Below are 144179 nucleotides of genomic sequence, written 5' to 3'. Positions count from 1 at the left end.
AATATATTTTAATTTAAGATAAGAAAGTAATCGAATATTAATAGGTTAATAACTCTTATCTTAAATATATATAGAGAGATAATAAAGCGGAATATAAGATAAGTTTTAAAGAGATCTTTCTAATAGAACTCGCTATATATATATATAAATAGAGACTCTAAAGCTAATAGATTATAATATTATATAATATTATTTATTCTTCGCGTAAGGCTCGAGTAATCTAGAATTTATAAGTCTCGCTAATTTAAATTTATCGATATACTTATTAGATATATTAAGTTCTAGAAACGAAGAAAGAGAGTTTTAAAAAAGTTTAATAAAAGTAATTATAATGCTTTAAGAGCCGATATAATCTAGAACTTATAATCTTTAAGATTTCGATAGTTTCTCGACTTCTTATCTATAAAGAGTAAAGAGAATTAATAATTTATTTATCGAGAATTAAGCTAATATGAAAATAATATATAGCTCTTCGATTGAGAGTAGCTATAAGATATCTAAGCTAGTTATATATACGCTTTAGAATATTAATCTTAAGTTATTAATTTTATAGTTAATACTCTCTTAGTAGTCTAATTATAGATTATTTATACTTAAAGAAAATACTAGTATTACTTTAAAGCTAGATATTAAAAAGAAAGTTCTTTTAAGAATAACATCTACTCTCGAAATAGCGTTTTATTTAAATTTAGAAGATATAGCTTTTATAAACCTTACGCGTCTAAAGACTTTAACTATTATTAATAAATTATTTAAAGCTTTAGCTATATTTAAGCGAGATTCTATAAATTTAGAATATCTAACTTTATCTTCTAATTTTATAAATTTCTTTAGACTTAAGTAAGAAATAATAAGTAAGAGAAAAAGAAAATTTCTAAATCTCGATATCGCGATAGTAAGTTTAGTTAAATTATCTAGACTTACTAATAAATTTAATTCTAAAGCGTTAAAGAAGTAGTTTAATTAGTTTAAAATAATTATAGATTCTATTATAAAAGTATTTATAAAATATATTCGTGAGATAATCGTAGAAAGTCGACTATATATTTATAATTCTATAATTTATTCTTCGACTCTAATTATACGTAAGACTTCTAAAAGAGATTTTAGAGAAATTAGTATAGATCTAAAGTAGATTAATTATTAGAGATTTCAGATTAATTTAAATAAGAATAAAAACTATATTGCTAAAAGGTATAGGCTCTTAATAATATAAATTAGAAAGTTAAAAGTCGATTTATAGTTATATTATAATATATATATTCTATTTATCTATATACTAAGAGACTTCTATTACTTAGTATTAAACTTCGAATTCTATATATTACTCTTTAGTCTTAACTTCTTAATTATCTAATTTATATCTCTTACTCTATATTAATTCTAATTATTAATAAAATTAGATAATTATCTTATTAATAGAATATCGAAATAGATAAAGATAACGCTATTGAAATAATTCTACTATTAAGAAAATATTATATAATTTAGATAATATTAGAGAGTAGACTTTTAGATATTTTTAAAAGTTTCTTATATTTTAGATACTTAATTAATATTAGAATCTAGTATTCTAATAAATACTTACTTTTATTATATTACTTATAAAACGATTAAGCTAATCTAACTTACTTATAATTATAAATATATATTATCGCGAGTATAGTATATCTAATATAAACTCTCTATTATAATCTTAAGCTATATTATCGAATAGCTTAATTAAGCTTATAGATCGTATTTTATAATTAAAGATCTCTATATAATATAAGCGCCTTATAATATAGACTCGAGTTTAAAGATCTTATATTATATCGAAAGCTAGTTATAAAAATCGTATTTTTATATAATTACTTTATAATATAAAACCTATATATACACTATACATCTTTTAAATATATATTATTACTAGATTTTATAAAGTAATTAAAATGCTAAAATTTATCTTTATTTATAGAATATTATTCTCGCTCTATCTATTAAGCTCGGATTTCTTCGCTCTCTTTAAGCTCTTCTCGATATTCTTATTCTTATTTAATATTCGCTTAATCGTTTAAGATTTAATTCTTATTAACTTAATTCTACGTAGTCTTATTATCTTCTATTCGATATTTATTATATATACTTAAAGGTATATAGCTTTCCTCTAAAAATTTTATATAATCGATTTAGAGTTTATCTATTAAGTTTATAGAGCTATCTTCTATCTAAGTCTTATTTATTATAATATTAGCGAACTCTTCTTAATAGATACTATCTAAAGAAGTTAATACTTCGAGATTTAATAGTTCTTCTTAACTTTATTTTCGCTTCTCTTACTCTTTATTCATTTATAGCTCTTACTTTCTTTATTATATACTTTTTCTTATAAACTTTTTCTTTTATTTAAGCTTCTCTCTCTTTAATCTTCTTTACTATTTTTTTTCTTATTAATCTAGATTCTATAACTCGCTAACGTCTTTTATAAGCTATCTTTATCTTCTCTAATATTCTTCTTCTTATTATTCTTTTTTATACCTTTATTCTAAGCTCGTTAACTCGCTTTTCTTATATATAAGATACTCTTAAATTTACGCTTAATCTCGTCTTTATAAACTTAGCGCGTTATTATATAAGATAAATTATTATTTATATTTTAATTTTTATTCTAGTATACTAAATATATCTTTAGTCTACGCGGGCTTCTATCGAATTTATTTCTATTAATATACTTACTCTTATATCGCGTTTACGTTTAAGAAAAGCTTATTTTATAATTACTATTATTTTTATATTCGTAAAATTAATTCTCGACGAGGGTATAAAATAAGTCGTTCTATTTTATACTCTTATTTCTTTAAGTTATTCTCCTCTAATATAGACTTTAATTATTATTAAACTAATATCATCTCTTTAACTTCTTTAATATCTTTTATATCTTCGTTTATAATTATAGCTCTAGATTTATATATTTAATCGTAATCTAGTAAATTAGTAAATTAAATAATATTAGAAGCTAGAAAATATAGAGTTTCTTCTACTATAATATTAAGCTACTCGAGATTAATATTAATAATATCTTTATTATCTCTTAATATCGAGTATAACTTATTAAAGAACTTTAAATATATTAATCTAAATCGAAAGAAGTATATAATATTCTCGCTTTATTCGTATCTATTATTATATAAGTAATATATAAATATATATTATCGATTTTCTTCGTAATTCTTAATACGTGATATATCGCATTTATATCTTTTTACTTCTCTCGAATTATCTATAATAAGAAAGAGTCTATAGCTCTTAGTTATTATCGTCGAGTCTATAGAATTTAAATACTCTTTTAAAGTATTAATCTTAAAGAACTTAAAGTCTAATTGATTAGCGAGATCTACTATTTCTTATAATCTTAGTATATTTACTACGGATATTAATCTAGTTAATAAGTCTTTTTTAGTAAACTTCTTTAAAATCTCGCGATAATAGCGTATAGCGAAGGAGTATAATTATTAATATTCTAGATCTAGTTAAAATTGCGAGCTCGCTAGTATAATTTAAAAAATAGTTTTACTTTCCTATACTAGAGCTAAATTAAAAATTTAATTTATATTACTATAGATATTTTTTATAATTATAAATACTATTTCTTATAGATCTAATCTTAATAGCTACTTTAAATAATTAACTTAAGCTTCGAGATATTTAAGATTTTCGAAGAGCTCGAAAAGAGATAGAATTATTTCTTTAAAGTTTTATAATCTTATCTATATCTACTTACGCTCTTACTAATTAAATAAGTTAAAGACTTTATTCTCTAATACTTTATCGCGTAGCACTCTAATATTAATAATTAATATCTACGATACTTTAAGCTATAGTTATTCTACAATAACTCAATCTACTTTAATTATAATCGTTTTATCTTATTAAAATAATTTAGACTAGAAGTCTTTAATATAATAAAAATAATAAAAGATCTTCTATAATATATAAGTAATTATCAATTTCGAAAAAGGGGTAGTTACTTTATTATATCTTATCGCGAATATCTTATATAGCGTACTAATTCGCAATTCTATTAAGAGAGTAGATATCTCTAAAAAAGTATTAAAGATAGTGGTAAAATTATTATATTAATAGAGTTATCTTAAATTTAACGCCTTATATAAAGATAATCGAGTTTACTATCGTACTTCTAAGCCCGTCTACTTTTTATATTAATACTTATATATCTTTTAATAGATCTTACTATTTAAAGGCTTTTCTTTATTCGTATATTCTTTAGTTAAGACTATTTTTAAAGCGCTATTTAATTCTTAAAGAGTTAGAAAGTAATAGCTAGAGATAAAGTAACTATATCTATAAGATAGAGATTTATTATCTATTATTTATTTAATAATACTAAAGTTAATTTTACTATTTAAACTCTATAGCGTTTATATAAATACTTAAGTTAATAGCCTACTTAGAAGCTTAGCTTCGAAAATTAATATTACGAATTTTAAATTAATTAATTTTATAAGATATCGAAGAGTTATAGCGTAGAGTTAAGGTTCTATTAATCGATAATAATAGAAATATAATTATATATATCGAGTTATTAATAATTTCTTTCGAAACTTAACTTTAATATCTAAATATATTTCGCGTTTATCTTATTATTTTTAAAGAATAATTATTAAAGCTAGATTCGCGCTATCTCTAAGTATCTAGTAGATTTTTTACTTTTAAGCTATAAATCTTTTTTTATACTCGATATTATATATTTAAGCGAGAGGATATTTACGATCTAATTATCGTTTTATTAAAATTATTATATAATAATTATTTATTATTCTTAGAAGCTACTTTAAAGCTTTCTTAATTTAAATATACGAAAAGTATTATTATTTTCGGCTTATAAATCCAAAATGGATATAAAAAGAAATATCTTCGAAGTCCAAAAACGAGCACGTTTCATTTCTGGATTTCTAAGATCTTAAAAATTGAAGTTTAGAAAGGTCTTCTTTAATAAGAATAGATAAAAAGAAACTCGAGATATAAATCTCTTCTATCGCGTATAGAATCTTCTTTATTAATGCTATTAGACCATTCGAATAATATTATAAAAATATATATTATCTTTATTCGTATTCGATATCGAAGATCTATTAAGAAGAGTTATTTATATAAAATACGCTCTTAGCTATAATAGCGTTTTATTAATAATAAAAATAATTACGGCTATAGTTAAAATAAAACTCTTTTATATAAGTAAGAAGCTATAGATTTAAAGATAGAGGTTATAAAGTTACGAGATTAGTAATTAAGCGGAAAAAAGCGATCTAAATAAAGAAGAGCTTAAGTTCTATTATTATATTCTAAAGATTATAAGATACTCGAATTAGAAAGAGTTATATCTAAAGTAATATATTTAGTATATATCCTTAAGACTTAGATATTATATTTAAAATCTAAATCTATTATTAATAGCTCTATTAAACCTTAATTCTCTAGAAGACGCCTCTTGAGAGTATTCTTCTAGGAGAAATATTTCTTAGCATATTCTAAATTCACTAATCCGCATTATTTCTAGAAAAGATCTTTTAAGAATCCTCCTCTGGAATAGCTGTTAATATCTTAGGCATTTAGTATTATAAAGTGGAAATCTGAATTCACTTAGAAGTACTCTTTTAAAAGGACTTTAGAAAGAAGCTAGTATAAGACTTTTTATAATCTTATAGACTATAATATAAAAGAATAATAATTTATTATTAAAGATCTTTATATATAAAAGCTTTATTATAATACTTTAGTATTATTACTTTAATTCTAATATTTAATAAAAACTAATTAAAGTTATTTATTTAATATCTCTTTTAACTATATTAGAGCTCGAACTTAATTAAATATTCTTAAGGCGTTCGAGATGCGTAAGCCTTCGACTTTGTATTACGCTTTAAGCTCGCTTTCGAAGAAACTATACTTCTAATATCCTCCTTATTATTCTTATTCTTATCCTTATCTTTCTTTTTATTAATTATTATATTTGACGATAATTATAATATTTCTTAAATATTATTACTTATTAGCTACTCTCTTATATTAGAATACTTATTTTTCTTATAATACTAATTAAGTTTCGCGAGTAAGTATTTATTCTAGCAATCTAATTATATATTAATATATTTAAGTTTAATAGAACTAAGTCTTTTTATTCTAGAGAGTATCGATTTAATATTTAGATAATTTATTTACTCGACTTTAATTAAATAGTACTAAACGCTATTTCGAGTGCGTGAGGTTTTATACTCTTATTTAGAACTTATCTTCTTAACTTTAACTTATCTATAGATAATTATATACTTAGCTTCTATGCCTTTTAATAAATTCTTATATTTATATATTTCGTTTTAAAGCTACTTCTTAATAACCTCTTTTTTAAAGATTATTTTAGAATATATATCGTAATATAAATTATCTTCTATACCGCGGTTTACGAAAATCTACGTATTTTACTTAGCTTTTCTAACGTATATAACTTATTTAAGAGATATCTAATTATCTAACTTATCGAGAATAGAGATATTAACTTTAATTCTAATATTATCTTTATCGAAAGCTTATTTAAACTTATTAGAGTTTTTAGATACTATAATTTTAAACGATTTTATTTTATTAAAGTCTAATTAGACTAGAATATAAATAAGCTAAATATTAGAGTAATTATATCGCTTATTTAACTAATCTAATATATTATTAATATTTATTAGCTTTTCTCTTATAATATCGTTATTTAGATTTAGTAATAAAGCTTTAATATAAACTTATAATATTTTGAAATTAACGATAAAGATAGAAATCTAAATAATAAAGCTCTCGAGATCTTCTTTTAAAAGTCTATTCTTAAGATTCTACTCTTTTATTTACTTATTTAGCTTTTATAAATAAAACTTCGCTCTAATATCTAGCGAATTTTATATAAGCTATTTTAAATAGTATATCGCTTCTACGTAGATCTTCTAGCGAAGCTTATTAGACTTTAAAGCTTCGCTTAATATAATATTTATTATATTAATATCGTTATTTATATTATCTTTATTCGTATAAGCGTTCTCGATAAAGTTTTTAAATTTAATATTAAGGGCTTTAGTTATAATATAAATAACTTTATTATAAAGTCAGATATAGATCTAGATAATTTTAAATAAAAATAATATTATCGAGTTTTACTTACGATTAAAAGCTCGAAGAATATTTTTATACTAATTTCTATTAGGGTATAAGAGTAATATAAGCTTCTTATATACTTTATTAATAATCTCTTTTAAGCTTAGATTCTTTATATCGAGCAATTAATAGTACTTATTCGATTTATACTTTAGCATCTATTCTATTATATTTCTTTACTTATCTATATATCTTTTTCGACCTTAATCTAACTTATTATTCGAGGTTATATATGTGAAAATTATAATTTTAAATAGTATTCGATCTTTTTCTTTATTTATTCTAGCGGTTTTTATATTAGATAGACTACTTAAGATTATAATATCGAGTATATCTATTATCTCTATTAGTCGATATATCTTATTAAATTTAAAGCGAATAGTATCTAGACTTAATATACTTTCTAGTATTAAGAGACTATATAATATCGTTTCTTATTCTACTAGCTAATATACTTCGCTTATTAAAATCTACTTAAGATTTAATATCTTTTCTTCTACTTCTTCGAAACTAGCTATACTTTAAAATTCTTTAATATAAAGAAATAGTAATTCTTAGCTTTTAAGGTGGTATATTTAATACTTAAAGAAAGTTAAGAGTCGAATTAATCGACTTTAATTTAATTTTTAATATTAATTTATTCTTTAGATAGCTCTTTTTATAATTTATTAATACGTTAATTTTAGCTCTTATAGCGGTTAATTTATATAGTCTAATTATATTTTCTAACTATAAATAAGACTATTTAAAATAATTTATCTAGCGTCTAGAAATAATATAAAAAGCCGATTTTTAATACTTTAAATTATTTTCTTTTTAATAATCTTTAATTTCTTCTTAATTCTAATATCTTAACTTATAAAAGAAGATATAAATAAGCTTAAATTTCTAATATTATTAATAACGTTAATAGTTAAGAAGTAAATAAACTCGTTAAGTTAGCTAATAATACTCTTAGTAGCTATATTAATAATACGCTATTAACTTTAAATAAGAATATTTAATAATAATAGATTTATTAAGATTAATTCTAGCTTAATAATTAAATTCGTAATAATTTAATTAGATAAGAAAGAAGTAAAAGTATTATAATCGTTTAAAAATATTAAATTAAAAGCAATATTAAGACTAGACGACGATACCTCCTTATTAATCTAGATAGTTATTTCTCTATAAGCTTTCGCGATATAATAGAGCTCTCTTACTAGTCTTTTCGCCTCGATAACCTTTAAATATATTTCTATTACTAAGATAAGATCTAAATCTTTTTATAGATCTAATTTCATAATTCGTTTAATCGATTTATTATTAAGATTTTCTTCTCTATAAAGAACTATATTTAGACGAAGCTTACTAATATTAAATAATCGTTTATTCTATATTTCTCTCTATATAGTAATATTATAATATCGAGAATAATTAGATATATTAAAGCTATAAAATATTTTCGCTATAAATAATATAATCTAATTATATAATTAGTATCTTACTTAATCAACTTAACTATAGAGTTATATAATCGTTTTTTAAAGATTATAGAGTTAAAGCTTAATATAATTAATATTCTATATATAATATTAAAGGAGACGACCTTTATAAGTAAGTTAATTTAAAAATTCGTAGAATAGAGTAGGTCTAGCTTATATAGAGAGTATTAATAGATTATAAATTAAGGTATATAGATACTTCGTCTCGCGAGTATTATTATACACTAAGATATCGAATAGATTACGATGCGATTTCTATAATATCTAAAAATTAGAAACTATAAGATCGTAAGTATTAATAGCGTAAATTATTAAGGGAGAGGGCTTATTATCTATATTTACTAATATTCTAATATTATTAATAATTATTACTCTCTTAATTTATAGATGTAATTTTAGAGTAGTAAGCTTCGTTATTATATTATTAAGTAAGATGTTAAAGCTCTAAATAGATCTAGAAGCTTTAGATTTAAAGTATCTTTTCTCTATTTTTATAACTTAGATATAGCTTTTAATAGCGATTCGATTATATAAAAACTCTTCTCTAATAAATTTAATAGATTTGCTTAAAGATATACTACTATTATATATTTAATTTAGAAGTCTTTATATTATATAAGATCTTTCTAATCTAGAAAAGATATTATCTTTTTATATCTAAGCTATTAAACTAGTATTAATTAATAATATAAATTAAAATAATATTAGATACTTAAGTAATTCTTATATCTAATATATAATTAAAGAAGCTATTCTCTTTATAACTAGACTATTCTAGAAGTCGAAAATTATTATAATTATATTATAAGATCTAGATATTTAAACTCGCGCTTTAAGAAGATAATCTAGAGAGCGATAATATAGTAGTTATAAGGTCGATAGTATCGATAGTATTAACTATAATAATAAGTAGTTTCTATATATAGAGTAAGAAGTATTAATAATATCTTCGACCTCGATATAGTAATTCTCGTTAGCAATTTTTAATATAAGGCTTAACGATATTTAGAAAAGTCGAATTAGCTATATTCGATATATTAACTAAGATATTATAATTAATATAAATCTCTTATATAAGATAAATTATAAGAGTTTAATAAAGAATAAAAATTCTCTAAATAGATAAGATCTAATATAATATTTAATAAGATTATAATATAATATTCTATTAATACTTCGTTATATACTATTATAAGTAAATTAAAATAATAATATAATATTCTAATACTATTCGAAAGACTACTTCTAGTACTTATATTTACTTAAACCTCGATTTAAGCTTATTCGTTAATATCTATAATAAGATTTATATAACTTTAATCTTATTTTAACTTATAGTCTCTCTCTTTTCTAAATATCTATCTTACGAAGTCTTAAAGATCTTTTAAGCTTTTCGACTATAACGAAGTTTCTTAGTAGATAATTAACTCTTCATTTATTATACTAAATATTACTTTATATATTTAATATATAATTCTCGATCTCGAGCTATATCCCTTTATAGTATTTTCTCTACTTTCTATAATCTATTTAAAGATTCTATTTTAGATATCTCTAAGGTAAATATATACTTAGAAATAAATCGTATAAATAGCGCTATATAACTTCTATTAATAAGCTAAGTAACGTGTTCTTCTACTCGCAAGACGAAAAGAATTAATAAACTTCTTAGACTAATAGAGATAGAGTAATTACTATTAGAAAATATTATAGAGTTATAAGATAGTAAATAAGATTCTTTAAGTATACGAGTTAGTAATCTAATAGAGAGAAAATATAAAGTAGCTTATTATATTAATCTAACTCTTTAAATAAATAAATTATATCCTTACTCGCATTAAAAACTACTTCTTCTTTTATAAACTTAGATTATTATTTTAGTATTTTAAAGGCGAGGGCTTATAATAAGCTAAGAATAATATCGAAGAGCGAAGACTCTTTTCTAAGTTCTTATTAATAAATATACTATATAAATTATTCTTAAACTTACTTTTCGACTATCTTTAACTCGGCTTTCTAATATATAATTAAATAATACTTATTAAAATACGCTATAGTAGAGTTTACTAGAAATAAAGAACTAATATAATAGAAGATAATATCTAATACGATAGAAGGTAGGAAATTAGAACGTAAATAGATATTTTATAAGATCTTTAATTTTAATAGACGATATACTTCGTCGATTAATCTATCCTCGATTAAGTTATTAGCTAAGAAAAAATTTAGTTATTAGCTCGATACTCGAAACTTATATAAGATATAAAGTTATCGTCTCTATAGACTAAGACTACTGGTCGGAAAGGTATAGTATGATATAGGATATTGATCTGTTATACCATACTCTAATATAATATAGGTTATTGAGATTTACAGAATCCTATATCTAGTATAGTATAGGATCTTAGCGGTATATATTACGATATGATATATCTATAGGATTATATTATAATATAATATATATATAGAATATTCTAATTGAAATTTCTATATTTAGAAGTAGTTATTCTAATTATTATTCTAATTAACGACTACGCTAAATTAATAAGATATATAATTAAATATAATTATATTTTATTACTCTATATATATAAAAGAAAGCGAGCTATATTTGCTAATAATAAGAAAAGCTTATCTTCTCCTAGTGCTAGCCGTATAAAATCCGTCAGCACTTCGTAATTAAAGCCGTCGATGATAATTTTATACGTCTATTATGTATTTTCGATATCGCTATTTAATATAAAATTATGTGTATTATAATTATAGCCTTCTTACTAAACTATTAACTTAGAAAAGTTAATATATTTCTTAATATTCTCTTGAAAGTATCGCAGCTTAATATGATAAGCTATATTTCTTTAAGCTATCTTCTCGCGATATATAAAAAAAAGGTTAGATATAGAAAGTATATAAAAGTATATTTAATAATTCTAGAATGAATTAACGATATCTATAATAATAATTAGAATTAAGAATTAGATATACTTAAATAAGAGATGATTTTATATTATTCATATAATAGCGATAATAATAATTAAGATTAAAATATTGACTTAGATAGCGCAGCTTTCGTAGTAAACTTTTTATTATTATATACTAGATTAATTATATATAAATAAAGATTTATAATTCTATCTTCTAGGTATAATTATATTTAATATTTTAAAATTTTTATAGTAACTCGATACTTATTAGCTAGCGCGTTAATATTATTATATCTAAACTATAATAGCGCTTATTATTAAATTCTATATCACACTCTTAAGTAGCTTAAAAGATAAGATCTACTTAATTATTAGCGCGTATAATAAAATTATTCTTAATACTTATATCTTATTTAGCTTCGATATTATTTATTTCCTTCTAATTCGAGCTTTCGTCTTTATCTATATATATAATTATTTACGCGATAAATGAAACTTTAGACTTCTTCGCAATTACGCTTATATGCTTTTTTTATATAATATTATTAAAATATAAGTCTACTAAAATAATAATTAGAACTAAAAGCTATTTATCGCTTATCTATTATATTTTATCTAATCTACTTAAGAGCTTATTTCTATTATAATAACGATATATTAATATATTTAACTTTACGCTTTTTAATAATCATAGCGTAATTAATAGCTAAGATATCGACTTTCTTTACTTTCTTAATTAGCTTCTCTTTAAATATAAATATATTTATTCGCTATCGCGATTTCTTAATATTTTTATTTTAACTAAACTCGTTCTTCGCTTTTCGTTTTAATTAAGAGCTTAATTACCGCTTAATTAATCTATATTAAGACTCTTTAATATCGCTATCGTTATTAGTATTTAATACTTATTATAATAAATTATTAGACTTAATCTCTTTTATTTTAATTATTATAAAAAGATAAATTAGTAGATATATATAAAAGAATTAAAGGGCTTATACGAATATCTATAAATACTAAGCTATTCTTAATTTTAATTAAAGCTTATTTTATTAAAAAGTGCGTTAATTCTAATAAGTATCGATATTAGAAATAAAGAGAATATATATCGCGCGCTATTATAAGTGTGTTATTATAGAGTTTAACTTAAAGAATAATTATTTCTATAAAGATAGTAAGACTTAAAGATAAGAAAGTAAGAATAAAATATATGAAAATTTTAATAAGTTATAATAATTTAATATTAGCTAAATTAGATAAAGATAGCTACTTACTAGCTCGCTCTTTTAGATCTTTTATCTTTTAATCTATATAGACTATAATAATAATTATAATTATTATAAAAGTAGCTAAGATTATATTAAATAATAACGCTTAATAAGCGTAATTCGCTTAAGCTTAAATCTTTAAAATTAAAGAGAAAGCGCTTTATTAATATTTAATTTAAGCTAGACGATATAAAGTAATTTAAAAATTTAATACGCGCGATAGATATCTAAGCTTTCCTTCCCTTCTTCTTCCCTTCTAAGACTTTCTTTTTTATATTAACTCTTTTTATTATTAGATTATCTTCTTTATATATTAAACTTCTATTTAAATAATCTAATATTATTATAATTATATTAAAAATATAACGTAATTATTAAGTTATATATTTATTTTTTATCTTTTAATAACTTTAAGCTAATATGTAGATAGATCGCGCGAAGAGCTTAATTTATATACGCTTAATCTATTATTAATAGCTCTTCGAAAAAGTTAATATTATTTTAAAGTGCTAGACATAGCGTTAAAATAAAGTTTTTACTAAATACCGCTATCGCTTTAATTACTACCGCCGTCACTTTAATAGATACCGCCTTTATTTTAATAGATACTACCTTTATTTTAATAATATTAAAATGTCGATAAAAACTAAATAATATATTCTTCTAATTATTATTATACTTATTATATATAACTAACGCGAGCTATAGCTCGAGCTTTACGCGAGATCTATTATTATTAAAAATCGACTAATTTTATAATCTTAAAGCTCTCCTTTTAGCGCCTAATTCGTTAAATTATACTTACTTAAAATTTATTAAAGCGCTATCGTATTTAAAGATTCGCTTTTAAAATATTATATAAGATAATAGAAGTCTTTCTAGTTTATTAATTTAAGAGTAAATCTCTTATTACTACGCTTTATAATTAGCTCTAATAATCTCTATTTAAATAGATATCTATCTTTATATAATATATAGAAAATAAGTTATATTATAAAAAAAGAATCTAAATCTCGCGATTATCTTAGCTGAGCCGTTTAAATTAAAAATAAAAATAAATTAATCTTTATATAATTTAGCTAATTTATTAATCGATTATTATATATATAACTATAAAATATAGTTATATATTATTAATTATCTAAATAATTATAAAAAGCGTAAAAGAAATAAAATTATATAATTAAGTACTTATAAACTTTTCTCTTTTAAGTATTTATTTTAATTTAGAGTTTAATTGCTATCTAATTAAAAAAAGATAAGATATAGAAAGTATATAAAAGTATATTTAATGATTTTAGAATAAATTAACGATATCTATAATGATAATTAGAATTAAGAATTAGATATACTCGAATAAGAGATAACTTTGTATTATTTATATAATAATAAGAGTAATAATTAAGATTAAAGTTTAACTTAAATAGTATAGCTTTTATAGTAAATTTTTTATTACTATATATTAGATTAATTATATATTAATAAAGATTTATAATTTTATCTTTTAAGCGTAATTATATTTAATATTTTAAGATTTTTATAATAATTTGATACTTATTAGCTAACGCGTTAATATTATTATATTTAAGCTATAATAGAGTTTATTATTAAATTCTATATCGCGCTTTCGAGTAGCTTAAAAAATAAAGTTTACTTAATTATTAGCGTGTATAATAAAATTATTCTTAATACTTATATTTTATTTAGCTTCGATATTATTTATTTCCTTCTAATCTAAATTTTTATCTTTATTTATATATATAATAATTCGCGCGATAAGCGAAACTCTAGACTTTCTCTAAATTACGCTCGCGTATTTTTTTTATATAATACTATTAAAATATAAGTTTACTAGAATAATAACTAGAATTAGAAGTTACTTATCGCTTATCTATTATATTTTATCTAATTTTCTTAAAAGCTTACTTCTATTTTAATTGCGATATATTAATATATCTAGTTTTACGCTTATTATAAACTATAGCGTAGTTAATAACTAATATATTAACTTTCTTTATTTTCTTAATTAATTTCTTCTTAAATATAAATATATTTATTCGCTATCGCGATCTCTTAATATTTTTATTTTTACTAAGCTTATTCTTCGCTTTTTATTTTAGCTAAAAATCTAATCGCTATCTAATTAATCTACGTTAAAACTTTTTAATATTATTATCGTTATTAATATTTAATATTTATTATAGTAAATTATTAGACTTAATATTTTCTACTTTAATTACTATAAAAAAATAAGTTAATAGATATATATAAAAAAATTAAAAGGCTTATATAAATATCTATAAATACTAAGCTATACTTAATTTTAATTAATACTTATTTTATTAAAAAGTGTATTAATTCTAATAAATACCGAAGTTAGAAATATAGAGAATATATATTATATACTATTTTAATTATAGTTTTTAAATTAAAAAAATAATTATTTATATAAAGAAAAGAAAATAAAAACGAAATACGCGAAAATTTTAATAAGTTATAATAGTTTTATTTTAATTAAATTAGATAAAGATAATTATTTATTAATTCGCTCTTTTAGATATCTTATCTTTTAATCTATACGAGTTATAATAATAATTATAAATATTATAAAAGTAGATAAGATTATACTAGATAATAATACTTAATAAATATAATTCGCTTAAATTTAAATCTTCAAAATTAAAGAGAAAGTGTATTATTTATTAATATTTAAAATAAGCTAGATAATTTAAAGTAATCTAAATATTTAGTATACGCGATAGATATCTAAGCTTTTTCTTCTCTCTAAGACTTTCTTTTTTATATTAATTCTTCTTTTTATAAGACTATCTTTTTTATATCTTAGATTTCTATTTAAGTAATCTAATATTATTATAGCGATATCTAAAATATAATGTAAACGTTAAGTTATATATTTATTCTTTATCTATTAATAACTTTAAGCTAATATATAGATAGACCGCGTAAAGAGCTTAATTTATATATATTTAATTTATTATTAATAGCTTCTTAAAAAAGCTAATATTATTTTAGACTATATAAGATAATAATCTATTTAAAAGCGTTATAATAAAGTATTTATTAGATATCGCCGCTATTTTAATAGATACCGCCGTCGCTTTAATAGATACCGCCGCCGCTTTAATAGATATTATCTCTATTTTAATAATATTAAAATATTAATAGAAACTAGATAGTATATTTTTCTAGCTATTATTATTTTTATTATATATTACTAACGCGAGCTATAGTTTAAATTTTATATAAGATTTATCGCTATTAAATTTTAATTAATTTTATAATTTTAAAACTTTCCTTTTAGCGCGTAGTTCGTAAGATTTTATATTATATATATATTATATTATTCGATTATCATCTTTAAAGTTTCGCTTTTAAAAGATAACTCTATATTCTTATAATAAATAAGATATTAAATAGAATAATTAGTAGAATCTAATCTTTTATTTACTAGCTAATAATAAATCTTATAACTTATATATCTAATTACGTTTAAGATTATAATTATAATTATCTTTATAATTAAAATTAATATAAGCTAAAACTTTCTATTAATATATAGCTTTTTTCGAAAAATTTATATAAGCGTAATTAAAGGTTAATATTCTTCTTTTAAGCGTTAAACACTTAGCGAGAAATACTAGAAGATTTATATTTAGATATTTATTAACTATATATTAGAATTTACTTACTTTAAATTCTAGATATAAATATCTTTACTTCTAGATAAGATAAAGAAGCTATAGATTTAGAATCGAATATTATTAAAAATCGCCTACTATTTTCTATTATATTTTAGCTATTTATAATTATTAATATACTCGCTAATAAGAAAGATATACTATTACTATACGAATTTAATCGCGATATTAATAATAACTATCGAAATTAAAGTTATTAAATATAAGGATACCCGCTAATAAGAAAGGTATATTATTATTATATAAATTTAATCGCGATACTAATAATAACTATAGAAATTAAAATTATCGAATATAGAGATACTCGCTAATAAGAAAGATATACTATTACTATACGAATTTAGTCGCGATATTAATAATAATTATAGAAACTAAAACTATCGAATATAGAGATATTCGCTAATAAGAAAGATATATTATTATTATACGAATTTAGTCGCGATATCAATAATAATTATAAGAATTAAAGTTATCGAATATAGAGATACTCGCTAATAAAAAAGGCGTGCTATTACTATATAAATTTAATTACGATACTAATAATAACTATAAAAACTAAAGTTATCGAATATAAAGATATTTATTAATAAGAAAGATATACTATTATTATACGAATTTAGTCGCGATATTAATAATAACTATAAGAATTAAAGCTATCGAATATAGAAATATAACCTTTAATTTAGTATAGATTTTAGGATAAAAAGTCTCTTTTACTAGAGTAGTGATATTTTTATAAATATATATCTATATTTAAATTGATTTAAGAAGTTTTATTTTATAAATATAAAATATATAAAGTTATTAGATTAAGTATAATAGTTAAATATTATTAATTAAGCGTGATAAGTAGAATAATAATTAGAATATCTTATCCTTAACTTAGAATAGTTTTTCTTTTATTTATTATATATTTTCTTTTTATAAAAACTATATCTAGACTTTAATAATACTATATTATTACTTATAAGCTTATATCTTATTATAATTATCTAAGAAACTATATATCTTTCGATTATAAAGTAATTCTTTTTATATAAAATATATATAATTAAGTCGCTAGATATTAGTTAGTAATTTTCTTTATTTATAATTATTAAAGAGTAAATTATATTATTAAAATTACTCGCTAATTTTATCTTTATAGCTTCTTAAAGTGCGTATAATATAGAGAATTAAATTCGAAGCGAACTAATCGATTTTAAAGTCATATAAATTAAGATCTTCTTTATTATTTAAGTAAATATAATTTAAAAAATAATTAAAGCCGTTAATCTCTACTATTCGCGAATTTTCTTTAATGTATAAGCTTTAAAGTCTAATTAGTAATAATATAATTAATATATATAATTAACTTATTATCTAATTTAAATATATATAATTAATATAACTATATACTTTTCTTATTTATAACTATACTTTTTAAACTTCGCGTATAATCTTCTAATCTTTATCTTCGCGAAGTCTTATCTTTACTTTACTTCGATAATTTAGATAAACCTAGATTAGTAGTTAATAAATTATTAAGAATTTTCTAAGCTTCCGCGACTATCGAGTTAATAGCTTTAATAAATAATAATATTATATATTAACGAATTATAATTAATATTATAATTAGTTATCGCATTAAGAGATATAGCGTTATTAAATATATACTTACTTTATAAAAATAATATTATTAATTTAATTTAACTATAGAATATAGGGAAAATAATTTCATTTTCTTTAGATATAGATAATATTATAATAAATAAGTATACTATAATATAAATACTATAATAATAAAAAAAATTTTAAAAAAGAAGAGGGTGAATTAGAAAAGAATAATATTAAGTATTTATTATCGAGTTAACTAATATTATATAACTAAAATCTTATTAAAATAAAATACTATTTAAAGATAGATTAAGTCTAAATATTAATTAGAAAATTAATTAAAAAAAAAAGTTAACTTCTTTTTATTAATACGTATTGTAGAGCTATATATAAGCGCTTCTTCCTATATTTCAAATATACTTTAGATATTTACAGCTATATATATACGCCCCCTCTTATATTTTATATATATTTCATATATTTCGATATTCTTTATATACGCGGTATATCTACTAAAGATAATCTCATTAATCTAATTAATTTCTATTTAATCTCACATTTATTAATTATAAGAAGAGCTCTTTATTTTAATATTATAATTTTACTAATTCGCTATTCTTAGATATTAGGCCGCGTATAGCTTATAATTAATCTACTTACTTTCTTCTCTCCTTCTATTATAAAGATAAGAGAAGATATTATTTCTTTTTCACCTTCGTCTATAATAAATTAATTATTATTTTTATAAGACTAAAGATATCGATTTAAAGATGATATTATTTAATTAAAAGTGAAGAATGTAATATTTTAATATTTTAACGCTTGAGTAAAAGATATTATAATATTACTTAAATAGAAGAGAATCGTATTAATAAAAAAGATATTAATATTTAAGAATAATCTTAACGCGATGAAAGATTTAATTTTTATATATAGAAGATTTAGATAATAACTAGTTTAATTAATTAAATTATTAAAGTATCTAAATTAGATTTTAATTCTATATTAATACCTAATAAAATAGATTTAGTAATTTTAAAATATTAATATACGCTCTTATTAATATAATTAGTGATTAGAATATTAATTAAATAGATATAATCTCTAATTCTAATAATTAAAATAATATAGTGGTGAATAAGTACTAGTATTAAAGCGAATAAAATATATATTATATTAAGTAGAAAAGCGTTAATAGCTAGGCTAATTAGAGTTTTAAATTAATAAAATTAAATATTAATTCTATATTAATATTATTATATACTCTTAAATATATAATTACTAATTATAATACTAATTAGAAAGAGTTAATCTTTAATTTAAAATATCGAAAATAATATAGCGATATATTATTAAAGCGGTATAAGTTATTAAAGCGATATAAGTTTCTATTATAGCGAGAAGATAGAATTTATATATTAAATATTAATCCCATTTTATTTCTAATATTTTATTTATTTACGTATCTCTTTTAATTTCTCTTTAAATATCTTAATTTTAAGATATTAACTAGACCTTTATTTAGCGTAAGCTCGATTTCCTTAATCGACGATACTTAGTATAAGATATTAATAAGTATATTTCGATGTAAAAATAGTAATAAACCTTACTTTCTTTTTGATATTAATAATAAAAAATGATAAATATAGTAATAAATGAAGATAGCATAGATTATATAGAATTAATTTAAATCTAGTAGTAATTATTAGCCTATTTATTAAGGCTTAGAAATTAAGAAATCCTAGAAGTAAATATAATTCAACGAATATACGCTCGTCGGTTCTAGGGAGCTATATATTATTTATTATTACTACGATAAGATTTTAATTTACTTATTTATAAATTATGAAATAAGCGATATAATAGTATATATTAAGTTTAAGGGATATATTAAGAAATCTAATTTAAGTAATTTATAATAAATGAACTTAATCGATAGTTATAAAAATTAAATATATTTCTAAGTTAGACGATATAAACTATTAATAAATAGAACGATAAATAAAATACCTAGCTTACTATTTATTCTAGAAAAAATAATATTAAAATTTTCTTATAACACTAAAAGGTCGAAAGCTTATATGCGAAGACTTCTCGAAATAATTTTATCGCTAGATTATAAATACTAATATTCTATTTACGATTGCTAACAATCTTAAGATATTATAACTTTTACGCTATCTTAATTCTAATATATAATTAAAGTTAATATCTACTATAAAGAATTAATTAATAAGAAAAGCTATAGAGCTAGAGATGAGATTATTAAAAAATTTATTAATCGATAATATTAAAATCTCTTTAATTTTAAATTATTAATTATCTTATAACTACTAATTATTTATAATAATTTTAGTCTTTTTTATTAATATTAATTAGTAATAGTATGAGATTCTTATAGGCTTTAAGTATATCGAAGATAAATATACTAGCTAGAAACTTATAAGTATTATTAATTTAATTCTTATAAAATATAAGATTTAATTTTATATATTTAAATTTATAACTAATAACGCTAATAATAATAATACACTCTTCGATAATTTAATTACTTATCTTTTTATTTCTATAATAGATAATCTACTTAATATTAAAGAATTTAAGTCTTTAAATTATTTATAATATATTCCCTATATAGCGTATATTATTTAATTAATTTTAAAAGAACTCTTAAATAATATTAAAGTTATTTTAATAAATAAGAAATTTTAGAGAAGCTAAGATAATAAAGAAGATGAGAATTAAGTTTGAGTAAATATAATTAATCTATTAATAACCCTAGTAAAAATACGATATTTCTTATTATTATTCTAATTATTATATTATTAATTATATTAAGATTTAAAAAACTGTTATATATATTAATACTAGCGGCTAGTGTAAAGAGATCTTTTTTATATTATAAGCTAAATGGCTTTAAAATAAAGACGTTTTAATATTAGATAAATATTAACTTTCTAAAGAGAAGTAATATTATTAGAGACGCCCTTTTAAGCTCTTTTAGAATATTAAGACTCGCTAAAATTTAACTTATTAGATATTAATCCGCGCTCTACTTCTTTATATTAATATTATATACTTTTTAAAGAATAGATTAACTATCTACTTAAGATTAAATAATAAAAAATAATTATAAATAGAAATTATAGTCTAGACGTCTAAATAATTTTCGATTAATTTCTAATAAATTTAATATTTAATTTAGCTTATTAAGCCTTTTTATAAATTTATAAAGTTAATAAATAAAGAAAAGAAGATTATAATTTATTACGTTTTTAACGTTTATAATTACCTATTTAACTATATAGATAAAAAGCTTAGAAAATTAAGAAGAAAAAGAGTTTTTTAAAAAAAAGAACTTCTTAAAGCTTTTAAGGCGGTTTATAAGAAATTAACTATTTATTATAGTTAAATTTAATTAGATTTAAACTATCTATATAAATAAGCTACGCTTTTATATTTAAATTATAATAATATAAAGTTAAAGAAATCGAATTAGAAGATTAATATTAAGGAGAAGCTATAGATAAAGATCTACTAGAAAGCGCTTAAAAGAATATTTTAAAATTATTAAAATATTAATATAAGTAGTTAATTATAAAGAGCTAAATAAATAAATTAATTAAATAAAAATACGCTTAATTAAGTGATAGAATTTGAGATTAAGAATTTAAATAATAAGAATAAGTATAATTAGCTTTAGTAATATAGAAGAAATAATAAGTCTTCTAATTATTATTCTAGTTATAATTTTACTTCTAACCTTTATAAAGCTTCTTTTAATAATTTAGCGAATCTTTCAATTTTAGAGTAATAAAAGAAATTAAAATCTAAATACGCTATAGTTACTCGAATAGCTTATAATATTCTTTATTCTCTCGCGGAGGCTATTATATATAAACGATGCTTCTTAATAACTAAAAGATATTATAATACTTAAAAGTATTATTTATTAGCGATATTTTGTGCTTTAATAATAATTCTTTATATAAAATATTAAGAAAACGAGCTTAAATAGATTAAACTTAATCTTAAAGAAGATCTTAGTATATTAAATTAAATTAAAAGAGCTAATAGTACTTTATATAAAAACTTAATTAATATTTATAATAATTATATTAATAAAGATAATAAACTTATAAAAAGTACTTCGATAAATCTAATATTTATAAGTTTATTAAGATATATTACTAATACTCTATAATATATAAAAAAATAATCGATAAACTTATAATTAGAGAGAGTTAGTAATAATAGATTTAGTCTTAAAAAAGAGATCTAAGATAACTTAGAAAGCGAATTTATTTATAAATAATTAATAAGTTTAATTAGATAAAGATAGATTTAAGAAATTTAAAAAAATTATGATAAAGTAGAATAGAAGAGTAGCGGAGAGTTTAAGAGAAGAATAAATATAAAGTTTATTAAGCTTATTTAACGCGTTAAGATAAATATATAAATAGAGATAATTATAGAATTTTATTCTTATAATATTTAAAGATTTAAAATTTAGAATATTCTTTTATATTATAATTTTAAGAAGAAGAATAGAGACGCTTATAGTTCTAATTATTATTCTAATTATCACTATTAATAAGAAGATAAATAATTATATTAAATTACTCTTTATATTCCCTCTCTCTTAATAAAGAAGAATAAATATATTCTATATATCTTAGTCGAATTATTCTATAAATATAGAAATCCCAATCGATATATCTTATATATATATTATTCCATGGTATAATATTATAAATATACTATATCGTAGAATATCCCGCTAAGATCCCGAACCCATACTAGAAAAATGAAATGATATCCGACCTTACCCATACTATACCCGGGTACGATATGGTATTACTTGATATGAAATATCCCATAGAATATATTATACCTTTCCGGCTAGTAACTAAGACTTCGCAATTATAGACTCGCTTTTAGATTTCTTACTTTTAAAGTAAATAAGTTTATCGATAGCGATATAGTATAATAATATTAACTTTATTCTTTTAATTAATAGAAGATAACGCTTATAATAATCTCGCTCTTCTATTCGATATAGAGCTAAGAATACCCTTACCCTCTTTAGAATATAGCTATTATATTAGATTTTCTTAAAAAGTACTTTAAGCTTAATATAGTCGTTATTAAATTACTTCTATTTCTAAATCTTTCTTAATTAGTCTAGCGAGTAAGTCTCTTTAGTCTAAAGATTTAAAGATATTATCTTTTAAAATAAATCGAATAGAGAAGCTTAGTCTTAGATTTCTTATTTTAAATCGAAAGTATATAGATATAATTATATCGCTAAGCTATTACTTAGTAAATAAAATAGATAACTCGCTTTAAAAAGGATAAAAGTAACTACTTCCTTATTATTCGAAGAAATAATTATTATTTCTAGAATATTAATAATTAATATATATTAGCTTATAATAATAACGTGTAAAGTAGAAAGACTTAAACTAAGCTAATAAGATAGCTAAAGACGAAGAATAAGAATCTTACTTATTATAAGTATAATTATTCTAAGATAGTAGCTTTAAACGTATTATAAGATATATTAATTAATGAAAGCGTAGTATAGTAGATTAACGTCGTTATCTATCTAGGCTATATTTTTAAATAGCTAATACTTAGTCTTAAGTAAGAATAGAGTCTTAATTACGACGAACGAAGCTATTCTTAAATAATATTCTCGAGTCGTATATTAGCTAATAGATTGAGGAGGGGAGATATATTCTTTAGCGACGTCGTCGCTTTAGATTAATCTTCTAGTAAAGGCGTAGTATAGTAGATCGACGTCGTCGCTTATCTAGGCTATATCTTTAGATAACTAACGCTTAATCTTAAGCAAGAATAGAGTCTTAATTACGGCGAATAAAGCTATTCTTAAATAATATTCTTAAGTCGTATATTAGCTAATAGATTAAGAAGGGGAATATATTCTTCGATAACGCTATCGCTTTAGATTAGTCTTCTAATAGAGGCGTAGTATAGTAACTTAATAATGCCGCTAATCGTAGGGGTCGTAGATACTAAAAACCTCGATCTTAGGTCTAAGTCTCGATCGAGAAGAGAGATATATAGAAGATGAGATACTCGTAGTGTAAGGTCGAAGAAGAAGAGTCTAAGCGGGGTCTTACTTTAGAATAAATATAAAGAATAAAATAGCGAGGGATATCGAGGGGTTTAAATAATCTTCTTAATATTCTATCGAATAACGTCTTATCTAATAGAGAACTAGTCTAACTATCTTATCGTATTCGATAATTCATATAGATCGCACGAAGCTAAGCTTGAAAATCTTAAATTTATATATATAGTTAATTATAAATTTAGATTCTATACGCTTTTTAATTAAATCAGCTAAGTTAACTCGATAGTCCTCTCGTATTTCCCTTATCAAAAATTTATATATAGAAGTTTTACACTCTGAAATAACTAGCTTTCTACGAATATTATTTCTTTATAATTTCGTAAATTATAGAGCTTAGTTTACGCTTTCTAACGCTGTAAAAATTATGAAGTTTAGCCTACTATTAATGAATTAAATAAATATTTAAATATGATAGTTATGGTAGTCATACCAGACGCGTCCAAAATCGGATAATAATTCTTTCATCTGTTTGTTATTCTTTCATTATTCTACTAATTCTATCAATTCTATTAATTCTACTAATTTCATCAATATGAATATAATCGTCTTCGGTACCCCTCGCCCAATTAGAGCCTCTTATTGACGCCCCTAGACCACCCCTTGACGAATCTGCTACTGCTAGCAATTGAGGCCGTAAGTAAGCTTAATAGCTATCTATTACTGCTTATAAACGCGTTGGAAGGCCCTTAAAAAGAGCCCGAACGGATACGTTCTCCCCTATATACTTCTCTTAAGCCAGCGATAGATGGGTTAAACTAACATTCAAATATTGTAGTCACACCAAACGCGTCCGGACGTCATATGCTCTCCACGATTCCACATCAAATCATCACTCAGCAAGCGGAGAACACCACTGCAACTTGGCCGTTCCACATCAAATCATCACTCAGCAAGCGGAGAACACCACTGCAACTTGGCCTGTCATCCCCACTACATTGAGGAGCAAGAGGAGGAACTACAACAGGCAAATGCGGAGAACACTGCGGAGAAACCAAGCGGCAACAAGGCCACCATCGTCAAGAACACGGCTCAGCTCTCCAAGATCCCACGTCATATGCTCTCCACGGTTCCACATCAAATCATCACTCAGCAAGCGGAGAACACCACTACAACTTGGCCTGTCATCCCCACTGCATTAATATGATACATCACTGCAATAACGTTATAAGAGGAGGATCTACTATCATAGTCAATTGGGCCTCTACAGGAGGAACATCGGACGATACATATTTGGATCAATTGAAACCGTCCGATGTCTATAGCTATTTCATTATTCGAAAGATTTCACTGCGGTAGGAGATATTGTGGGATTCACACCACTAATTAGCACGTTGTCTCCATTTCTTTTCGGTATTTCGATACTTCTTGCCATAAGGACGTAGCCTTTCTCTGTTTTTTATAGGCAATTATTACGAATCAATTCTTTATACTTAATACACCTTTCTAATTAGACCTTAGCGCGTCTCTCTTCGTATATATTTATTTATATATAGGTTAAAAACGTATAGTAAGCGATTAGAGTTCGATTTAACTTAGAACTAGAGTTAAAATTCGATTTAACTTAGAAAAATTCAACTTTATAAATTTAATTCATAGGTTTTTACTTATCTCTATTATATTAATATAATATATTACTATAATAACGTTATAAGAGAAGAATTTACTACGACGATTATAGCTAATTAAGTCTTTATAAAAGAAATATTAAATAATATATATTTAAACGAATTAAAATTATTCGATCTCTATAGCTATTTTATTATTCGAAAAATTTTACTACGATAGAAGATATTATAAGATTTATATTACTAATTAATATATTATCTTTATTTCTTTTTAATATTTTAATACTTCTTATTATAAGAATATTATCTTTCTCTATTTTTTATAAATAATTATTACGAATTAATTCTTTATACTCGATATATCTTTCTAATTAAATCTTAGCGCGTCTCTCTTTATATATATATATTTATATATTATATAGATTAAATTAATTTTATAATAGTAAAAGTAGATTAAAAACGTATAGTAAGCGATTAGAGTTCGATTTAACTTAGAGCTAGAATTAAAATTTAATTTAACTAATTTAACTTTATAAATTTAATTTATAGATCTTTACTTATATATTAATAAAAGAATAAGATAGAATTAAGCTTAAAAATCTTAAATTTATATATATAATTAATTATTAATTTAAATTCTCTACGCTTTTTAATTAGATCGACTAATTTATTATAAATAAATAAATTAGCGTTCGTAATTATTAAAATCTCGCTCTTCTATATCTCTCTTATTAAAAAAATAGATATATATTATTAACACATAGAATTACTTTTTTATTTTCTATTAAAATTTTAAGATTTCTTTTTTAAATTTTAAAGCGCTATTTATGCTTTTCGAATTTTTAAGAATTTTAAAATTTAGTCTTATAATTATTAAAGCGTAAGGAATTTAAATATCGCTTATTAAAGTTCGCTCGATAGTCGAATAGCTCGCTTATTAAAGATCGCTTATTAAAGATCGCTTATTAAAGATTACTTATCTATTTACTCGATAGCTCTAATTAAAAAAAAATTATAAATTTAATTTATAGATCTTTACTCGTATAATAGAATAAGATAGAGCTAAGCTTAAAAATCTTAAATTTATATATATAGTTAATTATTAATTTAATAGATCTACGCTTTTTAATTAGATACTATAGATAAATAAATTAACGTTTATAACTATTAAAATCTCGCTCTTCTTATTAAAAATTAGATATACGTTATTAATATATAAAATATCTTTTTTATTTTTTATTAAAATTTTAAGATTTTTTTTTAAATTATAGAATAAAATATAAGCTTTTAGATAAAAAAGAATTTCTAACTTTAGTCTTATAATTATCAAAGCGTAAGGAATTTAAATATCGCTTATTAAAGTTCGCTCGATAGTCGAATAGCTCTAATTAGATATATATTATTTAATTTTAAAATAACTTTTTTATTTTCTATTAAAAACTTGAGATTTTTTTTTAAATTATAGAATAAAATGTGAGCTTTCAAATAAAAAAAAAGAATTATTAAATTTAGTCTTATAGATATTTAAAAGTAAGAAATTCAGATATTACTTACTAAAGATTGCTTATTAAAATTTACTCGATAGCTCTAATTAAAAAAAAATGATTATGAATTTAATTTATAAACCTTTACTCGTATTATATAATATATTAATAATTATAATTATAAATAAGAGAAAAAGATTTTTTATTTTTAGAAAACTTAGAAAGTTAATAATAACTCGAGTATAGAAGTAAAAATCTAAATAAAAAATACGTTTTAAAGCTAAATTTTATAAAATAAATCGAAATATTTAGAGTTCTATTTTTAGTAATATATGATATTAATATCGACTGCGAAGCCTATATAAGAGCTCTAGTTCTTCTATTTTTTCTCTCTTTCTACACATTTTTAACTAATTTTCGAAGTCATTATTTTTACCTTAGATTTTAGCTATATATATAGCTAAAATTTAAGATTAATATTTATATCATTTTCGTTAATATAATAATCTTCTCGAAGTATAGAATCGATTTTTAGTTATCTTCTATTAAAAAGTAAGAATATCTCTTTTAATATAACTTTTTCATATAAGAACTTCTTTTATATTAAGAAGAAAATCCTCGTTAAATATTTATATACTATTATATATATTTTATCTATTATTAACTTTTTTTAAAAACGAATTAAATATACTCGTTATCGCTATTCGAAAATCGAAAAGATCGATTAAAAACGCTATAGTAATTACTTTATATACTATTATAACAATTATTCTATAATTTTAATCAAGAAAGAATTTAAAAAAGGAGCTCTATTAGAAGGTATTTATTTATCTTTACTTTATCTTTTATATTTTTCTCTATATTTTTATTAACTTTTATTTCTAAAAATAGTTCTCGAAGTAAGTTAATTATAAATCTCGCTCGATTAATTTACTTAATATAATCGATTAACTAAATAATTATCTAAAAATACTTTAAATAAGTAATTTATAAGTTTAGATTCTAAAGAGAAAGTACTTTATTTTTTTCTCGAAAATAATATAATCTTTAACGCTCTACGTTCGAAATCCTCTAAAGAAATAATTTTTTATTACTAAAAGTAAGTTTTTATATTTTTTATATATTATTATACTTAAAATACTTATCTTTTATATAGTAATACTTCTAAGATTTACTATTAAACTCTTTAAAACGAGTTATCGATTCTCTTTACTTAAAATTTTTAAATCGTTAAATTCGAATTCTTCGATATACACTCTAAATTCAAATCGAAATTCTCACTTATATTTAATTATTAAATAGTTAATAATTAAAAGAAGTTTATAGAAATTATAATTTACTATATTAATAAGGACTAGAAATTAAGTTCTAGACTTATTAATATAAAATTACTCGAAAAACCTTATAGTACTAAGTATCTCGAGAGGGTTTTAAATTATATTCTAAAATCTTTCGATATCGAAGATAAGATATAATTATACGTATTTATTTTTTTGAAATTTTTTTAAATTATTATATATTTTTCGATTTTTCGATTTTTCGATTTTTTAATTAATTTCTTATTAGATTTATAACGAATAAAGTTGCTATAAATCTATCTCTCGCTTAAATCTTTTAAATTAATTATAAATATTAATATAACGAAGATATTTATAATATTAAATATATAATCTATATATTTAATAACGTAGTTAACGATATATTAAATTAACTACTTTTAAAAATTAAAGATAATTAAATAATTTATAATCTTATAAATTAATAAAATCTCGAGATAGATAGTAAGAAGCCTTAGCTATCTTTAGATAAGTTTTTTTTTATCTTTTTTTATCTAAATTTCTATTAATTAAATTTTTAGATCTACACTTATTTCGAAAAATTTAACTTCTTATTATAATATTTAAATATTAATTAGAAAATCGATATATACTCGAATAACAAATTGAGTCTTATAATATTAAAGATTTACACCCTCTAAAAATTAATAGATTTCTCTCTTTATTAAAAATCTTTTATTAATAATTATAATAGATAAAGATATTCGTTAAAATTCAATATACGATTTATTTAGAGAATTTCTTAATAATTAATTAACTATTAAGACGTTAATTAAAGTATTATAAAAGATTTCGAATAAAGAATAATTTATTTTTAGAGATAACGAACTCGAATATATATAATAAATATTCGAAATCTTTTAAATTTTTATTAAATTTTTCGTTATTCTTTAGAGCTCTAGTTATTCGATAATCGAATACGTATATTCATATATATATTCTATTTAAAAGAAGTTAGATAAAAGATATCGAGATATAAATCTAATAAGTTTTTTTATATTTTCGTTTTTTTAATTTAGAAATATATTACTAACTAATATTATAGAATTTAATTCTTTAAAATATCTATCTATAAGATATTTAAAAACTTAATAAATAATTTTTAAAGTTTAATATTAATAAGTGGAAATCTATTTATTAAAATATCTTTTTTAGAATTATTCTTAATTCTTATTTTAAAGATAAATATTTTTTAAGCTAAGGCCTTTCAAATTAAGAGAGTTAAAACGTTATTAACGAGTTTAAAGAATTATTCGAAAGATAAGTAAATTTCTTTATAGAATTTTTATAAGGCTTTTTATTAACAATTTTTTTAATAGAATTAAAATTAAAATAAATAACGAGAATTTCATATTATAATTAGACGATTCTTAATATTTATATACGAATTCGAGTTTAGAAAATTCGAATAATAAGATATTCGATAATCTTAATATATCTTAATATATCGAAGTTAAAAAGTTTAAAATTAAAATTTATTTCGAAAAAAATCTTAAGTCTAAAAAGATAAGTTATTTATAAATTTATTTATAATTTTAATATATATTAATTTATATATTATAGATTAAGCTACTCGATTATTAAAGAAATTAAATTAAATATTCTTCGATTCTAACTTAATTAGCTCGAATTTATCTCGCTATTTCTATTACTTTTAAATCTTTTAAGTTAAATTTTTTAATAGAAAATAATATTATTATAGATAGATATAATAGACTAGCTTCGAATATATTTAAATAAATTATATTATTAAAGAGTTAAAACGTTATTAAAGATATCGATAATTTATTTAAAAATAAAAATTCGTCTATCGAGTAAATTACTCGAAAACTTAATATATATCTCTATATATAGTACTATATAATATAAATTACACTTTTTAAAAATATAGCTTTTTTAATTTTTTTAACTTTTTTCTAAATTAAATTCTTAAGTAGTATTTTTAGAGAGAGAAATATATAGTTAACTTTAATTATAACTTATTATTATCTTTAAATAAATATAATATAATATAATATATCTATATAATTTAGAATAGAATTATAAATCTATAAAAATAATATTTTTCTAAGAATTTTCTCTAATTTTTTTAAAATCTCTATAAAAATTAAAGTTTTTTAATATTCTATCTAAATAATTAAATTAAATCTAATTTTTTAAATTAAAAAATTATAATTATAATTTTTTAATTTTTTAAATTAAAAATTATAATTAGATTTAAATTAGATTATATAGTCTAATTTAAATCTAATTATAATTTTTTAAACTACTAAAACTTAAGATTTAAAAATAAGAATAGATATTACGTTAAGAGGCTAGTAACTAATTAGATTATCGAATTTCATTATTTCTAATTTAAAATATATCTTATTTCTTTATTTTCGATCTAAATATAGATATACGCGAGTATATTTAAAAGAGAAAGTTAAGAAAGAACTTTAAATTTCTTAAATCTATCTTTTTTAATTTTTTTTTAATTAAAAATATAATAATAAAGTAAGTTTATTTATAATATTAGAATTAATATAGATATAATACTAGTATAAATAAGATAGAATTAGAATAATAAGACTATCGAATTATATAGATAAGAAGAAGATATAATATAATAAAAGATATCTTCGTTAAGACTCGCTAGTTATAGAGCTAAGTAATATATTAAGAATACGCTCGTAATATTAAGTATATTAAATAAAATATAATATCTCTCTTAATTTCTAGAGTTAGATCTTCTAAAATTCCTTAAATCCTTCGAAGCTCTTTAAGATTCGAGAGCTTCTATCGAGAAACTATCAAAGCAAGCTTAAAATCAATTAAATATTACTAAAATAATTAAATTTTAAGCTTACTTTAATAGCCCCTCGATAGAAACTCTCAAAGAGTCTTTAAAGAGCCTTCGAAGGGTTTAAGAAATTTTAGAGAATCTCTTTAAGAATTAAAAATAGTTAAAAACTAGTGCTAGAACCGATTAAAATAAATAACGAATTTCGCGTTTCGTATCTAAATCGAGATATTTTATATAGTAGTTTCAACTATAATTAAGAATTTCACGTATATAAGATTTCTTATATAAGTTATTTTAAATTTAAAGATTAATTCTATCTATTTATAATATTATTAAAAACTTATTTAATTATATAATAGATTAAGTAAGAGAGCGTATTAAGTTAAAATAATTTTTACGCGCTAAATTTAACGATTTTTTTTTTTTTTTTTTTTTTTTTTTTTTTTTTTTTTTTTTTTTAAATATTAATAAAAAAAAAAAAAAAAAAAATATATTTTTAAAAAAAAAAAAAAAAAAAAAAAAAAAAAATAGTTTTTTTTTTTTTTAAATATAATAATATAAAAAAAAAAAATTTTAGTTTTGGTGGAAACCCCGAAATCCGTCACTTGTTTTGACCACTTCGAGTACTTGGTAATCCTGGGAAGGACACGCCCCAGCACATATTTTAACCCACCAGTCAGCGCCTTCCTTCACTCATACTTTGTTTATATGCCCCATTCCCAGTCACTCAAGTAGGCTAGGTATCATGATGTCCCACATGTATAACTTTCAATCCCATCAATTGTTCGCTATACTGTCGTACCCAGTACGAAGTGATTCCAGCAGATGATCATTGTCACTGGAGCCAATAAACGCTTCGCCAAAACAGTGAAGGCGGAGGCTTGTGCAATGACAGAGCAGATGAGGAGGTCTAGGCTCTGAAGCAGCCAGTCTTTCCGCACGGCTCGACGCAACTAAGGTCATACTAGCAGTGAAAGATTTGGTTAGGGCGAAGCTGCCATGGAGTCCATCAAAGACACGAAGGATCGAAAACGCGTGGCGGGGACGTGGCAGCTTGACCTTGCTAGTCACGAGTTCATCAGGACTTTGGCATATTGAAACCAGGCCTGAAGCGACTCGACGCTGTGTTGAGGGATGCTAGCCTGTTGACCATGGACTATGCCGGAATGGAGGGCAACGAAATCACTATAGCGGTCAACGTTGTGCCGTTAGCACTGATTACGAACTCAACGAAACTACATGATGTCGCCAAGTATTCTAACGGTGCGCCTCGTTTGTCCATTGTGAGCTCGGAAGAATTTGCCTGGACAAATTTCCCAGGAAGAAACAGCCCCAGTACCTACAAGGCGTTGAACGGCAAGCGCACTGCGAAGATGCCAGACAGGTAGGCAGATCAAGTCCGCGGAAAAGGTACGTGGTGTCCATGCTTCTCGACATATACTACGTTCGCGAATTCGCGAAGCTTACCAAAAAAAGCTGCCAATCAGCTGTCACATTATCAAAATCCTGAGGTCTGATTTTTGTCACTCCATGTTGACACGCGAGGTAAAGACTGTGGCAGCGGTGATGGAACTTGTTTTCCCCAGAAAAACAGAGCACGGTAGCCGGGCTCTGGTTCATGCATCACAAGCTGGAGTGGAACAGCACGGGCAGTGTCTCAGCAATTGTCAGGTCGTAGAATTCGTGTCGCCATGCCCCAACATTGCCGAATAAATCAATACGAGGTTTACGGACCTGCTCAACTAGTCACGGGAGTAAAACGTGAAAAAACCCAAACAAGAGTGTGGAACGAGCTTTCACATAAACTGGAGACTATTCAGCTCAACATCATGTCAAATGTGTCGCTGATGAAAGCCAGTTCACTTTCTACTCCGGTCTCCCAGAGAATCTGGGTTGGTAAAGACCAGCACAAATCTGTAGTGCAATAAGGCTAAGATTGTACATGATTCTCATGCCTAGAACCAAGTCAACGTGACATGGAAACCGGTTCTGCTGCACAAGAGCCAAGGAGTCCAAACTCAGCAGACGAGGAAGTTCGAACCCAAGCCTCAAGAGACGAACTTCCTGGACGACAACAAGCTTTGGAAGTGCTGTTCTTGAAGTTGTTTGATTTTCAGAACCACGATCAATGCGGGTGCATTCCCCCGGATTGTACAGCAATGGAGGATGGGAGCTGGCCCCCAGATAGCGCCTCGCTCATCATTCGTCGTAGCTCCAGCAAAAACTCGAAGATCGCAACTCTCAAAGCCAAGCGATATAACAAGCATACCAACCCACCAGTAAGCCTGTGGGATCGGACATGGGTCTGGAGGCTTGGACCGGCCAGGATCACCATGTACCAAAGCGGCTCAAGAAGCCGTCTGTGCCAGAACACCCCAATCTGCGCTTGGATCGCCGGACTGGAGCCTTCTGACAGGCTTGCTCACGGATCTAACGCCGAGGTCATGGTACAGAGAGGTTCTTCGATTGCCAAGACTCCTCTGGCAGGGATGATTACCCCAGAGTTCTCGATTCTTGCGCACCAAATACAGTTGGCTAGTGTCCGTCTGTCATTCGTTCAAGCAACTTACAGGACCACGGCAACACGGTAACGCTTTCGTCAACTACGTAATCCGTCCTTTCGCACTTCCGGAAGGACGAGTAGTTGAGTACCTCATCCATCGGCGCGCTTTTTCGCGGGTTCTGAACCCAGGATACCCGATCCACATTCACTGGCAGTGGACGCAACGCTTGGCCGGAATCGACCACAGAAGCCAATCATGGCCGGTACCTGATGTGGGGATGACTCCAGATCTGACAACACCCACGGGGACGCTGACATGTGCGCATACTGCTCCTAACTCACTCGGTTGAACATGATTTACGATGGCCAGGCCTGACAATCTCCGAGATTATCGCATTGATTGCGGTTTTATCAATGAGATTATTCAAACTTTTGATACCGGAATAGCTTCCATTATGTACCTTTCCACCAAATGCAGATCTAGTGTCGTTACCCAAATCTGTCTCTCTTGGAACACATACACCGATACGCCAGCCTTTGAAACCAAGCGTTCTATCGGGTATCTCCAAATTCACAAATGGCGTATGTACATCGTTGACGGCCACGTCCTGTTCTTCGCAGAGAAATGTACTCCGCAGCAATGCTAGTCCCCCGTGTTCCAAACTATTCTGTCCTCCACTAACTATCTGCTCTGCCATGATGAGAGTTTTGTGCGTGCAAGAGATCCTTCGGGTTTGGGAACCGGTACTTCAACATTGCAACCCATTGTGACGAGATGTATCAGCCTCCAAGGATATTGTCGTACTGATCAATGCTCGTCCCGATCGTTTCACTAGAAGCGATACCGATCGTCTGTGAACCCACAATCTCGGTTGCTGCTGGTTGTTGAGGGATCGCCGCTGTCGTAGCAGTCAGAGTCGCGCCACTCCCAGGTACCGCGGTGACGTTGAGATGCAGTATATTCGAGGCGATGTACAAGTCTACGAGTCGACTCGCACCCGGGGTGAGGAATTCCGTGGCCAAATTTTCTCCTGATGGCATGCCAGTTGTGTCGATGGCCCAAAAGCCGTCGGGGAATGTCACGTAATAACATGATGCGGTAGGCTTGGTAATGGTCATGTCCGCAGGCATGTACGCCGTAATGTTGAGCTCTCGTTGCCATATTGCTCCGGCTGGCAATTGGACGAAGGATGCATCGGTCAATAGCCCGTACGGATACTCGGCACCGACGAGCTGGACTTGTGTACCTGCAAGACTCGACACGTTCATCGGCTCATAAGGAGAATTCGTGTCGAAAAGGTTGTTCCTTGCCTCGACTGAGTAATTGCTCGTGCCGTTGTTCTCCACGGTCACCAAAACCATCCCATCACCCTCAACTCCAGAGTGCAAGATGCTGCCGATAAGCTGTTGTCCATTGACAAAGCATTGGAAGAGGGTAGCAGTAAAGACTGTTCTGAGGATGGAAGCGGTTGAGCGATGCATATTCGAGACAGAGATTTTAGGTATGTATAAATGGTTTGACTTTTCAAAAATGCATTGCACAGCATATATACTGATCGTAAAAGGCTGAGGTCAGTCGTGTCAATCGCCAAGCAGGCAAAGAGATCGCGAGTACGGCCTTTGCGATGACTTTTTGCGCTCCAGTCCCATTTTGCAGAGACATGTTTCAAAGTATCTAGTACCCGAACGAACTCGAATTTTGGTTCAACGGCAAGACACCGACGCGCGCTTTTCACCGTTCGATTGAAGCGCCGTGCGCGTAAAGCCTTACCCCAACGCTCAAGCACTTGGCACGCAAGCGCTCAAATCTGACCCCGGAGATTTGTCCGATGAGGCTTACGCCACCGCCTAAGCTTTTCCCCCTCAGAAGGGTTTCTTTGTCGACTAGGCGTTCTTACTCTGAACAGAGAAGCATAACCTATGGAATTTTGAAACACTAAAGCTGAATTCCTACGCGAGAGTGGATTTTCGGGCATCAGAGCCGTAATTGACAGGCTCAGCTTGTCATCGTAGCAAGCAAAGGCGTTCTCTCTCCATACCTGGGTCCACCAAGGCAACCAACCAGCCATGGGCAAGTGGGAACGTGCATGCGTCGACCGTCTGACATGTGGCGAATGAATATTTCCGGTAATTGCCAATATTGCAATATCTGGGGTTGCATCCATGCGAGCTTTGGAAATGTTTCACAAATCCTCAGACAGACTCTCACATGCGAGAAATACTGAAAGTCATCTTGGGAATGTACGCAGTACCCTAACGACCAATCTGAAGCCTCTCTTCGGACTTTGTTCCGACGAAGCCTTAGCGCATCGCAGCAGGAACAAGCGAGCCCACAGGAGCAATAATCAAAAGCCTCGACCCCCAGATCTGTTAAGATCCGTTCACCAAGAGCGCTAGCTGTGGCCATCGAGAATCAGAAGCACAAAGATGCGAAAAGTAACCAGCATGGCTTGACCTGTCATTTGAGCACGGGATCTGAGCGTTATCTGCACGCACAATTTCCTCAAATCGAGCCCCATCCGCAGTGCGAAAGTTCAAGACATCTCAGGACCTGGTCCTTGTGCCGGCACCGGCCGCTAGTTGGAGGCTCTTCCACAGGGACGCCATCGGATGTCAGCAGCTAAATATTGGCTACCCATGGTGCTCATAATGGCAAACGTGCATTTGGAAGGATTCCGAAGGATTCTGCCATCTGACTTGGGCCGCACAAGCCGAGTCGCACCCGTTATCTGAGCTATGGTGTTATGTTGGTCCAGTTGCTCATAATCTTAGAAGATCATCGGCGATCAGAAGGCTTTCACGCTTCTTCGAAGATACTGACCTGTAGCTCTTGATCCGCTGGCTAACCTAGCTGCCAGGATATCCTTGCATTCATGGCATTACTTTTAATGACGGATGAATCTAGGTGGCTCCTCCCGGCAGGGTTTCTAGCAATCTTTTTAGGACGTGTTATGATAAACTGAATATACGTCACGCCAGTGTCAAACCGTCCAAGCCGCACCCTACGATGTCGGACATCATACTAAGTCTGTAGAAATGTCTAGGATGACGAGCAACGGAATAAAAAAGACTCCGAGACTGCCGGATCGGTCCGACTCCAGAAAAATGCGCAGATATCCGATTTCTAAGATCAATACCCGAAGTGCGCTGAAACAAATGCATTCTGGTACTCGCTTTCCCATGTGCCCAGGTTGCCATATCATCGAATTGTTCTCTTGTGATAGTCTAGTCTCCTACTAGCCTCTTCCGCTGTTTTCCTCGCGAATCAGAACGAGGCTGCGAGTCCTCCACGAGCTGTTTATGGCCCATCATTTCGATCCCAAGACGTTGCTTCAAGGGAACGAGATATCTTGTGATCTCGATTTTCAGACTACTGTGTCAACTTGGGACAGTGCTTGATTACCGTGATGCGTGGAACCATGGGCTAGCATCTGTTGAATTCATTCATTCAGGGACGCTGATGGCCATTATTCGTCGAGAAACATGGCATAAAAGGGAATGATACAGCGAGGAGAGGCGGAGAGACCGGCAGTGTAGGGATTTGTGTCGCGCTAAGGATCGGCTGTAGATCCCTCCATTGGCCAGTAGGCAGTAAACGAAGTTGCAAACAATATTAGCGAATTTGCCCAAAAAATGGTAAACCCCCCTCCCCCTTCCCCCAAAAAAAGTCCGCTGCTTGGTGCCGTTGAATTACAGTGAGACATTACGAGGCCGGGGCGACCTATCCCCACACAATCCAAGCTCAGAGAAGAGTTGTAGATTGGCAAGCAACAAGTCTCTTGCGTTCAGAGGAATTGCATTGAGGACCGATACTACCTCCAGTAAGAGCAATCGCAATCAACACCTGAGTAGTCAATATCAACCCTCACTGAACTCCCGAACACTGTAACACACCTCTTGACCTGACGTCCAGGTACACAGAGCCAGCTCGAGAGGCGATCGTAAGACACGCATCTAATATCGCCAAAGACCGGAACCGCCATAACATAACAATACATGCACTTTAGCTGTTACAACTCCATCAAGCTCGCACATAAAAGGAAAGCGAGGTCGCAATCGGTTTCTTCACATCTCCGACACCCTCCGCCAATCAGCCAGATGCGGATACTGAAGAGCAACACAGCACAGCACAGCGCTGACACCGGCACCTCGAGAGATGTTGCAATCTTGGCACCGACCCTCGTTATTACCGAAGCATTCCCCGAGGTAGAGCTCGATGAGCAATTTCGAGCGGTGGCAACGAAAGGAAGTGATGGAAGTAAGTCAGCCGGCGCTGCACTTGCTAATGTCGGAGCCAGCTGGCAAGACTGTTTCCGTGGTAGGTCTATATTTGAGATATGGCTGTCCGTGACGCTGAAGCATGGTGCCTTCTCGGCCATAATGTTTTGGAGAGAAGGGCCAGTGCTATCTTTCATCCACGATCGAAAAGCTGTACGAGCTGGTTGGTGAAGTCTTCGGTCCAAGATGGTTGCCGCGTGCAGCGATGAGTCGAGGATTACCCAAGATTTGACTTTCAACTCCTGGCGGCATCGAGTTTTCCGCTATGCCGATCATAGATGAGAGTCTGTTGCCCGTCTGTTATTCGCAAACTTTGTTGCACCGTCTCAGTCTGTTCTAGATACTCCCAACCGATGTCGTCTTATACATCAACTCAGCAACTGGATCCGTGGCGCCCGCATCTGGCGTCGCCTCGACAAATGCATAATCCATGGAGATGACTTCGGTATAGTCTATACCGAACCCGCCGGCAGCACCAGTCTTAGCATCGTGCGGAGCGAACCACCTGATGTGTTTGCCGACAACTATAACCATCGATCAGGTCAGCAACTCTCTTAAGGTCGCAAGACGACGCACAGAGCCAGTACGTAAACGAGGGGACAAGGAGAACGATGCAAACCACTGACGTGAGAGACGCGTGAACGCCGCCCACGGAGCCAGGAGCCAAATCCAGCCCTCTCTAATCCCCAACCAAAATCTTCACCGTTGCGCAACGCAAGCAAACTCCATGACCACTCATACCTCCACCAAAATACTCTCCGCCAGTCAGTCCTCCCCCCTCCCATCAAGCCGGGCTCCAAAGCGTCTAAACGCCACACCGGCAGCAAGATCCGCGCACTTCGTACCTGGGTTTAGCAACCAGTCAGTCACCTTTCCACTGGGTTAGCCATCGTACTCGCACGCTCGGTCCCCGCGCTACATGTTGCAGAACAGGTCTGCGTGGAAGCGTGGACGAACGAGTGACGGCTGGTGGCAGCATTGCAGCATCGGGAGAGAGGCGAATGCGATGGCTTGGAGGGAGAGGGGTTGTTATGCTCGAGTGATGCGAGAGTTCGATGCTGGGGAACCATTGCGGTTGGGGTCGTAAAGTGCGTGGGTCTACTTTGGGAAAGCGAACAACGGTTTCTCTGCAAGATATCGATCGAAACAAGATGATAGACCGGTTACCGTCACAAGGGATATGAGACGGGAGTTGATGGATCAACATCTCAGCGGCAATTAAAAATTAATCACATTGCCTGAACTAAGCTCTATGTATAATAGAACACTTTAAGAACGCCACCAGAAGATGCTTTTTTTGGGCTAGAGCTCCAAAGATCCTGCCCGTGTCTGTCCACAAACACTGCCCTTATACTGGCAAGCACAAAAAGGTGCATATTTGAGCAACATTCGTCTATAGAGTAATGGTGATTGGGATGCACTCGATATTAACGAGTCCCGTCTGGGAGAACAAGGTCAGCCACAATACTACATTCTCAACAACGACAAAAACACATCACCAACCTGAGGAGCATTACAGCACGCCAACGTCTGACCAGAGGTGCACGTTGGGTCGAGGGGGTTCAAAGCTGCTCAGATCAATCCAGTCAGCTGGGACCATTTCTCACGTGGCGGGGAATTCATAAACCGTACTTGAAAAGATGCAGCCGAAGCCGGTGCCGTTTGGCGGCGATGCTGGAGCAGCATCCTTCCTGCTGGTTCGCAGTGCAGGACGAGGTCGAGGTTTGGGGACTGGGACGGGCGGACGCGGCGATGGCGATGGAGAGGACGCTGAGCATGGTTTTGGGCTGCATTTTGGTGGTGGTGGGAAGGCTTGAAGATTTTGAGGGTTATGGACGTTTGGTGAATGAGTCTCTTGTTGATGTGAAGGCTTTGTTGATCGATATAGAGGATGATTGGGGGGATAGAGCATGGAGGGAAATGGCCTTGTTATAGATTTCCGGCAAGCTCGGGACCAACCAGATGTAGGAAGAAGAGAGGAGCAAGCAGAGGATGAGAAAATCTCATGTGCGATGACGCAGATCAGCACATCGGAGACCCTTCCTATGCGATGTTGCAGCAAGCCACAACCTCAGGCGCTCGATCTTGTGAGCGTCCGGTCCAGGTCCATGGTCAAGGGTGCCCATGTTCGCCTGTCCGTTTGCGCTCGAAGAGGAGAAGGGGATTCCGCCTGGGACACAGAGCCGAGCTTATGCATGCAAGACTTTTCGGCCTTGGTGCCGTAATTTGATTGTTTAAGCAGAGGGGGCGGTGCTCCTCTTGCCGACAGCAATCGATCGAGAGACTCCAAGGATGCATTCAACCAACGGAAGACGCTGTTATGGTAATAAATTGTTCGATATCGACGATAGAAATCATTCTTTATCCTGGAGTAGGTAGGACGTCTAAGCATCTAAGGGCGCCGAGAGCCGCGAAGTGAACTGCTGTGGGGGAACTCATGCCAAGTGACGAGGCCTGCATCATATCGTCATACGACGCTGTTGGGAGAACCTCTCCGCCAATAACGATGAGGGCAATGCTTCACAAATCGTGTCCCACAAGCTTGTCAGAAGCTTAACGTCGCAAGAGGTCAAGGAGAGATTGAAACCGTTTCTACCTATCCTGTGAAAGCGTGGCGTCTCCACAATCCAGGAACGTGCATGCATGAGGTACACCGGACGCTATGAATAGAAACTATCCGTATGCATCTTGGCGCTCCGCAAAGAATGATGCAGCGGCCAGCGAACAGGACTGCTTTACTCTGCGCTGCGTGGTTCGTCGTGTGAAAGGACTAGGTAGTTGACTGAAACTGAGAATGTTCTTAACGCATATCAGTCTTTTTCATGCATCTGGCATGAGTCGAGTCCTTCGTGGAGTCGTGAACCATCGATGAGTTGAACGGAATAGGTTCTGACCCCTGCAGCAACATGATCTAAAAGGATCTACGATATGTAAATGGTAATAACAGGCGAACAACGGTGGACAGAAGAATAGGTAGATTTAGGGAGAGAAGATCTTGATTGGTCTTGACTGCTTCGATCTGAAGAATGATTGGGTATTATCAGAGGGAGTTTACTCAGTCAGTCAAGGGTCCATCCATCCGCTTGACATATCCCAGCTAGTGAAGGTCACAGCGGGATGCGCCACGTACCGAAGAGCCGATTGGGAGAAGTTGATGGTGATATGCATGGGAAAATTCCAATTTCAATAAGAACGGGTTCGCAAAAAGAAGCCACCGGCGGGGGAGGCGCATGCATGACAAAGCTTGGATACTGATGCGAGCCAACCACAACGGTCTCTTTCCGGTGACCATCGATCGCACGCACTGACATCCCACCTGCGCTACGAGTACTGTATTGTCTCGAAGTCCGGGAAGTACTGACGACAAGGTGCCTTAATAAGACTGGGTTCGCTAGGCAGCTTAGGAAGACGGCTGGCAAATGCATACGGTATGAAGTCGAAAAAGGGCCAAACCTCGCTATGCCTTGTTGAGTGATGCTTTGATGACCCCCGCATTGCGGCGGCCGGAGACTTAAAACTCCTGCAATAGCTAGTGGCGGAGAGAAGAAGCTGCTACTCAGGTAGCTGGACCACTCAGGGACGCAATGCCTTGATTGCGAAGTATCGATAAAGTAAATTCAGAATTAGGATTAGGAGTCAAATGATGGAGATGGTTGATCCTGACTCTCCACGACGAGGAACCGAGTAGGTAGTTCCGTCTAATCCTGTGCATCAGATGATCGAATTGGCTGAGATCTCACTGTCACCGGAGTCGTAGGTGCAGGATCCACGCAAGAATGGAAACCGAAAACGAGCTTCTGCAATGTTCGAAAACAGTTCGGTTTTGGCTTAGATATAAGACGCATGATGGGCCACTCGGCATGTGATTAACTAGGCAAATTAACCATTTGTGGGGTTGCTGAGGCTATCCGTGATGGGAAAAGGGATTAGCCGTGGCGCGGCATCGCAGAGGCTCACACTTCAGTCTGCAGAATCCATCAGCGCAATGGCCTCCCAGTGCTACGGTAGTATGGACGGTAGTATGGACGGTAGTATGGACGGTAGTATGGACGGTATAGTATGACGGTACTCCATCGATTCTTGTGAATTGTTAGTGAGACGACATTTTACAACAATGCCACACGAACACCATGCACGATACTGAGGGTAGTGTGCTTGATTTTGGGTTCTAAACACAAAGAACTAGAGAGAAACACTGCAAGTAGATTCCCTTAATGGAAAGTTAGTCCAATTTGTCCTGGGCCACCAGAGAGAATCCTTCATCATCTGCGTAATTGTATCTCTGCATTGCTGAAGGGGAGAATCATATCGCGCATCAGATTCGGTTCGAGTGGCTCGTGCTTCTTCCTCATAAGAACATAAGTTTCAAGCATGGGCCACCATCGCTCGCTGGTTGTATTGTAACGAGACTCACAGATGTCATTGGGGGTGCACGACGCCCACTCAAATGGCCGAGGTGGTAGGCAAGCTGCCGACGTCGTGGCTATGAAGAGGGAATGGATGCCTGCCGGGGCGAAAAGTCATGGGAGGTGATTACCGTGGTTTCCAAATCGAGTTGGCCGACACGGAAGCGCATTCAGAACCTTGGTTATGATGGCCATGATGGCCCGCTGCCTTCATTCTCGGTTCCAATGAGCGCCAAGCTATTCATAAAAGGGCCTGCTGGCGTGGAGAGCACTGGGTAGTGATGTGCTATGGGTTGGATAGGACCAATGGAGGGCTTTCACTCTTCAACACTGAGTGAAAATGTTGGTATAGAATCACAGGTAAAGGCAAGTCCATCCATCCTCGACTTTCTAGGGACAGAACCTTTTAGCAACAATGAAGAAAGCAGGGAGCAAAAATGACATGCTCTTTCCCAATATCGAGATGCTAATGATAATGAGCACTTGAAGATCAATGCCTATTAGAGTAAACAATGTGCTGTCACCACGGTATCTTCACGGATCTTTTTTTTTTTTTTTTTTTTTTTTTTTTTTTTCTTTTTTTTTTTTTTTTTTTTTTTTAAAATTAATTTTTTTTAATTAAATTAATTTTATTATAAATTATTTTTTTTTTTTTTTTTTTAAAAAAAAAAAAAAAAAAAAAAAAAAAAAAAAAAAATTATAATTATAAAATTTATTTTTTTTATTTTTTTTTTTTTTTTTTTTTATTTTTTTTTTTTTTTTTTTTTTTTTTTTTTTTTTTTTTTTTTTTTTTTTTTTTTTTTATATATTTAAAAAAAAAAAAAAAAATTATATTTTTTTTTTTTTATATTTAAATATAAAATTTTAAAAAAATTTAAATTATTAAAATATATTAAAAAAAAAAAAAATTTTTATTTTTTTATTTTTAAAATTTTAAAAAAAAAAAAAAAAAAAAAAAAAAATAAATATTAAATAAATATAATAATTTATTTTTTTTTTTATTTTTTAATTTTAATAAAAAAAAAATAATAATTAAAATATTATTTAAATTTTTTTTTAATTTTTTTAAAATAAATTTATTTTTTTTTTTTTTTTTTTTTTTTTTATTTTTTTTAATAAAAAAAAAAAAAAAAAAAATTATTTTTTTTTTTTTTTTTAATAATTAAAAAAAAAATTAAAAAAAATTTAAAAATTATAAAAAAAAAAAATTAATTTTTTTTTTTTTTTTATTTTTTTTTTTTTTTTTTATTTTTTTTTTTTTTTTTTTTTTTTTTTTTTTTTTTTTTTTTTTTTTTTTTTTTTTTTTTTTTTTTTTTTTTTTTTTTTTTTTTTAAAAAATAATTAATTAATTAAAAAAAAAAAAAAAAAAAAAAAAAAAAAAAAATTAAAAAATAAAAATATTTTTTTTTTTTTATAAAATTATTTTTTTTTTTTTTTTTTTTTTTTTTTTTTTTTTTTTTTTTTTTTTAAAAAAAAAAAAAAATATTTTTTTTTTTTTATAAAAAAATAAATAAATATTTTTTTTTATTTTATAAATTTTAAAAAAATTTTTTAAAAATTTTTTATTTTTTTTAAAAATTTTTAAAAAATTTTTTAAGATTTTTTATCGAAAGAGCTATTAAAGTAAACTTAAAATTTAATTATTTTAATTATATTTAATTAATCTTAAGCTTACTTTAATAGCCTCTTCGATAAAGAGCTCTTAAAAAGCTCTTAAAGAGCTTTAAAGAGTTTAAAAAATTTTAAGAGATTTAATTCTAAGAATTAAGAGAATAGTTAATATACTTAGAGAGAGATCTTCTAAAACCTCTCTAACCCTTCGAAGGCTCTTCGAGAACTCTTCGAAGACTTCTATCGAAGAGACTCTTCTCGTAAACTTAATAATTTAAATAAAAATCTTAGTTTTTAATATATCTTTACGAATACTTTATTAAATTTTATCTTCGCTACTTTATTTAAAATTATATAATTAGCTCTATAACTTTATAAATTTATTTTATTATTATTTATTATATAACGTTAAAGAAATTAAATAGAATAAATTAATAAAGTTAATACTCGAGATTTAGTCTTATAATACTTTCTCTTTTAAATATACTCGTATTTAGAACGAAAATAAAGAAATAAGATATATTTTAGACTAGAAATCGTAGAATTCGAGAATTTGATTAATTACTAGTCTCTTAGCGTAGAAGTTATTTAAAATTTCAACTCTTAAATATTAAGAAAGTAAGCTTTTCAATTATAGTTTCTTCTCTTACTTCTTCTTTTATAGAGAGAGTACTAGCCGAAAAGATATAATATATTTTATAAAATATTTTATATTAAGTAATATTATATCGTACTCGAATATAATATAGATAGAATCGAATATTATTTCATTTTTCTAATATAAGTTCGAGATCTTAGCGAAATATTTTACGATATAGTATATTTGTAATATTATATTATAAAATAGTATATATATAAAATATCTCGATTGAAATTTCTATATTTATAGAATAATTCGATTAAGATATATAGAATATATTTATTCTTCTTTATTAAGAGAGAGGGAATATAAAGAGTAATTTAATATAGCTATTTATCTTCTTATTAATAGTAATAATTAGAATAATAATTAAAACTATAAGCGTCTCTATTCTTCTTCTTAAAATTATAATATAAAAGAATATTCTAAATTTTAAATCTTTAAATATTATAAGAATAAAATTCTATAATTATTTTTATTTATATATTTATCTTAACGCGTTAGATAAGCTTAATAGATTTTATATTTATTCTTCTCTTAAATTCTTTATTACTCTTCTATTCTACTTTATTATAATTCTTTTAAATTCTTTAAGTCTATCTTTATCTAATTAAACTTATTAACTATTTATAAATAAATTCGCTTCTCGAATAATCTTAGATCTTTTTTTTAAGATTGAATTTATTATTACTAACTCTCTCTAATTATAAGTTTATCGATTATCTCTTTATATATTATAGAGTATTAGTAATATATCTTAATAAACTTATAAATATTAAACTTATTAAAATATTTTTTATAAGCTTATTATCTTTATTAATATAATTATTATAAATATTAACTAAGTTTTTATATAAAGTACTATTAACTCTTTTAATGTAATTCGATATATTAAAATCTTCTTTAAGATTAAGTCTAGTCTATTTAAGCTCGTTTTCTTAATACTTTATATAAAGAATTATTATTAAAATATAGAATATCGTTAATAAATAATACTTTTAAGTATTATAATATCTTTTAGTTATTAAGAAATATCGCTTATATATAATAGCCTTCGCGAGAGAATAAAGAATATTATAAGTTATTCGAGTAATTATAACGTATTTAAACTTTAATTTCTTTTATTACTTTAAGATTAAAAGATTCGCTAAATTATTAAAAGAAGCTTTATAAAGATTAAAAGTAAGATTATAACTAGAATAATAATTAGAAGATTTATTATTTATAAGAACGTAGTTTACTAACGATTAGCTAGCGAATATAGACTATAAAAGACGTAATATCGTTATAAAATTTAATAGTATATTTAATAGTAGAACTAATCTCTAAAAAATATTAAAACTTCGAGATATATAAAGTAAATCTATATCCGCTAAGCCTCTAAATATATAAGATATATTATTAAAACTAGATTCTAAAAGAAACTCTAATATAGAATATATAATATCGGCGCCTTAGCGTAAATAGCGCTAAGGTCTATAACGTATTAGATTTAATAATTATCTTCTTTTCTAAATTCTAATTTCTAGACGTCTAAGTAAAAATAAAATACTTATTAAAAAACCTTTAAACTCTAATAAGAAAATAAGAGAAAAGAATTAATTCGTTAAGATTATAATATCGTTTTAATAACGCGATAAAATTAACTCTTACGCGTCGTAGGCGCGTAATTAATATATTATATAATAATATTAATACTATCTTTAAGAATAATATCGCTTTTATAATATTAATTAATAATAATTTATAATAAGTTAACGCGCTTAATATTAGCGTTCTTATAGCGCTAGTTAATAGCCTCTATAGCGAATACTATTAGATTTAGAAACTTATAATAAAATCTTAAAAATCTAATAAGTAAAAGAAGAGAGAAGAGTTTTTCTATAGATAACGTCGTTTCTATAGCGTATTACGTTTATAGCGAAGTAACGTAATAATAATCTTTATTATAAGAATTAAAGAAAGTAATTAATAAAGCGACGCGTTCGCGATAACGTTCTCGATTATTAATTAATAATAATAATAAAAATAATAACGATAGCTAGGCGACGTAACTCTATAGATAATAGCGAAATATTATTATATCGCTATTATCTATATTACTAGATACTATTTACTAGTAATAGCGCTATAATAGAAGATATAAAAATCTCTTTTAAATTATTTATTTTTATTCTTCGTAACTTCTAACGCCTCTATTATAAGTACTTACTCTAGCGTTATAATATTAATATTAATACTAATATAAGTATAATATATCTTATTATACTAGTAATCTACTTCTCTTTATTATAAGTATCTTATTATTATCGATTATATTAATATATAAACTAATAATTTTATAATATTCTTTTTTAATAATAATAATAACTTTAATAATAAGTATATAGTCGCTTTATAGACGCGACTATTAACTCTTAACTATTTCTATTATTATTACTTCGTATATATATCTACTAATAAATTCTAATATCTAATTTATTATATAGAACTTACTTTTACTAAGACGACGATTTATATATTTAAAATAAGTCTTTCTTCTACGATAACTATAAGATCGAAAAATACGATATTAATCGCTATTTTAAAATCCCTCTATATTAACGTAGATAAGAAAATTAATATAACGTTATCGTCGCGTTAAATAATCTTAAAAGCTATCTTATCGACGAGTTAAACTTAATAAAAAGATTACTTAATAATATAAATTATAGAGATATATAATAGCGACGACTTCGATTATCTCTATTATAATTATAGATCTTTAAGACTAGCTTATAATAGTATATAAGCGTATAAAGAAATTAAAGGAAATAAATAAGTTACTAAAGAAGAAGCTTAAGAGTCTTCGTTAATATACGATAAACGTTAACGAGTATTAATACGAAGACTATACTTTAATTATCTTCTCGTTAGAGAATTAAATCGATAAACTTAACTCGAGATCTAATGCTAAGATAATAAAGAATATTTAAATAACGATTTTTTTTTAATAGTAGCGCTAATATAGAATTTCTAGATAATTCTTTAATAGCTACTCTAGATAAAAATATATTTATATTAATAACATATATTCTAATATAATAAACTTTCTTTATAGTAGAGTTTAATAGATAGTTAAATAATATAATTATTTTATTAACTTATATCTTAATAGTAGTAAGTATAAAGAAGTACGCGCGTAGTATAAGTATTATCTAGAAATATATCTAATCTAATCGATAATTATATCTTATTTTATCGTCTTTACTTACTCGCCGTTAATTTATATAATTAATTAAGCTCTTTAGTAATAAGAAACTTATTATTTATTACTTAATACTTTTACTTATTATTTATCTATTTATAGATTTAAATTAACTCGCTAATATTAATAAGTTTATTATCTAATAGCTATTAATTATACTCTTTATCTTAATTAATTTATTTAACTTTATATTAAACGCCTTTCTTATACTTAATCTTATTAATAATTTCTTTAATCTTCTAAAACTTATCGTTATTAATAAGATTAAGAGTTTATATAAAGACTTTCGCTATATTATCGTAATCGCGAAGATAATAAGACTTAAGTAATAATATATAAAAGATATTATAGATTCTATATATCGAGAATAGAAGTAGATAATATATCTATATCTCTATCTTATCTATAATTTAAAATAATATTATAAATTTATAAGATAACTTCTTATTTAGATGTTTCTACTTTAAATTCTTAATCGCTAATATTACTAAATTATCTATCTTATAGTTTTAAAATTAATATATTTTATTATAATACTTAAACTAAGCCGTAACCGCGCTATAAAAACGCTCTACTATCTTATTTCTTAATACTTATAACTTCTTTACTCTATTATTTATAGCGAGTATCTCCCTCTTAATAAAGTCGTTCTCGATCTTCTAACGAATTTTAGAATAATATTTATATATTAGAAAGAATAATATCGTTTTAATAAAGAAATATCAACTATTTATATAAGCGAACTCTGTTATTAATAATTATTTTACTTAAACGTTTTATTTATTATTAGCGAATACGCGTAAGAAGTATTTTAGCATCTAATTTTACCGCTTAATCTACTTATCGATTTATAAGTAAAAAACGATACTTAAATATTACTTAATTTTAGAATAAAAATAAATAACGAACTAGAAGCTATTAATAAATATAGAGTCTCTATTACTAATAATATCGTTTAATATATTATAGCGATATACTATTTTAAAATAAAATACTTTCGCTAGCTAAGCGATATTAATTATAGTAAATATAGAAATATATCTTATTATTTTTATAAATCGATTTATTATAATTAGAATAGTATCGTAGATAATACTCTTATACTTACTCGCTAATAAGCTAATAATAAAGTTTATAGAAATTTTCTTTTATAGCTTAATAGCGATAAGAAGCGAGTTTAATTCGCTATATAGACGATATCGCGAAGCTTTAATTCGCTAATAAATATTATATATCTTAATATAATCGATAATTTACTTTAAACTTTTATTTTAATAGTATTTATAAATAAGTAACTTATATATCTTTATAGCGTTAAAGTATTTTAATAATAAATTATTATAATATTTACTAATAAGCTCTTTTCTTAAAGTCTTATCTCTAGAAATATAAAGGCGACTATTATATCTTAATAGTCTCTCGAAATCTAAGATTTATATTTAACTACGTACGTAACGCTTAACTACTAGCTTATTAATATTAATTTAAAAAAAGTTTATTTAATTATTATAAATTTATAGATCTCGAATTAATATTTTTATTAATCTTTAAAATACGTTATAAGTAATCTTTTATACGATCTTAGACTTTCTTTTAGAAATAATTATCTAAACGTCGATAATATAAAATATAAACGCTATCGCCGCTATAATCTTCTTATTTCTTTATAACTACTCGCTATTAATTTAAAGTATAAATTTATTCTATAATATCGATAGTAGTTTAATATTTAACGGCGAAGTTCTTTTATAGTTAAAGCGTTATAATAGCGAGTCGATAGAGTTTAATTTATTTACTCGATAAAAAATCTTAAAGTTATAAATAGCTAACTTTAGCGTTTAACGAGTTTATCTAAAGTTTAATTTCTTCTACTTTATAAAGTCTTTAAGATTATTATAATTTATTAGAATCTTAATATAAAATATACTATCTTCTAGATAATAATATTATTACTTTATAAACGCTATAATAGCGAATAGCTCTTAATTATAAATCTTATAATTTTACTCTATAGAAATTATTTTTTTAAATTAGAATATTACTAATCGCTAATAATTATTCTTATTCGATTATAAAAGTATAATTCTTATATTAAAGTTAAAAGCGTCGATCTTAAGACGTAATTTTAAATTTAGATCGTAATAGCGCAGAAATAATACGATTATAAAAGTGCTTCGAAGCTATTAAAACGCTAGTTTAGCGCCATCTATTCACTCTAGCGATTTAGATTTTTTACTATTCTTACTTCTTTTAAGTAAGTTAATAAATAGCGCTACTATATTAAAATAGTTAAAGATAAATTATTAATAAAAATTAATAAAGTCTAAAAAGACTTATATATTCTAATAATTTTTTAATTTTAGCCACTTCTTAATAGTAGCGATATATTTCTAGTTTATTACGATATCTTCGATAAATATAATAAACTCTAGAAACTTAACTTATTCGATATAGAATTAATATTTCTTTAGATTAACGTATAATTAAAATTAGCGTAAACGCTTAAGCACTTATTTAATATATCGTTAATACTTTACTAAGTTAATACTATAAATTAGAATATTATTTAAATATATTATATATATTATATTTACTAAGTCTATAAAAACTCTATTAATATACGCTTAAAAAGTTATTAATATATTAGCGAGTTTAAAAGATATAATTAAATATTCGAAGTAGTTATAGCGACTACGAAACGCTATTTTCTACTTATCGCCTTCTTTAATCTAAATTTAATAATAGATATTCTTAAAATTCAGCTTTATAAAGACTTTAAACTTATATAAACGATTTAGAATCTCGATAATTAGAGATAACAGATATCGATTTTTAATAATTATCGCGTTTAAACCTTAATAATTAACGTAAAAACGAAGTCCCCTATTCTTTTTAGAAATAAAAAGAATTAATACTTCGACTAAGAAAGTCGAATAATAAATCTAATCTTTCTAAAGAAAATTCTTTAAATAGCGTCGTAGCTTTATTAATTTTATTTAAAATAGATTATATAAGAGACTATATAGCGGCTTTTTATCGCTTTTAATCTTAATAATATAATTTCTCTATTTAAGCGTAGATAAGATCTCTATTTTTTTATTAAAAAAAATATTATTAAACTCTAGTAACTTCTAAGAAAGCTTCAGACTACGTCTATTTTTCGATTCGCTTTATATTATCACGATATATACGATTATAAATATATTTAACTTCTATTTAATAATTTAAGTAAATTTAGTCGATTTTTTAATTTATAATTTATTAGCGTTAATTATAAATCGCTATTACTTCGCTATTAGATTTAATAATACTTATAATTAACTTAACTCGAGTATATTTAATACGATATTAAGACCTTTTTAATTAATAGTATAAAAGAGTATATTATACTTTTTATTTTAACTTTAACTATTTACTAACTAATAGTCTAGCTAATACGCGCTATAGTAATATATATTACGACTATATTCTATATCTTTCTTAATATATTATTTAGCCCTATAATCTATTAGAGTCTAGCGTATCTTAATAGAGTTATCTACTATTATCTAATACCTTCTATCTATATAGCTATTCGATATCTAATTATCTTATTTAATATATCTATATTAATATTATATCTATATCGATTCTAATACTATAACTAGATTATCTTACTTACTACATTTAAATTAATAGACGAATTTAAGAAATCTATTAATAGAGGCTTTAGTAAGATATTAAGTTAAGTTATCGTATTTCTAGATAAATCTATTATATAGATAATACGTTATAAAGAGTATTTATTAAGATAGCGTAATAGCCTTATAATCAGTTAGAGGAATAAAGTAATTACTAAATTAGTTTATTTATATAATTAGTAAATTTAAAGAAATCGTTACTTAACTTAATAACTATATAATTAATTCTCTAAGCGAAGTAAAAGTATTTAAAAGAATAATATTTAGATTATCTATGATTTTCACGATAGCCTAAACGATTTATAAACTAGGAAAAAAAGTCCTCACAAAATATAATACTATTTTTCGAATTTATAGTAAAGCCTTATAAAAGGTATTATAAGAAGTTTTTTCTTTTCTCTTCTTCGCTTAATATCTATAATATTAAAGAATTAAGAGAAATAACGTAACTCTCTTATCTTTATTTCTAATATATAATTAAGTAAGATAAACCGAGTTAGTAATCTTCTTACTTAGATATTCGACTAACGATAATCTCTACTATCTAATAATATAGCGAAGGATATCGCGGCTACTACGAATCTATAGCAAGTTATTAACGTCGATTAACTACGCAATTAGACCGATAAGAAGTCTAATTAATTCCTTACTATACTCTATAATCTTCGCTATTAATAAAATTAGTTTTAAGATATAGCTAAATAATATACTAACCTTAAGGCTAAGAAGAATAAGATAGTAAATTAATAGAATAAGATTTAATAACGCTTAAAGTAAGTTAGCACTAAGGCTAAGAAGCTATAAGAATAGAATAGAAAGCTTTAGTAATAGCTAATAGTAATATAATTAGATATACTTAGAGATCTATAAACTATCTCTAAAATATAAGCGTTAACTTTAATAGAGCCTACTTAAGTTTTACATCTTACTTATAGAAAAGAGAAGTTTATTAAGCTATTAAATCCTCTCTTCTTTACTAATAATAAGAATTCTATATGAGAGGATTAATTAGTTAAAATAAAGAAAAAGTTATTAAGTAATAAAGATTACTACCCTATCGAGATATCTTAAATTATCTATCTTCTATTACGTATAGATAGAGAAGCGATCTCTTATATTTTAAATAGGAGATATAGAGATATTATAAACCTCTATACGTTAGTTAGCGAGGTTATAAATTAGCTAACTAAGATCTATAAAGAGATAGATCGTTATAAAAAGATAAGACGTGAATACGATTTTCTTTAACAGATAACCTAGCCCTTTAATAGGTTCTATATAAAACTCGTTAGACTCGATTCTATATTTAATTATAACGAAACTCATCTAAGAAATAATTTAGATATTAAGCTACAAATATATATTCGACTTTACTTTATTTTTATAATTCTTTCTAGTTATAAGTCTATGCCTCTAAGAGATATTAAGAAATATCTTATAAATAATAACAACTTATAGCGCGTAGACTATAAACTATATCTAGTTTAAGTCGTCGATAAAACGATTTTTAAAACTATCGTAACTCGAATAAGGAAAACGATTATCGCCATAATCGAGGATTATACGCCTTTCACTACTATATCGAGTACTTATATCTCAAGTACTTATATCTCGAGTATCTTTTAGAATATATCGAAGGCGATAATCGATGTAAGTTCGAGGAACTCAATATATTTTAATTGTGAGAAGATAGGCTATATAAAACGCGATTATCTAGTATAGAGATAGACTAACGTTAATAAGAAGACCTTACGAGAGGTAGAAATCTACGAACTTATTATTAATAACGAACATAAGGTAAATCTACTGGCTAACGCTTATGAAGCCTCTGAGAATTCGAGAAACGAATAGCCTCTATTAAAGTTACGATAAGGGGGATCTATAATATATATCTACTAAATACTTCTAATAATTCTTTAATACGCCGTTCTTTCAGAATACAAGTAACGCTATCGTCACAAAGACGGAAATACTTACTCTAGAATACCCTTATCGATAGTAAGTATACTGGAATATATATAGTCATTAATGAGTTTCTAATTTATAGAGTTTATAAAGAATTACTATTAAAATCGATCCCACTATCGAAATCTAAATCTCTAAAAAATTACGATAGCCGGATCGTAAAGAAGTCTATTATCTACTATTTACTTCCGATAATAATAGTAAATAGTTATCGAGAGAAAACATATTCTATACTCATCGCCTCTCTTACACATAATATGATTCTAGGAAAATCATAAATAAATAAGTATAGGGTACTTCTCGATATAATAAAAGATAAGATTCTTTTTATACTAGACCGCTGCAATTATAACGATAACGAGACCTCGACAGTAGAGGATCTCGCTATCTTATTAAATTCGAAACCGAAACCCTCTATCCTATAGGCTATCTTAAAGAAAGAATCTTCTTCTTAATCTATATATAACGACGACTCGAACTCTACTATCGACTTAAACGCCTTTAGCGAATTAATTAATAAGAAGAGGTTAATATCTACTCTTTAGAATATAAGATAAAAATGAGATATAGACTTATAATCCATTAATATCGCTAAAATTAATATCGTATTATACTACCAATTAGCGCGTAATAAGAAAAATCGTCTATTTACCCTTACTATAAATGAGATCTATAACTCGCTATTAAAAGAGTTATCTCTTTAAAAGAAATCACGTAGTCCTCGCGTATCGATTAATAAGTCATATTCTTATAACTTAGAAAAGAAGTATAAGAGGTGCTATAAATCGAATTACTCTATTTAAATCAACGCTATTAAAATCGTTAACCCTAAAGATATCAAACGAAAACTTTCTATCGAGTATTACGACTATTTAAATATTTTCGATAGAACGAAGACGAATAAGCTACTATTATACCGCTCTTATAATCATAAACTAAAATTTATAGAGATCGATATCGTCGGACTATTGAAGAGTTAAGTCTATCCTATATTAGAATATAAGTTAAAATAGATTAAGAAGTATTTAAATAAGTATCTAAAAAAGGGTTTTATAACACCTAGTTATACTTCGTTTACATCCTCTATCCTATTTACTAAGAAACTAAACGGGGGCCTACGCTTTTATATAGACTATCGAAGACTAAATATTATTACTAAGAGAAATCGATATCTAATTTCATTAATAGACGAGGTTCTCGCGAGAATTTAGGGCTATAAATACCTTACTCGATTAGATATTATAGCCACATTCAATAAATTACGTATATACCTCGATAGTAAGAATTTTACTACGTTTATTACCTTTCTCGATATATATAAGTATCGAATACTCCCCTTCGATCTAATTAATGGCTCAGCCATTTATTAATAATATATAAATAATATTCTATTCGAGTATCTAAACGACTTCTATTAAGTCTATCTTAATAATATTCTTATTTATAATTAATCGAGAAAGGAATATATTACGTATATTCGAAAGATTCTTTAAAAGTTATAAGAGGCTAGATTATAGATAGATATTCTCAAATATAAATTTCATATCCAGAAGACGAAATTTTTAGGCCTTCTTATTTCGATTAATGGCCTACGAATAAACTCTATTAAAATTTAAGCTATTATTAAATAATCTACCTCTATTAATTTAAAAAAGATATAAACCTTTATTAACTTTTATAACTTCTACCGTCGATTTATAAGAGACTTCTCGAAGATCGTAAAACTAATAATAAAACTTATAGTTAAGAAAGTAATATTCGATTAATCACCGGCCTATTAGAAAGTCTTTTATTTACTAAAGATAGCTATTATAAGAGCTTCGGTTCTACGCCATTTCGATAAATCGAAAAACGCTATACTTAAAATAAACTCCTCTAATTACGTTAACGGTAATATTTTATTTCAATACGATAACGACGAAGTCTTATACTCGATAGCTTTCTATAATAAGAATCTTATCTTAGCTAAATATAACTATTAAATCTACGATAAGAAGTTACTAATTATTATTCGCTATCTGAAACACTAGCGTTCTAAATTAGAATATATCGATATCTCTATTAAGATCTTTATAAATCATAAAGACTTAATATACTTTATTAAAGAAAGGGATCTAAGTTATCGCTAGACTCGCTATTTAAATATACTATTCAAATTTAATATTAAAATCATCTATTGCCTAGGGCCTTAGAACGTTAAGGTCGACGTACTTATATATATAGTCGATTTTAAGCCGAATAGCTTAGAGAACGAACGCTTAAAGTAGTAATATTAGACGATACTTACGCTTAATCGCTTAAAACTTAATAATAAAGATATTAAGATTTATATTATTAACGACCTTATCTTTTATAGAATAGCCTAGAAAAATAAGGTTAATAAGTTCTATAACGAAATTTGTAAGACAATTATGAAAGATAAAAACAAACTCCGCGGAGTTACACTCAATAAGTGCTTTATAGAAAATAAGATACTCTATTATAGAGACCGCTTATAAATACTAGAAGGTCTATATATCGACGTTATTCGGGAAGTATACGATTAGCTCTCATATAAACATTCCGACGTAGTCTATATCTATAAGCTACTTAAGCGAGAATACTATTAATAAGATATAAAAGCTACTATTACTATCTATATTCGAAACTATTATATCTATTATAGATCTAAAGCCTCTCATAATCGAGAATATAGTCTACTATAATCTCTATCAATTTCTTAAAAGCGATAATAAGATATCTCGATAGACTTTATAATAAGTCTATTTATATCCGATAAATATAACGCTATCTAGATAGCGATAGATCGACTTATTAAGAAATAATACTATATCGCGTACTCTAATATAGATAAAGAAACTATAATCGAAAAGACGATTAACATATTACTTAAGGAGGTCTTCCGCTTACATAATCTATTAATATTAATAATTTCGAATAGAGGCCCTTAATTTATATCGATAATATAGAAAGTCTTTTATAAATAACTCGAGATTAAGACTAAGCTATCGATAGTCTTCTATTTTAAAATTAACGAATAAACTAAACGGGCTAACTAGGATATAGAATACTATCTTCGAATATACTATAACTATATATAGAACGATTAATCTAGATAATTACTTATTACTAAGTTCGCTAATAATAATACTACTTCCATAGCGACGAGTATTCCATTATTCTTTACGAATAAGAGCTTTCACTCTTAAATAAGTTTTAGCTTAGATACTATCGACTATAATATTACTCGTAAACGCCTTAATACTACTTAAGTAAAAGATATTATCAAGTATATATAGTAAGTTCTTAACTATATTCGAAATAATATAGATTACGCTTAAAAGGTTATAGTAACTTAGATTAATAAGCGATACTAGAAGATTAGTTTTAAAGTAAGCGATATAGTCTTTCTTAGTAGTAAGAATATTATCTTAAACTAACTATCTCAAAAATTGGATAATAAGAGATATAGTCTATTCAAAGTAATAGATCTTATAAAAATCTTATATCGCTTAGAGCTCTCAATAAGTATAAAGATTTACAATGTATTTCACTTTAATCTCTTAAGCCTCACATCGATAGACCTCTTATTTGAATAGATTAATCCTCTATCGAAGCACATTACTATCGAGGGCCGAATCGAATAAGTAGTAAAGAAGATTATCGTCTTCAAATTCATTAACGATCGCCTTAAGTATCGAGTGAAATAGAAGAGTCTTAATAAGGATCTTAAATAGTATAACTCGGATAGTGGCGAATTTGAAAATTATTAAGATATAATCGACGATTTCCATAAGTGATACCCGTAAGCAACTTACTAAGCCCGGCAATATCTCGAACATCGCATTTTTAAACGAATTAAAACCATCCGATATTTTATAACGACTTCATTTTCTTCGCGTTCGCAATTCGATTTCTTAGGCCCATATTGCTTTATAACAGCCGTATTTCAGACTTATCAGACTATCTCCCCTTATTAATATAATCCTTAATATATTTCAAGATTATATTAGATTATACGCGGATCTTACTATCGTCATCGCTAGGCATAATCGATATCGACTAGGTGACTTATTACGAAGAAGCCTACGCTAAACTAATTTAATACTAAATTAAAGTTTAACGCCTACGGCTTAATTCGATTCGAGACCTCTCGATTAATCAACTCGTATCATTTCATTAATATCCTTTACGCTGAAATATTAACTCGAAAATCACCATTACCCATCAAAACACTTATATTCACTACTCGCCCATTACTACACCGATTCCTTTTAGATTAAAACTCTTATACTCGCTATACCTCTAACTAGCAACAATATTAACGCGAAGACTAAGACGTAAGCTCTCGCTATTCGTACTGTCGTCGAGGAAGACCATAGTATTAAAGATCTCGAATACCAAAAGTTCTTTGTTATTTCATCAATTTTCAAGCGAGCGTATATATATATTAGTTTTACTACTCTTTCACTTATTAATTATAAAGGCATGATTCTATAAGGGAGAGAGGGTAGTATTACGACCGTATTCTATATCTCTCTTAATATACTATTCAGCCCTATAATCTATTAGGGTCTAGCGTATCTTAGTAGAGTTATCTACTACTATTTAATATCTTCTATCTATATAGCTATCTAATATCTAGTTATCTTATTTAATATACCTATATTAATACTATATCTATATCGATTCTAATAATATATACTTTAATCGCTTAGCGCTTTCAATTACGATAAGATAGTATTATAAGATTTTAAGTCTTATTAAACTATAAACTTTTATAAAATTAAATTAATATACGTCTTAGTGTCGAGTAAAGTAACGAGTTATCTCTATTTACTTTAAAGCTTTATTTACCTCTTTATAAGAATAAAAGAAATTATCTCTATTAATTATTATTCTTATCTTACTTCTAAAACGATTATAAGATTAAATCTTTTTTTACTAATACTACGTCGATATAAGTTATAGATAATTTATTAAGATCTAAATATTTAAATATTTAATAACTCTATTTATTATAATTAAAACAACTATTCTTCTTATAATTAGAGTTAAAGAATTCGACTTTATACTTTACGCTATTATCTTAAATACGCGCTATATAAGCGCCGTCGTTTAAAGTTAATTTAGACTTCGAAATTCGATTCTTTAAAGACTTATTCTTAGCGAACCCTCTTAAAGACTTCGAATAAAAACCGTTATCGAAGTATATATATTTTAAAATCTTTTCCTATATAATAGTCTAGATAAGAATTTCTTTTTATTATTTTAATATACTATTAATACTTAGAATCTTATTCTTAAGCTCTAGTCTAAACTTAGCTAAGAAGAAATTAATCTAATACTTCTTAGAAAATAGAGTTATATAAATCTCTAACTTCTTTAAATAAATCTTAAAAATAAATATCTTCTAATCGAAGCGTTATTTAGCCTTCTCTTACTTTTTATAAATAAGAAGATAACGATTTACTAAATCCGCTACTAAATTAAATAAAAACTATTTAAAGAATTTAAAAGTTATATTTCTTAGACTATAGATTTAATAATATCTATATTATTAAATATTAAGATCGTCTTCTAAAAATTATATATAATAAATAATTCTTAATTAATTAATAATAAAATACTTAAGACTTATAAGAAACTTAATTTCGACTTCGCGAAATTAGCGTAGATACTCTCTCTTACTAATACTCTTATAAGAATATATTCTTTTAAAGCGAAGTATTTTTATTTTAATTAATATATTCGTTAAAGACGTAATAGTAATCGGCGTAGATAGACTCTTATTAATTATAAACGATAAGCTAACATTATAAAGCTCGCGATTATAAGCCTTTAATATAATTAATTCTTATTCTTATTTTAAATAACAATTTTCGATTCTAATAATTATAAGATATTCTTTTATAATAAAGTCTTTTACTAATAAGAAATTCTTAAACTCATTATCGACGCTATAACGGCTCTCGATATTATCTTTATTTTTTATTATACGATTTAAAGATAAACTCGATATTATAATAATAATAAATCTTTTTCTTTAAAAGATAGAGAGATTAGAACTATAAGAGCGTAGTTTACTAGCGATTAATTAATAAATATAGACTATAAAAGATATAGTATTATTATAAAATTTAATAGTATATTTAATAGTAGAACTAATCTCTAAGAAATATTAAAACTTCGAGATATATAAAGTAAACCTATATTCGTTAAGCCCTTAAGTATATAGAGTATATTATTAAAACTAGACTCTAAAAGGGACTCTAACGTAAAATATACGATATCGACGTCTTAGTATAAGTAGCGTTAAGGCCCATAACGTATTAGATCTAATATTATTTCTTTTATATTACTAAAGCTAATTATATCTATTCTTATTATTTAAATTCTTAATCTTAGATTTTATTACTTAATCGAGTATATTTTTATTTAATTAATTTATTCGCTTAGCTCTTTATAATTAATTACTTATATTAATATTTTAATAATTTTAAAATATTCTTTTAAGTACTTTCTAGTAGATCTTTATTTATAAATTCTTTTTAATATTAATCTTCTAATTTAATTTCTTTAACTTTATATTATTATAATTTAAATATAAAAGTATAACTTATTTATATAAATAGTTTAAATTTAATTAAGTTCGATTATAGTAGATAATTAATTTCTTATAAATCGTTTTAAAAGCTTTAAAAAGTTCTTTTTTCTAAGAAATTCTCTTTCTTTTTAATTTTTTAAGCTTTTTATTTATATAATTAAATAGATAATTATAGATATTAAAGACGTAATAAATTATAATCTTCTTTTCTCTATTTATTAATTTTATAAATTTATAAAAAAATCTAATAAGCTAAATTAAATATTAAATCTATTAGAAATTAATCGAAAATTATTTAGATATCTAGATTATAATTTTTATTTATAATTATTTTTTATTATTTAATTTTAAATAGATAATTAATTTATTTTTTAAAAAGTATATAATATCGATATAAAGAAGTAGAGCGCGGATTAATATCTAATAAATTAAATTCTAGCGAGTCTTAATATTTTAAAAAAGCTTAAAAGAATATCTCTAATAATATTACTTCTTTTTAGAAGATTAATATTTATTTAATATTAAAATATCTTTATCTTAAAGTCGTTTAGCTTATAATATAAAAAAGATCTCTTTACGCTAGTCGCTAATATTAATATATATAATAGTTTTTTAAATTTTAATATAATTAATAATATAATAATTAAAATAATAATAAGAAATATTATATCTTTATTAAGATTATTAATAGATCGATTATATTTATTTAAATTTAATTCTTATCTTCTTTATTACTCTAGCTTCTTTAAAATTTCTTATTTATTAAAATAATTTTAATATTATCTAGAAGTTCTTTTAAGATTAATTAAATAATATACGCTATATAGAAAATATATTATAAATAATTTAGAAACTTAAATTCTTTAATATTAAGTAAGTTATTTATTATAAAAATAGAAAGATAAATAATTAAATCGTTAAAGAGTATATTATTATTATTAATATTATTAATTATAAATTTAAGTATATAAAATTAAATCTTATATTCTATAAGAATTAAATTAATAATATTTATAAGTTTTTAATTAATATATTTATCTTCGATATACTTAAAGTCTATAAGAATCTTATATTATTATTAATTAATATTAATAAAAAAAATTAAAATTATTATAAATAATTAATAATTATAAAATAATTAATAATTTAGAGTTAGAGAGACTTTAATATTATTAACTAATAAATTCTTTAATAATTTTATCTCTAACTTTATAGCTTTTTTTATTAACTAATTCTTTATAGTAAATATTAATTTTAATTATATATTAGAGTTAAGATAGTATAAGAGTTATAATATCTTAGAATTATTAGTAATTATAAATAAAATATTAATATTTATAATCTAGCGATAAAATTATTCTAAGAAATCTTCGTATATAAACTTTCGATCTTTTAATATTATAAGAGAATTTTAATATTATTTTTTCTAAAGTAAATAGTAAGCTAGATATTCTATTTATTATTTTATTTATTAATAATCTATATTATCTAGTTTAGAAATATATCTAATTTTTATAATTATCGACTAGATTTATTTATTATAAATTACTTAAATTAGATTTTTTAATATATCTCTTAAATTTAATATATATTATTATATTACTTATTTTATAACTTATAAATAAATAAATTAAAATCTTATCGTAGTAATAATAAATAATATATAACTTCTTAGAATCGACGAGTATATATTTATTAAATTATATTTACTTCTAAGATTTTCTAATTTCTAAGTCTTAATAAATAAGTTAATAATTATTATTAAGTTTAAATTAATTCTATATAATCTATACTATCTTTATTTATTATTATTATATCTATTATTTTTTATTATTAATATTAAAAAGAAAGTAGAATTTATTATTATCTTTATATTGAAATATATTTATTAATATCTTATACTAAGTATCGTTAATTAAGAAAGCTAGATTTATATTAAATAAAGGTTTAATTAATATCTTAAGATTAAGATATTTAAAAAGAAATTAAAAGAGATATATAAATAAATAAAATATTAGAAATAAAATAGAATTAATATTTAATATATAAATTTTATCTTCTTACTATAATAGAAACTTATATCGCTTTAATAATATATCGCTATATTATTTTTAATATTTTAAATTAAAGATTAATTTTTTTTAATTAATATTATAATTAATAATTATATATTTAAGAGTATATAATAATACTAATATAAAATTAATATTTAACTTTATTAATTTAAAACTCTAATTAGTCTAGCTATTAACGCTTCTTTACTTAATATAATATATACTTTATTTACTTTAATATTAATATTTATTTATTATTATATTATTTTAATTATTAGAATTAAAAATTATATTTATTTAATTAATATTCTAATCGCTAATTATATTAATAAGAGCGTATATTAATATCTTAGAATTATTAAATTTATTTTATTAGATATTAATATAAAATTAAAATTTAATTTAAACGCTTTAATAATTTAATTAGTTAGACTAATTACTATTTAAATCTTCTATATATAAAAATTAAATCTTTTATTACGTTAAGATTATTTTTAAATATTAAAATCTTTCTTATTAATATAACTCTCTTTTATTTAAATAATATTATAATATCTTTTATTTAAGCGTTAAAATATTAAAGTATTATATTCTTCGCTTTTAATTAAATAATATTATCTTTAAATTAATATCTTTAATCTTATAAAAATAATAATTAATTTATTATAGACGAAGGCGAAAAAGAAATAATATCTTCTTCTATCTTTATAATAGAAGAAGAGAAGAGAATAAATAAATTAATTATAAGCTATATATAACTCGATATCTAAGAATAATAAATTAATAAAGTTATAATATTAAAATAAAGAGCTCTTCTTATAATTAATAAATATAAAATTAAATAAAAATTAATTAAATTAATAAGATTATCTTTAGTAAATATATCGCGTATATAAAGAATATCGAAATATATGAAATATATATAAAATATAAGAGAAGGCGTATATATATAGCTATAAATATCTAAAGTATATTTAAAATATAGAAAGAAGCGTTTATATATAGCTCTACGATATATATTAATAAAAAGAAGTTAACTTCTTTTTCTAATTAGCTTTCTAATTAATATTTAAACTTAATTTATCTTTAAATAATATTTTATTTTAATAAAATTTTAATTATATAATATTAGTTAGCTCGATAATAAATATTTAATATTATTCTTTTCTAATTTACTCTCTTCTTTCTTAAAAATTCTTTTTATTATTATAGTATTTATATTATAATACGCTTATTTATTATAATATTATTTATATTTAAAAAAAATAAAATTATTTTCTCTATACTCTATAGTTAAATTAAATTAATATTATTATTTTTATAAAGTAAGTATATATTAAATAGCGTTATATCTTTTAATACGATAATTAATTATAATATTAATTATAATTTATTAATATATAATATTATTATTTATTAAAGCTATTAACTCGATAATCGCGAAAACTTAGAAAATTCTTAATAATTTATTAATTATTAATTTAGATTTATTTAAATTATCGAAGTAAAATAAAGATAAAACTTCGCGAAGACGAAGATTAGAAGATTATATACGAAGTTTAAAAAGTATAATTATAAATAAGAAAAGTATATAATTATATTAATTACGTATATTTAAATTAAATAATAAATTAATTATATACGCTAATTATATTATTACTAATTAGACTTTAAAATTTATATATTAAAGAAAATTCGCGAATAATAGAGATTAATAAATTTAATTATTTTTTAAATTATATTTATTTAAGTAATAAAAAAGATCTTAATTTATATAGCTTTAAAATCGATTAATTCGCTTCGAATTTAAATCTCTATATTATATATATTTTAAGAAGTTATAAAGATAAAATTAATAAGTAATTTTAATAATATAACTTACTCTCTAATAATTATAAATAAATAAAATTACTAACTAATATCTAGTAACTTAATTATATATATTTTATATAAAAAAAAATACTTTATAATTAAAAGATATATAGCTTTTTAGATAATTACGATAAGATATAAATTTATAAATAATAATATAATATTATTAAAGTTTAGACGTAGTTTTTATAAAAAGAAAATATATAATAAATAAAAGAAAAACTATTCTAAGTTAAAAATAAGATATTTTAATTATTATTCTACTTATTACGCTTAATTAATAATATTTAACTATTATACTTAATCTAATAACTTTATATATTTTATATTTATAGAATAAAACTTTTTAAATCGATTTAAATATAGATATATAGATATAAAAATACTACTACTCTAATAAAAGAGACTTTTTATTCTAAAATCTATATTAAATTAAAGATTATATCTCTATATTTAATAGTTTTAATTTCTATAATTATTATTAATATCGCGACTAAATTTATATAATAATAATACGCTTTTTTTATTAGCGAGTATTTCTATATTTAATAGCTTTAATTTCTATAGTTATTATTAATATCGCGATTAAATTTATATAATAATAGTATATCTTTCTTATTAGCGAGTATCTCTATATTTAATAACTTTAATTCTTATAGTTACTATTAATATCGCGACTAAATTTATATAATAATAATATATCTTTCTTATTAGCGAGTATTTCTATATTTAATAATTTTAGTTTCTATAGTTATTACTAATATCGCGATTAAATTTATATAATAATAATACGTCTTTCTTATTAACGAGATATCTCTACGTTCGATAACTTTAGTTTTAATAATTATTACTAATATTATAATTAAATTCATATAGTAATAATATATTTTTCTTATTAGCGAGTATATTAATAATTATAAATAGTTAAAATATTACTAGTCGAAAAGATATAATATAATATAGGATATTAATCTATTATATTATACTCTAATATAATATAAGTTATTAAGATTTATAGAATCTCATATCTAATATAATATAGAATCTTAGCGATATATACCACGATATAATATATCTATGGAGATTATATTATAATATAATATATATATAAAATATTTCGATTAAGATTTCTATATTTAGAAGTAGCTATTCTAATTATTATTCTAGTTAATAACTACGCTAAATTAATAAGATATAGAATTAAATATGATTATATTTTATTACTCTATATATATAAAAGAAAGCGAGCTATATCTACTAGTAATAAGAAAAGCTTATCTTCTCTCTAATATTAGCTACGCGAAATCCGCCGACACTTTATAATTAAAGCCGTCGACGATAATTTTATACGCCTATTACGTATTTTCGATATCGCTATCTAATATAAAATTATACGTATTATAATTATAGTCTTTTTATTAAATCGCTAATCTAGAAAAGTTAATATATTTCTTAGTATTCTCTCGAAAGTATCGTAGCTTAATATAATAAGCTATATTTCTTTAAGCTATCTTCTCGCGATATATAAAAAAAAGATTAGATATAGAAAGTATATAAAAGTATATTTAATAATTCTAGAATGAATTAACGATATCTATAATAATAATTAGAATTAAGAATTAGATATACTTAAATAAGAGATAATTTTATATTACTTGTATAATAGCGATAATAATAATTAAGATTAAAATATTGACTTAGATAGCGTAGCTTTTATAGTAAACTTTTTATTACTATACGTTAGATTAATTATATATAAATAAAGATTTATAATTTTATCTTCTAGACGTAATCGCGTTTAATATTTTAAGATTTTTATAATAGCTCGATACTTATTAGCTAGCGCGTTAATATTATTATATCTAAACTATGATAGCGCTTATTATTAAATTCTATATTACGCTCTTAAGTAGCTTAAAAAATAAAATCTACTTAATTATTAGCGCGTATAATAAAATTATTCTTAATACTTATATCTTATTTAGCTTCGATATTATTTATTTCCTTCTAATTCGAGCTCTTTATCTTTATTTATATATATAATTATTCGCGCGATAAGCGAAACTTTAGACTTCTTCGTAATTACGCTCGCGTGCTTTTTTATATAATACTATTAAAATATAAGTCTACTAAAATAATAACTAGAACTAGAAATTACTTATCGCTTATCTATTATATCTTATCTAATTTACTTAAGAGCTTACTTCTATTATAATAACGATATATTAATATATTTAACTTTATACTTTTTAATAATTATAGCGTAATTAATAGCTAAGATATCGACTTTCTTTACTTTCTTAATTAGCTTCTTCTTAGATATAAATATATTTATTCGCTATCGCGATCTCTTAATATTTTTATTTTAACTAAGCTTATTCTTCGCTTTTTATTTTAGTTAAGAGTTTAATCGCCGTCTAATTAATCTATATTAAGACTCTTTAATATCGCTATCGTTATTAATATTTAATATTTATTATAATAAATTATTAGACTTAATCTCTTCTACTTTAATTACTATAAAAAGATAAATTAGTAGATATATATAAAAGAATTAAAGGGCTTATACGAATATCTACGAATATTAAGCTATTCTTAATTTTAATTAAAGCTCGTTTTATTAAAAAGTGCGTTAATTCTAGTAAGTATCGATATTAGAAATAAAGAGAATATATATTACGCGCTATTATAAGTATATTATTATAGAGTTTAACTTAAAGAATAATTATTTCTATAAAGATAGTAAGACTTAAAGATAAGAAAGTAAGAATAAAATATACGAAAATTTTAATAAGTTATAGTAGTTTAATGTTAGCTAAATTAGATAAAGATAATTACTTACTAGCTCGCTCTTTTAGAATCTTTTATCTTTTAATCTATATAAACTATAATAATAATTATAATTATTATAGAAGTAGCTAAGATTATATTAGATAATAGCGCTTAATAAGCGTAATTCGCTTAAGCTTAAATCTTTAAAATTAAAGAGAAAGCGCTTTTATTAATATCTAATTTAAGCTAGATAATATAAAGTAATCTAAAAATTTAATATACGCGATAGATATCTAAGCTTTTCTTCCCCCTTCTTTTTCTCTAAGACTTTCTTTTTTATATTAACTCTTCTTATTATTAGACTATCTTCTTTATATATTAGACTTCTATTTAAATAATCTAATATTATTATAACTATATTAAAAGTATAATATAGTTATTAAGTTATATATTTATTCTTTATCTTTTAATAACTTTAAGCTAATATATAGATAGATCGCGCGAAGAGCTTAATTTATATACACTTAATCTATTATTAATAGCTCTTCGAAAAAGTTAATACTATTCTAGAGTGCTAGATATAGCGTTAAAGTAAAGTCTTTATTAGATATTACTATCGCTTTAATCGCTATCGCCGTCGCTTTAATAGATATTACCTCTACTTTAATAGATATCGCTCTCTACTTTAATAATATTAAGACGTTAATAAAAATTAGATAATATATTCTTCTAATTATTATTATATTTATTATATATAACTAACGCGAGCTATAGCTCGAGCTTTACGCGAGATTTATTATTATTAAAAATTGACTAATCTTATAATTTCGAAGCTTCTCTTTTAGCGCCTAGTTCGTTAGATTATACTTATTTAAAATCTATTAAAGCGCTATCGTATTTAAAGATTTACTTTTAAAGTATTATATAAGATAATAGAAGTCTTTCTAATTCGTTAGTTTAAGAGTAAATCTTTTATTATTACGCTTTATAATTAGCTCTAATAATCTCTATTTAAATAGATATTTATCTTTATATAATATATAAAAAGCGAGTTATATTATAGAAAAAGAATCTAAATCTCGTAATTATCTTAGCTAAGTCGTTTAAATTAAAGATAAAAGTGAATTTATCTTTATATAATTTAGTTAATTTATTAATTAATTATTATATATATAACTATAAGATATAGTTATATATTATTAATTATTTAAGTAATTATAAAAAGTATAAAAGAAATAAAATTATATAATTAAGTACTTATAAACTTTTCTCTTCTAAGTATTTATTTTAATTTAGAGTTTAATCGCTATTTAATTAAAAAAAGATAAGATATAGAAAGTATATAAAAGTATATTTAATGATTCTAGAATAAATTAACGATATCTATAATAATAATTAGAATTAAGAATTAGATATACTCGAATAAGAGATAGCTTTATATTACTTATATAATAGTAAGAGTAATAACTAAGATTAAAGTTTAACTTAGATAGCGTAGCTTTCGTAGTAAACTTTTTATTATTATATATTAGATTAATTATATATTAATAAAGATTTATAATTTTATCTTTTAGATATAATCGCGTTTAATATCTTAAGATTTTTATAATAGCTCGATACTTATTAGCTAACGCGTTAATATTATTATATTTAAACTATAATAGAGCTTATTATTAAATTCTATATCGCGCTTTTAAGTAGTTTAAAAGATAAAGTTTATTTAATTATTAGCGCGTATAGTAGGATTATTCTTAATACTTATATCTTATTTAGCTTTGATATTATTTATTTCCTTCTAATTTGAGCTTTCATCTTTATTTATATATATAATAATTCGCGCGATAAGCGAAACTCTAGACTTTCTCTAAATTACGCTCGCGTATTTTTTTTATATAATATTATTAAAATATAAGTTTACTAGAATAATAACTAGAATTAGAAGCTATTTATCGCTTATCTATTATATTTTATCTAATTTTCTTAAAAGCTTACTTCTATTTTAATTACGATATATTAATATATCTAGTTTTATACTTATTATAGACTATAGCGTAATTAATAGCTAATATATTAGACTTTCTTTATTTTTTTAACTAGTTTCTTCTTAAATGTAAATATATTTATTCGCTATCGCGATCTCTTAATATTTTTATTTTTACTAAGCTTATTCTTCGCTTTTTGTTTTAGTTAAAAGTCTAATCGCTATCTAATTAATCTATATTAAGACTTTTTAATATCGTTATTATTATTAATATTTAATACTTATTATAGTAAATTATTAGACTTAATATCTTCTATTTTAATCGCTATAAAAAGATAAATTAATAGATATATATAAAGAAATTAAAGGGTTTATATAAATATCTATAGATACTAAGCTATACTTAATTTTAATTAATATTTATTTTATTAAAAAGTGTATTAATTCTAATAAGTATCGAAGTTAGAAATATAGAGAATATATATTATATACTATTTTAATTATAGTTTTTAAGTTAAAAGAATAATTATTTATATAAAGAAAAGAAAATAAAAATAAAATATGCGAAAATTTTAATAAGTTATAATAGTTTTATTTTAATTAAGTTAGATAAAGATAATTATTTATTAATTCGCTTTTTTAGATATCTTATCTTTTAATCTATACGGGCTATAATGATAATTATAAATATTATAGAAGTAAATAAGATTATATTAGATAATAGCGCTTAATAAATATAATTCGCTTAAACTTAAATCTTTAAAATCGAAGAGAAAGCGTATTATTTATTAATACTTAAAATAAGCTAAATGATTTAAAATAATCTAAATATTTAGTATACGCGATAGATATCTAAGCTTTTTCTTCTCTTTAAAACTTTCTTTTTATATTAATCCTTCTTTTTATAAAACTATCTTCTTTATATCTTAGACTTCTATTTAAATAATCTAATATTATTATAGCGATATTTAAAATATAACGTAGACGTTAAGTCGTATATTTATTCTTTATTTATTAATAACTTTAAGTTAATATATAGATAGACCGCGTAAAGAGCTTAACTTATATATATTTAATTTATTATTAATAGCTTCTTAAAAAAGCTAATATTATTTTAGATTATGCGAGGTAATAATCTATTTAAAAGCGTTATAGTAAAGCGTTTATTAGATATCGCCGCTACTTTAATAGATATCGCCGCTATTTTAATAGATACCGCCGTTATTTTAATAGATATCGCCTTTATTTTAGTAATATTAAAGTATTAATAGAAACTAAATAATATATTTTTCTAACTATTATTATTTTTATTATATATTATTAATACGAGCTATAGCTTAAGCTTTACGCGAGATTTATCGCTATTAAATTTTAATTAATTTTATAATTTCGAAGCTTCCCTTTTAGCGCGTAATTTGTAAGATTTTATATTATATATATATTATATTATTTAATTATTATCTTTAAAGTTTCGCTTTTAAAAGATAACTTTATATTTTTATAATAAATAAGATACTAAATAGAATAATTAATAGAATCTAATTTTTTATTTGCTAGCTAGTAATAAGTCTTATAATTTATATATTTAATTACGTTTAAGGTTATAATTATAATTATCTTTATAATTAAAATTAATATAAATTAAGACTTTCTATTAATATGTAGCTTTTTTTAAAAGATTTATATAAGTGTAATTAAAGATTAATATTTTTCTTTTAAGCGTTAAACGTTTAGCGAGAAGTGCTAAAAGATTTATATCTAGATATTTATTAACTATATATTAGAATTTACTTATTTTAAATTCTAGATATAAATATTTTTACTTCTAGATGAGATAAAGAAGCTATAGATTTAAGACCGAATGTTATTAAGAGTTATCTACTATTTTCTATCGTATTTTAGCTATTTACGATTATTAATATACTCGCTAATAAGAAAGACATACTATTATTATACGAATTTAATCGCGATATTAATAATAATTATTAAAATTAAAGCTATCAAATATAGGGATACTCGCTAATAAAAAAAACGTACTATTATTATATAAATTTAATCGCGGTATTAATAATAATTATAAGAACTAAAGCTATTAGATATAGAGATACTCGCTAATAAAAAAGGCGTACTATTATTATATAAATTTAATCGCGGTATTAATAATAACTATAAGAACTAAAGTTATCGAATATAAAGATACTCGCTAATAAAAAAGGTGTATTATTATTATATAAATTTAATCGCGATATTAGTAGTAATTATAGAAATTAAAGCTATCGAATATAGGGATACCCGCTAATAAAAAAGGCGTATTATTATTATATAAATTTAATCGCGATATTAATAGTAATTATAAAAATTAAAGTTATCGAATATAGAGATACTTATTAATAAGAAAGATGTGCTATTATTATATAAATTTAATTACGATATTAGTAGTAATTATAAAAATTAAAGCTATTAGATATAAGAATATAATCTTTAATTTAGTATAGATTTTAGAATAAAAAGTCTTTTTTATTAAAACAGTGATATTTTTATAGGCGTATACTTATATTTAAATCGATTTAAGAAGTTTTATTTTATAAATATAAAATATATAAAGTTATTAGATTAAGTATAATAGCTAAATATTATTAATTAAGCGTAATAAGTAGAATAATAATTAGAATATCTTATTCTCAACTTAGAATAGTTTTTCTTTTATTTATTATATATTTTCTTTTCGTAAAAACTACGTCTAGACTTTAATAATACTATATTATTACTTATAAGCTTATATCTTATCGTAATTATCTAAAAAGCTATATATCTTTCGATTATAAAGTAATTCTTTTTATATAAAATATATATAATTAAGCCGCTAGATATTAATTAATAATTTTTTTATTTATACGATTATTAAAGAGTAAGTTATATTATTAAAATTGCTCGCTAATTTTATCTTTATAGCTTCTTAAAGTGCGTATAATATAGAGAGTTAAATTCGAAGCGAACTAATCGATTTTGGAGTTATATAAGTTAAGATTTTCTTTATTACTCGAGTGAATATAATTTAAGAAATAATTAAGGCCGTTAATCTCTATTATTTATAAATTTTCTTTAATATATAGATTTTAAAGTCTAATTAGTAATAATATAATTAACGCGTATAATTAACTTACTATTTAATTTAGATATATATAATTAATATAACTACGCACTTTTCTTATTTATAGCTATACTTTTTAAACTTCGCGTATAATCTTTTAATCTTCGCCTTCGCGAAGTCTTATTTTTACTTCGCTTCGATAATTTAAATAAGCCTAAATTAGTAGTTAATAAATTATTAAGAATTTCCTAAGCTTTCGTAATTATTAAGTTAATAACTTTAATAGATAATAATATTATATATTAACGAATTATGATTAGTATTATAATTAATTATTATATTAAGAGATATAGCGCTATTAGGCGTATACTTACTTTATAAAAATAATATCGTTAATTTAATTTAACTATAAGATGTAGGGAAAATAATTTTATTTTCTCTAGATATAGATAGTATTATAATAAATGAGTGTACTATAATATAAATATTATAATAATAAAAAGAATTTTTAAGAAAGAAGAGAGTGAATTAGAAAAGAATAATATTAAGTATTTATTATCGAGTTAACTAATATTATATAACTAAAATCTTATTAGAATAAAATATTATTTAAAGATAGATTAAGTCTAAACGTTAATTAGAAAGCTAATTAGAAAAAGGAGTTAACTTCTTTTTTACTAATACGTATTGTAGAGCTATATATAAGCGCTTCTTTCTATATTTTAAATATACTTTAAATATCTATAGCTGTATATATACGCTTCCTCCCGTATTTCGTATATATTTCGTATATTTTAATATCCTTTATATACGCGGTATATCTATTAAAGATAATCTTATTAATTTAACTAATTTCTATTTAATCTTATATTTATTAGTTATAAGAAGAGCTCTTTATTTTAATATTATAACTTTATTAATTCGCTATTCTTAGATATTAGATCGTGTATAGCTTATAATTAATTTATTTACTCTCTTCTCTCCTTCTATTATAAAGATAGAAGGAGATATTATTTCTTTTTCGCCTTTATCTATAACGAATTAATCATTATTTTTACGAGATTAAAGATATCGATTTAAAGATGATATCGTTTAATTAAAAGCGGAGAATGCGATACTTTAATATTTTAACGCTTGAGTAAAAGATATTATAATATTACTTAAATAAGAGAGAGTCGTATTAATAAGAAAGATATTAATACTTAAAAATAATCTTAGCGCGGCGAAAGATTTAATCTCTATATATAGGAGATTTAGATAATAATTAGTTTAGTTAATTAAATTATTAAAGCGCTTAAATTAGATTTTAATTCTATATTAATATCTAATAAAATAGATTTAATAGTTTTAAGATATTAATATACGCCCTTATTAATATAATTAGCAATTAAAATATTAATTAAATAGATATAATCTTTAATTTTAATAATTAAAATAATATAATAATAAATAAGTATTAGTATTAAAGCGAATAAAATATATATTATATTAAGTAGAGAAGCGTTAATAGCTAGACTAATTAGAGTTTTAAATTAATGAAATTAAATATTAATTCTATATTAGCGTTATTATATACTTTTAAATATATAATTACTAATTATAATATTAATTAGAAAGAATTAATCTTTAATTTAAAATATCGAAAATAATATAGCGATATATTATTAAAGCGATATAAGTTATTAAAGCGATATAAGTTTCTATTATAATAAGAAAATAGGATTTATATATTAAATATTAATCTTATTTTATTTCTAATATTTTATTTATTTACGTATCTCTTTTAATTTCTCTTTAAATATCTTAATCTTAAGATATTAACTAGACCTCTATTTAGTATAAACTCGACTTTCTCAATTAACGATACTTAGTATAAGATATTAATAAGTATATTTCGATATAAAGATAGTAATAAATCTTATTTTCTTTTTAATATTAATAATAAGAAATAATAGATATAGTAGTAAATAAAGATAATATAAATTATATAGAATTAGTTTAAATTTAATAGCGACTATTAGCCCATTTATTAAGGCTTAGAAATTAGAAAATTCTAGAAGTAAATATAATTCAACGAATGTGCGCTCGTCGATTTTGGGGAGTTATATATTATTTATCATTACTGCGATAAGATTCTAATTTATTTATTTATAGATTACGAAATAAGTAGTATAATAGTATATATTAAGTCTAAAGGATATATTAAGAAATCTAATTTAAGTAGTTTATAATAAACGAATTTAATTAATAATTATAAAAATTAGATATATTTCTAAGCTAGATAATATAAACTATTAATAAATAGAATAATAAATAGAATATCTAGCTTACTATTTACTCTAGAAAAGATAATATTAAGATTCTCTTATAACACTAGAAGACTGAAAGCTTATACGCGAAGACTTCTCGAAATAATTTTATCGCTAGATTATAAATATCAATATTTTATTTATAATTATTAATAATTCTAAGATACTATAACTTTTATGTTATCTCGATTTTAATATATAATTAAAATTAATATTCACTATAAAGAATTAATTAATAAGGAAAGCTATAGAGCTAAAAATAAGATTATTAAAGAATTTACTAGTCGATAACACTAAAGTCTCTTTAGCTCTAAATTATTAATTATCTTATAATCGCTAATTATTTATAATAATTCTAGTCTTTTTTATTAATATTAACTAATAATAATACGAGATTCTCGTAAACTTCGAGTATATCGAAGATAAATATATTGATTAGAAACTTATAAGTATTATTAATTTAATTCTCGTGAAATATAAGATTTAATTTTATATACTTAAATTTATAACTAATAACGCTAATAACAATAGCACACTCTTCAATAATTTAATTATTTATCTTTCTATTTTCGTAGTAGATAACCCGCTTAATATTAAAGAATTTAAATTTTTAAATTATTTATAATATATTCTCTATATAGCGTATATTATTTAATTAGCCTTAAAAGAACTTCTAGGTAATATTAGAGTTACTTTAATAAATAAGAAATTTTAGAGAAGTTAGAGTAATAAAGAAAATAAGAATTAAGTTCGAGTAAGTATAATTAATCTATCGATAACCCTAGCAAAGATATAATATTTCTTATTATTATTCTAATTATTATATTATTAATTATATTAAAGTTTGAAAAATCGCTATATATATTAATGCTAGCGGCTAGCGTAAAGAGATCTTTTTTATACTATAAGCTAAACGACTTTAAAATAAAAACGTTTTAATATTAGACGAATATTAATTTTCTAAAAAAAAGTAATATTATTAGAGATATTCTCTTAAGCTCTTTTAGAATATTAAGACTTACTAAAATTTAACTTATCAGATATTAATTCGCGCTCTACTTCTTTATATTAATATTATACGCTTTTTAAAGAATAGATTAACTACTTACTTAAGATTAAGTAATAAAAAATAATTATAAATAAAAACTATAGTTTAGACGTCTAAATAATTTTTAATTAATTTCTAATAGATTTAATATTTAATTTAGCTTATTAGGTCTTTTTATAAGTTTATAAAATTAATAAATAGAGGAAAGAAGGCTATAATTTACTACGTCTTTAATATTTATAATTATCTATTTAACTATATAGATAAAGAGCTCGAAAAATTAAGAAGAAAGAGGATTTCTTAAAAAAAAGAACTTCTTAAAGCTCTTAAGGCGGCTTATGAGAAATTAACTATCTACTATAGTCGAACTCAATTAAATTTAAACTATCTATATAAATAAGTTACGCTTTTATATTTAAATTATAATAATATAAAGTTAAAGAAATTGAATTAAAAGATTAATATTAGAAAGAAGCTATAGATAGAGATCTATTAAAAAACGCTTAAAAGAATATTTTAAAATTATTAAAATATTAATATAAGTAATTAATTATAAAGAGTTAAGCGAATAAGTTAATTAAATAAAAATATACTCGATTAAGCGATAAAATCCGAGATTAAGAATTTAGATAATAAGAATAAATATAATTAGCTTTAGTAGTATAGAAGAAACGATAAATCTTCTAATTATTATTCTAATTATAATCTTACTTCTAATCTTTATAAAGCTTCTTTTAATAATCTAGCGAATCTTTTAATCTTAAAATAATAAAAGAAATTAGAGCTTAAATACGCTATAATTACTCGAATAGCTTATAATATTCTTTATTCTCTCGCGGAGGCTATTATGTATAAGTGGTATTTCTTAATAGCTAAAAGGTATTATAATACTTAGAAGTATTATTTACTAGCGATATTCCGTATTCTAATAATAATTCTTTATATAGAGTATTGAGAAAATAAGCTTAAATAGATTAGACTTAATCTTAAAGAAGATCTTAGTATATCGAATTAGACTAAAAGAGTTAATAATACTTTATATAAAAATTTAGTTAATATTTATAATAATTATATTAGCGAAGATAATGAGCTTATAAAAAGTATTTTAGTAAATCTAATGTTTATAAGTTTATTAAGATATATTACTAATACTCTATAATATATAAAGAAATAATTGATAAGTTTATAGTTAGAGAGGGTTAATAATAATAGATTTAATCTCGAAAAAGAGGTTTAAAATAACTTGAGAAGCGAATTTATTTATAAATAGTTAATAAGTTTAATTAGATAAAGATAGATTTAAGAAATTTAAAAGAATCGCGATAGAGTAGAATAGAAGAGTGGCGGAGAGTTTAAGAGAAAGATGAATATAAAGTCTATTAAGCTTATCTAACGCGTTAAGATAAATATATAAATAAAGATAGTTATAGAATTTTATTCTTATAATATTTAAAGATTTAAAATTTAGAATATTCTTTTATATTATAATTTTAAGAAGAAGAATAGAGACGCTTATAGTTCTAATTATTATTCTAATTATTACTATTAATAAGAAGATAAATAGCTATATTAAATTACTCTTTATATTCCCTCTCTCTTAATAAAGAAGAATAAATATATTCTATATATCTTAGTCGGATTATTCTATAAATATAGAAATCCCAATCGGTATATCTTATACATATATCATTTCATGATATAATATCACAAATATACCATACCGTGGATATCCCGCTAAGATTCCGAATCCATATTAGAAAAATGAAATGATATCCGACCCTACTCATACCATACCCGGGTACGATATGATATCACTTGATATGGAATATTTCATAGAATATATTATACCTTTTCGATTAGTAAATAGAAAATAGTAGATAACTTTTAATAATATCTAAATCTAAATCTATAACTTCTTTATCTTATCTAGAAATAAAGATATTTATATCTAAAATTTAAAATAAGTAAATTTTAATATATAGTTAATAAATATCTAGATATAAATCTTTTAATACTTCTCGCTAAGCGTTTAACGCTTAAAAGAAGAATATTAATCTTTAATTACGCTTATATAAATCTTTTAAAAAAAACTATATATTAATAGAAAGTTTTAATTTATATTAATTTTAATTATAAAGATAATTATAATTATAATCTTAAATATAATTAGATATATAAGTTATAAGATTTATTATTAGCTAATAAATAAAAGATTAAATTCTATTAATTATTCTATTTATTATCTTATTTATTATAAAAATATAGAGTTATCTTTTAAAAGCGAAACTTTAAAGATAATAATCGAATAATATAATATATATATAATATAAAATCTTACGAACTACGCGCTAAAAGAAAAGTTTTAAAATTATAAAATTAATTAAAATTTAATAGCGATAAATCTCGCGTAAAGTTTAAGCTATAGTTCGCGTTAGTAATATATAATAAAAATAATAATAGCTAGAAAAATATACTATCTAGTTTTTATTAATATTTTAATATTATTAAAATAAAGATAATATCTATTAAAGCGATAATAATATCTATTAAAGTAATAATAATATTTATTAAAATAGCGGCGATATCTAATAAACGCTTTATTATAATACTTTTAAATAGATTATTATCTCGCGTAATCTAAAATAATATTAACTTTTTCGAGAAGTTATTAATAATAAATTAAATATATATAAATTAAACTCTTTACGTAATCTATCTATATATTAACTTAAAGTTATTAATAAATAAAAAATAAATATATAATTTAATATTTATATTATACTTTAAGTATTATTATAATAATATTAGATTATTTAAATAGAAGTCTAAGATATAAAGAAGATAGTTTTATAAAAAGAAGAATTAATATAAAAAAAAAGTCTTAGAGAAGAGAAAAAGCTTAGATATCTATCGCGTATATTAAATATTTAGATTATTTAAAATCGTCTAACTTAATTTAAGTATTAATAAATAATATACTTTCTCTTCGATTTTAAAGATTTAAACTTAAGCGAATTATATTTATTAAGTATTATTATCTAATATAATCTTATCTACTTTTATAAAATTTATAATTATTATTATAATTTATATAGATTAAAAAAATAAGATATCTAAAAGAGCGAATTAATAAATAATTATCTTTATCTAATTTAATTAAAATAAAACTATTATAACTTATTAAAATTTTCGTATATTTCATTTTTATTTTATTTTCTTTATATAAATAATTATTCTTTTAATTTAAAAACTATAATTAAAATAGTACGCGATATATATTCTCTATATTTCTAACTTCGATACTTACTAGAATTAATATACTTTTTAATAAAATAAATATTAATTAAAATTAAGTATAGCTTAGTATTTATAAATATTTATATAAACTTTTTAATTTCTTTATATATATCTACTAATTTATCTTTTTATAGCGATTAAAGTAAAAGATATTAAGTTTAATAATTTATTATAATAAATATTAAATATTAATAATAATAATAATATTAAAGAGTCTTAATATAGATTAATTAAACGATAATTAAATCTTTAATTAAAATAAAAAGCGAAGAATAAGTTTAATAAAAATAAAAATATTAAGAGATCGCGATAGTAAATAGATATATTTATATTTAAAAAGAAACTAGTTAAAAAAGTAAAGAAAATCGATATATTAGCTATTAATTACGCTATAGTTTATAATAAATATAAAATTAGATATATTAATATATCGTAATTAAAATAAAAGTAAACTTTTAAGAAAATTAGATAAAATATAATAGATAAATAATAAGTAATTTCTAATTCTAATTATTATTTTAGTAAACTTATATTTTAATAATATTATATAAAAAAAGTACGCGAGCGTAATTTAAAGAAAGTTTAGAGTTTCGTTTATCGCGTAAACTATTATATATATAGATAAAGATAAAAGCTCGAATTAGAAGAAAATAAATAATATTAAAATTAAATAAGATATAAGTATTAAAAATAATTTTACTATACGCGCTAATAATTAAATAGATTTTATTTTTTAAATTACTTAAAAGCGCGATATAGAATTTAATAATAAGCTTTATTATAATTTAAATATAATAATATTAACGCGTTAGCTAATAAGTATTAAACTATTATAGAAATCTTAAAATATTAAATATAATTATATCTAGAAGATAAAATTATAAATCTTTATTAATATATAATTAATCTAATATATAATAATAAAAAGTTTATTATAAAAGCTACGCTATCTAAGTTAAACTTTAATCTTAATTATTACTCTTATTATTATATAAATAATATAAAATTATCTCTTATTTAAGTATATCTAATTCTTAATTTTAATTATTATTATAGATATTATTAATTTATTCTAAAATTATTAAATATACTTTTATATACTTTTTATATCTTATCTTTTTTTAATTAGATAGCGATTAAACTCTAAATTAAAATAAATACTTAGAAGAGAAAAGTTTATAAGTACTTAATTATATAATTTTATTTCTTTTATACTTTTTATAATTATTCGAGTAATTAATAATATATAATTATATCTTATAATTATATATATAATAATCGATTAATAAATTAACTAAATTATATAAAGATAAGTTTATTTTTATCTTTAATTTAAATAACTTAGCTAAGATAATTATAAGATTTAAATTCTTTTTCTATAATATAACTCGCTTTTTATATATTATATAAAGATAAATATCTATTTAAATAGAAATTATTAGAGCTAATTATAAAGTATAATAACGAAAAATTTACTCTTAAATTAACGAATTAGAAAGACTTTTATTATCTTATATAATACTTTAAAAGCGAATCTTTAAATATAATAGTATTTTAATAGATTTTAATTAAATATAATCTAATAAACTAGATATTAGAAGAAGAGTTTTAGAATTATAAAATTAATTAATTTTTAATAATAATAAATCTCGCGTAAAGCTCGAGCTATAGCTTATATTAATTATATATAATAAATATAATAATAATTAGAAAAATATATTATCTAGTTTTTATTAATATTTTAATATTATTAAAGTAGAGATAATATCTATTAAAGTAAAGATAATATTTATTAAAGTAATAGCGATAGTAATTAAAGCGATAGTAATATCTAATAAAGACTTTATTTTAACGCTATATCTAGTACTCTAGAATAGTATTAACTTTTTTAAAAAGCTATTAATAATAAATTAAGTATATATAAGTTAAGCTCTTCGCGCGATTTATCTATATATTAATTTAAAGTTATTAAAAGATAAAGAATAAATATATAACTTAATAGCTATATTATACTTTTAATATAATTATAATAATATTAGATTATTTAAATAGAAGTTTAATATATAAAGAAGATAGTTTAATAATAAGAAGGATTAATATAAAAAAAAAGTCTTAGAGAAAAAGAAGAAGGGAAGAAAAGCTTAGATATCTATCGCGTATATTAAATTTTTAGATTACTTTATATCGTCTAGCTTAAATTAAATATTAATAAAATATTTTCTCTTTAATTTTAAAGATTTAAATTTAAGCGAATTACGCTTATTAAGCGCTATTATCTAATATAATCTTAATTACTTTTATAATAATTATAATTATTATTATAGTTTATATAGATTAAAAGATAAAAGATTTAAAAGAGCGAGTTAGTAAGTAATTATTTTTATCTAATTTAACTAGCGCTAAACTACTATAACTTATTAAAATTTTTATATATTTTATTCTTACTTTCTTATTTTTAAGTCTTATTATCTTTATAGAAATAATTATTCTTTAAATTAAACTCTATAATAATATATCTATAATAACGCGTAATATATATTCTCTTTATTTCTAATATCGATACTTACTAGAATTAACGTACTTTTTAATAAAATAAACTTTAATTAAAATTAAGAATAGCTTAGTATTTATAGATATTTATATAAGTTCTTTAATTCTTTTATATATATCTATTAATTTATCTTTTTATAATAATTAAAGTAGAAGAGATTAAGTTTAATAATTTATTATAATAAGTATTAAATAATAATAATAATAATAATATTAAAGAGTTTTAATATAGGTTAATTAAATAATAATTAAATTTTTAATTAAAATAAAAAGCGAAGAATAAGTTTAATTAAAATAAAAATATTAAGAGATCGCGATAGCGAATAAATATATTTATATTTAAGAAGAAATTAGTTAAAAAAGTAAAGAAAATCGATATCTTAACTATTAATTATATTATAATTATTAAAAAGCGTAAAGTTAAATATATTAATATATTATTATTATAATAGAAGTAAATTTTTAAGTAAATTAGATAAAATATAATAAATAAATAATAAATAACTTCTAGTTCTAGTTATTATTCTAGTAAACTTATATTTTAATAATATTATATATAAAAAATACGCGAGCGTAATTGCGAAGAAATTTAAAGTTTTATTTATTACGCGAATTATTATATATATAAATAAAGATAAGAGTTCGAATTAAGAGAAAATAGATAATATCGAAGCTAAATAAAATATAAGTATTAAGAATAATCTTATTATACGCGCTAATAATTAAGTAGATTTTATCTTTTAAGCTATTTAAGAGTATAATATAGAACTTAATAATAAATATTATTATAGCTTAGATATAATAATATTAACGCGCTAGCTAATAAGTATTAAGCTATTATAAAAATTTTAAAATATTAAATATAATTATATTTAAAAGATAAAATTATAAATCTTTATTTATATATAATTAATCTAGCGTATAATAATAAAAAGCGTACTACGAAAGTTATATTATCTAAATTAATATTTTAATCTTAATTATTATTATCGCTATTATATAAATAGCGTAAAGTTATCTTTTATTCGAGTATATCTAATTCTTAATTCTAATTATTATTATAAATATTATTAATTTATTCTAGAATTATTAAATATACTTTTATATACTTTCTATATCTAATCTTTTTTTATATATCGCGAGAAGATAGCTTAAAGAAATATAACTTATTATATTAAGCTACGATACTTTTAAGAGAATATTAAAAAATATATTAATTTTTCTAGATTAACGATTTAATAGAAAGATTATAATTATAATATATATAATTTTATATTAGATAGCGATATCGAAAATATATAATAGATATATAAAATTATTATCGATAACTTTAATTATAAAGTATCGACGAATTTCGCGCGACTAGTATTAGAGAAAGATAAGCTTTTCTTATTATTAGTAGATATAGCTCGCTTTCTTTTATATATATAAAGTAATAAAATATAATTTTATTTAATTTTATATTTTATTAATTTAATATAGTTATTAATTAGAATAATAATTAGAATAGCTACTTCTAAATATAGAAATTTTAATTAAGATATTTTATATATATATTATATTATAATATAATCTTATAGATATATTATATCGTAATATATATCGCTAAGATCTTATATTATATTAGATATAAGATTTTATAAATCTTAATAACTTATATTATATTAGAGTATAATATAATAAATTAATATTTTATATTATATTATATCTTTTCGATTAATAAGAGAGAGTATTAGATTAAGTAGCTAGCTAAGTAATTAATTAAGTAAATAACTAATATAACGTAGAATCTTAGAGAGCTAAGTCGTATTCTTAACGATAATAATTCTATTATCGCTTAATTTCTTTATAGTATTCTTCGCATTTATCTATTATAGTTTCTTCTCTTATTTCTTCTCTTATAAAGAGAATATTAGATTAAGTATCTAGTTAAGTAATTAATTAAGTAAATAATTAATATAACGTAAAATCTTAAAGAGCTAAGTCGTATTCTTAACGATAATAATCTTATTATTACTTAATTTCTTTATAGTATTCTTCGTATTCGTTTACTATAGTAACTTCTCTTATATTAACTAAGTAGATTAATATAAGATCGTAGAGAGTAGATTTATTATATTATTACTACTAATAACTATCTTCGTAATATTCTTCGTAGTATTCTTTATATTCGTCTATTATAGATTCTTCTCTTACTTCTTAATATAATAGAGATAATAAACTAAGTTATAGTAATATTCTTCGCTTATTAAGTAATAATTTAATATAAAATTATAAAAAGTATATAACGTAGAATCTTAGAGAGCTGAGTCTATTCTTAATATTAAGAATTTTATTATTACTTAATTTCTTCGTAATATTCTTTATATTCGTCTACTATAGTAACTTCTCTTATATTAATTAAGTAAATTAATATAAGATCGTAGAGAGTAGATTTATTATATTATTACTACTAATAACTATCTTCGTAATATTCTTTATAATATTCTTCGTATTCGTCTATTATAAATTCTTCTCTTATTTAACTAAGTACGAGAGTATCGAGAATAAATATATTTATATTAATAGAATTAGTAGAATTAATAGAATAATAAAAGAAGAATAATAATATAAATAGATAAAAGAATTATTAAAAAGCTTACTTTCTTATTACTTAAGATTAAAATTATAAAATATTCGATAATTATAAATGTTACGAGCGTACCCTACTCAGCCCTCAGCCCTATGGCTAGCGGGCCTTGGCGGAGACATCCCCTATCATATCATGCCTCCTGCCCACATACATAGTTCGGTAGCCTTATTATCCTATTCTACCTCACCCATATGACGTACCTCTATGCTGGTCCTGACATTATAATAAGGCTCCTTCGTACCCCCCCCGGCGAAGAGAACTGACGGGTTTTTCACTTTCTGCTCGGAGCAAGCGACCGAGCCTAATAAAGAAAACGCTATTAGGTATTTCTACCATACAGAAAACCTCACATAAATCATTCGAAAGAACCTACATCAGACGACCTACATCATCAACGATAGCCTAATCCTTCAAAAAACGAGTCCCCTACATCAAAAACAAGATATCGTTCTCCGCCCACCCGCCCCCGCAACAACTCCATAATCACGAAACAAACCCCCCTAGGCGGAGTGACACCATTCGATAGAGTCACATTTGAAATATTCAGGGTCTGCACGGCGACCTGATTGGTCAAGAAACAAGTGTGCCAGACCTCCGAGAAGCCACAGCCAAAATCGAAATCTCAACACCAAAACACAGAAACCAATTGAAGAGACGTCACCGATCTCTACCTCTGTCTGTGTGTATAACACCAAGGATTCCAGAGACCTCTCCGCTCAATTTTACCTACATTCAACACATCATGAATTCCGACTCAAATCCACCTACATCAACACCAAGATACCTCCCTCCGCACCGCCGATCACCTACATACCGCGGCCATCCCTACCTTACGTACGACGACCTACATAGAAGATATTCACCTCCCAACTCGCCGACACTCCACATGCCACGGGTGCAGCGTTCTCTATCTGCTGAGGACCTTTACCATCGATATCGTGAGATATCAAGTCAACCGGAGGAGACGCGTAGCCAAAATCCGCCTGGCATCCCAGCTTCTTCTCCTTCACAGGAGATACCAGGGCTGCGAGAGGAGACGCAGGGCCAAAACTCGGCTGGCATCTCTGCCCTTCCACCCCCGTCCCCACCTCCACCTAAACCACGAGACTTTCAAGCACTGAGAGCAAATCGACCAATCTCGCCACAGCCAGTCAGACAGCCACTCAGCCCGAGGCTACCGGATCCACCTATCTTCACGGGCACTAATTCAGTACCATTTGATGACTGGAAAATGAGAATCCAAGACAAGCTTACCCACAATGGCGATCATTTCCTCACCGATGCTTTCAAAATTGCCTACGTTGTAGCGAGACTTGAAGGGAAGGCCAGTCACCATATGTCTACCAGACGACGATATCGCTCGTATCCTATAACCGACGTCCTCCTGGATCATCTAAGCAACATATACGAAGTACCGTTGTCCATTATTCGACAGACGCATCAGCGTACTTACAGTAGAATAAGCCAAGGGAGTCAGCCCTTCCTTAAATTCTATAGGGACTTCATAATATACGCCGAACACGAAAGCAATTTCAAAGACACTGATATCATACGTGATTTACGAGAGAAATCAGAGCTTCGTTTATGTAACGCACTTACTATATATGGAAGGGATTGGACCATACCTCAGCTAAAGGAGTATATCATAAGGAAACAGCTTGATTATTAATAATTTGCAGAGGGACTAGTCGAAAAGAAAGCAAAGAGGTTTGCAGAACAATATGCGAAAGCAAAGGCCGAGGCCGATGCCAAAAAAGGGAAATACTCGATTGTAACCCGTCCTAACGTGAGCGATAACGAGGATTTAGATATCGATGAGGCATACGAACGAGGGTGTGAAAACTGGGCCAATGCACAGAAGTATGGCAAATACTCCCGCTCTGACATGGATATCGACGAAGCATTCGAACTCAGTTGTCAAGGCTATCTATAATCGAAGATGTGATAGACATGGCTATATGGACGCATCAGACCCACGAACGATATGGTCATGAGAACGTAGCGGGGAATGCAGTCAAGGACGCAGCAGCCCTGCAAATGCAGTCGAAATCAGCATGTGCCCGGCAATACTTCGGAAATGGTGTTTTTGGACGAATTGAAACCATCCGATGTCTTCAGAATGGCCTCATTTTTTTCACATTCGGAAATCGATTCCTCAGGCTCATGTTGCTGAACAATCACCTCATGTCAGGTCCACCAATCAGGCTCCCCTTGTTATCACATGCCTGAAGGTCCTCCGAAGCCATGGTGCGTCACCTATGGACCTCACTGTCGTCGCTAATAGCCTCGATCGATATCGGCTATGTGGCGTCCCATGGAGAAACTCACACCGGAATCATCTGATATTAATTTAGAGTTTTAGCGCCTGCGGCTCGGTTCGGTTCGGGAGGCATCGACCAATCAGATTGCATCATTTCATCGATTTCTTCTCCACTATATCAGGTGGCGATTGCATAGCAAATCCTTTTTCGGTCATTTACCATTCAATTCTTCATGGATCCTCATCAAATTGGGAGCCCCTTGACGCTACGATAAAGTGCTATCGACGACGCGCTAGCGGAATCTCCGAGACGCGATATCGCTGTCGCCGTCGCCGCCGGAGAAAGGTACTAATTTGGCCTGGCACAGCACACACCAAAAGTCTTTGTTTTTATGGATTTCAGCGAGCGATGGTTCTTTCGAAGGACTATGGATGTTTGGAGATACAAGGCGAGCAATGGGCCTGCATCTCCGGTCTACCAGCCATGGGGGCCATGGCTCTTCGAGAGGGGGGAGTACTGTTACGAGCGTACCCTACTCAGCCCTCAGCCCTATGGCTAGCGGGCCTTAGCGGAGACATCCCCTACCATATCATGTCTTCTGCTCACATACATAGTTCGGTAGCCTTATTATCCTATTCTATCTCACCCATATAACGTACCTCTATACTAGTTCTAATAATAAATATAAAGTTAATTAATTAAATTCTTAGATTCCATAATTTTAAAGCTAAAACTTATCTTATTTCTTTATTTCTAAGCTAAAAGCGAGTATATACGAGTACGTTTAAAAGAGAAAGTTAAAAAAGAACTTTAAAATCCTTAAATCTATCTTTTTTAATTTCTTTTCTTTTATAAAAAATATAATAATAAATTAAGTATATAGATTTATAGAGTTAATTATACGCTTTTAAATAGTATAGCGTAGATAAAATTTAATAGAGTATTCGTAAAGATATATTAAAAACTAAGATTATTACTTAACTTCTTAAATTATCGAGCTTATAAGAAGAGTCTCTTCGATAGAAGCTCTCGAAGAACTCTTAAAGAGCCCTCGAAGGGTTAGAGAGGTTTTAGAGAGTCTTTCTTTAAGTATATTAAATAAATTATAATATCTCGATTCTTAGAATTAAATTTCTTAAAATTCCTTAAATTCTTTAAAGCTCTTTAAGGGTTTTTTAAGAGCTTATATCGAAGAGACTATTAAAGTAAACTTGAAATTAATTAAATATTATTAAAATAATTAAATTTTAAGCTTACTTTAATAGTCTTTTCGATATAAACTCTCGAAAAGCTTTTAAAGAGTTCTCGAAGGATTTAAGAGATTTTAAAGAGTCTTTCTAAGAATTTAATAATTAAAAATTAATACTCGATAAGCTTTTTACTACTAAAAAGCTCGCGCTCTAATATATATTTATTCGATCTCGAACGCGTCTAATATAATTATTATATTTTTAGAAGCTTCTTTTTAATAATATTTAGAATTTAATATATATTAAGTAACTTTAAAATAAAGTAATAAAGAATAAATAGAGAAGAAAGACGCGTTTTAAAAGATAATATTATTAGATTAAAAGATATTATTACTAACTTAAAAGAAGTATATAAAGAAAAACGTATTTATTCGAGCTCTTTTTAAGATTTTTTAATACGTTTATAAGTAATAGTAGATAGCTATTAAGCTACGGCCTCGATTATTAATAATAGCGAATTTACTAAGAGATAACTTAAGAGCGTTAATAGAGACTTTAAGAGATAAATAAAGAAGTATATATATCTTAAATATTAAGTAATCTTTAGATAAGAGATATCGAAGACGATTATATCTATCTTAGTAAAATTAATAGAATTAATAGAATAATAAAAGAAGAATAGTTATATAAATAGATGAAAGAATTATTATTTAATTTTAAACGCGTCTAATATAACTACTATAACTATTATATTTAAATATTTATTTAATCTATTAATAGTAGATTAAACTTTATAATTTTTATAGCGTTAAAAAGCGTAAAGCGAGCTTTATAATTTAAGAAATTATAAAGTAACTATATATATCGTAAGCTAAGTACTTTAAAGTATAAAACTTCTATATATAAATTTTTAATAAGAGAAGCGCGAAAGGGCTATCGGGCTAACTTAGCCTATTACGAGCGTACTCTATATCTCCCTTAATATATTATTTAGTTCTATAATCTATTAGAGTCTAGCGTATCTTAATAAAGATATCTACTATTACTTAATATCTTCTATCTATATAATTATTCGATATTTAATTATCTTATTTAATATATTTATATTAATATTATATTTATATTAGTCTTAATACTATAACTAGATTATCTTATTTACTATATTTAAATTAATAGATAAATTAAAGAAATTTATTAATAGAGACTTTAATAAGATATTAAGTTAAGCTATTATATTTCTAGATAAATCTATTATATAGATAATACGTTATAAAGAGTATTTATTAAGATAGCGTAATAATCTTATAATTAGTTAAAGAGATAAAGTAATTATTAGATTAGTTTATTTATACGACTAGTAAATTTAAAGAAATTATTATTTAACTTAATAATTATATAACTAACTCTTTAAGCGAAGTAAAAGTATTTAAAAAAACGATATTTAGATTATTTATAGTTTTTATAATAGCTTAAATAATTTATAAATTAGAGAAAAAAGTCTCTATAAAATATAATATTATTTTTCGAATTTATAGTAAAGCCTTATAAAGGATATTATAAGAAGTTTTTCTTTTCTCTTTTTCATTTAATATTTATAATATTAAAGAATCGAGAGAAATAATATAACTCTCTTATCTTTATTTTAAAATTATTATTTCTAATATATAATTAAGTAAGATAAATCGAGTTAATAATTTTTTTATTTAGATATTTAATTAATAATAATTCTTACTATTTAATAATATAGCGGAGAATATCGTAGTTATTATAGATTTATAATAGATTATTAATATTAATTAACTACGTAATTAAGCCGATAAAAAGCTTAATTAATTTTTTATTATACTTCGCGATCTTCGCTATTAATAAGATTAATTTCGAGATATAGCTAAATAATATATCGATCTTAAGACTAAGAAGAATAAGATAATAAATTAATAAAATAAGACTTAATAACGCTTAAAGTAAGTTAGTATTAAGATCGAGGAGCTATAAGAATATAATAGAAAGTTTTAATAATAGCTAATAATAATGCGATTAAATATATTTAAAGATTTATAAATTACCTCTAAGACGTAAGTATTAACTTTATTAAAGCTCGTCTAAGTTTTACTTCTTATCTATAGAAAAGAAAAGTTTATTAAGCTATCGAATTCTCTCTTCTTTATCGATAATAAAGATCTTATATAAGAGGATTAATTAGTTAAAATAAAGGAAAAGTTATCGAATAATAAGAATTACTACTCTATTAAGATATCTTAAATTATCTATCTTCTATTACGTATAAATAAATCTTACTTATATTATAGCCTAATTAGACTTAGCGTATTAAGACCTTTTAATCTTTCTATCTTACTATAAAGTTTATATACTTATAATAATTCTATATAGATAGTATTCTCTTTATACTATAATATAGAGTTATTATATATATTATTAAGTCTCTAATATAATATTATCTATCTTTCTTCTAAAGCATATAGCGATTTATTTATTAGTTATATTAAATATATAATTAAGAAGAAAGTATATTATTAAGAAGTTAGTAGCTATAGCTAAAGAAGCTTACTACTTAAAAGATTATTTAAAAGAAAGTCTTTTACTTATATAAAGGCTAATCTAACTAAATTAAATAAGAATCTAAAGAAAATAAATATCTTTAATATATTAAAAGAAATAGACTCTAGATTAAATCTTCTTTATACTTCTTATTAACTTAATATTAGTATAAACTTATTAACTCTTAAATTTAGATAATATATAAAGTTAAATCGTTATAGATAAGTTATAAATATATTATTATCTAGAAGAACTCGAGAACTTCGATAAGAAGATCTTAAATATTACTATATTATTCGTATATAACGTAAAAGAAAGCGTTCTATCTTTAGAAGATATATTATTAAATTTAATTTAGATTATATCGAAGTATAACTTATAAATATTATCGAAGAAGAGTTTATTATAATCTTTATATTTATTATTAATTTATAGAATTTTATAAAAAGCGCTATTAATACTTCTAATATTTAATATAATAAATTAAAGACTTTAATAGAGAGCTTTCGAACTACTAGTCGTAATATTAAGATATTTTAATAATAAAATAAATAATTTAATTAGAATATCGCTTATATTAAGATAAAGATATTAATAATTATTATTTAGCTAAGTAATAGTAATAATTAATTATTTTATAAGCGAGAAATTAATAATAGACTTCGAGGTTTACGTAATAGATATCGTATTAATATTATAAAACTTATTAAAGAAAATAAGAAACTTAAGTAAGACTTAAAGTATAAAGAGTAATAGCTAAAGAAGTAATAATCTTATATATTAACTAATTTAGAAAACTTCGATAAAAAAGATATAAAGATTATATCTATATCTTATTAGTCGAGTATTTCTTATTAATAGTATTTATCGAAAACTTATATTATACCTCTATTACGAATCGCGTAGAGAATATAGAATTAAATAAATAATATTTCGATATCTCGAATTTTTATAATATTAATAATTGAATTAAGTAAGAATAGCTAATATTAATATCTTAAAGCGAAATTTAAATAAAGCGCTATAATCTTTTCTATTAAACTTAAGAAAATCGATTATATATAAGATTATTATAAGTTTACTACTTATAATATTATTAAAATAAGAGTAAATAAAGATATCTTAGATTTATATTAAATTATCTAAGAAATAATTAATAAATTAGATAATATATTCGAAATATATAATAAGATTATTAAATTAAATATTAAGATATTTAATTCTAAATTTAATATAAGAGTAATAGATAAGAAGAAATCGTTTAAGAACTTCTACGTATAATTCTCTATAGCTATCGCTCTCTTAGAATTTACTAATATTTATAAGATATTTAATCTAAAACGACTAATCTCTATACGTCTAAGATATCGAATTTTAAAATAATCTTTTAATACTTTTTAAGAATTAATTATTTTTCTATAAGTATTAAATATAAATCTTTAGAGCTATTAATAATATATTAGATTTAAAAAGTAAGAAAGAGATTAATAAAATTAATAAGAACTTTATCCCCTCGAATAATTAACGTAATACTTTCTTTACTAAAAGAAATAATAATATTACTATCGAAAATTTTAATATATAAAAATATAAGTATTTTAAATTATTAATAGATAGAATTTAAAAAGAAGATAGATATTTTAAGTATTTAAAGATTAAATATCGTTTTAGCGATAATAATATCTCTATATAAGAATATAGATCTTATTAATAAAAGAATAAGTTAATATAATTCTAAAAGCCGTCGACGTTAAGAAGAATATCCTTATCGAATTATTATAAGAATTAAAAAATTAAATATCTCTAATTAAGTCGCCGCTAGAGATCTAAAAGTTTTATATATAAGAATTAAAGAGTTAGAAATAGAAAGAATACTCGCTTTTATCTCTCTATTCGCGTATACTATTATTATTAAAGTCTCTTTATAAAATAAACGTTAATTAGACTTTTATAGAAAAATTATTATATTAATAAAATAGATTAAGATTAATTATCTCTTGAAATATTAAAGCTTTAATATTAAGCTTTATAAATATATCTTTTATTAAAGTAAATAAGTTATTTAAAGTAATATTAATATAATTCTATAGATTATAATTAGTCGATAATAAATTAATTTTTATTTCTAATATTATATATATAATCTTAATAAAACTCGCCTTAAAAGATTATATAGAAGAACTTTAATACTTAATTATCTTATTAAAATAATTTAATATTATTTTAGAAATATTATAGCTAGAATAGTATAACTCTTATATATTCTTTAGATTTAGAATTATTATATTTAATTTAGATTATTATATATTTAACTATTTATTATATAATAAATCTATTATTATTTAAAGTAATAATAAGTTTTTAAAAAAGAACTTAAATTATATAGTAAAGATTATATTTAAAAAAAAGAATATAATAGAGATCTTCGCCTATATATTTATTTATTAAGATAATTAAAAAATTAGAGAATTAAATTATTATTATATAATTCTAAGACTTTAAATAACTTTTTAACTTTATTAATAAGAAAGCGAAGTTTATTACTAATATCGCCGCTATTATAATAAAAGATTATAAAAAATTCTTTTATAAGTTAAGAAAGAAACCTTCGAATTATAAAATAGTTATAAAAATAAGTTTTTATAATATATTATAAATAACTAGATATTTAAAATCTTATTAAAATTAATAAACTTTCTACTTATCGCTTTATTAACTATAAAATATATCTTAAAAAAGAAGTTATTTTACTATCGAAGAGAGGCTTATAAACTCTTTAGAGATTAGATATTAGTTATAAAGAAATATATTAATAAGATATTAGAAAAGACTATATTAGATTAAGTACTTCTCTTTATATAATATTTATTCTAATTATAAAGAAACTTAATAGAGAGATTTAGACTATATATAAACTATAGAGCTTTAAATATACTTATTATTTCTAATTAAAATACTTTCTCTATTAATTAAGAAGACTCTCGCTAAATTATACGCGGCGAAGATATATAATAAATTCGATATTATAGTCGCTTTTAACGAGATTAGAGTAAAAAAGAATTATAAGAAAAAAATCGTATTTCTTATTTAATATAGTCTATTCGAATATATAATAATATCTTTCGAGTTATATAATATCTTTATTACTTTTTAAATATTTATTAATAATATCTTACGCGAATATCTAAATATATTCTATATTATCTATTTAGACGATATTCTTATTTATAATAATATTAAAGATAAGTATATTTAATATATAGAAAAGATATTAAAGAAACTTCGATAAGCTAATCTCTATCTTAATATTAATAAATATAATTTTTATATTATTAGAGTTAAATATCTAGAATTAATTATTATTATAAAAGAAGTAGAAATAAATATAAAGAAAATTAAGATTATTACTTAATAAAAGAAATCTAGATATATTAAAGATATATAAGTATTTCTAAAATTCGCTAATTTCTATTAAAAGTTTATTATAAGATACTCTAAAATCGTTATATCTTTAATAAATCTTATTTATACTTAATAGAAGAAAGACTTTATCTATTTATAGACTTAAGAATATTCTAAATAACTCGCTTTCGAAATACTTAAGAAAGCTTTTACTACTATCTCTATACTTATTTATTTTAATTTAAATAAAAAGACTTAACTAGAAATAAACGCGTCTAATTTTATAATTATTATTATTTTATTATAAGAAGATAAAAATAAAATACTTAGATCTATAATATTTCTCTTTAAAAAGATATCTTCTATAGAGTATAACTATAATATCTATAATAAGAAACTTATAATTATAATATAAGTCTTTGAGAAATAATATTCTAAACTAGCTAATATCTCTATCGAGAATCTCTATTAAAGTTATTTTAGAATTATAAGAACTTATAATATTTTATATTTTTTAAATAACTTAACTTTCGTTAAGTAAGATAAGATAAAGTTTCTCTTTAAATTTAACTTTTATATTATTTATCGTTTAAGAAAATAAAGTATTAAATCTAATAGTCTTATTCGATAAGTAAAAGATCTATCTAAAAATAAGAATAACGATTATATTTATTATTAATATTATATAATTCTTAAAAATAATAATCTTAACAAAGATATTAAGAATATTATATATCTTATTATTATACTACTTAAATAATATAAGAAAAAATATTATCTCTCTAATTATAATATTATATAAATTTAGTAAATAAGATAATATTAATAATAAGAAGTCTAATAAAGAATTATTATTAAGAGCTTCGATAGAGACTTCTTAAGAGAAGTTCTTAGAAGAATTAAGAGAAGTCTCTACTATTAATACTTCTAAGTTATTATATTAAATAAAAAATATTTATAATTATAATAATATCGCTTAAAAAATTATTTAATTAAAGATATCTAGATAGAGAAAGTTATTATTTAAAATAATTAAGAATAATCTTAAGCTAAAACTAGGTAATTATTATCTTTATAATAAATTATTATATATTAATAATAGACTATATATATCGAATATTCTCGAATTATAAATTAAAATTATTAGAGATATTTATAACTCTTTATTTAAAGATTATATTAATAGATTATTAATCTATAATAGAGTAAGTAGACTTTACTATTAATTAAGAATAATAAATTTTATTATCTCGCTATATTAAGAGCTATTATATTTATAAAAGATCTAAGACTTATAAAGAGAATAAGTAAGATCTACTTAAATTTCTTTTTATTTCTAAATAATACTAATAAGATATTTTTATTAACTTTATTATATTACTATCTATTTATCTTAGATATAAATATCTTTATTAATATATTATAATAATTATAAATAGACTTAATAAGAAGAAGAAATTTGTTCTTTTAAACTCTCTAAAAGTAAAGATAGTAGTTTAGATCTTTATCGAATTTATATAGCGAGAGAAAGAATATTTATTTACTATTATCTTCGATCGAGATATTTAGTTTATAATATATTTCTAAAGAAGACTATATAAAAGAATTAAGATTAAATTTAAACTCTTTATTATATTTTATTTAAAAATTAATAAATAAATAAAGAACGCTAACGCTACTCTTAAAATAATATCTTAAAGTTTATATTAATTATAATTAAGATAATTAGATAAATCTATTATTAATAGTAAAGTTCGAAACTAACTTCGATAAGAACGCCTTATTGAAGAATATTATTATTTCTTCTTATTAAAGAATATATTTCTCTACTTAAAAATAGAACTCTTAATCTCTTAAAATTAATTCGCTAATTAAAGAGTAAAGAGAGATATTAAATTAGCTAATAGATTTATTAAGAAGATAGATATTATAAGAAATTATCTAAGAAGTTAATTTAAATAATTATAAGCTTTATAGAAGAAGTAAACTAATTATTATTAACTTTCGATATTAGAATTTAAAGTTAAAGATATAATTATACTTAATAGAAAGAAATATTAAAATTATATATCTCTAATAAATTACTAAATTATAAGAATTTCGAATTATTTAAAATTATTAAAGCTTTAAATAATTTCGCTTATAAGTTAGAACTCTCGACTTTTATAAATAATATTTACTCTATCTTTTATTTATAGCTATTATATCTTAATAATAATAACTTACTATTAGAATAGATCGAGTCTTTATTATTATCTATCGATATTAATAAAGAAGATAAAATCTATAATATTAAAGAAATAGTTTAATTTAAATTAGATAAATAAAAGAATAATTTCTTAACTAGTAAGAGAGAATATCTAATATATAAAATTAGATATAGAGACTCTAAGAATAAGAAAAATCTATTCTAATAATTATTTATGAATATAGTAGAATATTCAAATCTAATAGTAGACTTTTATTATTATTACCTCGAGGCCGTTAACTCTTATTTATTATTTAAAAGATCTTTAAAATAATCTTTCTTTATTAGCGCTACTAATTTATAGTAGCAATATTAATTTATAAAAAGATCTTAACTCTATAATAAAATACTAAGTTAATATATCTAAGAATATTACTTTATATATATCTAGATATACTTTTTATAAGATCGATATCTACTATATAGTAGTCGTCGTCGAAGCTTTAAATTAAAGAAGAGAGAGAATATTATGAATTTTAATAATCTTACAATCTTACTTATATTATATTATAGCCTAATTAAACTTAGCGTATTAAGGCCTTTTGATCTTTCTATCTTACTATAAAGTCTATATACTTATAATAATTCTATATAGATAGTATTCTCTTTATAAAAAAAAAAAGCTATAATATCTACTCTTCGAGATATAAAATAAAAATAAGATATAAACTTATAATCTATTAATATCGTCGAAATTAGTATTATATTATACTATTAATTAGCGCGTAATAAGAGAAATCATCTATTTACTCTTATTATAAACGAGATCTATAATTTATTATTAAAAAAGTTATCTCTTTAGAGAAAACTATATAGCTCTTATATATTAATTAATAAGCTATATTCTTATAACTTAGAAAAGAAGTATAAGAGATATTATAGATCGAATTATCTTATTTAAATTAGCGCTATTAAAACCGTTAGCTCTAAAGATATTAAACGAAAACTCTCTATAAAGTATTACGACTATTTAAATATTTTCGATAGAATAAAGACAAATAAACTATTATTATATCGCTTTTATAATTATAAACTAAAATTTATAGAGATCGATACTACTAAATTATTAAAGAGTTAAGTCTATTTTATATTAGAAGATAAGTTAAAATAGATTAAGAAGTATTTAAATAAGTATTTAAAAAAGGATTTTATAACACCTAGTTATGCTTCGTTCATATTCTTTATTCTATTTATCGAGAAATTAAATAAGAGTCTACGCTTTTATATAAATTATCGAAGGCTAAATACTATTATTAAGAGAAATCGATATTTAATTTCATTAATAGACGAGGTTCTCGCAAGAATTTAGAGCTATAAATATCTTACTCGATTAGATATTATAGCCGTATTTAATAAATTATATATATACTCCGATAGTAAGAATTTTACTACGTTCGTTATCTCTCTCGATATATATAAATATTAAGTACTTCTCTTCGATTTAACTAATAGCTTAATCATCTATTAATAGTATATAAATAATATTCTATTTAAGTATTTAAACGATTTCTATTAAGTCTATCTCGATAATATTCTTATTTATAATCGATCGAGAAAGAAATATATTACGTATATTCGAAAGATTTTTTAAAAATTATAAAAGATCGAATTATAGGTAGATATTCTTAAATATAAATTTTATATCTAGAAGATAAAATTTTTAGATCTTCTTATTTCGATTAATAACTTATAAATAAATTCTATTAAAATTTAAGCTATTATTAAATAATTTAGTTCTATTAATTTAAAGAAGATATAGATCTTTATTAGCTTTTATAACTTCTATCGTTAATTTATAAAAGACTTCTCGAAAATTATAAAATTAATAATGAAACTTATAGTTAAGAAAGTAATATTTAATTAATCACTAATTTATTAAAAAGTCTTTTATTTACTAAAGATAGCTATTATAAAAGCTTCGATTTTATACTATTTCGATAGATCGAAGAATATTATACTCGAAATAAACTTCTCTAACTACGTTAATAATAATATTTTATTCTAATATAATAACGATAAAGTCTTATATCTAATAGCTTTCTATAGTAAAAATCTTATCTTAGCTAAGTATAATTATTAGATTTATAATAAGAAGTTATTAATTATTATTCGCTATCTAGAATATTAGCGTTCTAAATTAAAATATATTAATATTTTTATTAAGATCTTTATAGACTATAAAAGCTTAATATACTTTATTAAAGAAAGAGATCTAAGCCGTCGTTAGGCTCGCTATTTAAATATACTATTTAAATTTAATATTAAAATCATCTATCGTCTAAAGTCTTAGAATGTTAAGGTTAATATACTTATATATATAGTCGATTCTAAATTAAATAGCTTAGAGGATAAATATTTAAAGTAGTAATATTAGATAATACTTATATCTAATCGTTTAGAACTTAATAATAAAAACGTTAAGATTTATATTATTAACGACTTTATCTTCTATAGAATAGTCTAAGAAAATAAAGCTAATAAGTTCTATAACGAAATTTATAAGATAATTATAAAGGGTAAGAATAAACTTCGCGAAATTATATTTAATAAGTGCTCTATAGAGAATAAGATACTCTATTATAAGAATCGCTTATAAATATTAGAAGATCTATATATCGATATTATTCGCGAAGTATATAATTAACTCTTATATAAATATCTCGATATAGTTCGTATCTATAAGCTATTTAAGCGAGAATACTATTAACGAGATATAAGAGCTATCGTTATTATCTATATTTAAAACTATTATATTTACTATAAATCTAAAATTTCTTATAATCGAGAATATAATCTATTATAATCTCTATTAATTTCTTAAAAGTAATAATAGAATATCTCGATAGACTTCGTAATAGATCTATCTATATTCGATAGATATAACGCTATCTAGATAGCGATAGATCGATTTATTAAGAAATAATATTATATCTCGTATTTTAATATAGATAAAAAAATTATAATTAAAAAGATAATTAATATATTACTTAAGAAGATCTTTTACTTACGAAGATTATTATCGAAAGTTTTAAACATATACTAAAATTCTTAATATTCTTAGCATTTCTAGTATTTTAGTAAATTTCTTAAATAGCTTTATAATCTATATACGATATTTTATATAATTACGTATATACTAACTTACTCGATTAACTAAATTATAGAATTACTTATCTTCTTCTTTACGACTCTTTCGATATTTATTATTATCTCGTAAACGAATAACTTCGATAATATATCTAGATATACGCTACTATCGTTATTATATATATAATAATATCGTAATTATATACCTCGTATATATATAGTAATATCGCTACTATATACTTTATATATATATACTTTATATATAATATTAATATCGCTACTATATAAAGTATTAATATTTAAGATATTTAAGATATTTATTAAAAATATTAAGAGTTTTAAAGCTCTAACTCTAATATTTAAAACTTTCGATAGTAATCTTCGTATATAATCTATCGATATCGATAATTTCGAATAAAGGCTTTTAATTTATATCGATAATATAAAAAGTCTTTTATAAATAACTCGAGATTAAGACTAAGCTATTAATAGTCTTTTATTTTAAAATTAACGAATAGACTAAACGGGCTAACTAGAATATAAAATATTATCTTCGAATATATTATAATTATATATAGAATAATTAATCTAGATAATTATCTATTATCGAGTTTATTAATAATAATACTACTTTCGTAATTACGAGTATCTTATTATTCTTTATAAATAAGAGCTTTTACTCTTAAATGAGTTTTAATTTAAATATTATCGATTATAATATTACTTATAAGCGTCTTAACGCTATTTAAATAGAAGATATTATTAAATATATATAGTAGATTCTTAACTATATTCGAAATAATATAGATCGCGTTTAAAAGACTATAATAATCTAAATTAATAAGTAATATTAAAAGATTACTTTAAGATAAGCGATATAATCTTTCTTAGTAGTAAGAATATTATCTTAAATTAATTATCTTAAAAGCTAAATAATAAGAGATATAGCTTATTTAGAGTAATAGATCTTATAGAAATCTTATATCGCTTAAAGCTTTTAATAAGTATAAAGATTTATAATATCTTTTACTTTAATCTCTTAACTCTTATATTAATAAACTCTCTATCTAGATAGATTAATTCTCTATTAAAGTATATTACTATTAATAGCTAAATCGAATAAATAGTAGAGAAAATTCTCGCCTCTAAATTTATTAATAACTATTTTAAATATAGAGTAAAATAAAAGAATTTTAATAAGAACCTTAAATAGTATAACTCGAACGATAGTGAATTTGAAAATTATTAAGATATAATTAATAATTTCTATAAACGATATTCGTAAGTAGCTTACTAGCGTTAAACGTCTCGAATATTACATTTTTAAACGAATTAAAATCGTTCGATATTTTATAACGACTTTATTTTTTATAATTTATAAGATAATTTCTTAGATCTAAATCGCTTTATAATAATCTTATATTAGATTTATTAAGTCGACTTTCTTATCTAGTATAACCCTTAACGTATCTTAAAGCTATATTAGATTATACGCGAATCTTACTATTATCGTCGCTAAGTATAATTAATATCGACTAAATAACTTATTATAAAGAGATCTACTTTATTATAATTTAATATTAAATTAAAATTTAGCGTCTATAATTTAATTCGATTCGAAATCCCTTAATTAATTAAGATTTAAGTCGTATTATTTTATAAATATTCTTTACGCTAGAATATCGACTCGAGAATTATTATTATTTACTAAAGTACTTATAATTATTACTCGTCTATCGCTCTACTAATTTCTTTTAAATTAGAATCTCTATACTCGCTATATCTCTAGCTAATAATAACGCTAACTTAAATACTAAGATAAAAGCTCTCGCTTTCTATACTATCGTCGAGAAATATTATAGTATTAAAGATCTCGAATATTAAAAGTTTTTTATTATTTTATCGATTTTTAAGCGAGCGTATATATATAGTATTTCTATTACTCTTCTACTTATTAATTATAAAGATATAATTCTATAAGAGAAGAGAAATAGTATTACGAGCGTATTTTATATCTCTCTTAATATATTATTTAATTCTATAATCTATTAGAGTCTAGTATATTTTAATAGAGATATTTACTACTATTTAATATCTTCTATTTATATAGTTATTCGATATCTAGTTATCTTATTTAATATATCTATATTAATATTATATCTATATCGATTCTAATATAATCGATCTAATTAAAAAGCGTATAGAACTCGAATTTATAATTAACTATATATATAAATTTAAGATTTTTAAGCTTAGCTCTATCTTATTAATATATATAAAAGAATAAGATAGAGCTAAACTAGAAAATCTTAAATTTATATATGCAGCCAATCATCAATTCGGGGTTATTACGCCTTTTGGCTAGATCGGCTAAGTTACCACGGGTAAATAAATTAGCGTCCGCAACCATCAAAATCTCGCCCTCCCGCGCCTCCCTCATCAAAAAAATAGGTGTACATTATTCACAATAGTAATAACTTTTTTATTTTCTATCAAAATTCTGAAATTTTTTACTTTAAATTTTGAAACGCTATTTGCGCTTTTTATTTTTTTTTTTTTTTTTTTTTTTTTTTTTTATTTTTTTTTTTTTAAAAATTTTTTTTTTTTTTTTTTTTATTTTTTAAAACACAAAAAATTTCCTCCCCATAATGTAAACTCCCGTTACATGATCACTCATCTGCCAGCTCGAGAATCATGCTCAATCACGTCTCCTTCAACGCCTCCACTCTCAAAACTCATCAACATCAATCTTCCCATCTAATCAAAGAAGCTTCCCAAGGACTCAGCATCTCCGAATGGCGTCAACTTTCCCAGACCTACCCATCTTCCGAGCGATCGCAAGCCATGATCCCAAAAGTACTGCTATAATACATTCAAGATCAGAAAGAAGATTCACATATGGCGAGCTACTCAAAGATGTTGAAGGCGCCAAGGTCACCCTGTACAACCAATTGAAGTCCGCGTCGGCCGAGGGCGAATCAAGAGGAGGTCAAAGGGTCGCTTTCCTAGTGGAAAATGGCTACGATTATGTAGGTGCGAGCAAAAGCTGCATCTATGCTCAGCTCAGTAGCTAAACCGAGACAGTGACCCTCCTTTCCATACTGGCATGCGACAGCATCGCCGTTCCACTTTCCTCAGGCTTCCCAGCGAGCGAGCTCAGGTACATACTGGAGAACAGCGAGGCGGTGACACTACTTTCATCCGGGAAGTTTCAAGAGAAGGCGGAAGAAGTCCTCAAGGAGGGCCTAGAGCACCTACCAAGAAAGCCAGTCCTCAATGTCGTCGAGAAGAGGCTTACTGGCAATGGGGAAGATGAGGTCCAGCTGGTGCCCTTACCCCTGACCAAAGGCGGCATGATGCTGTACACTTCAGGAACGACCAGTCGTCCGGTATATACGTTCATCATACACTCAAAGATTGCCGCTGACACATCCACAGAAAGGCGTCCTTCTTCCGGAAAAGGTCCTCACAGCCCAAGCCGAATCACTCCACAAAGCCTGGCAATACACCTCACGCGATCACCTTCTCCACGTCCTCCCCCTTCATCATATCCATGGCACCGTCAACGCCCTCCTCACACCCCTCTTTGCCGGCTCAACTATCGAATTCATGTTCCCTTTCAACGTCGATGCGGTCTGGGAGCGCCTAGCCGCGCCGTTCATGCCAGACAAGAACAAGAAACCCATCACGTTCCTGACAGTTGTCCCTACAATATACAATCGCTTCCTCTCCTCATTCGACAAGCTCGCCGTACCTTTGCAGGAAGCTGTTAAGAAGGCTTTATTGCCGGAGAATCTACGCCTCAACATCTCTGGATCCGCGGCACTACCAACGCCTACGAAGAAGTCGTGGACAGAGTTAAGCGGCGGCAACGTCTTGCTTGAGCGCTATGGCATGACTGAAGTTGGTATGGCTTTGAGCTGTGGTTTGGACTTCCGGGACCGAGTGGACGGCAGCGTTGGATGGCCGTTACCCTCCGTCCAAGTCCGACTAGTGGACAGCGAAACCAATGAGGTCGTCCCCCTCGGCCATGAAGTTGACGAGAACGGAAAAGGAACAGAAGGAGAGATACAACTCCGAGGTCCTACTGTCTTCGAAGAATACTGGCGCAACGAGAAGGCGACTTCGGAAGAGTTTGTGGCATCAGATGATGGTGGCGGCAAATGGTTCAAGACTGGCGACATTGCGACGAGGAAAATCGTGGATGGTGCGGGGCAAAGTGGACAGGACTGGGCGAAGGGCCCGATGTATTTCATACGAGGGAGGAAGAGCACGGATATTATTAAGAGTGGTGGAGAGAAGGTCAGCGCTTTGGAGATTGAGAGGGAGCTTTTGTCATTGTGAGTCGCAATCAAACTTACCATGCCTCACTTCATCTTAGGCTGATGATCCTCCAGACCTCAGATCTCCGAGGCTGCCGTTGTTGGCGTCGCCTCAGAACAATGGGGCCAGAAAGTAGCAGCAGTTGTCGTCCTCGAGCCAGCACACGCCCAGACTGGGAAAGGAGGCAAGACTTGGGGTGTCATGGACATGCGAAGAGCGCTGAAGGACAAGCTGGCTAATTACAAGATACCACAGGAGTTAAAGGCGGTAGAAGAGTTGCCTAAAAATGCCATGGGCAAGAGTATGTACTCTCATCCCCTTTGCTCGTTCACGCTAATAATTCTCAAGTCAATAAGAAAAGCCTGGTCAAAGAGATATTTGGAGATCAAGCTTGATGCAGCAGCTTTTCGGAGGGGTAATTGGTTCGCTTCTTGTACAGTTCGAATCTTAACGCTATCCTTTCATCGCCAATCTGCCAAGACATATTGAGTCGCATTGGCTACGGATTAGTGACCGAGGAGTAGCATGTTGCCCCATCTCTTTTCGCATATCCTCCACCCATGCGAAAGATGTCTCGCATGACAGCTACCCTTATCAGCTACCCTCCTCAAATCTCAAACCTCTGCCCACAAATTCCTGACTCAGCTCCCCTAGATATCCCGCCATCACCAGATCACGCACATACTCATTGACAGGCTCCTCGGGAATCTGACAATCCCTGAGGAAAGCGCCCGAACCACCTTTTCCATTCACACATCAGCTCATGCACCCTTTCAAACCATTGAAGGCAAGAGAGGGGGTACGTAGATACCTTTAATATAAGTATTCAACGCCGCCATCACCGCCATCGAGCACCCCAGCTCCAACGACTCCTCCCGTCTCCATCTCCATGGATTTGCCGGAGGTTGCGTCATCGTGCATCGTGACGCCGATGTCGAAGGGCTCTTGCGAGATGCCTGCTATGAGGTGTTGGGGGAGAGAATCACTAGATTACATTCGCAATGAAAAGGCGGCTTCGGAGTGGCTGGCTCCTCCGCATCATATCTGCTTACCACCATGGTGGACAAGTGTAAGCCTGCGCGCGTCCCCAGCTTTTTCTCCTGAGATTTCGCGAAGAGAAGAAGGTTGGGCCAGTCTTTGACTACCCGTAGCCGTAGCGTGGGTTGTATGTTTTAGCATTCCATGTCGCTGGTGTCAACACCTACAATCTTCGTTTCCCCCCCCCCACGGACCCCACGAAAGTGCTGCTGACTATACTCGAAAGTCTTTCAACAAAAACGACCCAACACGACGAGCGCCAAACAGCCTCTCATGCCATCCGCCATCTCGCCATACACCCCCGTCGCCAAGATACCCGTCCGCATCATACATCAAGACGACGCCAATCCTATCGACCGCGCCAGCCATCCATCCCATCCGCTGTCTCGCCAGGTCATTGCGATCGAGTTCCACAATTCGCGCATCGGTGCCGAAATGAAAATTTTCTGATCGACTCGACCACGGGCGCGATCTTGGATTCCGTGCGGGCGGCGAGGCGAGGAGAAGATGGGAGGGCGGGGCGGGTCTGCGCGCCGAGACCGCCTTTGCCGGCGCCGGGGACGGCGACGGTGACGGTGAGTGCGTTTTCTTCGGTCGGCGAGGGGCCCAAGTGATGAAGTGAGGAGAGTGACTGACTGGTCTTGCCGACGACGTCTGTGGCAAGGGCTTCAGCGACCTCTTTGCCTGCTGTTGTTCTGGAGAAGGAGGATGGATCTGGGGCAGGCATTGTGGTGGGTCGATGGGTTGTTGGGTACTTGGGTGGCGGTGGGTTGGGTTTGGGTGGGTTGGGAGGATGGGTTGGTGATCATGAGGAGATAGGGCGGGGCAAGTTGAATAGAGAGATGGTACCCCTCCCTTCACTCTTGCCTTCCAGGTTTTGACCGAGTGTACGGAGTATTAATTCCCTAGATCAATTAGGTCAAACTTCCGCTTCCTGTTCTGCAGGTCGCTCTCAATATTGCAAAAACAATGCGGGGGAGATGATGCGAGGATGTAGGCAATTCGATATTGTTGCCGACGGTCCAATAGAAAACCAGAGCTTCTGTTCAACAGGCTCTCGAGAGACACCGTTTGATATGCTTGTCCGGGCGGTTTCGTCTTCGCTCCTCGCTGAAGGATATATGAGTCCTCGTCGCCTTCTAGGAGTCCAAAGATATTACTAGCAGGATCACAGGAAGCTATAGTGGAGCACAGGTCAGTAATCACTGTGGGCCCCGTGGCTCGTGGTGTCGAGTCCACTACGGGAGGCGGTGTGTTGGTCCAGCTGACTCTCGGACGAGAAGGTAGTGTTGAAAGGTTTGGATCCCGCATTGAAGATTTAGAAGGCGGTTTTGGAACCGGTGATTGTGGCATAAAGTTCTGAAATACCTCTAAGGACATGTTTGATTCTGAGATGTCGTGGTTGATATGCTGGGCATTCACCTCTTTCCATCTCCATGGGCAACGATCAGCGACCAGGTTCGGAGCGTATAGGAAGCAGATACTAAACTCGATACGCTTCACATTTGTCTCATGGTGTAAGAGTAGACAAGCGCGATGCAAATGCTTGCATTGACAGCACCAAGCCTGACCCAAGAGGTCGTGAAGACTTGCAGCATGCCGCCAGATTTTCCACAGTATTTTCTTGACGGCTGAGTTCCTAATTTGTTGGCGGGACTGCTTGAGTGCTGCTGACTGGTCACTCGTATCGAGCAGTTCTCTCAACCGTGCGTTGTATCGGGCGAATTCTTCGAAGAGCTCCGCGCGGTTTGTCCTACCAAATCCAAACTTCACTCGATGGGTCTGATATTCTAAGTTAGGACGAGTCAGCCATTTCTTCCAATGTCTGTCTGAACTCCCTGTTGATGCTTCTTGCTTTGGCCTGTTAAGCAGCTTCCTCAATGGGTTCGAAACCACGCTCCAGCATCAGCCCGAGTGTCCCACCCAGTCGCATCATGATGCATGACCAACCTCCGTACACAAGCTTTGACCATGCGCAATAAATTTAATGGTCCTGTCCAAAAGCCTGGCTGCGTATTTCCAGGGGCTCATCTCTCTTCAGTTCGTATAGGCTGGTTGACATTCCCGTGCCATGTAAGAATTCCGAGCACTCGATGATTTCTTGCCACGGGATCTTGGCTGATCCACATATGACACATATTGATTCTCTCCGCTCGGACACAAGGACATGCCCACTTCTCTATTAAATCCAAGATACTGGATCCGGTACCAATGGCATGGCCCCGGTCCTAATGGTTCCATCACGTGATTGGGCATCGCAACCTCCTGGACCACCAAAAGCCTTTCAAACCATCTTCTCTCATACAATCCCATAGTATTCTCCACTGGTCTTCTTTCAAAAACGGCAAACCGATAACCTCCATTCGATCTTTGTCCTGGTAGCCAAAGTAACCAATACCTTTTTAATGAGCAAGATCTCCTTCGTCATCTCAGACCCTGGCGGCTTGTGAGATGCTCATCACTACGCGATCCCAAATGTCTCTCCCAAGCTCCAAGTTATCCGCCACTATTCTTTCAAAGGCACTTTCCGAAGAGCAGCGCCGCAAAAGCAACTCCTAGCCGAGCTATACCAATAGCTATGGGACAAGCCAAAAGCAGGGTCGGCATACGAAGCAGCGGCGCAATGGTGCAAAGACGACAACGCCTCCGCGCTCGCCAATCAGTTCCATCTGAAAGCGGGCGACCTCGCTGTGTTGGACAATGGCTACCTGGGCGCTTTCAGGCAGGCAGTATCGGACAACCTCATGCGGGTCTTTGTCAATGACTAGCTCCTGCGCGCTGGATTCTGCCACCTTGCGCTCGACATCATTGGTGCTAAGCGGGTCTCGGAGAGCAATCGAGAACTAGATCCTCAGTTCGCTTTCGACCAGGGAGTCTCAGCTCTTTTCCGATCTCTCAGAGCCAGTGGAACAAGGGGACAGCGAGGGATTAGCTGAGAAGCCATTCCGATGCAATCAGCTAAACCCGCTGGACTCGGTTCGCACTACCATTTTGCTTAGGTAGGGTTTCTCGCCTCATTCTCTAGGGTATCGCTAATTGTGGGCTCTACAGAAAATAGAACCAGCTGACAGAGAAAGAGGATGACTCCTCATAGCTTATCCTCCTCACCCACATTGTCACCAGCCCTCCTCTCCTCTCTCGCTCTCGACCATGATTTTCCGCCGCTACTATCTTTGGCGGCCTCTTGCCCCTGCGATTGGTTTGTCCTAGACAGGCACATGGACGCAATGTAGGAAAGCCACAACGCGCTAGGAATATCTTGCATGGAAAGTCGACATGGGGCAATGCCCGCTGGCGACCTACAACAGCCGCATGAACCCTGAAGATGAATGTCGAGCACCAGACCTCTTTTTGCTCATGCACAATTCCATGCGTTTGGTAGAACGGGCATAAAGTCCACGCATTGGCCCTGGGTCTCCAAACCATTTCCGCAAGCCGCTCGGTTCAACAGACCATCGAACGTTGACGGATTTCGGAGTCGGACGTGCACCTCGAATGTGAATGAGATCCAAAAAAAGGGTTGAGACACTGTCAACATTGCATGGCCTTCCACCCATTTGTAGGATCTTTTGGATCTTCAAGGCCTACAAGCAATATTTTATCAGCGGTACCAAGCCCTTGCATCGGCTAGACGCCGGTTCTGTAATCGCGAAAAGGGCCCGGTGGATGTCCCAAATGGAGGAATGAAGCACTTGATGTCCATATTTCCCATAGAGTGCATCTCTATAATCCGCTCAAAGGAAACCCTTTGATCCTTTTCACAGTCTATTGGCAAAGTCGATTCCCCATCATCGACGTTGTGTGCGGCATCGAAAAAACCCTCGTCGACGACCTTCCCGCTCTTCTGAGACGGAAGCAGGCGAATATTGATGCCTCAAGCCACTTTCAATTGATTGGCAGATGCTTCAGATGGGTATTGGATTTGCAAAGTATTTAGTCTAGGCTAGGAGCACAATGCGTGCTCAAATCGCTATCATGATCCTCAATGAGGTGCTTTTCGTCTTCATGGCCGCCTAGCATATGCTCGAAGCCGCTCGCCAGAAGCCGTAATATCATGCTATTTTTTTCGAATTCCGACACCACCACATCCATCAGACCGTGTGCTTCGCCTTCGCCCTCGTGCTACCGCTATGCGCACTCTCCGTGTGCCCCGAAAACTCCACGACCTCCGCATCCTTCAACTTCAAGACCTCTTTGAACTTCTTCCCCAGACCAAGCAGGACATCCTTGCTCTTCTCCGGGCTCCGACCTTTACCCCCGGCAACGTCTCCCTCTCCACCTCCTGGCACGCTCTTTCCGACCGTCTTGGTCCATAGCCCAACACGGTAGAAGCCCTTGCGTACGTTGACCACCACACCCATGACCTCGCCGTCATCGTCGCTGTTCTCGAGGGTTTCGCCGATGGCTGCGAGCATCACATGGAGCCAGAGTTCGTCGATGGGGGCGCTACGTTTGTCTGGGGGAGGCTTGGTCAGCACATCTGTCGGGAAGGGGGGGGTCTGGTATCTGTATACCCACCCTTGAATTGGTAGCTCCATTTCCCTGTAACAGCAAGCATCAGCCTAGGATGTACAATAGGTTGAGCGAAAACCTGCCTCCATGCTTATTTTGAGGGTCCTCCCACTCTGGGCGGATGCCTTTTTTGAAAAGATGGTAGTCTGACTTCAGCGCGAGCTCGGAAGTGGGAGTAATGTTATTCTGCGTAGAGGAGGATTGAGGTCAGCGAGTGCTGTATCGGAAGGTGGTAGCGGGGACCGAGCTGTAGACTCACATAGACGCCCCAGAACTCTTCCACAGAATCGAAGGTGACAACTTCCTTAAGTAGATCGTTCCAGTTGTCGCCCTTTGCATCGTCAGCACTGGAAGCACAGTCAAGCTCTCACAGGTGGCCTGTATTACCTTCCCACTCGGTGGCTTAGTGAACCAAAGAGTCCACTCATGCATCAGGGGATGTTTGACGTTGAAGTTCTCTGGATCATGAAAGACGGTGACTTGCTCGTCTCCCGACTTCGCAGCGCCACTGCTTGTGGTGGCTCCGTCTTCCGAAGTCATGTTCGGGTCGGCGTTCTCGTTTGCAGGTGAGATTGGGATGGTGTCGAGGGGGACGGGCGAGCTAGACTTGAGTGTGGCAGACGCAGTGACGGGTTTGGACATGGCAGGGGGTAGAGTGCGGGAGGCGGAAGAAGTGAGTAGAAGTCAGTGTTGAGAGACGTGAGGTCTAGACGGCGCTGAGGCCTCGGTGAATCTAGCTCTTTTGACTGAGTACGCCAACGGTGTCGAAGGTAGTTCAAGATGGTGAAGAGAGTATGGGTGTGACCAGGAATAGAAGAGAACAAGAGACTGCACCGGGCAGTGAGGCCAAACGAAATATCTAAAGGTACAGAGGTTTCGTCTAGTAGGCTCAGTATCCGAGATATGCCCGAGGGGCCATTAAAACGGCCCGCAATTAGCGCTGCATCTTGTGTTTAGTGTGTTTTAGAGTATTCCACTGCCGGAAATAAGACCAGGTGAACTTGAAGTCCCTGCTGTCCCTATCAAATCATTCTGAGCGGTTTCAAGGTAAGGTTCTGCGGCGAAAAGATAGAACCCAAGCTCTGCTTCTATGTCATTAGTTACTATACCTATCCTGAACATCACCAAAACTACTTTCTTTGCAACGCAGTGATTTTTGACTAACAAAGTTTACGATCAAATTTGGTGCTACAAAATGTCAGGTCTGCTCAAGAAAAGAAATTGTGACATGGAAAGTTTTGCTGTTGAAAGACAAGCTTTGGTGCTCGATGAGACTGCCAATCCCTCAGTAGCAAGGCCAGAGCGGACAGGTTCTTTTTTATTCCAGCTCCTGTGGACCTCAATCGGCTGGAAATTGCGGATGTTTAGCCAATGATTGGTGGTCTTTTACATAAGATCGGTCGCGCTGGCGGGATCTCTCAGCTATTTGATGCACTACATAAGCCTGTTCCTGGTCGTTTATTGCTCTGTGTTCTGCCGAGAGACCTTATCTCGCCGTTTCATGTCGTCCAACGCTCCTCTGCTTGCGGCGCCGTTGTCTGTTTTAGCAGCGACTAGCACAGCTACTACTGCTCATCTCAAAGAGTCGAGACGACCCTGCCTTTGGCGTATTCTAGCCGTTCAAGCCTGGGCGCAAACAAGCCACGTAATGCCGCGATGACACAAGAAGAAGACAAAAATCGGCCGAAGAAGTTGGAGCGTGTTCAAGGCCTTTCACCAAGACCTCATAGTTCTTTGCACATGAGAGCCGAACACAATACCAAGCTGAGAGGTCCAGCCGAAGCGTTCAGAGATTCCAAGCCAGATTTTCCCGATCTGCAAGAATTAATGTCATAGGCCCAAACCCTTTGATCTTTACGTGACGTTGAGCTTCCCGAGTCTCAAGGCTCAAAGCAAAAGGAATTGCAACCTAAACGGATCTGCCCAATTGCCTCTTTCTCAACCGATGACGACGAGGCGACGATAGATCAGTGGTTCAGATACCCATGTCGCAAGCTCTTCAAGTGCAGAAAAGCAGCAAGCAACTTCTCGGAAGCCGTATCTCAATCTTGTGGTTGTCCTCATGCTGTGCGATTTCTGCCTTCTTTCATGTGTAAGAACGGTTCCCCGACGCTGACAATGTCTGGGTTTGTTTACAGATCTCAAGGCCGGAAGCCGATTCTTTGGCTTTACGAGCCAGCTTTAGACTAGATCACGTATAGCTCCGGGAGAAGGCGACTTTGCATAACAATGACAGTATCCCATCCTGGCGACGGATGTATAGCTCGCTGGCAACAAACAGGCGCTAGGCGCAAACTCTCACAGAGGCGATGCGACCAAAGGGGAAGGTATGCCAAAACCTTGCAACAGCCGTTTTCATTTCCTAAATCCTTTGATTGGGCACATCGTCTCGATAGCAGGTGGCAAAATGTGTTTACTTCATTGTGCATCTTCAGCTGTGTGCTCCCGTCCTCACAACATCACTTCGTCTTCCGACATCCTCCCCAGCGCTGTTCAGCAGCGAGACTTTCAATGTGACGCACGAATTTCTCCTGAACTCCTCAAAGGAGCTGGAAAGGTGCAACTGATGCTCGATCGTATATGGAATAAGAGAAAACTTACGTGCCGCAGTATAAAACCACCGAAACCCTTGCTACTACAGACCAGCCGGCTCCTCCCAAATCCTCAAGTTTTACGACTACGGCGCCCAGATCATCGCCGATTACGATGTTTACAGTTCACTGCAGAGCGCCGCGAGGGATGTAAAGACACATGCTTCGGAGGAGGTCATGGGGTGGCGGGAACGGCAGTAGGGTTCTGTTGATGTGAGACTGCTACTGCATCCGGGTCGTAGCATGACTTGGGGAATGTGGAAGGAGGCAGTCAGGGCCATTGCGGAGTTTGTGACGCATTATCACTTCTTGGATATGGATTCTGATGTTGTGCAAGCTGGGTTGGTGGTGGGGACGGGAGTTTTGAACGGTTGTTTGAGTAGCAGAAGAGGATCGGACACCGCATATTGGAAAAGGGTTCGGATAGCCATGAATACACACAGACCGCTGCTGGATCATTGGAGTGCAGGTGAGTACCCAAGGGGAGTCGCATTGGAAAAGGTACAGATCCTAAACAATGCGGCGGCATGAGCATTAACGATGAATATTATGTCGCTGTTCTAGATTCAAAGTTGCGCAACCCTGGATAAAAATCGCAATCGCGGCGCAAAGAGAAATAGAATCGACGTCCCAGACTGCGGACTTTTTTGACAGCTTGCCCGAAAAGGCTGCAATTCAAGGCAGCAGTCATTGTCAATTCAGGGCCAATGTTTGCACAAGGAAGCCTGAATCCCCATTCCTCTCAATTTTCGCAGCCTTGTGATATTCCATGTTGTACGGAGGTCGGCACCAAAAGTCCTGGACATGCCAAGACAAGGGTCCAGGTAGGGCTGAGTGCTTGGCATACTTCCAAATTTCATGGATAGCATCATTATTCTTTATTTTAATGAGTACCAGTGCTCTATATAATAGCGACGTAGTGTATATATACGGAGTATATATATACGAAGTATATATATGCGAAATATATATATAATAGCGATATTAATAGAATATATAATAGTAATAATATTAAAGTACTAATTATAATATAGAGAAATAGAGAAAGAGTATAAAGACTTTTAATATATAAGTCTCATTTATATAGTATAATAAATAGAAATCTTCTTATTACTCTCTATCTTAATTATCTTTTATTAATATATCTAATACTTAAAGTATTAATTATAATAATAAGTTATAAGACTCGAATTTAAATACTTACTAAGTCTTCTTAATTATAAATAAAACGTTATATTACTTAAAAAGATATATTAAAAACTTATAAGAAAGTTAAAAGATAATAACTATATTATTAAAATTATAAATTTACTTAAAAGAGAATTTAGAAGTAAATAGAGCGAATATTAAGATATATAATATATTATAAAGATAATATATCTTAAAGATAATAACGAGTATAGAAAAGATTATAGAAGAGGTAATATACGATTATATAACTTCGTCGAGCGAGCTAATAAGTATATATATAATTATATAAAGCATTATTATTAAATAACTGTAACTATACAGAAAGTGCCAAGAATGCCAAGAGTGCCAAGTATTTTAGCGCTGTCCAGGACTTTTGGTGCCGACCTCCGTAGGAGTGGAGAGATGCTGGATCTGCTAAGAATAGTAGACAAAGGCGCAGCAGGTAGACGTGGAGCGAGCAAGTCCTCTGCTAGGCACCCAAGGAGGGCTTGAACCGAGTATATGGTAGTTTCAAGGAAGCAATACATGCCGAACAGCCTCAACACAGGCTGGCCTTTGTGCGCAGTCGTAAATCGTTGGTATAAATGTAAGGTATAGCAGAAATGTGGACGACCTCTGGTAAATTGAGCGAAATCGCATGGGCTAATTACCGAATCATACCCCGAAACTATGAATCCTTACCGAATCATACCCCAATTACTGAATCATACCCCTACACCAAAATTTGGGGTATGATTCGGTAAGGATTAATTGCTTGGGGTATGATTTGGTAATTTACCAAACTTGCTGTGTAGACTATTGGGAGTGAAGACTGTGTATGAGAGTCACAGACTGGGTGTAGATAGGCTGGGGGGCCAAATTTAGCCCACTGTTAGCAGCCCCCACGGGGGCCCTATTTAGGTCCAAATAGGGGTGTCTGGCTGTCAAGCGCAGAAAAAGCCTGGTCCCGGGGGTGTCTGCGCTTGACAGCTACAAATAGGGCCCCCCTGGGGGCTGCTGCTAACACCCACTCGGCTTTCGTCTGATGTATTTAAGCTGGTAGGTTACCCATTGAATACGGTCGGAGATATTTCCTCTTTTCTATGGTCGGATGGCCCAGATCGCGGATTTTCTCCTTTGCGATTTTTATCATGAATGGCAAATTACCGAATCATACCCCAAGTAATGACAAATTACTGAATCATACCCCTAGGGGTATGATTCAGTAATTAGGGGTATGATTCGGTAAGGATTCATAGTTTCGGGGTATGAATTAGTAATTAGCCCGAAATCGCATCCTGAAAAAGCTAATCCATTTTAGGTAAGGACAAGTTGGATCCAAAACTCGGTCTCACTCTTACGCATGTTCTGCCATCTCAGTCATACATTTTTCAACGAACAACATCAGGCATCAATTCAGAACACAATTTACAACCATCTTCTGCTCTTCTCCAAACCTCGATCGAATATTCATCGGACCCCCAGGCCACACTCTCGATACGTGGTCCGAAGCTCGTGAATTAGGGGCTTCTGTTCTCAACACTCCGAGCGAGCTGTGCAATGGCTGTAAGCATCTTCTACTCCTCCATCAATTACGCAACGGTCAATCCTGCTCCGAACATACACTGTCGCTGAGGGAGTAGATTCGCTGCAATGACTTTCAACCTGCAGGTGCTGACCGGTGATCCTCAACAGCAATACGGTGGTTACAGCAGTGGAGGCGGAGGCGGAGGCGGCTACGGCCAAGCCAATCCCTACGAGCAGACAGGAAACCGATACGAGCAGCAAGAAGGTCGCTACGACCAAGAGTCCAGTAACCCATACGCCCAACAAGCAAGCAACCCCTACGCTTCACAACCCGCTGCGCCACAACAAGCCTATGGAGGGCGACAGCAACAGGGAGGCTACGATGGTCGATACGGTCAAGCTCAGACAACGAATGGCGGCAGCTCTACCTACCCAGCCGGTGCGGGTGCGACCGGCGGCGGCTACGGTAAGGTCAATGCTGAGGACAGTGTTGGGACGAGAATTAATGGTCACTAGTTGGAGGAAATGATGTCGAGATGACACCCATGAATGGACAAGCCGGTGCATATGGAGCGCAACCCAGCCGAGATCCCAATGCGATCTTGAACGAATGCCGAGACATCGACCGGGGCATTGACTCGATCCAACGGAATCTCGAACGCCTTCGCTTCCTCCAGCAGCGAGCCATCGATGACCCAGACGCGAGTCAAGGTACTCAGACCAATCGCGAGCTCGACTCGCTAAGCTCCGACACGATGACACTGTACCGCAGCTTCGCAGCTCGTATCAAGACGATCAAGTCACAAAAGGAGTCTGGAGACCCAAGGAACAAGCCGCAAGTTGGGTTGGTGGACCGCAAGTTGAAGAGTGCCATCAATGAGTACCAAATGGTGGAAAAAGACTTCCGGCACAAATTATCCGCCCAAATGGAACGGCAGTACCGTATCGTCAGACCAGATGCCAGCGATCAGGAGGTTCAAGAGGCTATCCAGGATACCTCGAATAACCAGGTGTTCAGTCAAGCTGTATGCTATTCTGTTGTATCAAACCCAACACTCCGCTAATCCCCTTCTCAGCTACTCTCTCAAAACCGACGCGGTCAATCACAATCAGCACTGCGCGCCGTTCAAGGCAGACACGAGGCCATTCAAAAGATTGAGCGGCAGATGATGGAGCTCGCCCAGCTCTTCCAGGACATGGAAGCCGCAGTCATTACGCAAGAGCCTGCTATACAGAACACAGAAGAGAAGACGGAGAACACGGTGGTCAATCTGGACCAAGGAAATAAACACCTCGATGGAGCTGTCGTCAAGGCAAGATCTGCGAGGAGAAAGAAGTGGATCTGCTTCTGGATTGTTGGTGAGTCTATCTTCGCTGTACCTCCAATTGCTCTCAGGGTTAATTCTAACGCTTCCCAGTGCTCATTGTCATTATCATCGGGGTCGCTGTTGGTGTTGGGGTTGGAGTGACGGTTGGCGGAACCAAAAAGAACACTTGATTGCCATGTCTTTCGGTTGCACGCATTTTCCCAAAAAAATCACATGGCACACCCAACTTCTCCTTTTCGTCAGCTGTCATTGGCCTGCGAGCCTCATCGGATTCTTGCGCTGGACCATTGCAGCACCAGAAAGGCGTTTCAGACTGCCGGAAGGACGTCTTGGATGGCTGCTTCGTTACTCTTTGATCTTGCGCCTTCACTTCTAGAAAGCCGCGGGCGCTGCTATTATTAATAGCCTACTTTAGATATGTAGGATAGGCGAATGTGGTAATAGAACGTATCAACACATTATACCATGCCTTTGCGATTGAACGCTGGTTTTGTTTCTCTCGATAAACGATGATAATGCATCGAATCTCAGGGTCTTCAACGATTGGACCCTTGAATCTTGTTTCTGAGAAGCGGCCCTTTTTTTTTTTTTTTTTTTTTTTTTTTTTTTTTTTTTTTTACGCCGATTGGCGCGCTGTCAGATCGCTTAGCGTCCTACTAGCCGAGCCTATTCGGTCGAATCCTGAGTTCCATCCTGACCCTGTTTCCGACTCTCAACCTCAGCACATCTTCCTGTACATACATAGTATTCCCCCCCATTGACAGCTTCTCCCACACTGTACGAGGAACCCATACACAACCAACCTTCAACAATGTTACGATGGTACCACCCCCCTTTCCCTTCGTCCCCCCAACCTTACGACAAAGACCCCATCACTAAATGTCTCCGAATCGCAGGTACCAAACCAAGCTCGCGCGCCGGCCCCTACTCACACAGAGCATCACCACAGCCGTCAGTTGCCCCGATCCTGTCCAATTCGTATCATGCGTCGCCATAGCTTCTGCAATTACTGACCGGAAGACGTACGGCGAGCAGGTACTCTTCGCAACGGGCGATGTGATGGCGCAGCAAGCGGTTGAGCGCGTCGGGCCCTCCAAGCACAACCTCGCCCGCACAGGACGAATGGCCCTATACGGCGGCGGTACATCCCCCCCCTTCCCCCTTTTTCCCCCATCCACCCCCCAGCAAACTGACAACCGGCCCGAAACCAAACAGCCGTCTTCGGCCCCGCCGCCACGACCTGGTTCTCCTTCCTCGCGCGCCGGATCAACTTCCCCACGGCGCCGAACCTGACCATCGGCGCGCGCGTGCTGACGGACCAGACGGTGTTCGCGTCGACGAACCTGTTCTGCTTCCTGTCGTCGATGGCCGTGATGGAGGGGACGGACCCGGGCGAGAAGCTGCGGGGGACGTACTGGGAGGCGTTGAAGAAGAACTGGATGGTGTGGCCGGCGGTGCAGGCGGTGAACTTCCGGTTCGTGCCGCTGGAGCACCGCGTCTTGGTGGTGAATGTGGTTAGTTTGGGTGAGTGGGGGGTTTCAATCTGTCAATCAATCGGTCAATCGATCGTTGATTCCCCTCGGTGGAAGGGAAGGGAAGGGAATAGGGAAGGGAAGAAGAGCGCTAACGCGTGCGTGTCTCTACAGGCTGGAACTGCTACCTCAGCTACGTGAACAGCCAGGGCGGGAAGGAGAAGATAGGAGACGTGCTCGACAAGGAGGAATGAACGAATGAATGAACGAATAAATGACTGCGGCGGTGGTGTAAGCTACGATACCCCTTTTTTGTAATTCTGATCCCTAGAAGCTCGTGTGCTGTATCTTTCTTCTTGCTCACGATGGCGTCGAAACCATCGCATAGATGCCAGGATTTCCAGCCCCAGTCTTCTTACATGTGATCATTCAGGCTCAAACAGAAAAGAAACAGAACAGAACAGAAAAGAAAAGAAACCTAAGAGCAGTCCTTGCAGACACGTTCATTTTGGGCAAAGAGCATGTATGTCTATGCGAACTTGAAACGTCGAGAGGCACGAGAGGGATGAGCATGCCGGTTGTCATGTTCCCGAGTTCAAGATCCGTCAGGTTTGGCACGAACTTCCAAGATGGAGCCAATGGCTACCTATGGTGGTTAAGGGCTACGAAGCTGGTGGTTTGAGCCGCAGGGCATGGTAGAACCGGGGTTTGCCATTGCTTCAAGAACCCCCTAGGAAAGAGTAGCTCAGACCCAGGGGTGAGGAGCTACTGTCATGCATGATGTTATTGAAGCCAGCTTCTGAAGCTATTTATCCACCATCTATTCTATCGCATTATCATCAGTCATATCGATCCCTGATTCTCACATCGTCATCCCTCATTCCTGCACGTTAGCCGTTGTTGCTTCCTGACCCTCGACTCCCCACCGTGTCTTCTCGTCACCAGCAGCCCATTTTCTCTCCACATAGCCTAGAGTCTCCTTGACCTTGTTTACGGTATCTGAATCGCCGGTGTTCTTTCCAACATTATCGCTGATTTTGATCGCAGGACGGCCGGAGGCAGAGGAGATCTTGATGACGATGTTGAGAGGTGCGGACTTTGTACCGGTGGAAAGATGATTAAAGTCATCTGCGACGGGTCAGCTGGGTCAATGTTTATCCGGACTCTAGATACTTACTTGTCAAGAAAGTCCCGATGCCAAAAGTAGGAATGAAGCCAGCCTCTTCTGCGGCCTGCATGTACTCAAGACACAGCTCGATGTTCAGGGAATCCGAGAACACTATGGTCTTCTTGTCCGTGATACCTTCACTATCATAGAAATCCCGCATCATCTTGACGAACTCCAGAGGATTCCCAGAGTCTTGGCGGACCCCTGTGAAAGTCTGAGCGTACGAGCGTGGTGGGTCCACGTTCGTCACATGAAGATGTGGAGGCTGGTCCCCAGAAGGCTTGGTGTCGACCACGGTTTGAGTAGCAGAAATAGCCGGAAGCGGCGCTGACGGCAATTGAGTGTCAACAGTATCGACTTCCGCTTCGGCTACTGTTGGTAAAGACTTTTTGAAAGCTTTGAGAAAGGTAGGCGTGCCGAAGGTGTCCGTCAGTGCTATGCCCAAAACACCTTCGCCGAAGCAGCCGACCCAGTATCTCAAGGCAGTCTCATTGGCGTGTTCGTAATCATCGGTTATGGATGCTATGCCCATGAACCACTCGTGGGCGACAGTGCCAACTGGAGGGACACCGTATCTCATAGCGAAATGAACATTGCTCGTCCCACTCAACTTGCCCTTCCATCCTCGCTCTGACGCAGTATTGGCCGCCCTCGTCAATCCTTGCATTACCAGGTCGTGAGTGTGGTAATCTCTTCTTCGTCGTGTGCCAAATTCCGAAAACATGCAGCCATTTTCCATCAGCTTGATGCCCTTGGTGTACGCTCTTTGTTCTTGCCCCGTATGACTCCAGTCTTTGTCGCAGAAGCGGAAGTATGCCTCGCTTGTGAGAGCAAGCAGCGGAATTTCATAGAGTATTGTGTGCAACCATAAGCCCCCAATGTCAAAATGTATGTCTCCCAGGTCATGTGCGCTGCCAGTATCTTTGAGAGGTTTGAACAAGACTTTGACTTGTTCAGAAGGCTGTAAGCGGAAGGTGGTGAGGAAGCGTAGGTAGGAGTCGTTGAAGTAGGTGCAAGTACCCTTCAGGTACTGAAGCTCCTCTGGAGAGAGTGCGATGTTTCCTAGTTCTATCATCCAACATCAGCATAGAACATGCAGCCAATTGACCGTATTGACGTACTCTTGACCTGTTCCTCGATCCAATGATAGGCCTCCCTGTTCAGTCGCATGTCCGAAGTCCTATTCGTGAAGGCGTATGTGACCCCTGCTCCATATCAGCGGAAGCTTCGACTACCAAAATGCTAGGCACTCACGAACGTCAGGAAGGTACTTGAGAATGGCGCATTGCATTGTCAGCTTGTAGAGATCGGTATCTAGTAGAGAGAAGATCCCCTCGGGGAGCTCAGTGAGCCCCGCATGGTTGGAGCCCATAGTCTCTGCTCTTGAGCTCAAGTAGCAACGGAAGCTCCGAGCAAAGGACTGTAGAGTATTTGCAGCGAAGTAACATTCAAAGAGGAGGATGAGGATTTCTGGTACGGAGTATGGAGGGCAATTGAAGAAAACACCAAAATAAGAAACGAGAGAGAAAGTCTTGAATGACGACGCCCGGCCAAGCGCCAGCACCGGAACATCTATTTTGATCAAATCCAATTTTTGAAATTTACACAACCACGGACGCGTTTATTTCCTTAAACATCACGGCAAGTTACATTAGAGTCTCTAAGCTTTTATTCGAGATCTCTTTAAGCTCACCACGATATTTAAAGCTTTATCGCCGTTAGAAAATCGGGTTTTAAGCGAAAACTACCTAAAATACCTTAAAGATTATATTATTCACTTATTTAATAAAGCGCGTTATTTAATTTAGAATAGTATTAAAGCGAAAGTCGCTGGAATATCTAAGTAATTAGAGAAGTTCTAGATCTTCTACGAGGCGTTTTATTAGAGATTTCTAGAAATATTCTTATAGAAGAATTTAAACGCGAGTAGACGTAAAGCTTAATAATAATAATAATAATATATAGATTAGCTATTTAGACTTAGATCTAAAGCTAAAAAATATAGAGAGGAGAATAATAGATTTTTTATTATAACTCTCAAACTACGTCGCCGCCTTCGTTATAGATACGTTATTAGAATATAAAATAATTATAAGACTTACAAATAAGGCTATTAAGGCTAGATATCGCGGAAATAATTTAGACTAAAAGATTATAAACGATATTAATGTCGTAATTTATAATGACTCTAAGATTATAAAGCTCTTTAAAACTCTTAAATTATAATCTTAAAGAAGATAATTTATAAACTTCTATCTATTTAGCGCGTTAGCTTTTAAGCGACGATTTCTAGCTCGAAACCTTTTACGTCAAAGATATATTTCTTCTTATAAAGAGATTATTATAACTATCGCCTTTTGATATTATAGTCTTAATTATATCTAATATCTTTATAATAATAATATATATGATTAAAGTAGAAATAATAAATCTATTAGGTGATAAGGCTTTAGAATATTATAAAGAGTAAGCTTGATTAACTTAATTTTATACTATTAGATATTATCGAAGCGTATAAAATTAAGTATATTAACTAGCTATTAAAATATAATTATTAAAAGTTATTAAAAATATATAGATTAGCTATTATTATATTTTGCTCTCTTAAAGTCGTTAATTTTATAATAAAGAGAGATCTTATTTAAAGAAGTTAAATATACGCCTATAAGCGCTTTATATATGATATTAATTTTAGATAATATTATAAATACTAGGGCTATAAATATAAAAAGTACTTTTATTATATCGATATAAGATATAAAAGATATAGCGCTCGCGGTTATATTAAAGCGAATTATTAAGCTAAGCGTCTTTATTACTATTATTATAAGTAAGCTAAATATGATCTAAAAAAGAATATATACTCGAGAAGAAAGAAGAAAATAAGAAAATACGTCGGAAAAATAGATAAATAAGTACTAGGTCTTTTCGAAATCTGAAGAATATATTGCCGTATAAACGACCCCGCCCTACGATATTTAATAAGTCTTCTTCTTAAATATTAATAGTCTAAGTAGCCCCCTTATAGTAAAAGAGAAGGAAATCCCTTAGCGTAGAAGCGCTTATACGGATTTTTAACCGCAGATCTTAATAAAAGTCTTATTTAGAGATATACTTAAGGAGAGTAATACTGTAGTTAAGTCTTAAAGAGGATTATAACTTAGACGTTAGAGTTTAATAAGAGAAAGATAAGCTCTATAGATATTAGCCTTTATATTATAACGATAATAAGCTTAAAAGAAATAACTAGATATTCGAATATCTCGATATACCCCTTTAAAAGATAGAAGAAAAGTAAAAATTCTAAAGATTCTATATTCGACGCGTTTTTAAATACGCTAGCGATTAACGTAAATAACGCGAAGCTAAGCGAGAGAAACTTTAATAATATTAGTAATATCTTATCTACGTAGTAATTATAAGCGAAAAGAATTATAATATATCTCTTTAGAGAAATAAGTTTAAATATTATTAATAAAGAAAGTTTAAGAGTATATAGAGATTATATAAATCTTTAAGTTGATTTTGATTAACTCTTTCTCTTACTTAACTCGCCTCTTAAATATCGCTATCGCCTTCGATATTAATTATCTTGAGAAACTCTAACCTTAAACTTACTTCTCTTTTATACTAGATATTACTATTATAACTTAAGCCTCGCTATTCTTAATTTGTTTTTATTAAACTTATCGAAATTCTTATTACTAAGAACTTATTCGCTTATTATTAAGTTAATCTTCGAAATATCTATTTATTATAAAGGCGAGCGTAATAGAAAGACGAATAATAGTAGAGTTAGTAGCGTCTTTATATGACGTTAAGAGATAATTTAATCTTTAAGCCTTGATAATATCTAGGCTAATTCCCCCTCTATCGAAGAGTAGAAGATTAAGAATTATCTTTTATAACTATTAGAGATTAAAAGATTTAATTATAGCGAACTTTCTTTGTAATTTAAAAGTATATAACTATAATCTAATAGCGATCTAGAAACTCTAGATTAATATATAAGTAATAATTACTTATTACTCGATTAAGGCTTTCTTATAATCTATATTACTCGAATAATAAGTACTATAATAAGAAAAGAAGTTAAGTATATATTTTTATATATAAATATATCTCTCTAGTAAGTATCTTCTAGCTTATAATATTCTTATTTATTAATATTCTTAAGTGTAGAGATTTAGCTTTAAATATAAATGTTAAAGAATATTAATATCCGCCTAATTAATATATATAATCTCTTCGAAGAATTAAAACGAATTAATCTCGAAGAAGATATTATTTTAAAGGCTATTAAAGATATTTAAAAGGGCTATAAATAATAATAGTCGCTTTTATCGCTTAAGATAGAGTTAAATAATAGAAACTATCGCTATAGGCGACTTTAATATTTATTACTCTATCTAGAAAAAAAGTTACATTAACGCGAGCCCTAGAGCGATCAAATTACTCGAAATTATAAACGAATTTCGATTTATATAATAACTATCTCGAGGTATTAAAACGTTTAAGTTTCTTAACTTAACGTCTTATATGTTAAATCTCTACCTTATAATAGAAGATCTAAATAACCGCGTTATTTAATATCGAATATAAAACGACCTAAATATCGCGTTTAATTACTATTTAATAGAAATTAAAGTAAATATCGTAGTTAAGATAACGAAGTCTTCGATAAATTATAACTACTTTAAAATAAATAGGGCGCTATATAATAAGAAACTTATATTTTAAATTTTCTAAATTCTAAGGAAATTCTTATTTGAGAGGCTTAACTTCTTCTTTGTAAAGGTTCTAAAGACTATTTATAACTCTTTTATTCTTATTACTCTCGAAAATAAAAAGAGAGACTTTCGAAAATCTAATTTTAATAAAGAGTATAAAGAGATAAGCCGGCTAATATAGAATATTCGTCGACTTTATTAGAAGCTTAAAGTCTTCTTTAATACTCGTTATCTCTATATAACTAGAATAGAAAAGCGCGTTAATAATTAAAACGACGCGAAAGAGATAAATAATTTATATAAGCCTTATAAAGAATTATCGAATTAAGCTCGTGGAAGTAGCGGGCGATATAGATAAAGTATAAAAGCTTACAAAGTGGATATAGAATTAAGCGATACTCTTTTCGCTATTTATTTTAAATCTAAAACGCCTTAATAAGAATAATAATAATACTTAAGAAGAATAAGATAGCTATTCTCATGAAGAGGTTCTTTTTTAAGCTCTTTAGCGATTAATCTAGATAACTTAAAAGAATATATCTATTTAAAGCTACTCTTAATCTTAAAAATTATTTAAAAGAAAGTCTTAATAATAATTCGAAAATCGCTCTCTTTAGAACGTCTTAAAGAAGATAAATTATTTAATATTATACTTTAATAAAGTCTAACGACTCTATAAGAGTTTCTTATATAACTTTTTAATAAATACTTAAAGTAAGAGTATTATCTTATTAGCTTTAAGAGTTTTATTATAATAATTCTTCGTAAACTCGAAAAGAGAGATTACTCTATTTCTAAGTACTATTGCTCTATCGCGCTATTTAATACTCTTAAAAAAGCTCTTAAATTAATTATAGTAATTCGACTACTCTATCTTATAACGAAGTATATCTTTATTCTTAAAAACTACTTTGAAGAAAAAAAGAAAATATAATAAAGTATACGCTTTATATATTAATCGAGAAAATCTACTTTATATAGTAATAGAAGCGAGTATATAGTCTACTCTATCTAAATATTATTAAAACCTTTAATAATATTAATTACTCTTAATTACTTTATAATCTTTATAAGTATAAAATTAATAATATAATTGTAAACTAAGTTAAGAGTTTTATCTCGAATTGCTCTATAAAAATAAGAGCTTTAGACTTCTTATTTAAATTCTTTTTATAGTAAATCGAGATCCCTTAAGAGCTCGACGATCTTCTCTCTATTATATTACTTCTATAATAGCGATCTTATAAAAGAGATTATTACCCCCGAAATAAAAGCTTTAAAGATTAAGTATATCGACGATATAGATATTCTAGTTGCTAGCGATATAATTAAAAACTATATCGCTATACTAAGAATTATCTACTCTATCTATCTTTGTTAGATTCTAAAATATATCTTAAAATTTAATTTAAATAAATTTTAATTTATATACTTTATATAGATTTTATAAATAGATTTAATCTCGCTTAATCTAGATAATATAGTTTATAAAGCTATTGAGTCTTTAAAGTATCTTGATATCTTTCTAAATTAGCGCTTAATCTTTAATATTTATATTAATAAAATAAAGGAAAAATAAGCGCTAAGATCTTAATATTAAGCGCTTTAGATAACTTAATCTAGAGTATAGATATAAAGAATCTATATATAATCTATATCTTAATAATATTATTTCTCTTTATCTATTATATATTAATATAATTTTAGCTATTAGATAATTATAGTATTAAAAGAAGAGAGAATAAGACTCTAAGATTTATACGAGGGGTATAAAAGAAATACGCGAGAATTATCTCGAAAGTCTTTAAGACGGTCTCGAGAGGATATTTTAGATATTAAATTATTTCTAATATTAGTATAATAGATATTAAATAACGTAATAAATGACGCTATACTTCGAATCGTTATTAGTTTTATCTATAATTGTCTTTAGATAATAAGAATTGAATAATCGACTTTAGTATACGAATAGCTAATATAAAGCGATAATCTTAACGTTACTTATACTTAACTTAGCCCTCTAAAATAACTTAAATAACGCTATAAAGCTATTTATAGCGTTAAACTTAAGGCTCTAAAATCTCGCTTATTATATATTAACTCTTCGTAATAATAGCCTTTTTGTATTATTATCGCTATCGACGCGAAGATAACTATAAAAAATATAATCGAATAATCTATTATAATAACTCGAAATACGTTATTATCTATATAAATAATAGTAGAATTAAAGATAAAATAGACGTATTGATAGTTTAAATAATATTTATTTAGAAAGGTCTAAGCGTTTTAGTCTCGACGAGAATTATCTATATTAACCTCGAATTTTAATTTACTATCTATTTCGAGGAGCTCTATAGATTATATCTCGCTTTAGAAATTCTTAGAAGAACTCTTAAAATTTTAGAATATAAGGTTAATTATTATCTTTATAGATAATTAGATAGCGATTTATAACGTCTATAACCCTTAAAGCCGATCGAATTAATATATAATAATTAAAATTATTTATCTCCTCGATATCCTCGAACGCTAAGTTAAAATCTATTAGATCTTAGCTTATTAAGAAGTATTAAGAAATAAGAAGATTGATAGAGTAGTTAAGAAAGCAATAAGAATAGCGAGAATAAGGTTAAGACTTAATAACTACTATATTATTGAATCTAATCTCGCTTATTATATTATAAAGCGTACTATATCGTAAACGCGCTATAGATTAATAGATATAAAAATAAAATAACTTGATAGCGTCGCGTAAAGTAAGAGAGCCGATAAGACATCTAAAATCTATCTCGAATTCTTATATACTAAGAAAGTTCAAGTCTCTAAATAAAGCTAAAAGCGTAGTATTTATATAAATAAGAATAGCTTATATCGATCTAAATAGCTTTCTAGTTAAAATCGACGTTCTCGATATTAAATCGTAATATTCTTATAAATATAAATCGAAAATATAAGATTATATATTACTATATTGCGAGCTATATAGAGAGTTATAAGAAATCGTACTCTAAGTAAATAATAAGCGAAAGATTAATATTAATATTTTTCTAGAGAATTTAACGAGGGTAGTCGTTATTACTTATTTTATAATAAAGATAAATAGGCTTTAGTAGTTTTAACGCTATTAAATAAATAAGAAATTAATAAGTAATAAAGGCGAAGATAGAGGTAATATTAATAACGTCTTAAGGCGAATATAGTAAGTATCTTAATTAGTATTAATATCTATAGCGAGCCTTCGAGCCTATATTATAATACTTTAAAGAAATTACTCTTATATATATATTACTAGAGATAAGAGTTACTTCTAAATTACTTTTTTAATTATTATTAAAGAGAGATAATAAGATAGTTTCTAGATTTTAAGCGATTAATAAATATAATTCTTATAAGATAAGCTATTAGAGAGGGTTATACCCCTTTTTAATACTCTTAAAAATATCGCGTCTAGCGAAGACCTCCGTAGACGACTCTAAAATATATTTAAAATAGCGGCTATAAATTTAATAGCAACCTAATCAGCGGTAGTACCTAGAGAATTCTTCGAGTTAAGAGAAATCTCCTCGAGGGCGCCTCGATAGAGAATCCTCTTAAGTCTTTCAGCGAACTTAATAGGCGTTTAACACTTAGAAGTAGCTCTAGGACCGAGAAACGGGCCCCAGGTTAGCACCCGAGGCCGGAACTCTCCTAGTAAGGCATAGCCTTCGGCTGGGACCCCGATGCTAGTCTTCGGACCCCATCAATGAATAACTACTACTACTACTACTACCAAGCGCCAGCGGAACCCAAGGGAGTGTTATGCGCTAAGATAAGATAGTAGTACTGAACTAGTCCGTTCTTGAACATTTATCACCACCTCTCCACCTTCTCTCGATTTTGCTCTTGCGGTCTATTTGCGTGGAGGCGGTTTTCTTGGCAAGAACTTATATCCCTACTTCTACACCCATCCGACGGTACTGCATGAGCGATATATGAACAAGTATTTCTATGCAATGAGTGAGGGCCAAGTTGGAAGCTCGACGTTTCTTTCGAGCTGACCTTTGATTCAAGAGCATTATTGAGCATAATATTTCCATCTCCCTCTGTACTTAACAATCTTTCACACGGGATTTCGTCTCACAGCCTTGTCATCTTCAGCTGGCTGCAGTGGCGTGTTTTTTTGAGCGTTGGAAGTCTTCTCATGGCCGTAGTGAAAAGGAAAATCTCTTGTTTTTGTTAGACCTCGACTCGTGGTAGGCTGGCTGTCAAATCAGAATTCTGTTAAACTCCATTGCAAGCGTGTTTGGGATTGCGTGACCACGGGTTTTACCGTTCCAAGAGCGTGTTATCCAGGGATGCTTCACCAGACGCTCGGCCTTGACCATGGACCAACCTTTTTCCAAGCTTTCCAAAACCATGCTTCAATTCCATATCCATCTCTTTTTTGCGCTTGAAATGTCTGCACTGCAAATTCTGCATTGCCCTCAAATCAACTCTCTCGTAAGACGTGGCAATTGCCTACTCCGGTTACCAAGGCCGTTGATTGCAAGAAAATTTCGACTGCGCTGCTTGCCTCAAATATATATATTGTCCGTCCATTCCTCTCTCTCTGTCTCTCCTGTCTTTCTCTCATCACAATCTTCCCACATCTAGTCTCCAGCCTCAGACCTCTCGATCCTACACGAGATCATTATGAAGCTTTCAATCTTCCCTCCAGTTGTGGCCGTTCTCATTACAGGATGCTTCGCCCTTCCTGCTCTTCTACCAACATCAACCCATGTTTCAGTCTCACAGGATCCCTCGCCTCCAAGGCCTTTTCCAGCTGGCCGCATCGTGGAAGTAAATGATCCTTCACCACCGCGACCCTTTCCCAAGTACGCTTTGGAAGGGGGAAGCCCACTGGAGGAGAGGGACCCATCAGCTCTGTCACGCTTCCCAACGGACGGAGAGAATGAGGCTCACGACCCCTCTCCTCCCCGACCTTTCCCAGCTGGTCGCATCGTCGAAGTGAAGTACCCCTCACCACCACTGGAGGAAAGGGACCCTTCAGCACCACACAAGCTGGTGGAAATATACACGGCAGCCAGTGATCCATCACCTCCAAGACCCTTTCCCAAATACCCACTGGACGGAGGAAACCCACTGGAGGAGAGGGATCCACTCTCGCGCTTCCCAACTGGTGAAGAAAAGGAAGCCGCCGACCCCTCACCACCCAGACCATTCCCGGCTGGTCGTGTCATAGAAGTGAAGGAACCTTCACCAAGCGACACAATCGGACCCCGCTCCCCATCTCCTCTCCTCCGCACCGCTGAAGGCTCGGCAGCCGAAGCCAACGACCCCTCCCCACCCCGACCCTTCCCAGCCGGTCGCGTCGTAGAGGTGAAAGACCCTTCACCAAGCGACACAGTCGAACCTCGCTCCCCATCACCTCTTCTCCGCACCACCGGAGGCTCCGAAGCCGAAGCCAACGACCCCTCCCCACCACGACCCTTCCCCGCCGGCCACCCCGTGGACATCGACCCACGAGGCGAAGACCCCCAGCTCCCTCCCCACCGTGGCCACGGCGGTTACTTCCCACCGTCGAACCCACCCGTCTCCGACCCCACCGCCCCAGCCATGGAAGCCGACCGTGCCAACGCCGATCCCGACCCGGACTGCGCACGCGGCAAATGCCCCCTCAACAGGCCCGACTGCTGTCGCCCTCACCCCCAGCACGGACCCCCAAAAAGCCTCTCGCGCATCCCCCGTCCCGCCTCACCCACACCCACAGCCACACCCGCGACCAAGGCTACCCGATCCCCACACACCACCACCCCTGCACGGCGACCATCACCTCGTTCCGCCACTTCCGGCCCCTGGACGGACCCGGCGCCGCATCGACCGCCTACGGCGCCACCGTCACGCTGCCCCACGAGCTGGACTGCGGGGTGTGCCGCGCGCTGACGGTGACGACGGTGCACATCGGCAACGGGCCGGCCGTCCGGACGTCCGGGCCCGCGCCCACGGTGACGGTGTCGGCGACGACGACGGAGTACGTGCCGGTGTGCAGCCCGTTTGTCCTTTTGTGAGGGGTGTTGGTTTCGTTCATTCGTTCGTCGGGGTCAGGGTTTGGGAACTGGGTCGGGTGCGCTGGTTCATCGGGAGAGTTTTCTGGGTGGGGTTGTGCCTAGGCGGAGGCGTTCATGGTCAAGTGTCACGGTGCATGGCTCATGGGCCGGGTAGGCTCTAGGGCTTCTGGGCACGTGGATTCATTCAGAGAGGGGCTCGATTGACCGATGCTTGCATTCTTTTGAATGTTTGTGGTCATGTCGAGTGCGACTTTTATTTACATTCTTTCTTTTGTTTCTTTCTTTTTTTATTCGAATGGACAGACAGACTTGTATAGTAGTAGGTACGAACATTAATATGTCTGTCCTACCGAAGAGAAACGGACAATGGATGCCAACGAGACATTCCCCTTTTCTTTCTTCCAACGTTTCCACACCTTCATCACCCTCCCTCTCATCAATATCCATAAGCTCGCGGTAGTAGTGTCCGTCATACACATCCTCTCCGAGTCCATCACAGTATCTGTCATGTTTTCTGACAGCCATCCAACTCTTGCCTCATCAAACTAATTATAGCCCATCTGCCATCCGCAACGCTCTCACCACCTGCTCAAAGAACACCTTCGCGACAATCGGAGGCACGGCGTTCCCAATCTGTCTTCTCTCCCCTCGAAGGAACCGGTGTTCGAGTGGGAAACCCTGCAGGCACGCCAACTCTCGTACCGTGAAACACCGCGTCCCCGATGGATGATAGTTAACGCTGCCGCTGCATGTAATCGTATTCCTAAGCGGCAGGTTACCAGAGTAGCGAGGTTTCTTCAACTTGGTCATTAGATGAGGGCGATGGTTTGCGAAGTCGTGGGGGATGCGACCGATCGCGTCGTACACCGTTGTGAACTTGGAGCGATGGGGGAAGCGATCGCAGTCTTCTGCTCTGCAGTGTGTAGGCTCAGGGAAGTCTGGGAGCGTTTCGCCGGGGCTAAGAAATCACGCAGTCAGTAATTGGATTCTGGAATTGTGTGAATGCTGGAAATTACCAGGATGCGAAGAGGATTAGCCTCCTCCTAGGCTGTGGTAAGCCAAAGTCCAGAAGATTGAAGACTTTCCACCGGACGCTGAAGCCAAGCTTGCTGAACATTTGAATCATGGTGTTGAACCATTCAACGTTGACCAGAGTGCGAGTTAGGCCAAAGGTCTCTTCTAATGTCACGATTCGTGGCCGTGTCTTCTTGAGCAACTCCTCGGTGGCCAGGAACGTTGCCTCATTCCCTTCATCATTCGGTCCCGGCCGAGTGTGTGCAGGTGAGAACGTCTGGCATGGGGGGGATAGATGGAGGATATCGACCTTGTACTCTTCGTTGATGGCGGTGGCAAAGTCGTTTGCTGCGATGCCGTCACAGCGAGCATGAGGAAAGTTTGCATGGTAGGCAGCGATGGCATGAGGGTCGTGATCGAAGCCCCATTCAACGCGGAGCCCTGCACCATAGGCTCCTCGTGAAGCTCCGCCACCACCACAGAATCCATCTCCGAAAGTGTATCGTCGTCGTCGTTCTCGATTCTCGGGTATGTCAGTCGAACGATTTGGAGTGTGAAATCCCAAGGGATCGATGAAGAAACATCTCATCCGCTCCGTACCATCAAAAGCTTCTTCTGTGTCAAGCCATCTTGCGCAATCTCCTCCCTTGGTTGTAAGCCCTCGATAATCGTCTCTCAACTGACACTGCGAAATAGCGCATCCTTCATCTGACTCAACGTCGGTCATCCTTCTCAAGAATCCCTCATTCTTGTTGATCTTCACATAGTTCCACCGACAGACTAGTCGACAGTGGTCATTCATGTACTCTTTGCTCAAGCTGAGGCTCTCCGGATCAGTTTCACGAAAGCTTAGAGCGGGGAACTGCTGATTGGTTTTGATGAGTTCGCGAATTTTGACCACGGCAGCTAGGTTGATGGTTTCGATACTCTGTTCAGCAATGTCTCGGGAATCGTTTGGATCATAATTTGCCATCATGGTGACTTCGTTCTTCCTAAACTCAAGGACCCCCTCCAAAGACTTATTCCTTTGGAACCGAAAGCCTTTTAAGAGGACCTCACCTGTTCTGCAATCTTCTAACAGGGCTCTGATCCTGAGAAAAGCTCCATCCGCCATCTCAACGGTCTTGCCGGGCTTCAAGGTCTGTCCGTTGTAGCTAAGTGTCTGTAGTACTCTATGATTGTCCTGGAAGCTCTCGATCGTAATCGCACCGGACCTGCGATTTTGTTTGATCGAAGTAACGCGGCGGAAGTTGCCGTCTTGTCCCTGAATCGTTCTGCCGACCTCGAAAGTACGGCCGTTCTGCGTATACGTCTGTAACTCCCGGAATCTCGCAGCCTGAATTCTGGCTTGACGTCGATTTCGACGAGCCTCGGATACTGGCGGTACGACTCGTTCAACAATCTCGTCACCAAGGAGTGTGTCATCGCTGTCGTTGCCGCTGTCGTCCTCTAAATTGATAGGGTTGGGGTTTCGGCGGACAAAGCCTGCAGGCAAAGGGTCTGCTTCGTCTATGTCCACATCCATATCTGAAGCGAAATTGTCCGGCGGTGAGTTGGTGTCCTCTGTGTCCATACCCACGTCCAAGTCAACAGATAGTTTGATGATAGATTAAGGTACGTCGATATAAAGTAGTAATGGTGGTGAGGATAGATGTGTGTAAAGACAATTTAACAGAAAGATGCCGAAGGATGTCGAATAGTAGATGCTTCGATGAAGAAGTGAGGTTTAGAACGATGAGGGCGGAAGTCAGATCTGGGCGATTGTATGAGCATTCCTCACTTCACTTCATGTCATTTCAGATTCAACTAGTAGATCCAGATCGAGTCTGATCCATCCGGAAATCCACCTTCCATCGTTCAACTCTATCATTTGGATTGACGCGATGGTTGCCTCTGCTTTGACTGCTTGTCGTTATTGTACATCCAAGATTTTTTCCCTTCAATCGGCTGGAGAAAGCCATCGACATGGACTCCCCCCTACCATTACACCCTCAAACCTGTTGCTGGAGCCTTCTCCTGCTCGGCAAGTGTTACTCTGCCTACTCTCACCAGAGACAATGGGAGAAGCATCTGGTAGATACAAGTGCTCTTCGTGAACCTCCTTACCCTCCTGAAGAGTTCTGAACTTGATACCTTCCCCAAAAAGCGTGGCACATCGGGCAGTAGCACTGCCCACCAGGTTCTGGTGCCAACCAGTCATAGAAGCAACGCCCAGCACATCGCTCCAATCTCGAAGACCTAGACGCCCCTTACGGTCACGAAAATTCTGACTCCGCGATCTGCGCGAAGAAGACCTGGTGGGTAGAACTTTGCCTTTCGAGCCGGATTTCTTTCTGCTAGGACGGTAATGGTCGGAGTCGGAGTCGGAGCCAGGATGGTTTGGCGTGTCATGACTTGCTCCTGCGTCTTCATCAGGGTTTGATGCTTCCCGCTTCCTTTTCGGAGGCCTGCCTCTCGATGTTGACCGCTCGCTTGTTTGGCTCTGAGAGTCAATGTCAGAGTCCTCAACAAGTAGATAGGCACTCCTAGCATGATGCAGTCCCATGAGTAGATCATCCAGCTTGGTCATCATGTGCTGTACTGTAGCCTGTAGTATCTCGCTTGCTTGTTGGTCATCAGCCATGACGACGGGCTTCTGGTCGGGAATCTCATGGTCTTCTTTGGCACTGAATCTCCCGTTGGAATGCCTTCCCCGGCCTTGATACTGAAGTCCTTGAGATGTAGTAATCGTCGCCGATTGTGGCTCACCCTTCCACAGCCGATCATGAAACCGTCCTTTAGCTTTCCTTAAGACTTGAGCAACGAGCATTTCCTGTAGATGCTGACCTGGTCTCTTTGGTTTAGTGTGGTGCAGCTCGGAAGGAACAGCGTCTTCTTCCCAGCGCCTTTCGTCATGCTCTCTCGGAACAATACCAGGCGGTAAAGGCCAAGCAGTCCAAACCTTGGGTGGGATCCATTTTGACCCTTCACTGGCTTCCCTCAAGTCTTCTGAGGTTCGAACTCGCCGGCCTAGATCCCGAGTGCGACTCCTCTGTCCAAGCTTGAAAGAGTTGTACAGATGGATGCTAAGATCCTTTGCTTGCAGTTGATCAAGACTGGCTGCTAGGTCCCTCTCCGGAGCAGTCCAATTCCGCCAAGTCGAGGACGGTCCACGGAATTTGTTTGCGCGGGACGGCAGAGATGTGGAGTCCTGAGAACCATCGTCCAAGAAGTCCTGACGCTCGTCTTCTGCAACAGGTTGGTTGGCTTCAGAACCGTCTCCAGCGCTGGAACCTCTTTGGGATGATTGCTGTATGTCAGGCTTGTGATCAGATGGCGCATCAGACAGGTAGTCGCTTGCCAAGTCAATTTCTTCATTCTCCGCGTAGAGTTGGTCAGCCGGTTGCTGAGCTGATTGGAGTGGCGGAGAGGAAGGAAGTTGCGCATCCTCCTCTTCAGGAGACGACATTGTGTATCTGAGAGAAGCTTTGGCGGCTCTAATACGAGAACATAGCTCGCATCGCGTAGCCAGTTTGCGTAGAGTGATCACATTGATGCTGCGGGGAAGACTTGTCACTTTAGCGGACGCGTGCAACTACTGGATCGTTGACGACTATTGTAACGACATCTAGGACCTGATTTCTCCAGGGATTTACTACGTTTCAACAGGTGTTGTTCGTCTGCAATTATTATTGGAAACCGTGTCTGGTCCTTGGCGTACAGGAACTACTCGGTCAAAAGTCTACGAAATGAATGAATCTGCTGTCCCAGGAAAGTGCAATACCATGGGCCTCCACCCCCAACCTGTGTATGAGTATGTGGCAGGAGGCCCCTAACACCAAACCCTCCAAGCAACCTGGCAACCATACCGGTCCTATGGCTTTGCTGGCTGATATCACAAAATTGAAGCAAAGACTGCCCAGTCGGGGAGCTTAACCTCTTTTCGACGGAGCGCACATTGAGATCAATGTAAAGCGCAGTCAGAAAAGGTGGTAGCTTAGAGGGAATTAATTAGGTACAACACACTATGAGAATTTTCAGACGCTGCATTATTGTATCCTCTTCTTGCCCTCTTCGAGATGACCCAATCGGACGTTACTTGCACCACGCTCACGAGGCACAAAGCTCCCTATCACTTTGTCTTTCATAACGCTACCCATAGTCTCTTGATAGCCTTCTTGAGCCCAACGAGGGGTGTTGAGCTTTGGCCAATTGACCTGAAAAGATACGGGGTCAGTAGGCTCCGGCTTGGGGGGCTTCGGCTACTTACGTATAGCATGCCATGGGACCAAATGAAATGCCCACACCAGCCACCAATGACCATCCACAACAAAGCGAACACACGCAAAGGCCAAACAGTCGTTTCTGGTTGGGTTCTTGTCAGGGAAGTAACCATGACCAGGAAGAAGCTAGCAGCGAACAGATATGGTATGGCTTGAATCAAGATTGGTCTTCGATCCCTGAAGACAAGGTTGGTATCAGTGATGGACGTCGAAGGCAGATATGCGCCTAGAAACAGATCAAATGCATCCTGACGTGGCCCGTCTCCGAAGTTGTTTTTGACATAGCGAGTGATGGAGTTGTTCATATCTTGAGCCATCCCAGCCCTTGTCCTCTCGCCAGTGCGCGTGAAGTCTGTCTTAAGAGCTCCAGTCCCGGAGTATGATTTTGACACGACATCAGCATTGTCTGCCCAAATGTTTCGGAATAAGTCCTGGAACGACTTGTCGTCATCAGCAGACTCCCCTGGCTTCAGAGCACCAACGTCAGTCAGTTGCCGCGTCAAAGTCCAGCGACCGAGCATTGTTTGAACGACGTTCGTCCGGTCTAAGCAATCCATGCAGTTCGTTCGAACCACCGCTGTTTGCCGATTTCGTACCTCCAGACGGCCCTGTGCATCCGCCGGCATGTCCACACCGCGGAAATACTGGCCCTCAGTGAGACCCTGCTTTAACTGATCAAGCAGTAACTGGGCGCGATGCCACTTCAGTCCCTTGGTCTCGTTGTGAAAATCGAAGTAAACATAATGAAGTCGGTCGTACTTCTGATTCTTCTGGCTAGCCTCCACGACATGTATCTTCTCCTCCGTAACGTAGTCTGCCTGCGTTGCTTCATCTGGCGAGGAGACCAGAATTCGTACCATCTGCTCGTAGGCTTTCTTGACTCGATCTTCACGACCTTTTTGGTTGACGAGGTTGACAAGGTAGTTGTCACCATACAAGCTTATTTGCTCGTTAAAGTGGTGCCGTGCAGCCTCCACAGCTGTCTCTACCCCGCGTATTTGAAGATTCGGGACGTATTTCAACGAATTCACCTCTGCCCAGTAGACCGGTACGCTTCCCCTTGTTTGGACATAAGACATGACTTGTGTGTCATAACCTTCACTTCCTCCCACTTTGCCGTTCTGCATACCTTCACCACCAGCGAAGCCTCCTAGATCTCCTGTCTCGTCGTTCAGGATCACAATCTGCTCCGTCTCATTGAAGTTCGCAACATGCCCTTGATCATCAATGCCACGAGTAAGATAGCGAGTCCCGGCTCTGTACCTGGATCTTCTTGTGATTAGTGTAAACGTCAACGGAGTTGCCTTGACGCGGGTTTGTGTGATTCTCAGCATTCCGAACATGACAGGAAGGATGAAGGGGTCGGCTCCAGCCTGCTGGCCTCCACGGAGTCCGGAACCACTTCCTGCACCATTCGAGAAGTCTATGAGGTCTGACTGAATAAACTTGTTCCAGAAGAAGCGGTCGTCTGCTCTCTTCCATATTGGCTGTGAGGGATTTGATTGGGCTTGACGTTGAAAGCTGTTGGTGATGTCGAAGGAGTATGAGAAATACATGGGTCCTGTCTTCAGCAGAGTTTTAAGTAGGCTGAGGTAGGTGTCTTCATCTGGATCATGGAGTGCGCGCTCGCGCAGTGGAAGGAATTCGGTGGAGATGACTTTGTAGACCATGTGCCCTTTCAGGCGACCCATTGGCTGTGCTTTTGTGATTACTATTATGTACTTGTCTGCGGTTCTATCAGCACCGTCTTTGCCTTAAAAGCAAAGACCTATTCACCTAATCTCAGCTTGATCATGCCGAGTATGCCCGCAATACTCGACACCCTTTTCGCGCCCAACAGCGCACCATCATTGAGTCGTAAATCTCCAGAGGGGCGTTCAACTACCAGCGTCTGGGCCGAAGGGGAGGAAGGAGACGTGAAGGCGTAATGTGAGGAAGAGGCATGGACGTTAATGTCTCTGAAAGGAATTAGGCTACGCATTGTGGAAGTCGGTCGTCCGTGAAGCGGAAGTGTTTCGGAGTAAAGAGAAGAAGCTACTTCTCAAAAGCTGAGAAGGAGGCTTGATCGCTATTGTGTATCATCGTGGACGTATTCGGTGCGGTGGTTGCGAGGGTGAAGCTGCCGCGCAGAGTCGCAGAGTTGCAGGTCTTGGCAGAATCAGCCCTACAGACCTCGTCATTTGATGGTCACGCTAAGGCACCACCCGTTCTTGCCTTTCGAAGGCCTCCATTGTCTCCATTTTCGAGCTTCCTAAGACTTTAAGACGTCCCTTCAGCCGCATTTAGAGCTGTAATATTTGATACTATCTAAGACCTACCACAAAGTCCCGGCAACATGTCATCCCGGGTCTCCACTGGCGCACGGCCAGGAGCTCGGTTTGCCCAATTCAAGCTTGTTTTGCTTGGTCCGTACATCCAGCCGCTTGCTGCTCCATTCAAAGACTGACCATGATGTAGGAGAGTCTGCAGTAGGAAAGGTTGCTACTTCATTTTGAGCCACATCTAGCACACAGAAAGCTGACGCTTGTCCATTAGAGTTCTCTTGTCCTGAGATTTGTCAAGGTCAGTTAACCAACAGCTGGTTCTTCTGCCGCCACAACGAAATCGAGGTGCGGAATGATTGCTGATTCGTCTCAAGGATCAATTCGATGACTACAGAGAATCTACTATCGGAGCTGCCTTCCTCACACAGACCATCTCCCTCGACGACGCCACGACTGTCAAGTTCGAAATATGGGATACGGCAGGCCAAGAGAGATACAAGTCGCTTGCACCGATGTACTATAGGAACGCAAACTGTGCAGTCGTGGTTTACGATATCACACAAGCTGTATATGCCCTGCGCGAAGTCCGCCCAAGCCCTGCTAATAGGAAGGTAGTCGTCCCTGGATAAGGCAAAGTCATGGGTAAAAGAGCTCCAAAGGCAGGCAAATGAGAACATCATTATCGCTCTAGCAGGGAACAAATCAGACCTCGTTGCTGAACACCCAGACAAGCGTGCTATCACAACAGCAGACGCCGAAGCATACGCACGGGAGGCTGGGCTGCTGTTTTTTGAGACATCAGCAAAGACGGCGGAGAATGTGCGAGAGCTGTTCACGGCCATTGCACGAAAGTTGCCTCTTGAACAAGCTGGAAACCGCGGTATGAGGGCGAATCCACGACAAGGGGTTGATCTGAGACCCGAGGCGCCTGGGACACAAGGTGGTGGAGCTTGCAATTGTTAGACGACTGTTGTGACGCTGCAATACGATCGATAAGTCACAGTAGAATGATGCGGAGGTTCAATGGACTCGTCTTCAGGCGAGACGGTCTCGGATCGAGTGGAGGAGAAGTGCGAGCTTCGTTGAGATGATTGCTGAATCTTGAGCGAGTCCTTGGAGTCGGCGTTTCTGGCATGCTCTGCTCTCATGGCGTCTGTCGTAGGCGCATATTGATATCGTCGGTGCCGCATGGACCCTCTGTACCAACTAGAATCTTGACAGAACTTGTGCATCAAGGACAAACACAGTATGCAAATTTCACCGACACATTTACTGCCTCTCCGCATTGTCTCTTATCTATTCAGCGAATGTTGTTTTCTGAAATATGATAGGGTTTTTGTTTCAAGTGTGGCCACATTCTGAATCATTTGTATCTGGCTCGTGGATCTGTATTTGTGGATATGGAGCTATGGAGCGCCGTAGATTTAGCTCACCCGAAGGCCTTAAACCAAAAACGCTCCCCCATGCCAAACCCCCCCCACACCCCCCACACCAGCTCACGGGCCCCCCACAGGCCCACGTCGGAGAGGACCGGTCGTCACAACCCCCCACCCCCCGGCCCCAGCCGGGCACCCCATCGCCGGCAGCCCCAGGCCCAACCCACAAAGCCCGTTATTGCAACCCCAAACTTCCCACCCCTCACCACGCACTCGTTGACGCACCCCGGGGTACGCGCAGTTGCTGCGTTTCCCCGCGGCTCTCCTATCAGGCATAGAGGCCTTCGCTTAACAGGAGGGGGGTAAACCGGCATCAACGCGTGTACGGGCCCACGCGTTCTAAGGCAGTGGGCGGGGCGGAGTGTGAACTCAAAAAAGCAAAAGAGTGCTTTGCCTCCGAAAGCTGCAACGCCAACGACAACTTTTGCGTTCGGAAATCACACGACACAAATATTACCATCCATACTCAGCTCTGCCACTTATAAATTCTGGCGCCCATACCGTCCTACATTCTTTGTATATGCCTGAGCTTCTCTCATGATCTTTCAGCATGTTCATCGTTAACTGGTGTAAGCTGCCACCTAGCTTCTTTTTACTGCAACTGGATGGCCTGCTCCCCCTCTCTCTTCTGCCTACCTGCGATACAAGAGCTGACTCTTTGTTTGCTGCGGTAGTCTGGGACGTTCTCGCCTCTCTGGGGCTCCTCAATAAGCATGCCAAACTCCTCTTTCTCGGCCTAGATAACGCGGGTAAGACCACGTTGCTACATATGTTAAAGGTACGTCCTTCCGTATGGCTCTCATTCGCTGTCGAGCAGATCAGCACGAGCTCGACAGGAGTGGACAAGCTTGAATTCTCCCGCTGACAGTAAACGTAGAATGACCGAGTCGCCATCCTACAACCTACTCTACATCCCAGTATGCTCCATTACGCCTACTATTGGCTCCCTACCGCATACTGACCCCTTCAGCCTCCGAAGAGCTCGCAATAGGCAATTGCCGATTCACAACCTTCGATCTCGGTGGCCATCAACAAGGTGCGTTTTGCGTCGCTGATGCCACTTTGACTGATGGCACTGGGGTCACGAACTGAACACTTCTCTTTTTCTAGCCCGTCGTTTGTGGAAAGATTACTTCCCCGAAGTCTCCGGGATCGTGTTCCTCGTCGACGCAAAAGATCACGAACGCTTCGCGGAGTCGAAAGCCGAGCTCGATGCCCTCCTTGCAATGGAAGAGCTGAGCAAGGTCCCATTCTGTATCCTTGGGAATAAAATTGATCACCCAGATGCTATCAGCGAGGAGGACCTTAGGCATCAGCTGGGCATGTGGCAGACGACAGGAAAGGGTAAGGTGCCGTTGGAGGGTGTGAGGCCGATTGAGGTCTTCATGTGCAGTGTTGTTATGCGGCAAGGTGAGTGTACAAGACAAAGGACGAGCGGAGATAAAGCTGACTCTTTATTAGGGTATTACGAAGCTTTCCGTTGGCTGTCCAACTACGTCTAAGCTAAATGTCCTCTGCAACAACAGTCAAAGATAGACGAGGGGTGTTAAAGCCAAGCGATACCCAAAGACTGCAAGATAAATGGATTCATTTTTGATTCGTTGAAGTATTCATGCAAGAATCCTCCAGCGAAAACCCGTAGCGAATGTACAATTCAATTTCACCACTGTCTAATCACCACAGTATAGAACTTTAAGACACTTTTTTCCCCAGCTTCAAGAGCGTCGGCCCTCTTTAGCCCCCTCCAAAGGCATCAAGATCAACAACGAATGCCACCTATGGTACTGAGGTGCCGCAATAAAGACCGAGATCTTGAAATATTGGCGCTAGTACTCGTAGGATTGACCGACTTTCCGGTATTCATATCCGATGTAAAGCCGGAGCTGGGGCAACTTTTCGCGCGCACGGAATTTCTCGACATCAGCTTTCAATTTTCTACTCTCAGAATTTGACATAGCTTGTCATATCAGTGCTTACACCATGGGAAGAATAAAGAAGAAAGGTAAGATTGCTCACATTGGCTGAGTGACTGACTTTCGTTGACAAGGCTCGCAGGAACGGCTGGTCAAGCCAAGAATTTCATTACCAGGTGTGTGCATGCCTGATAGCTTCTCTCCGAGATGTAGTAGCTGACTTTCGCCAGGACTCAGGCAGTGCGTAAGCTTCAAGTATCGCTACCAGACTTCCGACGCCTATGCATCTACAAGGGTGTGCAATCGTCAAATATCCGTATCAAAGGCATTACCTGACAAATGTGCAGGCATATATCCTCGAGAACCTAGAAGCAAGAAGAAGGCTTCCAAATCTTCCACTCCCTCTACCACCTTCTACTATACGCGAGACATTCAGTACCTCCTACATGAGCCGCTCCTCGCCAAGTTCAGAGACCATAAAGCGCTGGCAAAGAAGATCTCACGGCATCTAGGTCGTGGCGAGGTTGGAGATGCTGCACGTTTGGAAAAGAAAGGAGCGACGAAGCTCTCGCTTGATCATATCATCAAGGACAGATACCCGACGGTAAGCTTTCCAATTGGAGCACGGAATCTTAGACTCCGGCTGGTGGAATGTCGCTAATCGTACCTGGTATTTCAGTTTGTCGACGCTCTCCGCGACCTCGACGATGCATTGTCCCTGCTGTTCCTCTTCGCCAACTTGCCATCCACGTCCACTGTCCCACCTAAAACCATAGCTCTTTGTCAAAGATTATGCCTCGAGTTCGAACACTACTTGATCACAACAAACTCGCTGCGGAAATCATTCCTTTCTATCAAAGGCATTTACTACCAAGCCACGATACAGGGCCAAGATATACTATGGCTGGTGCCATATAAATTCGTACAGCGAGTGACCGGGGATGTGGATTTCAGAATAATGGGTACGTTTGTGGAATTCTACACGACTCTGCTCGGCTTTGTCAACTTCCGATTGTACACAACTATTGGTCTTATCTATCCTCCAAGGTTCAATGCGAAGAGTTATGAGCAAGGAGGCGAGTTGGATGCAATTATTCTAGAGGGAAGGGGCATTGAAGAGCCCAAACAGATCGAGTCGTTTAAGGGACATGTCAATGGTGAAGTGGACGGAGGGACGGTGCCAAGAAAAGCGAATGAAGAAATCCAAAAGCAGATTGCTACCATCAAGGAGGGTCCAAACGCAGAGCTGGACGTTTTAGAAGGCCAAGACCAATACCAGGCTTTAGACCAGGAAATGAACGACGCTATTGATACCTTCGAGACCACTGGAGACGACGCAGATGTGCTCCCACAGCCCCAAGCCGGCGGCAATGAAGCTGGCTCACTCTTCGCACCATTCACATTCTTCCTGTCTCGAGAGACACCTCGGCAGCCACTCGAATTCATTCTTCGTGCTTTTGGTTGTAAGCGAATAGGTTGGGATGCCATTCTGGGCGATGGCGCCTTCACGACCAACGAAGCCGATCCAAGCATCACGCATCAAATAGTCGACCGTCCGCCCATGACAAGCCTTCCCGAAGAGCTGCAAGTCTCCGAGAGTCCTTCAGATCCACCGCCCACAACCGTTGTGAGGCCTGGGTACCGAGTACCCGGCCGAACATTAGTTCAGCCTCAGTGGGTATGGGACTGCATCAACCAAGTCAAGCTTCTGCGACCTGATCTGTACGCACCAGGCGCGACCCTACCTCCACACCTTAGTCCATGGGTCAAGCCGACAAAGGGCGCCTACGACCCGAGCGCGCCTTTAGCGGAGCAGGAACGCGAAGGCGAAGCAGAGGAAGCTGAAGGCTTCTCCGACGACGAAGACGAAGAAGCGCAGGAGGAGGAGGTGGAGAAATCCGACGACGCTGCCGCAGACGGCGTAGCACTCGCCCCCTCGGCATCAACACCAGCAACAGCCGATCTCCAGGACGACCACGGCATGACCATCGCCGGCAGCGAGTCCGAATCCGAGCCCGCCTCCGAAGCCGACTCCTTCGCAGGTTTCGACTCCGCCCCAGAATCCGACACCGACCCGACCCTCACGCAGCACCAACGCGAACTCGAAGCCGAAGCCGCTGGCCTCAACTTCTCCGAAACGCTGACCAAAGCCAACGGGCAGCCCGTAAAGGGGATCTTGAAAGGCAGTGGTAAAGGAGACGAGGCGCGGAAGAAGGCGGCGAAGAAACGGAGGGAGGAGGAAGAGGAGTTGGAGAGGAGGAAGATGATGATGGGGCGGAAGAAGCGGAAGGTGTTGGACAAGATGTTGTATTCGAACCGGCAGAAGGAGGGGGGAGGCGGAGGCGTTGAGGGCGAAGAGGAGGAAAATTGAGGCTAGGAGGGGGTAGGGCAGGGGAGTGATTGGCTCCACTGAGTGCTGTGAACAATGCATTTGACAGCGTGAGCTAAGCAGGATATCTTTGTTGAGAAAAAAGTAGAATCCTTTTGCATGTTGAGTGCAAAATTGCCTGATGATACATGACCTCTGTCTAAGCTCTTGCCCGTCTCCAAAACCTCTAGGAATCCCCCAACCAGATGCACGCTTCCCGTCACCAGCACCATCACCTCCCCCTCCGCATCCCCCTTTTCCACCCCTGCAACATCCTTACACCACCCCACCGCCTCTTCAATACTCAGCTTCACCTCGACTATGGTCTGAGGATCAATGCCCCTCCACGTCTCCGCTAAACCTCTCTGCACATCCAGCTTTTCAGCGGCTGCGGCGCTAGTATTCATACTCATAAGATCAGGCCTGTACCCCTCCTCCCTGAAGGTCATGTTGGTGCAGAAAACCGCATGTGTGAAAGGTTGCTCGTTTTGTAGAGCGGAGGCGAGGGTGCGGTGGAGAGCTTTGGCGAGCGCGTTGGCGTCGCGGGTTTGTTGGTTGAAGAGGAGGATGCGCGTCCGTTTCCGCGATCGGATGGGAGGGATTTGAGAAGCGAACCAGGAGCCTGCGACTTCGATGCTCTCGAGCGTGTGGCCGCCGTCTATGTGCCACGCGATGTTCTTCTCGCGGCGGGTTTCGCAGCGGCCGGACCAGCGCACCTCTTCGAGGCCGCGGATGAATTCTGGAGGAAGCATGTCGTCGTGGCGCTTGGGATCTTCTTGGCCGAGAGCCACGAGGTGGGCATCCGCGATGGCCACAGCGAGGCTGGCGTTGATCTTTTGGAAGTCGGCGGCCAGCCCAAGCTTGACATCCTCAAGTAAAGGGTTTCTGCCGACCACATGGAGCTTTGTAGGGACCTCATCCGCACGCTTTTGGAGGACCTCGATGGCAGCTGGAGGCTGAGGAGCTGTAAAACAAGGAGCGCTGGCCTTCATTATGCCCCCCTTATGCCACGCAATTTCTTCAACTGTGTTCCCCAGCATAGCCGTGTGATCGATTCCCAAACTCGTGATGCCAGTGACGGTAGGCTTGACGAGGACGTTTGTGCTATCGTATTCCCCGCCAATGCCGCATTCAGTGATTGCGGTATCGACGCCCTCGCTCATGTACGTATGATATGCCATGAGCGTCAAGAACCTAAAGTAGCCCGGCTTCGCGGTTGTATCTGGCGGCTCGCCTTTGGCCCTTGCTGCCTCCTCTAATCGGTCCCATGTCTCGAAGAAATATCTAGCAAAGGCTTCTTCCGACAGAGGCTGGTTGTTGATCTGGATGCGCTCACGAACATATCGGAGGTGTGGTGAGGTGTAGAGACCGATTTTACGGAGCAGTGGTCTTTCGGGCTTCCGGGTAGAGGGGAAGCGATATTGACCCAGCATAGAAGAGATGAACGCACTGGTCGAACCCTTGCCTTTGGTCCCGGCAATGTGTATAGCATTCAGCCGGTTGAAATCCGAAGGCTGTCTTCCGTCTCAGTTTGGCTGCGTCTGCGGGCGACCCTGTTTGTTGTAGCAGTGGAGGCTCGCACCTCATATCCGATCCTGCGGCACCACTCTACCATCTCAGGTATAGAGTTCTTGTTCATGCCCTTGCCAGAATTCCTGATGGCGTCGACAATAGCGAAATTAGTCTGCAACGTATTCAAGGCAGCGACGGCGTCCTGTGGTATTGGTAAGTCGTAGTATGGAAGGGAGAAGCGGTTGCTGGCATACTGCGTAAGTGCGGCTTGCCATGGTTGCGGATGCCGCAAAGAGGCGCCTTGTTTGGGGAAGAATTTTGTAGAGGATGAGCGACAAAGATGGCGGCAAGAGGCATGATACCGTATGGGCTGTCAAGTAATATACTGGGTATTGTATTATTGTATACCAGAGAGGGAAGGGGTCATTGGGCAAGCTAACCCGGTTTTGGACTTAGTTTCTACAGCACTCCAGGTAAGATACATGTACATTTCCGTCACTCTTTTACAGTACTTTACTTGATCACCATTCAATTGAGATATGGTCTTTGCCACTCGTATTTACTAGTCAGCCACATGGCTTTGATATCTCATCGATTCTGACCCTGCATTTTCCTTTAGAGGAAGAATGCTATCGGCGTACCATACTCGGCGGCTTCCTTAGATGTGATAATCAATTCCTGCTTTGTAAGGAATA

At 30.6% G+C, this 144179-nt stretch overlaps 22 protein-coding genes across 22 annotated transcripts; 10 read left to right on the top strand and 12 right to left on the bottom strand.

Moving 5' to 3' along the window:
- Positions 1–32667: 32667 nt before the first annotated feature.
- On the top strand, positions 32668–32904 carry HO173_007076 (uncharacterized protein; the record flags this gene model as incomplete). Its single annotated transcript, XM_037308981.1, has 1 exon — positions 32668–32904. One exon carries the CDS (start codon positions 32668–32670, stop codon positions 32902–32904), a length of 237 nt encoding a protein of 78 aa, XP_037164245.1.
- A 588-nt stretch (positions 32905–33492) lies between these two features.
- HO173_007075 (uncharacterized protein) lies at positions 33493–34107 on the top strand (the record flags this gene model as incomplete). Its single annotated transcript, XM_037308980.1, has 1 exon — positions 33493–34107. The coding sequence occupies one exon, from the start codon at positions 33493–33495 to the stop codon at positions 34105–34107; it is 615 nt and encodes a 204-aa protein (XP_037164244.1).
- A 250-nt stretch (positions 34108–34357) lies between these two features.
- Positions 34358–34717, bottom strand: HO173_007074 (uncharacterized protein; the record flags this gene model as incomplete). Its single annotated transcript, XM_037308979.1, has 1 exon — positions 34358–34717. One exon carries the CDS (start codon positions 34715–34717, stop codon positions 34358–34360), a length of 360 nt encoding a protein of 119 aa, XP_037164243.1.
- Positions 34718–34799: 82 nt separating this feature from the next.
- Positions 34800–35381, bottom strand: HO173_007073 (uncharacterized protein; the record flags this gene model as incomplete). Its single annotated transcript, XM_037308978.1, has 1 exon — positions 34800–35381. One exon carries the CDS (start codon positions 35379–35381, stop codon positions 34800–34802), a length of 582 nt encoding a protein of 193 aa, XP_037164242.1.
- Positions 35382–38532: 3151 nt separating this feature from the next.
- HO173_007072 (uncharacterized protein) lies at positions 38533–38831 on the bottom strand (the record flags this gene model as incomplete). The annotated part of the gene is made up of 2 exons (XM_037308977.1): positions 38533–38608; positions 38665–38831. The coding sequence occupies 2 exons, from the start codon at positions 38829–38831 to the stop codon at positions 38533–38535; spliced, it is 243 nt and encodes an 80-aa protein (XP_037164241.1).
- Positions 38832–39810: 979 nt separating this feature from the next.
- Positions 39811–40075, bottom strand: HO173_007071 (uncharacterized protein; the record flags this gene model as incomplete). Its single annotated transcript, XM_037308976.1, has 2 exons — positions 39811–39865; positions 39930–40075. The coding sequence occupies 2 exons, from the start codon at positions 40073–40075 to the stop codon at positions 39811–39813; spliced, it is 201 nt and encodes a 66-aa protein (XP_037164240.1).
- A 44726-nt stretch (positions 40076–84801) lies between these two features.
- Positions 84802–85992, top strand: HO173_007070 (uncharacterized protein; the record flags this gene model as incomplete). The annotated part of the gene is made up of 2 exons (XM_037308975.1): positions 84802–85504; positions 85739–85992. 2 exons carry the CDS (start codon positions 84802–84804, stop codon positions 85990–85992), a joined length of 957 nt encoding a protein of 318 aa, XP_037164239.1.
- A 15609-nt stretch (positions 85993–101601) lies between these two features.
- HO173_007069 (uncharacterized protein) lies at positions 101602–103524 on the top strand (the record flags this gene model as incomplete). Its single annotated transcript, XM_037308974.1, has 5 exons — positions 101602–101839; positions 101891–102195; positions 102245–103146; positions 103204–103430; positions 103478–103524. The coding sequence occupies 5 exons, from the start codon at positions 101602–101604 to the stop codon at positions 103522–103524; spliced, it is 1719 nt and encodes a 572-aa protein (XP_037164238.1).
- Positions 103525–104561: 1037 nt separating this feature from the next.
- Positions 104562–106103, bottom strand: HO173_007068 (uncharacterized protein; the record flags this gene model as incomplete). Its single annotated transcript, XM_037308973.1, has 3 exons — positions 104562–104821; positions 105187–105957; positions 106091–106103. 3 exons carry the CDS (start codon positions 106101–106103, stop codon positions 104562–104564), a joined length of 1044 nt encoding a protein of 347 aa, XP_037164237.1.
- A 640-nt stretch (positions 106104–106743) lies between these two features.
- Positions 106744–107387, bottom strand: HO173_007067 (uncharacterized protein; the record flags this gene model as incomplete). Its single annotated transcript, XM_037308972.1, has 2 exons — positions 106744–107010; positions 107280–107387. 2 exons carry the CDS (start codon positions 107385–107387, stop codon positions 106744–106746), a joined length of 375 nt encoding a protein of 124 aa, XP_037164236.1.
- Positions 107388–108258: 871 nt separating this feature from the next.
- HO173_007066 (uncharacterized protein) lies at positions 108259–109321 on the bottom strand (the record flags this gene model as incomplete). The annotated part of the gene is made up of 5 exons (XM_037308971.1): positions 108259–108623; positions 108686–108709; positions 108763–108865; positions 108939–109010; positions 109067–109321. The coding sequence occupies 5 exons, from the start codon at positions 109319–109321 to the stop codon at positions 108259–108261; spliced, it is 819 nt and encodes a 272-aa protein (XP_037164235.1).
- Positions 109322–114093: 4772 nt separating this feature from the next.
- Positions 114094–115465, top strand: HO173_007065 (uncharacterized protein; the record flags this gene model as incomplete). The annotated part of the gene is made up of 4 exons (XM_037308970.1): positions 114094–114433; positions 114484–114992; positions 115044–115326; positions 115386–115465. The coding sequence occupies 4 exons, from the start codon at positions 114094–114096 to the stop codon at positions 115463–115465; spliced, it is 1212 nt and encodes a 403-aa protein (XP_037164234.1).
- Positions 115466–116106: 641 nt separating this feature from the next.
- Positions 116107–117021, top strand: HO173_007064 (uncharacterized protein; the record flags this gene model as incomplete). Its single annotated transcript, XM_037308969.1, has 5 exons — positions 116107–116117; positions 116192–116246; positions 116331–116436; positions 116511–116819; positions 116942–117021. 5 exons carry the CDS (start codon positions 116107–116109, stop codon positions 117019–117021), a joined length of 561 nt encoding a protein of 186 aa, XP_037164233.1.
- Positions 117022–117644: 623 nt separating this feature from the next.
- HO173_007063 (uncharacterized protein) lies at positions 117645–119307 on the bottom strand (the record flags this gene model as incomplete). Its single annotated transcript, XM_037308968.1, has 4 exons — positions 117645–117895; positions 117945–119003; positions 119057–119140; positions 119190–119307. The coding sequence occupies 4 exons, from the start codon at positions 119305–119307 to the stop codon at positions 117645–117647; spliced, it is 1512 nt and encodes a 503-aa protein (XP_037164232.1).
- Positions 119308–126660: 7353 nt separating this feature from the next.
- On the top strand, positions 126661–128590 carry HO173_007062 (uncharacterized protein; the record flags this gene model as incomplete). The annotated part of the gene is made up of 2 exons (XM_037308967.1): positions 126661–126664; positions 127434–128590. The coding sequence occupies 2 exons, from the start codon at positions 126661–126663 to the stop codon at positions 128588–128590; spliced, it is 1161 nt and encodes a 386-aa protein (XP_037164231.1).
- Positions 128591–129264: 674 nt separating this feature from the next.
- HO173_007061 (uncharacterized protein) lies at positions 129265–131302 on the bottom strand (the record flags this gene model as incomplete). The annotated part of the gene is made up of 2 exons (XM_037308966.1): positions 129265–129673; positions 129732–131302. The coding sequence occupies 2 exons, from the start codon at positions 131300–131302 to the stop codon at positions 129265–129267; spliced, it is 1980 nt and encodes a 659-aa protein (XP_037164230.1).
- Positions 131303–131668: 366 nt separating this feature from the next.
- HO173_007060 (uncharacterized protein) lies at positions 131669–133177 on the bottom strand (the record flags this gene model as incomplete). Its single annotated transcript, XM_037308965.1, has 1 exon — positions 131669–133177. The coding sequence occupies one exon, from the start codon at positions 133175–133177 to the stop codon at positions 131669–131671; it is 1509 nt and encodes a 502-aa protein (XP_037164229.1).
- Positions 133178–133757: 580 nt separating this feature from the next.
- HO173_007059 (uncharacterized protein) lies at positions 133758–135972 on the bottom strand (the record flags this gene model as incomplete). Its single annotated transcript, XM_037308964.1, has 3 exons — positions 133758–133925; positions 133979–135717; positions 135768–135972. The coding sequence occupies 3 exons, from the start codon at positions 135970–135972 to the stop codon at positions 133758–133760; spliced, it is 2112 nt and encodes a 703-aa protein (XP_037164228.1).
- Positions 135973–136326: 354 nt separating this feature from the next.
- Positions 136327–137218, top strand: HO173_007058 (uncharacterized protein; the record flags this gene model as incomplete). The annotated part of the gene is made up of 5 exons (XM_037308963.1): positions 136327–136396; positions 136449–136468; positions 136527–136553; positions 136630–136821; positions 136871–137218. The coding sequence occupies 5 exons, from the start codon at positions 136327–136329 to the stop codon at positions 137216–137218; spliced, it is 657 nt and encodes a 218-aa protein (XP_037164227.1).
- A 1023-nt stretch (positions 137219–138241) lies between these two features.
- Positions 138242–139193, top strand: HO173_007057 (uncharacterized protein; the record flags this gene model as incomplete). Its single annotated transcript, XM_037308962.1, has 6 exons — positions 138242–138260; positions 138366–138469; positions 138569–138608; positions 138662–138727; positions 138802–139101; positions 139153–139193. The coding sequence occupies 6 exons, from the start codon at positions 138242–138244 to the stop codon at positions 139191–139193; spliced, it is 570 nt and encodes a 189-aa protein (XP_037164226.1).
- Positions 139194–139671: 478 nt separating this feature from the next.
- HO173_007056 (uncharacterized protein) lies at positions 139672–141975 on the top strand (the record flags this gene model as incomplete). Its single annotated transcript, XM_037308961.1, has 5 exons — positions 139672–139693; positions 139747–139780; positions 139835–139899; positions 139952–140208; positions 140284–141975. The coding sequence occupies 5 exons, from the start codon at positions 139672–139674 to the stop codon at positions 141973–141975; spliced, it is 2070 nt and encodes a 689-aa protein (XP_037164225.1).
- Positions 141976–141977: 2 nt separating this feature from the next.
- On the bottom strand, positions 141978–143759 carry HO173_007055 (uncharacterized protein; the record flags this gene model as incomplete). Its single annotated transcript, XM_037308960.1, has 3 exons — positions 141978–143486; positions 143555–143686; positions 143739–143759. The coding sequence occupies 3 exons, from the start codon at positions 143757–143759 to the stop codon at positions 141978–141980; spliced, it is 1662 nt and encodes a 553-aa protein (XP_037164224.1).
- Positions 143760–144179: the final 420 nt, after the last annotated feature.

Source organism: Letharia columbiana (assembly GCF_014066305.1).
Source record: "Letharia columbiana isolate WasteWater2 chromosome Unknown Sc0000022_s0, whole genome shotgun sequence".
NCBI lineage: Eukaryota > Fungi > Ascomycota > Lecanoromycetes > Lecanorales > Parmeliaceae > Letharia > Letharia columbiana.
The sequence above is the reverse complement of the archived record's forward strand: the minus strand, read 5'-3'. Positions and strand labels throughout refer to the sequence as shown.